Source organism: Anser anser (assembly GCF_964211835.1).
Source record: "Anser anser genome assembly, chromosome: 1".
In the NCBI taxonomy this organism is placed as follows: domain Eukaryota; kingdom Metazoa; phylum Chordata; class Aves; order Anseriformes; family Anatidae; genus Anser; species Anser anser.
This window is the reverse complement of record NC_139720.1, coordinates 214,471,007-214,598,384: the sequence shown is the minus strand read 5'-3', so window position 1 is coordinate 214,598,384 and position 127,378 is coordinate 214,471,007. Positions and strand designations below refer to the sequence as shown.

At 51.9% G+C, this 127,378-nt stretch overlaps 6 protein-coding genes across 20 annotated transcripts; 3 read left to right on the top strand and 3 right to left on the bottom strand.

Moving 5' to 3' along the window:
- The first annotated feature begins 17,973 nt into the window (after positions 1 to 17,973).
- TPBGL (trophoblast glycoprotein like) lies at positions 17,974 to 28,522 on the top strand. Its single transcript, XM_083834387.1, has one exon. The coding sequence runs from the start codon at positions 18,025 to 18,027 to the stop codon at positions 19,093 to 19,095; it is 1,071 nt and encodes a 356-aa protein (XP_083690513.1). The 5' UTR covers positions 17,974 to 18,024; the 3' UTR covers positions 19,096 to 28,522.
- On the bottom strand, positions 24,865 to 62,079 carry PGM2L1 (phosphoglucomutase 2 like 1). Of its 2 annotated transcripts, none has more exons than XM_083834364.1 (14): positions 61,835 to 62,079; positions 50,914 to 51,081; positions 43,237 to 43,343; positions 40,957 to 41,041; positions 39,984 to 40,067; positions 38,215 to 38,408; positions 37,059 to 37,248; positions 36,748 to 36,845; positions 35,779 to 35,959; positions 33,672 to 33,765; positions 32,461 to 32,590; positions 31,737 to 31,926; positions 31,508 to 31,641; positions 24,865 to 29,412 (listed from the first exon to the last, which is right to left on the bottom strand). In XM_083834364.1, the coding sequence occupies exons 1-14, from the start codon at positions 61,931 to 61,933 to the stop codon at positions 29,310 to 29,312; spliced, it is 1,857 nt and encodes a 618-aa protein (XP_083690490.1). In that variant the 5' UTR covers positions 61,934 to 62,079; the 3' UTR covers positions 24,865 to 29,309. The 2 variants fall into 2 exon arrangements, with proteins under 2 accessions (XP_083690490.1, XP_083690491.1); XM_083834365.1 differs by lacking the exon at positions 61,835 to 62,079 and adding an exon at positions 61,219 to 61,743.
- KCNE3 (potassium voltage-gated channel subfamily E regulatory subunit 3) lies at positions 61,835 to 71,959 on the bottom strand. 2 transcript variants are annotated; one of them, XM_083834405.1, is made up of 2 exons: positions 71,524 to 71,959; positions 61,835 to 70,532 (listed from the first exon to the last, which is right to left on the bottom strand). In XM_083834405.1, the coding sequence occupies exons 1-2, from the start codon at positions 71,813 to 71,815 to the stop codon at positions 70,147 to 70,149; spliced, it is 678 nt and encodes a 225-aa protein (XP_083690531.1). In that variant the 5' UTR covers positions 71,816 to 71,959; the 3' UTR covers positions 61,835 to 70,146. The 2 variants fall into 2 exon arrangements, with proteins under 2 accessions (XP_083690531.1, XP_083690532.1); XM_083834406.1 differs by having other exon boundaries at positions 61,835 to 70,444; positions 71,524 to 71,905.
- Positions 71,960 to 72,654: 695 nt separating this feature from the next.
- LIPT2 (lipoyl(octanoyl) transferase 2) lies at positions 72,655 to 76,009 on the bottom strand. Its single transcript, XM_083834403.1, has 2 exons — positions 75,443 to 76,009; positions 72,655 to 73,383 (listed from the first exon to the last, which is right to left on the bottom strand). Exons 1-2 carry the CDS (start codon positions 75,918 to 75,920, stop codon positions 73,151 to 73,153), a joined length of 711 nt encoding a protein of 236 aa, XP_083690529.1. The 5' UTR covers positions 75,921 to 76,009; the 3' UTR covers positions 72,655 to 73,150.
- On the top strand, positions 75,500 to 90,042 carry LOC310898850 (uncharacterized protein). 13 transcript variants are annotated; one of them, XM_083834422.1, is made up of 6 exons: positions 75,500 to 75,639; positions 78,734 to 78,832; positions 80,100 to 80,294; positions 85,171 to 85,243; positions 87,504 to 87,602; positions 88,735 to 90,042. In XM_083834422.1, the coding sequence occupies exons 2-6, from the start codon at positions 78,743 to 78,745 to the stop codon at positions 88,752 to 88,754; spliced, it is 477 nt and encodes a 158-aa protein (XP_083690548.1). In that variant the 5' UTR covers positions 75,500 to 75,639; positions 78,734 to 78,742; the 3' UTR covers positions 88,755 to 90,042. The 13 variants fall into 13 exon arrangements, 3 of the variants coding, with proteins under 3 accessions (XP_083690548.1, XP_083690547.1, XP_083690549.1); XM_083834421.1 differs by having other exon boundaries at positions 87,504 to 87,608; XR_014583797.1 differs by lacking the exon at positions 88,735 to 90,042 and having other exon boundaries at positions 80,093 to 80,294; positions 87,504 to 88,727.
- A 1,268-nt stretch (positions 90,043 to 91,310) lies between these two features.
- POLD3 (DNA polymerase delta 3, accessory subunit) lies at positions 91,311 to 119,127 on the top strand. The gene is made up of 12 exons (XM_083834386.1): positions 91,311 to 91,500; positions 92,812 to 92,867; positions 94,191 to 94,293; positions 96,834 to 96,873; positions 98,495 to 98,627; positions 101,391 to 101,655; positions 102,986 to 103,058; positions 105,451 to 105,613; positions 106,935 to 107,047; positions 112,569 to 112,669; positions 113,408 to 113,489; positions 117,089 to 119,127. Exons 1-12 carry the CDS (start codon positions 91,441 to 91,443, stop codon positions 117,292 to 117,294), a joined length of 1,395 nt encoding a protein of 464 aa, XP_083690512.1. The 5' UTR covers positions 91,311 to 91,440; the 3' UTR covers positions 117,295 to 119,127.
- Positions 119,128 to 127,378: the final 8,251 nt, after the last annotated feature.

Sequence of the window (127,378 nt, the reverse complement as noted above, 5' to 3'; positions counted from 1 at the left end):
TCCCCTCGGTTGCTTATTCATACCTTAATGGCACTTGATTTTCAATGGGCTCTTACAGCCCTCGCCTGTGCGTAGTCTGCAGTGCTATTAGGCTTCTCAGCGCTCCTCTGTTCTTTAAACAACCTCTGCCTGCATTTCCTGCAGAGACATCTAACCGTGCTGGGGTTACGCAGCTTCTGTCGGCGTCCCCATCCAGCTGAACGTGGCCGTTCTCAGAGTGAAACAAGAACAGCAACAAAGCCTTTGAAATACATAAAAATGCAGATCTGAGTCCTTCAACCTCTTTGTGTTGGTTGGTGCATACACCAAGGAGGGAAATTGGTCTTCGGTGCTTATCAAGCACCGGCGCTGAGCTCCCATCAGCTTCAGCCGGCCTGAAATTGCTTTTCCCCTTCCAGGGTCTTCGCAGTAAAGCTCAACACCATTTAATTTTACAGTGCACCGGTATGAGAAGCAATGAGGGGAGTGAGTGGCAGACTTAAGAGCCCCTCAGCCTCCTGGTTTGGGAGTGGGGTCTTACGAGATCGGGCTGGCCAAGTCCTCCTTGCACAAACCCTTCCCGTGCTGCCCATTGCTGTCTGGACCCACACGAGGCATCTCCTGCCCTGTGTGTCTGCTCTGTGGCAAGTCCTGCTCATCTTCCCTCTCCCAGAGGTGTTTTCTGAAGGGATCGTGTTTGTTAAGCCTCTGCTCTTCCATTTGAATCAGGACTTCTGCCTGAATCCCTTTCCTGGATGACAAGGAAGACGCGATCACGAGCTCTCTAGTGAATGCTAATACTGATGTTTGCTTTCCAAGCACTTAGCTGGTCCTCTGAGGCCTGGTGCACATCCACCTGATAATACAAGAAATAGCATTTGAGTCCCTTCATCATCACATTATTGTTTTTTTGTTTTGTTTTTTTTTAGTGATTGCATCTTCCCTGCCCTGGCAAACTCACCCACAGCCCTGCGGGTGGGTGCTGGTCCCTGCTGGTCTGTAGGGAGCTGCAGCTCCTGTGCTCTCCTCCCACCTACATAAACTGAGCCCAAATTTAGAAACTCCCTGTGGGGGTGAGAACTGAGCCCCGTGTCTGCCCTTGCACGTGCCCATGGATGTTGTTGGTTTTTGGTGGGGCTGACAGGAGGGCTGGAAGGAGAGGGAGATCCTACGGGGACAGCTGAGAGGCCCATCTAGATTAATGAGACCTTAAAGCTTACTCATTGAGGTTGTTTTTCGGTGCCCAAAGCGCAGATATTTTAACTTGTTCCTTAATTTGCTCTTAAAGCAGTTAGCAAAATTCCTATTATCAATCAGTCCGTGGCAGCCTATCCGAGAGGCATGGCCAGGAACTGTGCATTAATTGTGAATGCTTTGCTGAATTTACTGCACGGCAGGACCGAATTTTTCACTCTGGGATGAAGCATGGATGTGCTGTTTGGCACAATCAATACTTTTCTACATTGCTAGGAAATTATTGGGGCTGCAGAACCCACGTGTGGAGTGTTATCACCTCTCTTGGGCAACACACAGAAATACATCAACTCTTCCCCTGGAGCAGAGCATCCATGGATCAGCATGGGAAATAGGCTGGGGATAAAAGGTGACACCTCCCTGCCTGCAAAAACACCTCTGTGTTTGCCATTCCAGACCCAGCAAGACCCTTATCCCTCCCAAAATTGTGCTGTTGTTCTTCCAGCACGGCTCCCTGCCACCCCATCATGACGGCACATCTGGATTCCCAATCAGCAAACCAAGGCAAATCCTCTCATTTTTTTCCCAATTCTCTCAATAAGCCTAAGTGCTGTGTCCGGTGTAATACTGGAAGCACAACTCGATAACCATTAAAACCCTCATGAAGTGAGAATATGAGCAGTGGTTTAGTAACTTTTCTGGGAGTTTATCTCAAAGTAGCTTTTGATAGATCAATGGGAGATGCGGTTACTGGGAACATCCTAAGTGAGAGGCAGAGAGGCAGAGAACCTGCTTGGCCACATAACAGGGATCATTTCCACCTCTCTTGGATCCAAGGAAGATGTGCAGAGGTACCTGGCTGCCTTGTAAAGCTTAAGAAGATTTATAACAGAGGTGAGGGAGAAGCTGGGCTTAGCCTTCCTGCAGCTCTGAACCCAATTTCGTGCATAATGTCCCACTTGCAGATGCCCAGATTTTACCTCTGAGCAGGTTAACTCCTTGTCAGGCCTCTTTGTAATAACCTTTTTTTTTTTAAATGAAAGCATCTTTTCCTTCTCATGTTTACTCATCACTTTCCTGCAGTTTCCATACAAGGATCAAATGCAAATGGATTTTCTGTGGTCTCTCTCTGCTTGTGCTATGGAAAATTCCCTGTTTCAGGCAAATTTATTTTCAAGGGACCATCTCGAACACCCTTAGATTGCAGATATTGCCTAGGGGTGAACACTCGAAAAGAAAAAATAAATGGGAGAGAGGAAAGAGAGAAGGGTATGGACAGGTGGAAAATCACATTATATCATAGTATGGCTAATTAGTACAGGAATATAATAGACTCAGCACTACAAACTGACAACCGGCATCCTCCCAAACACCTGCAGCTGAAGGAACCTCAGCTCTGCCGTGGCTGTCCCTGGCACTGCCCTGGCTCCTTCCTTCCTCACACAGCCACAAGTCAAAGTTTCCTCCCGGTGCTTTCTCCTCTCCATAGCCCCGAGCAGCAAGGCACCGCCAAGGATCGTCCTGCACCCGCTACTGCAAGCCTCTCGTGCCTGCAGCATCCCATGGACACGTCTGCTGTCACCTGGGTGCGTGTGACAGCTCTGCCAGGTCTCCAAGCCTGGTGATGAATGGCTCCATGGCAGCTGGTCCGGTGCCTGGTGGCACTGGTGCCCGTAAGCATCCACCACGTTCCCCATCAGCAGGGAAGCTCAGCAACGTGTTTGTCAAAACTGACGGAGGACCAAACCTTGGGGTTTCTAAAATTTATTGATTTGTGTTGTTGGGAGCAGGTTCCACTGCAGGTCATTGTCCCGAGCTGGTGACCCCAACATCGGGAGATGCACAGCAGGATGGGCTTGGTGCTTGGCCACCAAATGGGTAGGAAACAGGCTGAATGCACAAACAAGTCCCTGTTATTTAGTGTGTAGATTAAAAAAATAAAAATAGATGGGCCCTTAATATCTGGCCATCGGAGTTCTTTGTGCCCCTGTTGCCCGTGCACCAGCTCTGCAGGTGGCGTTCCCAGCACCACGTCCCCGTGGAGGAGGCCAGAGCAGTGCCACTGCACCCATCCCACTCCTCTGCATTCCCGTGTGGCTTGGGGATGAAGCAGAGGTGGTTTGGGGGAAGATATTCACCTGTTATCTGGCTTTAATCACCCTCCTCTTAAAGCCAGGGCAGGAGCAAAGTGCACCAGGGCAGCTGGCAGAGCCTGGCCCAGGAGATGCTCCCGAGGGCCGAGGCCACATCGCTGCCAGCACAGCCCAGCCCGGAGCAATACCACCCTTTGTCCCTTTGTAACCTGCTGTATACAAGCCCCTAGGTTTGGATGCAGAAGAACTCAGCTCAGAGGGATGCCGTGAGCTTAAAAGCCCCTGGAGCACCCCTTGGTGAGCCCAGCATCCATCACAAGCTGGCTGGGGCTGGTAGGGACCTCCTAAGGGCACCCCGTCCAACGCCCTGCTCAAGCAGTGACACCAGAGCTGCTTGTCCAGCGTCTCCTTGTGCCCTCTGTTTCTTCCCAGTGCCTTTGTCACCTTTACTCTACGCCCTGCCCAGTTTCAGCCCCGGGCTCCTTGCTTGCTCAGACCTTTCCCTCCGCACACTGTGCCCAGCAAACCCGGGAGGGACACGGCCCACAGCAGGAGGAGAAGTGGGATGGAGATGGCTCCTGCACAGCCTTTCTTTCTCATGGAAATAATTTGGAGGAAGCCGGCATGGGGTCAGCAGAGAGGACCCCAGCATGGAGGTGTGATGGCACAGTGCAGCACGGGGCTGGCGACATCTCCCCCTCCTGCCTCTGCTGCAGGAGCCTTGCCCGTGGCTCCAAGGGGCTCTGGCACCACGCTGGGGGAGCCAGGCAGTGAGGTGAGGTGCCCTCGCTGTCAGTATTTTTTTTGCTCTAAATGAAGGTTTAATTAATAATAACCATCGTTCACACTGAGAGGTTAGCGCAGTCCCTGTGGGGGTTGTTCATGATTTTTTACAGGAGCCTTTTCTCACATCCAGCGTTGCCGCTTTGTTTCCCATCCCAAGTGCCACAACAGACAGCTTCTTCCCTCCTCCCAGCCTCTTTCCAGAGGGATGGCCACTGATGGGGTCATACCTGTTCTCTCCCTTTAATCTGCACAGCATGGGGAAAAACTTTAAAAAATGAAACTCTTTAAAGAAAAAGCCTAAAACAATGCAGCAGGCAAGATTCCCTCGCTGCAATCAGTTTCCTGCACTGTGTTGCAGGTCTGGGGGTGATTTTGTAGGGTTTGGAGGCACCGCAGTGTGGCCACCGCTGTCCTGGGCACATGCTGCATTTGCAGTCCATCTGCAAAACCTTCAAGATTTTAAGAGCCAGCAGCTCCTGGATTTAAGAACCCGCAGGAAAAGCATGGATAGGAATGACAAGATCCCAGCAGCAGCTTGGAAAGACGTCAATTTCTGGGGAATAAAGAATAAAGAAGTCTCATTTGGAAGCTTCTACCTGCCATTGCCCTCCAAGGCACCAGGAAGGACTTTGGTGTGAGGCTATAGCACAGCACCAAAATCCCTTGGCCGATGTTGGTGATATTTCCTTGCAGGATCCCCATTTCATTAAGCCCGAGACACCTCTCCATGCCCTGCCATGCAGAGGCAGGAGTTCCCCGAGCAGGGCAACGCCTCAGTGTCCTTCCTCTGCTGGACCTGCCTCCCTCTATGGACCCAGCGACCAAATTTTCACCCTTCCAACCAGAAGGGAATCCACCACATCCAGGCTCTCAGGCGGTAGCGTGGAAGCTCCCACTGCTGTCACGGATAGGCACCGAGGCGGCACCTTAGCATCTCTCGTTATATTATTCCTATCTTCACCGGGACCCAGAAAATAACAAATCAGTGCACGGGGTGTGGGGATTCCCACCGGAGGTCTCCCCCTGGCTGGATGCTGCAGAGTGGGGGAGCCTAAGAAGACCCTTAGCAAGAAACCCCCTGGGGGTCTCACCTTCCTGGAAAGCAGCCCTACATTTCGGTGCAGCTGCAGCCCTTTCTTCGCCCTGCCTGGGCACAGCACGGCTACTGAAGGTGGAGCAGAGCAGCCGCGGGTGGCTGCAAAGCTGCAGAGGATGCTGAATGTGGCTGCTTGTGCCCTGAACACAACAAATCCAAATGCCGTTCGGAGCGGCGAGCAGTGCTGCAGCAAGCTGACAGACAGGGATGCCAAAAAGAAATTTAAAAAAAAAATAAATTAAAAAAAAACAACAAACAACAACAGGGATGCCAAAAAAAAAATAAAAAATAAATAATTTTTTTTAAAAAAAAAACAAGCTCCACTCTGCCCTGGGGAAAAGCCCACATGGGAGCAAGAGGGGAGGAAGGATGGGGACTGGGACCTGGGAGGGAGTGAGGGAGACACACAGGGGGGACAAGAGGGGGATCCACCGTGGTGCCAGCTCCTGTGGGAAGCCATCCCTACGGGTGGAGCAGCAGCTGGGATTAAAGGAAACTTCTTTACGGGACATCACAGAGCAGAGCAGGACATCGCAGTGTGGCTGATCCTGTACAGCGGAGGGAGGAGGAGCTGGGCTGCACAAATAGCAGCCCCAATCCGTCTCCGAATGCCGGTGGGTAACAGAGGAGGGCGAGCAGGAGATGCTCAAGATTAAAATTTTGCACCATGATAAAGTAAACCACTTCCCCCACCCCACCCCCCCAAAAAAAGGGCTTTTTTTTTTGTATTCCAAACCCACCCAAAAATGCTGGCATCCCAACGGATGCTGGGCCTCAGCAGAGGAGGGCTTCGCTTCTGGCTGAGCCACAGACTCCCAGCGTGGCCCTAGACAAGGTTTTTTGGTCCAGTTCTTGAAGGAATAGCCTTGTTTTGGGGTGCGTCCACAGCCTTAATACCTGAAGGACGGGTCCTTGTGCTCCACGGGTCTCAGAGCTCTCCAGATGTTTCCCCCCTCTCCTGGTTCCTGGAGGTTGGTGCTTCGCTCATAGTGCTAACGAGACAAGAAGGCACCTGCAGAGGTCGGGTTTTGGCACTCAGATTAAATTTTAGGAATAGAATGAAGCTCTCCAGCATTTTATTTATTTATTTATTTATCTATTTATTAATTAATTAATTTATTTATTTATTTTGTGGAGGAAAGAGGCTATTTTCCCTGCTTGGATGGGCTGAGAAAGGGAGAAGTTTCAGAAATCTCTTTGCCAGTGTTGCAAGCACTCTGGCTCTTCTTGGACAAAGAACCAAATCCGACTTCCTGCAGACTTTGGGGAAGAACTGGTGTTTTTCAGAGAGATGCTGCATTTTTTTTATTATTATTATTTTTATTTTTGTCTAGAAGAGAACCACGCTCGTGGCTGACTCATGAATCCCTGCAAATGCTGTGAACACCTACATGTGCCTGCAGGAACGGAGCTGAAACCCTGAGGAGCTGAAGGCCTGGCCCAGCAGAGCCTGAAGTTTCAGGCAGTCCTACAACACCTGGGAACATCATCTAAACTCCTGCTGTATTTTTTGAATACAGGTTTTCTGAAATTAAAACACACCCGAAGTCAGGCCAGGAAGAAGAAGAGCACTGACTCTCCTTCGTGCGCCCTGGAAATAGGGGAAGAAAGAGGAGGTTTAGACAACCCCGGGGAGATTTAGGGTAGGTGTTGCAGAAGCTCTGTGGATTAGGATAGTTAAGTTCTCACAGGTTTCCCAAAGCAACCACAAAATCCCATCGTTTGTGGTCCTATTGCAGGTCCCCGTGGGTCTGCATGACCCAAGCCCGTGGCCTCCTGCTCTTCCCCCAAAACTTTGGGAGTCACAGGCTGTGGAGTTCACCAATCCCATCTCCATCGTGGGAGATCCTCGCTGCTCAGCCTTACAGGAAAGGGCTCATGATTTCCATCCGTTCCCGTAAACAGAGCCGTGATCCAGGCCTTTGAGTCCGCCTAGGCTTTGAAATAATTACTTGCAGCCTCCTAACTTGTACAAGGTTCGATTTAAGCCTTAATTTAATGGTTTATCTGGAGAGCAGGAAGTAAGCTGGGCCTGCCAATTAGGAGCCATCTGTTTTCTCCTAATCCTTTGTAGGCTTCAGACCAGCAAACAGCAACCTCCACGGCGGGGCCATCGCTTGCAGACAACCCACCAGCTCTCCATGAGACGATGCCTCCAGGGACCACGGCCAGGGGTCCTCAGCACCGAGTGGCTCCTTCCAACCCTGGGGACCGTGGCGAGGTCCCGGGGGGTTGATCTGGAGAGAGGTCAGGGACCACGATGGGCAGTGCTGAAGGGCTTGGAGCCTTGAGATGACGGCGATCGCTGCTTCGGGGAGTGCCTTGAGCCTTGATGGTATCTGGAGAAAGACCCTCAGAGGGTGGTGGATGGAGGAACCCTTGTCATAGAGGGGTGGGCAGATCCCTCTCGTGGAAATACCCGTTTCCCACACCCCTCCTTCCATCCCCCAGCAGCCCACAGAGAAGATGCCAAGGAGCATCTTTCCTCCTAGAGGAGATGACCGTGTCTGGGAGGGGAGCAGGGCTGCCACAGGCTAAATGAGCCCCCCCTGCCCAGCTGGGGACCCCCATGTCCCCCCCCAGGGTTGACACAGGGACCTTCCCTGCTCCCGTTCCCTGCATGCAGCCCCCAGGTGAGGCCAGCTCCTGGTAACCAGACCTGGCTCTGCTCCCGAGCCAGCCAGGTCCCATGCCCTTGGTGCATCACCAGAGCCAAGCGATTCCAGCAGCTCTGAAGATAATAATAACTCTGGATGCGATCGCATCAGGCTTGCTCATCCCTAACATCTTCTCTGTGCAGCAGGACTTTTTTAGACCTCTGTTCTAAGCTATTTAGGGGGTGCTGAGAGCTCTCTGCCCTCCGATACAGGGACCCCGTGGAGATGGCATCTCCCACACCATGGGCAGAGCCCCCTTGGGGACGTGACCCAGAAAAAAACTTTGAGATGTCAGAATTCAGGGGCTCCCCCCGCTGCCTCCCACGCAGTGGTCTCAGAGCAGCCCTTGCTCTGATTGTCGGAAGGTTTCGCCGCAACCTTGATGAAGCTTGGGGTTTTTTATACGCCAACCATTAAACAAAAATAAAACAGCAATAACGGAGGGATCGTTTGCCAGATGTTATTGCCACCCTCATCTGCATTTTCTCCTGCAAAACCTTCTGGCTGCAGCATTTTGCTCAGGCATTGCCTCCTGGGGGGTGCCCTCACCACAGAGGCCCCCGATGAACTGGGGGGGGTGCTCCCCATGTCCCCTACAGCCTCCCCATCTCCTGCTCACACTGGGGGGAACCATCCCAGGGGCTGCCCCAGCCCAGGCTGGGGATGCTCTGGAGGGAGGTTGCTTTGTGGGTTGTTTGTAACTTTGATTCATGGTGCTGGAGATGCTCCTGCGGGAAATATCCTGCTGCTGAGTCACTCCTTGGCTTTTGACAGCAATCCCTCCCTGAAAGCACCTTCCTAGCCCAGCGGGAGGCCGGATCAATGAGGGGGGGACCTGGCTTTGGTGGCCAAACCCAGAGCCCCCCAGATCTCCATGGGTCCCTCCTCCCTTCAACATGGGCAGGGGTGCACCAGCCTCCATCCAACACAACCTTCTAGCCTCCTGTACGAGGGCTGGCACCGACACCTCGCTCTCCCCTAGACCTCACAAATGGGATTTCTCAGTGCTAAATCACAAAGACGTTGGCCAAGGACAGCGCAGAAAGGTCAACACTGCGCAACCGCTTGGTGACCCACCCAGGCCACCAACCAACCCTGTAGGACAGGAATGATCCCTCCAAAAATGTCCCCAGGCCACCAATCACCCCTCTGGGGCAGGATCGATCCCCCCAGAGAGTCTGCGTTGCTGGGCTGACCCCTGTCCATGACCATGCAAGTGCAACACCTCCTGTTTCCACCCGCACACAGCACCTTTATCCTGAGTGGTCCCCTGGGGAGAAGCTCCTGAAAAGCATCCCCAAAGCACCTTGATCCCCTTCTGACGTTGCCTTCACCCAAGCAGCTTGTCCCCTGGGTGGGAGGTAGGGGCAGGTCTGTCCTTGCTGGCTTCGGTCTGTGAGTCCCCTAGGACGCATTTCAAGCTGGCAGGTCCCTGCGGTTCATAAAAGGAAATGGGATTCATTTGTCTCCCTGTTTTTTGTTTTTGTTTTTTTTTTTTGCTGGGCTTTCAGTCCGCAGTGCCAAGCCAAAGCCCTTGATGTTTTACAGCTCTCACTAATGCAGCGGTGCTTCCCAAAGCAAACTGTTTATGAACGCGCCACAGAAAGGAAAGGGGAAGGTCCCCACGGCGAGTTATTTATAATCCTGCTGATCATTGGCCTCCGCTTTTCCCCCGAGCACCTCTTTTGGAGGCCGGAGGCAGGAGTTTTCAAGCACACAATTGGCTCCATTGTCACTTCTTGCTCAGAAATCATCATCAAGTCTCCCTCAGGAAGAATTCACCATAAACGTTGTCTGCGGAGCTCCGGTTCATCGCAGGCGAGCTGCTGGTTGCTATATAGCCATTATTCATCCCAAAACCAAGGTAGCCTCAAATAGCCCCAAAATCCTGTTGTGCACAGGAGAATAGGAACAAATCACGGCCCAACATCTCAGCTATCCCTTAGAGTCTCTGGGGACTGCAGGACACTTAGGTCTTGTGCTCTCATCGGGTTCCCCTTGTCTCCGAGGAGCCACGTTTCCCATCCATCAGCACGGCCATGGCCACGTGTGCATTTTACACTGCCTATTTTTTCCCCTTTCGACTCAGGAGACCATTTATGCCACCTAAATAATAAAAATCTGGGTCTTACCATAGTGCCTGAGCAGCTGGAAGGCAGCAATACCCAGGGGGTGACCTGGCCACATCGGCTCGGTCTCCATCACTGCTCCCTGGGGGATGAGCAGAGATACTTCTGCCCTGGAGCAGAGCTGGGCAGGAACATTCCCATCTGTGCAGTGGGATGCAGCAGGGGGGGTGGCAAAAGGTTTTTCCATGTCTGTTGCACTCCAGGGACACTAAATTTGAGTGGCTAACACCGAGCACTCTGGGCAAGCCCTGCTGGGACTACGCTACATCTCCATCCCCACCCATGCTGATCCCCAGGCCCATGGCACAGCAGAAGAGGTTCAGGCAGGGACAGGGGACGTCCCTGTGTCCCCACCTCTCTCTGTCCTCCCTGATTTTCTTTTTAACTTCCCATAGAAGGAAGGAAACGGATTTGCAACAGCTTCTTGCCCATCTCCACTCACAGTGCTGAGTGCTAATTTTAATGCCCCTACTCTTGTGATGTGCACGAGCCTGTCCATCATCACCATCCCCATCATCACTATCACCATCCCCACCATCACTATCACCATCACCACCATCACTATCACCATCCCCAACACCACCATCCCCACCACCACCATCACCACCATCACCATCATCATCACCACCATCACCACCACCATCATCACCACCACCATCACCACCACCACCACCACCATCTTCGCCACCACCACCACCACCATCACCACCATCTTTGACACCACCATCATCATCACCACCACCATCACCACCACCACCATCACCACCATCTTTGCCACCACCACCATCACCACCATCTTCACCACCACCACCATTGTCATCACCACCATCACCAGCACCAGCACCACCATCACCAGCACCAGCACCACCATCACCACCACCATCACCATCACCACTATCACCACTACCACCACCACCAGCACCACCACCACCACTATCACCACCACCACCACCACAGCCTGGGCAGCCTCCTCCACACCACCCCCCAGCCTGCAGGGATGGGGAGGGAAGCTCCCAGGAGCAAGTGGCACCAAGCGGGTGTCCCCATAGCACTGTCCCCAGCTGACAGCCCCGTCCCCAAGGATGCCTGTCCCTCCACCTGCCCTCACCATGTCCGCAGGAGGAGCTCCAAGTTTGCCCCTGCTATTGAACATCAAAACCAGGACTCTCCAGCTCTATGCCCAGAAGCTGCAGACCCAAGCTTTAATTAAATATTCTCAAGGTGCCGCACGCTGCCGTGGGTGAGAGTGTAATTTGTCATGTCTCTGTTATTAATTGTCGGCGCCGATATGGGTAATTTCAGCCCCCCAGTCCCAGGCTCAGGAAAATTTATGGCTTTTTGTTTGCTCGGCACAGTCATGGGAGCTCAGCTGCCTGGTGAGGAAAAGGATCCAGGGGCAGCACAAGCCAGAAGTGTGGTGGCCGTCAGCTTTTGGCTGCCTGATGTGCCCTGGGCTTGTGCCTCCATGCCTCGGGAGGCTGCGAGCAGCTACGCATCCTCCTGCCCTGGGTGCAAAGCCTGGCATCGAGCGGCACGGAGAGGCAGGATGCTGCTCACCCCCTCCTCCAGACCACGTCATTAACGTGCTTTCCAACCCAGCCCTGGAAATGGATTTGACACCCTGAAAAGCATGAAATATTTTTATATTTTTTTCTGCAGTGGTGTAAAAAGATAAACAGGCCCTGGGGGTGTTTCCGCAGCAAGGAGAGGCACGAGGCCACTCTGAGCCCTTCGCCTAATTACCCGTCCCACAGTGTCGGGCAGATAATTCTCCTCCATGGACAACTTCAATAAAACTGACTTTAATCTTAAAACCTTGAAGGGAAAGGAACACCCCACGAGGTGCAGCTTGCACCAAGCCGCTGCTCAGAAATCAGCTTTTCTCATCCTTTGTGTTACCTATTTTGTGTATATGCTAATGGCCCACGCCACTTTATTATACATAGGCACTCCTGGCGATACAGATCAGCACGGGCTTGGTGACGGGTGGGAGAGCTCCAGCAGATTAAATGCACATGAAAATTCACGAGGAGGTTTCTCTCCCCCCCCCCCCCCCCCCCTTTTTGGCAGCTTGAACACACAAGCAGGAGCCGTTAGGATGTTCCATGGCTCAGAGGAGAGTTGAGAAGAGAAGAGAAGAGAAGAGAAGAGAAGAGAAGAGAAGAGAAGAGAAGAGAAGAGAAGAGAAGAGAAGAGAAGAGAAGAGAAGAGAAGAGAAGAGAAGAGAAGAGAAGAGAAGAGAAGAGAAGAGAAGAGAAGAGAAGAGAAGAGAAGAGAAGAGAAGAGAAGAGAAGAGAAGAGAAGAGAAGAGAAGAGAAGAGGTCAGTTGGAAAGGACCTTCGAAGACCATCCAGTCCAACCACCTGACCACCTCAGGGCAAAAAGGTCCACCCAGACCCCACCACATGCCCCTGTCCCCACTGGACACGTCCATCCCAGCTCCTTGCATCTCCCATCCCCTCAGTGTCCATAACCAAGTTTTCTTCTGGACAACCCCATCCTCCCATCCACGTCCCAACTGGGTGTCGCCTTCTCCAGCACCACCATGTCCTGGGGGTCTGCATGGCATGGGGAGAGGCAAAGGCAACAACTGGGCAGCAGAAGTGCTACCAAAACTATTTCACACTGGGACACACTGCCCTGTGGTCCCCCACAGCTCCAACCCAACGCCCTGCACCAACCCTCCGGCTTCCTACAGCTCAGTGGAGAATTTAGGGGATGCCCTGAGATGCGTCACATCTGCATGTCCAGACACTGGTCAGACCTTGAGCATCACCTCTTTGCAAGGGGCAAAACCACACATTTACCCCATGGCTACTGTTACTGCGTTGGGTTTGCGGGTACCCGACCCTGCAAGCCTCCCAAATCCCATCCCCGTGCCTCAGTGCGCAGATCCCATTAAAGCCAGATGGATGATGCCATCCTCCCCGTCCTCCCTGCAGAAGCAGGTCGACTTCTGAGCTGTTTGCAGGTGGCCAACGTCCTGTGCCCAGCACCAGCAGAGCGCCATTGGCTTTTCTTTGGGATCACACTGCTCCTTTTAGTGCAGGGCAAGCCCCCAACGTGCAGACCCAGGCTGCAGAGCTCTGACCGGCCCCAGCCCACAATTATCCTGTAACCACAGTGATGGAGTGTCTGCTCAGTAATAGGGTCCCCCCCCATGAATGATCCCCTGCAGCACCCACAATGAAACCATCTCTTCCCTCTCGGCCCCTCGGGTGGGTGTCTGCGCTGTTCCCAGCTCTCCCCATCCATCCCTGCCATCCCTGGGACTGCCTGTGGGACCAGCTCCATTCGACCCCATCCCTCTGGGGCCACGTCCCCACAGCACTGGGGCCACCCTGGAGCCATGGGGTGGGTGACACATGACAGATTCCCATTGCCCCTTTGCCCGAGGGGAATGAAACCTCCCAAATCGCGCGGCTCCGGCGATGGAGGGCACGATGGAGAGGACTGCGACTCCTTGGGAGGGTCAGCAGGGAAAAACGCTGATGCAAGTAAATCCAGCGCACCGTTGGGAGGAAGACTGTGCCCTCCGGACTATTTTTGGCTTGTTTTTCTTAACTATGGAGCCACTGATCTATGATATTGTCGCTGCTGTGACTAAGGGCTCTGCAGTTGGAATCACATCAAACAGGAGTTGGAAAGAGGGCAGCGCGGGTCCCGGGGGACCGGTAATGGGAGAGAGCCCTTCACCTCCTGTTTACACTTTAATGCCCATGCAGGTAATTCATTATTTATTGCTAATGTATTTATAGAGCATTACTAGCACGCACGGTGCTTTGCAGACATCTGGGGGAAAGGTCCCCCCTCCCTCGGCTCTCGCGGCACAAACGGCGCGGTTAAACAAAGCCCCGGCTCTGCTGACCCGTTGCCTTTGTACCAAAGCCCTGCTGCTTTTGCCCTGAGATGGAGGCGCCTCCTCTCCCTCCTGGGCTTTGTGACATTTCCAGAGGTGCCTTTTTGCTGCTGGCTTGCTGCAGCAAAAAGCATGCGTGCGATGTCCAGGACACGCACCAAAGCCAAGCCTGGCTGCGGGCACCCAAAGCGCCCGTTCCCTGCACCCATCGAGCCGCAGCCTTGTTCTCGAAGCAGGGGTTGCAGCACAGCAAAACGTCACGGGCAGGACCAGGATTTCATTTATTCGGCATGAAAAGCCACGGTGGTGCTCCCAGGGCCCGCACCCAGCTGCTCCGTGCAGTTTGCAGGTCCCGAGTTGCTCCCAAGTTGCTCCCAAGTTGCTCCAGTGCCTCTGCCCTCGGCACCTCTCCGTCTCCCCAGCCCTGCAAACGGACTGCATGGGACTGCCCCAGCCCTCCTGCCCACCCACAGGTGGCTCTGCAAGCCCAGAATATTTACATGCAAAATCTTTGATACCATCCTAAAATACGCACCCCTTAGCACAACACATCCAACCCCACCTGGGCGCTGATGAATCAAAGAGCAGAAGCACCGTGGGCTGGGAGCGATACCCAGAGGGGACGGGCAGTGGCCGTGCCCCCAAAACGACCCTCACCCTCCTCAAACCCAGTGGCGAAGGGATGCTGGTGCTGCTGGCGATGCGAGGAGGTCCCGGGTGACCGCCGTGCCCGGGACGAGCTCGTGCCTGCAGTGATAAGTGGAGATCAGCCACCGGGACACGCTGGCCACGTGTTTTGTCTCCCCATCCCCGCTGCCTTTTGTTCCCTGCTTCTTATCTGCGCCCGCTGAGCCAGGGGAAGGCTCCTCAGGGACACCGCTTGGCCATGGGCATGGCCCAGGGTCGGAGCCAGCCCCATCGGGTCCCTGCACCACGCCAGAGCAAAGCACAAAGCCTCAAAACCTTCCCCCAGGTTCTTCTCCTGCCTCCCGAGCTGGGCTAAAAGCAGAATTTTACAAAAGTTTTTGTGATCCAAGCAAGAAAGGAAGGGAAGTCAGCTAGGATGAAGCCAAACCTGGAACAAAATTTTCATTTCAGTGCCAGCCCTTTGCAAACACAGGGGGAAGGGTTTTTTCAAAGTGAAAGGTGGGTTGTTAGCAACGGCTTCACCTGCAAAGGTCACAGCAAAAATCTCATTTTCCAGCATTTTTCTCACTCCTCATTTTCCAGCATTCTTTTAAGGAGCCTTCTGCAGGGAAAGGAGCAATTCCAGTGTCACGGGTGTGAATTTCAGTGGCACTAAAATGACCCAGCTCACACCGCTATCGCGACTGTCACATCAGCTCTTCTCCACCTCCCAAGCCTTGCACGAGGCTCTGCACTTTCCCCGTGCAAAAACAATTTCCTCATTGCACTCACTTGAAAATGCACAGACTTGAAAACATGCCCAGGAGCAGCGCAGAGGCCATAAGATGATTTTTTTTTTTTAAATCACCTTTTATGTCTTTGGATCTTCCCCTGTAAGAGACAAGGGGCAACGTACGTTGCTGATGGCCTGTTTGAGGCTGGCCGGCACTGAAAGCATTTCTACGACACCTCCGGTCATAGAAACCTCAGCCCAAAAGCGCTGCCCACAAACCACGAGGAAAATGCAAGAAAACCCCGTGGAAAGTTAGAGCTGGAGGCCTGGGGCATGTGGGGAGGAGGAGGAGAGCCTTCAGCCTCGTTTGGCGGCAGCAGCAGGCAGGGAAAGAGGGGGACGCCGAGCCTCCTGCGGGCACGTGGGGCAGTGAGCGAAGCCCTCGCTGCGAGCGTGAGCCAAAGCACTGGATGCCCTTGCTAAAAAAAAAAACAAGAAAAAAGCAACAGTGGTGGCAAAAAATGGGCGTCAGAGGGCTCCAGGGCTGGACCCACATCCCTGGGATGCAGCCCCCAAAATACCATGGGCATTGTCAAGGTGGGGAAGGGGAGGCAATGCCACAGAGCCGGTGGCACGAGCCTTCAATTCTCTTTGGAAGCCTTGGGTAGAGAATGTGATGGTCCGGATCGATTTGTTGGGAGCACCTTGCATCAACCCCAACCTAAATCTCATTGCAAGGACACGGGGATGCTGTGAAAAAGGAGATGACAGTACACACGTGGGGCCAACGGGACGGCCAGGCGGATCATCCACCCCAAAGCGCCCCATCCCGCTGGGGGATGGAGGAAGACGGGGGTGTCCTCGGGGTGCCGGAGGCTCAGCTTCGGGCTTTGCACCTCGGGAAAGCTACGGCCCAGCTGGAGGGAGGCCAGGGAACAGCAGCTGCAAAAGGAAAGGGGAAAAGGTGAATTCCACACCCGCAGCTGCGTCCTGAGATGGGTTGGGGCTGGACCAGGCGGGAGCACGGAGCAGAGCGCGCTGGCTGCACACGTCGGGCTCCCCGTCCTTCAGTGCGAGAGCAGACATCCTCATGCTTAAATAATTCACAGCATAAAAAATTATTTGATGTATTCCTGAACCTATTCCTCCCCTGCCACCCCTCCCGCGAGCTCACTGGCTTTCTCTGGCTGCCGTTGTTTGCTGTCACTTTAAATATAGGATTTGTCCGTCCTGACAGCCCGATATTGGGTGGCCGGGAGCGGCTGGAGCAGGCGCAAGCCACCCGCTCACACCAGCATCCAAAATGCACCCGGCCTCCGCAGAATCCAGGGGACATCCAGGGAGAGGGAATCCCGATGGGGAAAAAATCCTATGGGGAAAAAGAATTAAAAAGCACAGGGTGTGAGATCAGGGCAGGGAAGAGCAGAAAAGCCAAGACGTGAGAGAAAAATCCGAATCTGCCCAAAGTGGGGGTTATTAACGTGACCCCAGCTTGGGTCCCTGGAGGTTTGTAGGCACCTAAAGGGGTCCAGCACCCACCCCCTGCCCCCTGGGATGCTCGGTGAGCAGCCGGCTCCTGGCTCCGCACCCGAAATACCCAGTGTCGATCCCAGAGCCATGCCCCATGGCCAGTGGCTCGTGTCCCCCTTCCCCAGCCTCAGCAGCCCCCGGCCCTGGCAAGACCGTGGCAGGCTTTGCAGGTAGGAGCTCTTATTAGACCAGCTGATATGACAAGGAAGGGGAAAATAAATAAATAAAATAAGATAAAATAAGATAAAATAAAATAAATAAAATAAAAATAAATAAAATAAAATAAAATAAAATAAAATAAAATAAAATAAAATAAAATAAAATAAAATAAAATAAAATAAAATAAAATAAAATAAAATAAAATAAAATAAAATAAAATAAAATAAAAAAAAGCCGGGAGGAGATAACGGAGCCCAATGCCAGCTGTTTTGTTTTGAGTGCCCGGTAGCAGCCGCCGCTCTCCGGGCTGCGGGGCTCGGGGATGCTGCGGGGACACCCCCGGGACGCAGGGGAGCGGGATGGCCCCGAACCCTCCCCCCCCCCGGCTTGAAGGGGGCCGGGACAGCCCCCGGCAATTCCCTGGGCTGCGAAAAGCCGGGACAGCCCCGACCCTGCCCGCGGTGGAAAGGGAACCGGGACAGCCCCGGGACGCTCCCCGAGCCGGGAGGGATCTGCGAGCAGCCCCTTTACCGAGCCGAGCCGGGCTGAGCCGAGACACGCTGAAACGAGCCGGGATGAACCGAGCCGGGCTGAGTCGAGCCAGGCTGAGCCGAGATATGTTGAACAGAGCCGGGCTGAACCGAGCCGGGCTGAACTGAGCCGGGCTGAGCCGAACCGGGCTGAGCCGACCCGGGCTGAACCGAGACATGATGAACCGAGCCGGGCTGAACCGAGACATGTTGAACCGAGCCGGGCTGAGCCGAGCCGAGCTGAACCAAGCCACGCTGAACTGAGTCGGGCTGAACGGAACCGGGCTGAGCCGAGCCGGGCACCAGCGGCACCGCACCCCCGACGGCAGCCGCCCGCCGCTCTCCTCCGCCCAGCCCGCAGCGCTCCGGCAGCCCCCCCCTCCTCCCCCTCTTCCTCCTCCTCCTCCTCTTCTCCTCCCCCTCCTCCCCTCCTCCTCCTCCTCCTCCTCCTCCTCCCGCCCCCAGCCCGATTTGGGCAGCGGCTCGCCCGGCGCTTCCAGCAGAGCCGCCGGCTGCGGGCAGCGAGCTGCGGAGCCTGCTCGGCCCCGGGGGGGCAGGAAGGGAGGCAGCTCGGCGGCCCCCCACCCCCCACCCCGGCCCGGCCCGGACCCCCCCCCCCACCCCCCAACCCCTGCATGCCCGGGTGCCGAGCATGGCCCGCAGGCAGGCGCGGGCGGCGGGCGGGCGCTGGCTGCCCTGGCTGGGGCTCGCCCTGCTGCCCCTGGCCTTGCCCCCCGCCGCCGCCCCCGGGGGCTGCCCGTCCCCCTGCTACTGCGTGGCCACCCCCGAGCTGGTGCAGTGCCGCTACGAGCGGCTGGACGAGCCGCCGAGGGAGCTGCCGGCCTCCGTGCACAACCTGAGCATCGCCGGCAGCAACCTGAGCGTGCTGCGCAGAGCCGCCTTCGCCGCCCGCCCGCTGCCCGACCTCCGCCTGCTCCGCCTGCGCCACGACAACATCCAGGCCATCGAGGACATGGCCCTGCAGGGGCTGCCGGCCTTGCGGACCCTCGACCTGAGCCACAACCCGTTGCTCTCGGTGGCTTCGGGCGCCTTCGCGGGCGCCCCGCTGCTGCGCACGCTGCAGCTCAACCAGGCGCTGCTGGCCGCCCCGCTGGAGGAGCAGCTCGCCTCGGCGCTGCGCAACCTCAGCCTGCGGCGCCTGGAGCTGGCGGGCAACGAGCTGCGGGCGCTGCCGACCACCCTGCTGCCCGCCGGCCTGGAGGAGCTGGACCTCCGCAACAACTCGCTGCAGCGGCTGGCGGCCGCCGAGCTGCGTAGCTTGGAGGCGCCGGGGCTGCGGGGGCTGCGGGTGTCCCTGGGAGCCAACCCGCTGCGCTGCGACTGCGCCCTGCGCCCGCTGCTGGCTTGGCTGCAATCCGCCGCCGCCCGCGTGCCCGACGCTCGAAGCCTGCGCTGCGCCGGGCCTCCTCCGCTGCGCGGGGCCTCGCTGGTGCGCCTGCGGCTCGAAGGGTTGGGCTGCGCGGCCTCCGAGGGCGGCGAGGCCGGGAGGCTGGAGACGGCCTCCTACGTCTTCTTCGGCATCGTGCTGGCCCTCATCGGCATCGTCTTCCTCATGGTGCTCTACCTGAACCGCCGCGGCATCAAGCGCTGGCTGCACAACCTGCGGGAAGCCTGCCGCGACCAGATGGAGGGCTACCACTACCGCTACGAGCAGGACGCCGATCCACGCCGCACCAGCGCCGCCGGCACCCCCGGCCTCTGACGGCACCCCAAAACCCACCCATCACGCTGCCCCTCGACGCCTCCATCCCCGGCATCCTCCCCGACCCCATCCCGGTGCCGTGGCAGCGCTCCGGAGGCAGAGCCACCCCTGGGGATGCTGCGCATGCCCACGCTGGGATGCGTCCAAGCGGGCAGCATCGCCCCTCGGAGGGCTCCGGACTGGCTCGCCCCCACGCCCTGCTCCATCCCATCCCAATGGGACAGATCCTCTCCCCTGTCCCCATGCGCGTGCGGGCAAAGTGAGGGCTGGGACAGAGCCCCGGTGGCACCGTGGATTAGGAGCCGCTCCCCGCACGTCCTCCCCACGCCGGTCCCCGTGTCGGACTCGCAGCGCACACGTGAGTGTTGGGCACGTCCTGGGGAGCTGCGGGCCGTACCTGAAACTGTCCTGGACGTTCCCGGAGCCCGGACTTGACTTTGACCATGTACAGCTCTTTCCTATTAGATTTGTATTTGACTAAGGCGAAACTTGGCTTGATTGCTCCTTTTTTTTTCCCTCCTTTTTGTTTCTTGCTCCACACCTGGAGGAAAAAGCACGAGCCAGCTGCCCTCCCCTGAGTAACGACGTGCTTTTCCCAGCCCATTGACCGATTTTCCTTTGTTTGACACCACTTCCATTTCTTTCCAGGCACAAAACGATGCAGCCGTGCGGGAATCGCCTCCGCGGGCTGCATGCATGTTCCCCGGGACACGCGGGGGCAGCTCTTTTCGGACTCTAACCTATCTCCTAGACTAGGCTGTCTCAGCACTTCGTAATTTAAAACGAGCGAAGCAAAAGCTCCAGCTCTAGTGCACCTGCCCGTGTTTGCTTTAGAACCGTGCCTGTTACTATATCCTACAGCAAATATATTGAAAGCTGCATCCCTCGTATCGTCTATTCTCTCTAAAGCTTCTTGCAGGGGGTTCCGGATATCCGCTGGTTATTGCGGTTGGTTCTCCAGAGGCAGGCAGGCAGCCGCGGGCTCCCTGGAAGCACAGAGTTTTGCTGGTGCTCGCAAACTTCTTTTCCTGGGCTGCTTCGGGGCGGCAGAGCGCTTTTGTGGGGTTTGTGCACGGAGCTCAGTCTCTGCCCTTGCTGGTTAGGGAGGCAGGGGCTTGCTAAATCATCCAGACAGCAGCTCTCCAAAGCAATTTTGCGCTCTGGAGTATTTGTTCCATAATTCATGAGCCACCCGGGTCTGCTGAGCACCTAGAGCTGCAGGGAGAACCGGCGCGGGGCTGCGGCACGCAGGGTTTCCAAATGAAGCTGTGGCTCGTGCAAAGTGGCTCCTTAAAAATGCTGCGCCCGGAGGCTCAGCATCCTCGGAGGGCTGGGGACATCCTCGGTGCCGTGCCGGGAGCAGTGCCCGTACTGCCGGCTGCTTCGGGGTGCTGGGCACCGCTGCTGGTTTTGCAGGGAGCAGCAGGTACGCAGCGTGTCGGGCTTGTAAACAAGAAAAGGAAGCAGCTGGGGTGTTTTGGGGGCTTTCTGGACCCCTGAGCGTGCGTGTGTGCGTGTGTGTGTGTGTACTCGGCTCCTGCGCCGGGCGATTCGTCCAGCAGAACTCTGCCAAAAGCGGCAGCACAATCTTTCTGTGCCCAGAGCCCCGGGAAGGACAGGATCTGGTGCACGGTGCTTTGCATTTCCTCCCTTTGCATTTTCTCCCCTTGTATTTTCCCCTTTTGCAAGCCCGGTGCTGAGGCAGGGGAGCCGGTAGGGACAGGGGAGCCGGTGCAGAGGGGTGGATGCGTGCCGAGCTGGGTGTCCTGGCTGCATTCATGCAAGGAAAAGGCGCTGCGGGTCAAACCGAGCTTTCTGGGGGCTTTGGGCTGGTCCTGCAGAGCAGGAGCTGGTCCCACACTAGAGCCGGGGCTCTGCAGAGGGTCCTGGCTCTGCGCTGATCCCGAGGAAAACCCCAGTTTGGTGCCTGCGCAGCTCAGCCCATCCGAGATGAGTTGCTCCTGCAGAAATCTGTCACTTTTCAGGGACCTTTCCGGAGGAGATTTCTTTCTATCCCAGGACCCTGTGGACTCTGGCCCCGTCCCACCACCCCACGCAATGAATTACCGGGGAAATTTGGAGAGGAGAAATCCCAGTCCCCGTTCCTTGTCCTCTTTCCCACCTCATCCCCTGTTTTCCCACCTCAGCAAATCCCCCGTGCAACCAAAACACGGTGCCCGAGCAATGAGAGGGGCAGGAGGATGGATTTGCACACCTGGCTGCAGACCCTCCAGGGCAGCAATGACCTGGTTCCCCCCCCCGCTTTTGCACAGCAGGGCACGGGGGGGAACTTCGACTGCTTTTACTGCTGGGGACATGGGGGAGGCGATGCAGGTGGCTGAACAACCCTCGGACCGTGCGCGCGGTGCCGATGTCCCGGGTTGGCTCCGTGGAGAGGGCACGGGGATGTCTCACGAGGGGGGTGACTCCTGGCCCCAAAACCCTTTGGCAAAGGCTGTCCGGAGCACTGTGCCCCCCATCCCTGAGCGTGCAGAGCCCTTGGGGTGCGTGCAATGCCCCCCGGAGAGGCAGAGCCCCTTAAGCCCAGGGAGGCAGGTGGGCGAACACGGGGTGCGAGCGCTCGGGTAATTAACCAGCTGGAGGAGCGTAATTCTCGTGGCTTGTTAACACGAACGTTGTTCTGCACAGCTCATAGCCCACGGGTGACAATCCGGGAGGATTAACCCACGGCCGGGGCCTGCTGGCAGATCTCTGGATTAGGGAGATGAAGACTTGTCTGCCAAACGAGGCTCAAAACGTGCTTTTTGTTTGCATAAACCCAGAGGTGCGCTGAGAGGGCTGGGATTGCCGCGACGTTTCTGCACGGGGCCTTTCTGCCGAGGGCTCCACGAGGCTGATGAAACCTCTCTGTGGCTCTCAGCACCCCAAGGCTCCAGCCCCAGCTCTTTATAAGCCAGCAGTGCTCCAAGACGCAGCACGGGCTCCCAGATTTGCTTTTCCTCCCTTTTTTCCCCCCTGCACATCCTGGTGTGTTGTCGGTGCTCAGGGCTGCATAGTTGGGCAGAAACCCTGCCCCGAGATCCGTTTGGTTTGTACGCAGTACTGTCAGTTTTCCCTTGCTGTCTGGCTGCAAGGCAGGGCCATGAAATGGGGCAAAAACAGTGTTTTTGGAGCTGCCTGCTTGGATCCAGGATGGGACCCGGGGGGCTGTGCAGAAGAGGATAGATCGGGGCTGTTACAGGGACTTTGTCCCCTGCATGCCCAACACCAACCACTGCCAAGGATGGAAATTTCCTCCATTTCACCCACAAAAAGCCCTAAAACCCTAAAAAGAGGTGGGCTGCCCTACCCCATTGCTTTCAGTGCAGCCAGGTCCCTCCTGCGGCTGGAGATCGGCTCCTCGGGATGCTCGTGCACCCCAGGGGCTTTCACCTAATCCTGGCTGAGTGCAAGGACGGGTTTCCAGTAACCTCCCCCAGCCTGGCTCACCTTCCAAAAATCACTTGATTTTTAGGTTGTCTCAAGCTTGTTCTTGGCACACGGGGGACAGGTGGGATGCTGGGGATGGGGAGAAGCTGATGGGATGGAGGTGATGCAGGGGGCATAACCTGGCTGCCAGGTGTCCCTGTGCCACCAGGCTCCCCCCGGTCGCTTGCAGAGCAGGGAAGAGCAGCTTCGAAGGGGGTTTGGCAGCACGGGGCCCTGCTCACAGGGTTGGGACAGGGCCAGGGGCACGCTCCAGGCAGGGGAGGTTCTCAGGATCAGCCCCTGTGTCCCAAAGCCTTGGAGATGGTGCTGGGCACGGGCAGGATCAGCCCCGCTCTGACCCCGACCCCGTTGCAAACAGACCCGTCCAGCACCGAAGCAGATTTCCCTCCGCTGTTTGAAGGGAGCTGGCGCAGGAAGAGGATTGTTTCATCAGCTAAACCAAGCTTTTGGCCACCCAAAGCGGACAGTTGCTGGGGGAGGCAGGGGTGGGGGCTCAGCACCCCTCTGGGCACTGCCCTGGCCCAGCTCAGGATTAGACCCAGGACCCTGGGGCTCTCCAGGGTGCACATCCTGAGTGGTGCGGAGCCCTAGCGGGGAGCTTGCTTCAGCAGCGCCTTGTGCCCAGGTGGGAGGACACCAGGAGGAGTTTGGGCCCCATCAGCCGGACCTGGAGGAGGAGGCAGGAGCTGGCAGCAGGACACGGAGCATTTACCTCTCGGGGCTCTGCTGGTGCCAAAATTTCCAGGCTCTCCATCTCCTCACCCAGCAAAGCGGTGCGGTGAGGGCTGGGGCACGGGGCTGGTGCTGTTCGTGGAAAAAACGGACTTATTCAGCGGGAATTAGGACAGAAGAGCCTGGCCCTGGGTTGCTCCCCTCCCTGCTGAACCGTGCCTGGCCCCTCAGTACCCCAAAACCCCATCCAGGCCCCGGCTGTCCCCGCACCCCGAGGAGGGTTCAGCACCCTGCTGCGGCACCCAGCGGGGCCCCGGTCCCTCGGCACGGGCTGCTGGGGACATCCAGCGCCTGCTCCCGCAACTACAGAGGGGTGGAGGGAGGGAAGAGGGAAGGAAACCCGCAGAGGCTCAGCCCCATCCTGCCAGCTCCTGTCCTGGTCCCTGCCCTGCGACCCACAGCCAGGGGGGCTCCCCTTTCCCCTGCCCATCTGACCCCTCTGTCTGCGCGCCCCATATCACTTTTTATAGCCCCGAAGCTCTCAGAGGGGTCCTGAAGTCTCTCCCTAGAAGGCTGCGCTGTCAGCACGGCGGATGATTCGGGGCTAATTTTGGTGAGCTGGGGGGAAGGACAGGGGGGGCCAGAGCAGGGAGCGGAGGGGGTTCAGCCTGGGGAAGCAGGGAAAAGGAACGATTCCTGGGCAGATGTCTTGGGGATGAGGTCTGCAGCCGTCCCCGAAGGGATGCAGGAACCCTCCTGGGTGTGATGCTGTGCCCCTATTTTATGCCAACCTTCGTTTTTTAAAGAAGCCTTAAAATACAGGATTTGTCTTTGTACAATGCGTAGTTGTAGCCTGCAGGCTGACAAACAGCCTCTCCCTCCCCTCACCAGCTCCCTGCTGGGCTGTTAAGGTTCCTCGAACAAACTCGTCCCAAAACATCAGCTTCTCCAGCTGCCCTATGGCCCCAAACGTCCTAAACCTGCACCTGATCAATTTACGTTTCTTGGAGCCTGGTCCCCTTGATCTCCTCTTTGTGTCATATATCCCAGCCTTTTTCTCTCCCACATTTATGAAGACAGTGTCTTAAATTATCCTGAGTAATCAGGAGCTGCAGACATGGGGCACTGTTTCTTCCTCCTGATTCCTGCCTAAAAAAGGAGGAAAAAAAAAACCCAAACCCTCACATTTATATACACGGCACCCACCAGAGCCTCTCCCCCATCCTTGGGCTGCCCCTAAGCCACCCTCTGCCTTGCACGGCCACAGCTTGGTCCTGAGCTCGGTTCTCCTCCTGCCTGCTGCGTGTGGCGTCGGCGGTAAGGGGCAGCATCAGTCCCCGGTGCTCTGCCCGGGGCACCTTCAGTGCTGAGCCCCCGGGGGAATGGCATCGCGGTTTCCAGATCCTACGTCGTCAGGAGGGGGGAAATCTCCCAACGGCTTTAGGAAACGCTGGTGTCCGCGGGGCTTCGGGTGGCCGGGACCCACCTGCAGCTGGGTGCGAGGATTTCCCACCAATATATTGCACAAATCAAGTCCTCCAGGTGGCACGCGGTCCGTGTTCCTGTTCCAAGGTGGGAACAGTTACCTGCCAGCTGTTTTGGGGGCAATAGCGTTTGACTAAAAAAGCACAGAGGAAACAGGAAGGATTGCTACTACGAAGAGAATATTTTATTACTTATAACACTTCATTCAGCTAAATCCACATAGCAATACACACAGAAATACTTCAGAAAAGTGCAAATTCTCACTCTATTTGTAATATGCCCTAGTTTTACAGAAGAACAGACACCAGGTAAACAAGAGCACAGATCCAGAACCCCCCAGGACTCTAGACAAGGGAACAATGCGACTTTGGATACTTCAACCACCTCGTACAAAGCTACTACTGAGCACGCGGAGGGTGGGGAAGGAGAGCAAGCGTCCTGTGCACCAGGAGTCTGGTGGCAAGACAGACTTTAGTCATCCAAACGTCACCATGCGAACAGCCCCCCTTGCTTAGGTGGGGAAGAACAGATGGGAAAAAGAGGGGAAAGATGAAATAACGACAATAAAAATTTTAAGATTAAAGAGAACATCCGCTTAAGTCTTCAACTTTATTCACCAGGGCTCACCGGTCGCAGGAAACATCTCATCTCTGCAGGCACTGGGCCCAGCCCTTCACGGCCCAGTGAAGCCTGGTTCCGAGGTGTCCTGCAGCCAGGACTGAGCACGCCAGATTATTTGCAAAGGGCTTCATCTGTTTCTCAGACACAGGAGCCCACGTTTAAAGCCTCAGCGCAGAGCTCAGCATCACCATGGTATTTAAAACAGAAACCGAACTCCCTAATGCCTCAGGAGCCAAAGAGGAGACGCAAAGCGCTACCTGAGTACTGCTACACCAGGGAGCAAGGCCATAGATTGCAACTCGCTTATCTTTAGTTGGGAGGATCCCTGCAACTGCTTGAGATCGGTCAACAACCGCCCAAGGTGGGTAAAAGGCCTCCAGGCAGCAGGCACTGCACGTTGTAAGTCACCTCTATGTCTGAAATAGAAAACCACCGAATTTTAATTCTTATTTGCATCATGTAAATTTGCAGTGTAAATTAAGTACTTCCCCTCTTTAGAAAAAAGTTAGGCATTTAAAATGTAGGACATTAGGGGACCTCCTCAGGCAAGATGCCAGTTCCCGTTCAGCCAAGGCTCCCTTCGAGATGCGTGCTGCTGGGGTCCACGCTGCGGGGAGGGCAAGCGAAGCAGACTGGCCCCCCATTTAAACAGGACTCTGCATCAACAGCAAATGCAAAATGGGGGCTACACCACCTCAAGCTTTATGTGGACCTTCCAGTTGAACTCTCCAGTGTTAAACACGTTCCTTCCTTCTCTTCTGCACAAGCCTGTTTGACTCATGCCGTGGAAGCATCCTTTAGAGTTGCAGAAGGAAAGACATGAGTACCACTTGAAGCTATTCAAGTCACAGACTGCACACTGTATCACAACTAGAATAAAAAAGCTGGCTAGAAGCTCACGGACATCCAACTTTGCCTGGCAAGTTCCCTGTACTTATAAAGTTCCTCTCCTAGGCCCTTGGAAATACAATTTTACCACACATCTGAGTGAGACAGGGATTAAGCCTGTCACATCAAAAAGAGAAAACACAGAAACAATCCCCCCTAAATGCTAAAAAACAATCAGCAGTATGATTGCAGTTTAGGCTGATGACTTGCTGTAGACAAACTTTGAAAGAGCTGCATTTAAACTGGAAGCACCTAGTAAACAACATCCAGAATGTATTTGATCTATCACCTGCTTCCTACTCAAGTTCGAAAAGCTTTTGTTCTTGCCTGAAAAGTAAGAAAGGACAGCCAGGAACTGAAGAAGATTGTGCACAAGCCCAACAAACTGACACGCTGTACAAGGAAGGTACAGGACACCGAAATAAGAGAATTACAGTCCTTCACAGTAAAAGTAAGGGAGACAAGGCAAACGGGAGGAGATAAGGGAAAATAGTTCCTCAAATGGAACAGTATAAATATATCAAACGGTTCAAATACGGTAGGAAAACAAGGGTAGCAGCAGTTTAAGAACAGCAATAGTTACTATACCCTTAAAATACATTCAATATGTTGTGCCTGTTGCTGTCATTCCAAGAGCACTACTACATCTATAACTTAGAATCCTAGATCCTTAACTCCCTGTGTTGTTCTTTTTACTAAAGATATTTAGATCATGAACAGTAGCCAACTTCTAAGAGCGACGATTTGAAAATATACTCACAATTCTCTTCCATACTGCATTTATAGCTCTTGCCTACTGATAAAGCAGACCTCTGGGAAATTGCAGATTCCTGCGCTTCGTAGGAACACAATCGTTAAGTCACAAGACAACTCCTAACGCTAACTGCTACAATACACACACGGCTGGCCTCATCTCACACGTTATGCTTTTTACAGCTTTAACCTTTACTCGTGGTTCCAAGTGACTTGTTCTCTTTGAGCTACCAGTAGGGTATTTAACAGCAAAATCCAAACCATCCAAGGTTTTGATTCTGCTGCCGGGCGAAGAAATGGCAAGACCTCCTTCGAATTCAGTGCAGTCAGAGCAGGAGCCAGGTTCGAACCTTTTTGTGAAAACTGAAGGCAAAGCATCAAAGTTACGCCTTCACTCCTTCCGATACCTACCCAGAGCTGTACAATACAATAAGTATACTCCAAGTGTAAATGCTTTCACCCATTTTCCTCATCACATCAGTCACGCGTACAATCAGGAAAAAAAAAGAGGTTTTTGGCATTAGATACATTTCACTCCATTGCAGAACATTTTGGAAACGTTTTCTCTTAAAATAAAAAATAAATAAATATTGGTGGTAAATAAGAATTTGTGCAACACAGACTTTCTGCGGTACATGTACATTCACATACAGCAAAAATACTTATCCACGGTTATAGTGCAAAGCTTCTATCAGCATGAAACACCCAATACCCGCACAGACGGAGAAACCTCGGTGCTCTTTTAAAGCCATCTAGGTGCAACACATACAAAACCACTCTGCACGGTCCTACGGCATCAAGCTGCGAGGGACAAGAAGATGGAGGACAAGTTTAGATACTTAACAGGGGCAAAGCAATGGCTTTACCTTAAGTGCATCTTAGGTTCTTCCCAAGTAACCTTCAATACAGAGCTCAAGTGTTCAGTTTTCAACCTATTTCTTTTCTTTAATTACTGTAAAGAGAGTGGACAGGTGCCCACAAGATCACTGACTTTATTCTGAAGGCTGTTAGCAATTTAGTAGCAAATGTCAATGAGTATTGTTCTCAGTTAATCAATATCCAGTTTTTCCTCAGTGTTGTTTCAGTTAAAGCAGCTTCAAGAGCTTTCCTATGCCAAAAGATGGCTTTCGTATTTTGAATTGGTAGACATCTACGTGCTTCTGTATCAGTATTACTTTTTTTTTTTTACTGTTTTATCTTTTTTTTTTTAGAAAAAAGCGATTAAGAGAATCTTTCTGCTCAAGCAAAGACAGAAAATAGTGAGAAGTAAAAATTGTGCCTTAAAAGAATACAGAAGGTAGTTTATAAGATGTGACAAAAAATAAGATTTAAAAAACAAGATTTAGCAAAAAAAAAAAGTCTCACCTCCATTCTCCCTCCCCTTTTATTTCTTTAAATATATAGACATTATGACTTCAAGCCGTCAAAACCAAAAAAGTCCCAAAAAAAGTCACTAACTGGAATTTTCATATGAAGTTACTGAATTTCTGAAACCTTTATTAAACAAAAAGTCTTAAGTCCCTTCAAAGATACGGGACAAAAAAAAAAAAAACAAAAACAGCTATAAAGCCTGTAGTAGTTAGAACAGGCAGTTTAACCAAGAAACGGCCAAGTTTCTACTCCTTTAGAAGCCTCGGAAAGGCACCACGGAACTCAAAAAACAGACTGCAAGTGGAACTGCATGTGTTGCCACTATTGTTTCACTCTCTGGTAAATATTTTAAGATGCACACAGGAAAGAAACACCACACCAAGAGCACCTTTAACAACAGAAGGATACTTAGGTAGCCGAAAAATGTTGTATCGGAACAACTCGTCTAAACAAGGTATGCTAAGCACTGAATTCTACTTCAACAGATTTGGAAATTAAGACCTGTAAAAACGCCACCAACATTCACGCAGAACAGCTAGGAAGAAGCAGGCTTTTTTTTTTTTGTCAGCTTGGGGCGATCGCTTCCTTCAAACACTACGACTATTCCGTTTTAAAGCCTTTTCACACAAGAGGTACTGGATACCTGAAATTAGTTTAAGACGAGACCCCGACAACTACAGACAACTGTTTTAAAGCTGCTGTGGCAGTTCATTTGCATTGGTGCAGGTCAATTAGTCTTTTGGTCAAAAGAAGAGGAAAGTCTAGGTAATAAATTCCACCCCTTTCACTTTCTCCGTGTATCCTAGTTTGCTAGCCCAGAGTTCTGACAAAAGGATGCTTCTTCGTTATAGAATAAAAACGTAGCTGCTTGTTTAAACACACACACACACGCACACGTATTCAATCAAGTCCTGTTCTTGGTTCCTTTGTCTGACATAACGCAGTGCAAGCGGTCACTTCTTTAACCAGGAGACCTAAGCGGAGCGCCAGATCAGTCCGTTCTTGTCAGGCTCAAGAAAATTCTCAATCAAAGCCCCAATAAGCTTCTGAAGTTCTTCTTCCAGCACGGTTCTGTCACTAGAAAGGGAATAAGATGTCAGAGGTTAACACCAAGCATCTATTTAAAATATCAATTAAAATACAGCAAGATCTGCTGGTGACGGAGTAGTTTTCTTATGTTTCCTACACGGAACGACTCCAACCTGCTTGCTTTAACAAGCTACTTTCCTGTAGCTCGGTAAATCTGGTGGATTTCTGACAATCGCCACTAGAGGGTGATAATTTTCCCAGCCAAGAGAACACAGGAACTAACTGCTGCAAAGCCCACACAAAACTGCTAAGACACTGATTATCCATTGATTAAAAAGTCAGAATGAGCTACTAATAGAAGAGGTAGGTGCCCTGTATTCTTCTCTACACAGAGTTCAGCTACCCTTCACGGGTATGTGATTGTATTTTGACCGAAATTCAAATTAAGGGGATAGAGTACTCAGGCGAAGTGCCACTGCTCACAATACAACATCCTAACACACTGATACTTTCCCAATTTAAAGCTGTATACTCCCTTTCCTACCCTGGAAGTCTCACAGGAGGAAGGGGAACTCAGCCTGTTTTTAAAGAGGCAAAACAGGCTTTTTATTTACATGGGCTTTGCTCATGTACAGAGCTTGCAATATATCAATGCCCTTAGGGTCACCACCTCCTTTTAAAAATACACCCCAAATGCTGCAACAAAACCGACTTTCCTGATGCTCAGCTTTTAAGAATAATCGATAAACAGAAACCCAGAAATACTTGCAAAGCAATTACGGAGACAAGTACGTTTCGAAGCACCTAAAGAACATCTTATGCCTTGAACCAGGGAAGCTTGAAAGCTTTTCAATTCCACATTCCAGGTCACGATTGCCATTAACCAGCAGCACTGCTGGAATTAGAGGTCGTTGTATTTTGCTGACTTACCAGAACTAACAGCAAAAGCCCAACAGATGCATCAAAGCATCACAAGTACTTTGGTTCTCTATCCACTACTCCTACTTGTCTGGCCCTCTGTTAGGTTAGGGGCAGTATTTCCAGCCTTCATTTCCTCCTTGCTGGTGCAGCCGTTTGCCTCAACCATATCTTACCTTTTCTTCAGCAGCTGACATCAGATGGTACCTTGCCCGCTTCCAGGTTTATGGAAGCATGTTCCAACCGAATTGAGAATCTCCCTACTCTCACAAACAAAGCGCATTGCTAGAGCAGACGATCAGCAAGCTCTCTTACCAGAAGCTTGCATTTACTGGGTAAGAGCTGTCATTCAGAAAACTGGGGTGTAGAACTCCTACCACTTCTGCTGTTATTCCATACTCAATTCAAAAAGATGATTCAGAAGATGGGCTCTAGCTGTGTTAGACACTTCACATAGCAAGCAACAGTTTTTTTTTTTTTACAGGATAATTCAGCATCCTCTGGAAACCTGTCTAGGCATGGACCTGTGCATCCACTCACATGCACATTTTTACAAGTAAAGCCAAACTTCCATTATCCACTGCCTGCCTCTATCTGACCAAAACATGCAGTGATAAAAATACGTTCATTCTGAATTCCTGCCCATAAGTAGAAACAAATACTGAATTAGAGGCTCCTTTGTGCTATTTTCAAGTTCTCTGCTCCATCTCAGCTAGGCTGAGAACCTAAGATACTCATCTGCACCTCTGTTTACAGCATTTCAAAAAAGTATGATTTCAAAAACATTTTTTTTAACCAAAGAAGCTAAAGCCACGTGGTTATCAAAAGGGGACAGTCCTCTAATTACTATCTAGTACCTTGAAGCAACACAGCAGATTCCCAAATGCAATAGGAATCCACCTGGGTTTAAGTATACTTGTCAGCAGCAGCACAACTTCATTACATTTTAATTTCAAGAGAATGAGCAACTGGGTTAATAAAAGAAGTCTCCTACAGTAGCAGATGCTTAAAATTCAATTTTTGGCTTATCCACTATAGACAGAGGGGCTCTCTTATGAGCAGGAACGTGCATCACTCTGGCCAGTTAAGAGGCTGGAACGGCCAGCTAAGGCCTCTAAGGAAGCAGCAGCAGAGGAATCCCTCTCCGCAGAGGAACGGATGCCTCAGTGCTGTCCTTTCAGCCCGAAGGCACCTTGAAACACGTGCACACAGTCCTGCTACTGACCTCTGTTCAGGCAGCGCGCACATCTCTGCGTAGTACTTGATCTTTGGTTCCGTTCCACTTGTCCGAAGGGTGGCAACACAACCATTTTGAAATGTAAAAGTGATCATCTGACTGCTTTTACTCACCGGCAGCACCTACACAAATGACAAAACTGTATTACTTCGGGTGCATTTAACTTTCAACCTCTTCCAACACAGAACCTCTCCTGCAAAAATACTTTGTAACTCACCGATTTCTTATTCGGCTGGCTGCTATCATAGCCAGTGGTAATATCTCGTACGTGTAATATATTGTAAATACCACAAAACTTTGGGTAAGACTGAGGGGCATCAAAGTTCCGAAGCTTCTCAAATATCCTTTTGATAGTAGGAGGATCATAGCACAAGAAATAGGAAGTCTTTGATATGTGATATCCATACCTACAAGAAGATGATTTTTTTCAGTTAAAAGATTCAGAAGTTGCCTGCACGTTTGGTATCTAAGGTCAGTCCCTGTTTGGAAAAACAACAGAAAAAGAATTCAGCTCTCACAGCTGTGGGAACACAGATATTTATAGGGAAATATTTGGCCTCTGAAGCAGATTTTTTGCATTACTCAAAACATCTCAAGGCATTTTTAAATTCCAGTACAGATTTCAGTTACAAAGAAATAAAAGCCAACGGTTTAGAACAGAACTGTGGGTCCCTTTCAACTGAACTAAGAACATCAAGTCCAAGTGCCTGACCACTTCAGGGCTAACCATAAGTTAGAGCATACTATGAAGGGCATTATCCAAATCATCCTCTTGAACAATGACGAGCATGGGGCATCAACCACCTCACCAGGAAGCCCATTCCGCTGTTTGAGCGCCACCACAGCAAAGAATTTTTTCCTAGTGTCCAGTCTGAACCTCCCCTCATGCCACTACGTCCAAAATAGCCAGATAAAACATATTAATGAAAAACACAACTTACGTTTCATATACCTCAATGAGTTTCTGTGCCAGTGACAGGTTCTTGCTTTCCAGGTAGGTTGCCATTTCAGCTATCACCACAGCTGCACTTACACCGTCTTTATCCAACACTGACGTGCCACACATGAAGCCTAGAAACAAAAACCTGATTGTGGAAAACTAAGTTGACATACTATTATACTGATTTATTCCGTGAAATTTTAACCCTGTTTCACATAAATGAATATTGGCCAATATATGTAAGCTTTTTATTACTGCATGTTGTTGCCCTCCTCCAAGAAATCTAGTTAACTTAGGGTTAAAGGGATAGAAAGATACATACTATAATCAATTGAATCCGGACTGATAACATCTGTTGTCTGAGGGGATCTCTCAGAGTACAGTGCTAAACATATCAATTTCCTTGTTCTGTGCAAGCACAGCAATATTGCAAACAGTCTTGCCAGTAATGTGAATCAAAGGAATCCCTATCGATACAGATTTGGTAACCTAAAAAACAGTGCTCCACAGTAGTGCCAGTCTGCCTTCTTTCCAAAGGGATTATTCATGAGCAAGATCTTAACTCCTCATTGTTTAAAGCTTCTGGAGTTTTATGACTAGTGGAGGAAACCGATACGGAATACACACACTCTTCAAAAAAGGTTTCCTTTTCAAATGACTTACTGTATGTGAATATGCTATCCTAAAAAGCTGCCACTCGCCCTAAGAAGCGGAGAATCCCTACAGCGGAAATGTTCACGGTGCAGTTCTGTACTGACGAGTGGTGTCAGCAAGCTTACCAAGGCAAATAGAGCAAGGCGAGGTCAGCAGGAATATTCACACAGCTCCATAAGGCAGCTAACACCATTACTGCCCACGGCTAGATTTCCTACAGGCTGTTTGTGAAGTAGGAAGTAAATTAACCTTGGCTAAAATGCTATGAAGCAGCAGTAGTTTGGCTCTTGGGACCTTCATTAGAACAGGTTTGCGTCAGGGAACTGCACAAGAACAGTAATCAGGACCAGAGATCTGATGGGATCATAAGTATTTAACAGCATTTACTATGATAGTTGTCAAGTTTATTTGATGAGAGCAAAATACCAATACTAGCAACAAGAAGAATAGACAACAAGCAGTACTTGTGTGTTTGTTTTCACAAACAAAACCACTCCTTCTTAGTTACATTTCTGCAGCACAGTCCTTGACATTTTAGAGTGATAGTCATATACATACCGATAGACTCTTCAAAGGCAAAGAGAACTTCTTTTCCATTATCTAGGAGATCTTTTACTCTACTTCCAATCCACTTAAAACCAGGGAGTGTTTCCTGAAACAGAGGGGAAAAAAAGATTGCACTGCGTACAAACTCTCTACTTCGTTTCAAGTCAAACAAGAAAGTGTAACCACTGGTCCCTTCACCTCCAAGATACTTCCTTGAATTGCAATTCTGCGTGTCAGACTCGGAAGTTCAGAGAAGTGGGGAAAAAAAGTGGATGCATTCAGAATTTTAGGGTCAACGGGAAAGTCTGCTGAGTCAATATGCTAAAGCTAAAGGACATTTTTCCTGCTTTCATGAAATAGTTTTCCTGAATTTAAACCTCATTAACTGATCAACAGAATATGGACAGGAAACAAGTCAGACCTTCCATTTAGCTTATGAATCTAAGGCAAAGTGACACCAGATAGCATTATTTCACTAGTAAATACTCAACTGGGATCTGAATACTAAGTCAAGGAATAAGCGTGCTTAAGAGACTGCGGTTACCTCTGAGATCTGATAAGTGCTACAGGAAGGAAGATCTTATAATATGAGACAACCACGTAAAGGAAAATTTACAGCAGTCTGGGGGTAGTGGAAGGGAAAAGCACCTATGTTCCTCAAATCAAGCAAAAGCAGTGAAAATTTTAGAAACTGATCTCAAAGAAAAGGGAAGTACATAGAAAGGAAGCTCTCAGAGGACATCAAGGGGTTCTGTAAATTCCCAGCTGTTTTCCAGACAAATCTGTTCCTTGCTAGAAAAGTAGTATGAACATTATTTAGTGAGATAATGAAATCCTCTTCAAGGCAGTGATACTCATCCAGATTAATCGTATTTGGAAAGTCAAACAAAATAGCTTCCAGCATTGTTACCGTTTTTAATTCCTCATTGTTTGGCAAAACATTTTTTCCTAACAGGTTTAATTTCAACAAGTGTATTAAATAAGACCTGAATCTTAGTATGTTTGTGCTAAGCTTTAGAGTATTTGCATCTCTTGTGGCTAACATCCAACAGCCTCAGTAATCAGAACAAGTACTTACTTTGAATGCAAGAACTAAAATAACAACTGTCATTCAGCAGGAGCAGCCCTCATTTTTTTTTTTTAGCTTGTGCCAGGAGTAGTGCGGCCAGCAGGACCAGGGAGGTGCTTGTCCCCCTGGGCTCTGCTCCGGTGAGGCCGCACCTCGAGTGCTGGGTTCAGCTTTGGGCCCCTCGCTACCAGAAGGACATCGAGGCCCTGGAGCGTGTCCAGAGAAGGGCTCCGAAGCTGGGGAAGGGCCTGGGACACAAGTCCTGTGAGGGGCGGCTGAGGGACCTGGGGGGGTTTGGGCTGGAGAAGAGGAGGCTCAGGGCAGGCCTTATTGCTCTCTGCAACTGCCTGAAAGGAAGGGGTGGGGAGCTGGGGGTCGGCCTCTGCTCACAGGTAACCAGTGATAGGACCAGAGGGAACGGCCTCAAGTTGTGCCAGGGGAGGTTTGGGTTGGAAATGAGGAGACATTTCTGCTCAGCAAGAGCGGTCAGGCATTGGGATGGGTTGCCCAGGGAGGTGGGGGAGTCCCCATCCCTGGGGGTGTTCAAGGCAAGGCTGGACGTGGTGCTTGGGGACATGGTTTGGTGGGGGACAGTGGTGGTAGGGGGGTGGTTGGACCAGATGGTCTTGGAGGGCTTTTCCAACCCTAATGATTCTGGGATTCTATGAATCAGTGCAAGGTGATTAGGTCTGGATCGGTCCAGATGTATAGGACAAGAACCAAGAGAAAAACCATTTCATTATATGTAATTAAAGTTTTGTGTTGCCTGTTACAGCCTACGTGCAGATTAGCAGAAGTTGATACCATCGCCTGCATTCACGGTAAGGGGCATTGAGAAACAAGCTGCAGATGCTAGTCTACCTGATACTGAAATCAGACTTGTCTAGGTAAGAACATTCTCTGCATATTGGGATGCATAAACACTCCCAGCCAAGAGGCTGGAAGTTATTTTTCTATTTTTCATTTCATAATACTGAAAGTGAAAGGTGAGAGAGAGTACAGCAATCAGATTTTACTCTGCAAGATGGCATCAGTAAAACCCACACGTACTTCAAAGTGAAATCCTTCTTTAAGTGCAATTGCCCTCAAAATTTTTGAGGAAACTGTGGTCGCTAACATGTAAACATTCTTCACATCAGCATCTTTGGAGCAGTTTTCCTTCCAGCATGAGAACATCCACCACCCAAACAAAGCTGCTAGCTCGTTGCCAGTGAACACCTTCCAGCAGCCACTGCAAACAGAACAGAAAATAGAAAAGAAGTGTTGTTTCAAGTTTCCTAGGAGCATGCACTCCGGGGAAGATGTTTTCTGCAGTCACTGGATCAACCAGAATCTGAGCGCACTACTGACAAGCTGCTCTACACAAAGCCACCGTACTGAACAGGACTCCACATTTATCACATCTCAATGATTTACAAGCACAGTACATTCTATTTTGCAAGCAAAAGATATCAATTAAGTTTCCTTACTATCAACTTGAAAACTCCGTATAATTTATTGGATGGAAGTATAGCAATCTATACAGTCTATGCACTGCAGTCAGGCAATGCCTGCACAGCTGTGCACTACAGACAGTTACTACTTACACAATTATTGGCATTTTGGCCTGTTAGTGGAAGAAAAATAATTTATATTCAATATAAAGAAGCCAGGAAAAAAAACAAACAGTTAACTGTCCCAAGGTAACATTTATTCGCCTACTAGAAACAAAAAAGCAGAAACTACTTTTTCCAGTTTGGATTCTATCTTTAGCAACTACTCAACTTTTCACTTAAGTTTTACTTGGCCTTTCCGCTGTAACACTAGTATTTCATCTATTTTTTTTTCTGTATTAACCGATTTTATTTAAAATACATTACTGGAGGTAGAGTTCTACTAGAACATGAAGCTAGCATGAAAAATACCCACATAGCTAACACACAACTGGAAAGGGTGGGTTTAAGGTATGTGTCTACCACATTGGGTCATTCTGCAACATTCACTACCTCATTAAGAGAAATAAGAGGTCCCATTACTTACTTCTCCTGCTGTTCTGCCACTGCTAGTCTATCTGCATCTGGGTCGGTGGCCACTACTACTTTAGCACTTTCTTTCTCTGCAAGCCTCAGTGACAACTCCTAGTGGGAGAAAGGTGGGGGGCAGGAAATGAAATAAATGCAGTCTTAGTTAAGTTACACATAACACACAAAAAAGAAAATCATACAGATTTCCCAGTGCGTAAACACAGTTGAAAGCCAGGTACTCCCTGTTCCATCCCCAATTCATTTTTCATCTAAATGATATATTTCTGGGGATTTTCTTTCAATCTGATGAAGTAGAAACTGATATACCAGCACAGATTCTCCTTCTTCAGGATTTGGGCATTTGACAGTAGAGAAGTCTGGATCTGGATCTTTTTGTTCAGGTACTGGAATGGGGGGTTGAAAGCCAAAGGCCTTAAAAGCCAATTGCACGTAGTCATGTCCAACTCCATGAAACGAGGTATGAACAAACTTCAAATTTGTTTGCATGTTTAGTTCCCTAGTAAGGAAAAAAGGAATTCAGTAAGATTGCAGTTATTTTACAAGACCACTTTAATGTCAGAAAGCGAGAAGAAAACACAATTACACTTTATCCTATTCCACTGATTTCTGCATTAATTTTAAAGAGAGTATAAAGTGCCCATTTGGACTTTCTCTAAAAATTGCTGGTTTAAAGCTCCCCCCCTCCTGGAAAGTTAGATATTTACCTACTGCTGAGTTGGGCTGAGTTGGCTGAAAATCTCCTAAGGCTGAACCATTCATTTCTACATCAAACACAAACCCTTCTACCATCCTGAAGATCTTACTCCAGCTCTACTTCACCGAGGTTACTCATCCTCCTCCTTTTACTCATCTTCTGTCCCACCTAACCTTTAAACTTAATCACCTTATTCCATTTCACACACGTACACTTCTTTACTCTGAATTACTGTGTTTTCTTCAGCATTCTTTGAGCATGAAATAAAATGGCTCACATGAGAGTGTATTATTGTAGCCTAGTGTTCAAAGGCAGTGACCGGACTCGTGTCTGAAGCTAGCTGCTTTACATGATTCTGTTCTAACCATGATCACCTAATTTAGTGACGTATTGTAGAAGGGACTGGGTGAGACACAAATGCAGAGATAACAAAATTCTTTCCATCATGAAAAGCGCAGGACAGTGGCCTCAAGCAGGCAGTGATGTCTGTGGCAGAGTGCAACACCCAATTTCTGTGAACCATAAAGGCAGAAATCAAGCTGCTAATCTACAACAATAACAATTGCTACTTCCAAGTCCAAAACCATTAAAATTTTGGAAGACAGTCCATGCCCTACACATCTCTCCAGTAAAAAATGTTTATGCATGGCAGCGGCCCATGCTGTATCATTAAGTATGAGTCGTACCTGTCAGCGCTCAATTTTCCACATGGTAATCCAGAGCTTCCTTAAAAACATAATTTAAGTATATTTTATTCTTACACAATACCTATGATAACAGATCTTTTTCAGATCTTCCATGTAACAGTCACAAATTTTCTTCAGAGGATCCTGTCTAAGAGGACTGGTATCCACTAGATTGTCATTCCAAGAGCCGTTCCATGGTTCTACGCACTCTTCTATACATTTTATAATTTCCTTATCATGAGGAGACGTGATCTGTGCTCCATTTTCCCAATAAACCTGGTACGGGTTTAAAGAAAACAAGACAGTTTATTTACAAATATTATTAACTTCGTAAGTTCTCTTATCTATAGCATTCCACATATTTTATGCGTCTTGAAATCACAGATAAAAGCGTAGAATCAGACTCATCCAATTCTCAAGTCATTTTGGATCACACAGTTTATGACTGCATTTATGTAATGATCGTTTCTAAGCAAATGACCTATTTTCCAAAGAAATTATTCAGCTATTATGACTGAAATCTTCACAACGTGGAAAAACAAAACTGGGAAGCCTACATTTAACACCGTTGTACTAAGTGGAACAGAAAAACAAATGTTATCTTCTGCATAGTCTGGCATTCCTTTTGAAAAAACAGCTTGTTTTCAAACTAAAAACAGATAAGCACTGTGTCAAGGTACTTCTTCCCATAACTGAGCAACTGTAATCTTTCCAGCTGGAAACACTATCAAACCATGAATTAAAAGAAAGGCTCTGTCAAAGAATTGTATAGATGACTGTTTTCCTGTAGTTTTTCCAACATCACATGGTTGGATTCACTGCGTAGACTTTCTATTCAGACCAGTCTGTCTCTCTTCTTGTTCACTGGCTTTCATGAAGCCCATAGGTACTCAGCATCTCCAAAACTGTTTTATCAAGTTTGGTTAAAAACTGCCCAAAACCTTCAGAAGTTGCTTGAATTGACAGGAGAAACATGGGAAGAAAAAAATTGTGACAGACTAGAAAAAACACTGCTGAAAAATAAAATACTTCGTATCAGAAGACAGCAACATAATAGCTTCTTGATACACTAACCACTCAGAAAAGCAGTGAGACTTATTTTCTATTCACTGGCAGAACTAAGCACAAGTAAAGGCTGAGTTTTGCAGCTTGTTCCGCAGAAGACAAGTGCAGTACAGTCACCTCCGAGAGTTCTCTGCGCACAGTAACACTGGTTTTGCTATCGTTGTCATTACTCACTGAGCGGCTACTGAGCTCCCAGAAGGCTAATCCTAAAGTTTAGATTCTTATAAAGTTAAGAAAGGAAGTAATGTGTTACAATCCTGTATAAGCAGAATTTGTTATGATTGTTATGCTGTTCTAAGCTTTCAAAATGAAGCCATCTGTCTCACTGCCCAGTAAAACAATCTTGCAGGGAGCACAAACTAGTAGAGCGATATTAATCGATCAAATATTAAACTGTCCCCAACTTCAGCATAGTTACCTACTGCATTAACTACTTCACTGGAGTTCTAGCTCAGTTTTAAGTTCATTTTTAAACCTGAGAGTGGGACTGATAACAAGCTGTTCAGGCATTCCCTCAGCTGCTGACTTGACTCTAACACAATGCCACAACGCACCTGTGCTCAAGACACGTAAGCAGTGTGGTCTTTGGCTCTAGTCTCAGAAGAAAATGCACAGAATTCGGAAGAGTAGAGAAGGATGAGTTACTTGAAATTGTTTTGCCTTTTAATGCACAAGTACACGTGCTTCAGAAGAAACCCGAATGCCTCCCAGTGCACCTAAGGCACACAGGTACTACTGGAAAGCAGCTAAGTGTGATGTGCTACAAACTTCAGGGTTAAGCCTTACCTTATATCCATTGTCCTCCTTACGGTTGTGGGATGCTGTGATCATCACACCAGCAACCGCTTTCAGCTGCTGAACAGCATAGGGCTGAAAAAGACAGCCAGAAATGTCGACTTACCCAAGAATTCTGCAGCTGGCACAAAAACATTGTAGTGTTAGGAGAGTTATGCAAAAGGATGCTACAGGAGAAACAGCTCCTCATGTTTCACCAGCTTATTTGAAAAGCATATAAACAAACGCTCACCATTCTGTTCTCTGTAGCTAGCAACAGAAAGATTGTTCAGAATATTTCTATGCTGTTGCACAACAATGTGATTCTATTTCCCAACTCCATAAACACAGTTGTTAACTGGCCAACTGAAGAAAGTCTACGCTTAGATTACATTAGTATTGCGAAAGAAAAGAAGTTTGAAATAGAATGAAGGAATTCACTAAAGAACTTGCTGAAAAACAAGTATTTGGAGCTAGAAACTAGATCGACAGCATCCACAGCAGACTAGAAGAGGTTGCAAAACAAAAAGATTTAGAACTCTGTAAGAAAAAGCTTCTCTGACTAGAACAGAAAGCTTCATTTTTTGAGATGTTAACAGTGAATGCAGTTCATTTCTTCTGTTCTAAGCGGTGGAAGTCTTGTTTTTAATCATCCAGTCCCTATGTATGTGTATATAGTCACATGCACACACAAATATTATGTTTGATCCCTAACCACGCTCGGATATTTAAGCACAGAGTAAGAGAACAGCAGAATGCTTCACCTATAGCAGCCTAGGGTGAGATGCGACTGCGACTAACTCCACTCAGAATTCAGCAACATTTCTTTTTTTTACAGTCTCCCTGAAGAGCCAAGTGTACCGAGCATCCTCTGTTTTTCCATTTAAGTGCTGGAATTTGAGAAGATAATTGCTAGTTCACGTTTTCAGTAAACTTAAATACTCCCTTAACTGCAGGGTTGTACAAAATGAAGGAGGTGACTCACCACAAAAGGCGTAGGGACGTATGTTGAGAAGAAGTATACAGGTACATCTTTAGCCAGCAGGACAGCTGCAGTGAGCTTTGCAAGCCTACCAACATAAAAATAAAATAGTCAGTCAACCCAAGTCCCCATGACAACCAACAGCTATAGGGCATTATTGTATTTTTCATTTCACTCGTTTCTATTTAAGAAACCCTCTACTGTTTGTCCTCTGCTTACACAAATAGTCGCATCCTACAGTTTGTACAATCAATGGCATACAGTTTTCAGGCTGTAGAATCCAAGAGAGCACTTTTATTTATTGCTTGAAGAGTGCTAGGCACTTTTGTCAACCATGTAAATAAAACAGTGATATCCCCTCCAAAAAAAGATACAGAGCCTACTGAAGGAGCGACACTTTTCCTTAATTCAAGGATTGAACCATTGAACCAATCTCCCAAATGTCAGCAACAGCAAATTCTGAAGAAAAGAACTCAGTAACCCACACAGTAAAGCTGGTTTGCCAGCCTTGTTCAGCACTTTCAGGTTATTTCCTGAAACTAGACTTGTTCCTAAAACGTAATTCTGCAAACCAGCATGCTCTTACTCAAGGAAGTCAGAAACTAACTGAACCCGTGTTTTTACGTTTTGCCTGTATACTAAACTTTTCCTTTCAAAAAGCAGGGAAACTCATTCTCTTTCACGAAGCAGAGTTTGATATGAAGCAGTTCTTTTCGAGGCAGGTACACAGAGCTCAACAATTAACAATGGGAAGTCCTGCTCTGAGTCAAAACCAACGAGAGGTTAAATAACACATTTTCTTTGCTCACTTATTTTTTTTACAAACAAGCACTACCACTTGCTTCCTGATCTTCCCATGATGGGTATACTGTAAGCCTGTTTCAGGTACTCAGAATTCCACCGATAATAACCTGATACCATTTAAAAGTTTGAGAGCTAAACGTGTCGTTCAAGCCACTGAACTTTTGCTCCTGTAACACAATAACGTCCATCAACTTAATTACAAGACACCATCGGAACTCCTGCCACCCCCCTCGACACTGGAACTGATGCAAAGAAAGGTGCGCTACTGCTCACATAGCGCCAGATGAGCACGTTGATTGGATTGAAAACACCCTTTAGGGGAGGTTTAATTTGGTTTTAGAATGATTGTAGCTACAAGAGTTCAAGGGGACAAAGGAAACATAATTGAGAATTGATTTGCTCCTTTGACAGATGAAACATTAAGGCTGTGCTGCCATCAAGTCCAAATTCCAAGCTCTGTGTGGCTGAAAAGGAACGTTTTCCTTACACTTCCACATTTTTAAATTGTGTACAGAGGCAAACTGGGTAACGGCCTTGCAAATACAAGGTAAGGGGTAAATTGAAAACCCTAATGCCAATGTCATGTCTCCATGTCAGCCAGAAAGGTGTGGAGATGCAGGCTTCATGGGAATGGAAAAACTCGTAGAAGATGGCTGCTTCTTTGAAGAGCCACTAGTTTCTGTGCCCTGTTATACCAAGAACTTTTACATTCCTAGAATACTAAACGTGGACAGAAATAACTGTAATAGTTAAAACAATTAACCACAGTAACCACATGAACTACAATAACAAACTATAACTAAATAGTAATTAACTACAGCGTTGTTTTCTTTCATGAACCATGCCATTACATGCTTTGTTGCCCTGATGACAAGGGACTATGATTCCTTATTGAATTTAGAAGGCAGTTTTTAGGCATCATCCCTCCCCTTTCCCTGCAAACAGCTCAACTGGACATCACTAGAAGTTTATATTTAATCATCCCGTGTAAGATAGACCCAGTGTGGAAACAGTGAGATCACAGAGCAGCAAAAGGGCAGCAAAACAGACGGTTACAGCAGGCTGAAGACAGAACTCTTCTTCCCCAAACCAGTTTAAATCAGATGCGTAATGCAAGAGAGAGAGAGTTTTAACAACAGTGCGTTAACATTTAGTGACTTCAAGCCAGAGGTTAGTACTCTGAATTTACCTTCACATTTACATTTCTCTTCAGGCTTATCAACTTCTTTATGTCTGCCTAATGTTCTTGTGCATTTAGACCGTAAATTCTTTGGTGAGGCGGCTAGCCTGACATCCCACATGTGCACAGCAACTGGTATTACAAAGGCTTTAGTCCATGCCTCTCTTCCTTACTATTTACATGGGCTAGGGGAGGGGGAAGCGTGCACAGTTCACGACATTAAAACGTTCTGATAGAACGGAACGCATTCAAAGCCACAGTTTAATTTCTAGTCTTGCAAATGTAATCAATACTCATACTTCTTACTGCTGCAGTTGCTGGTCACCTGACCTCGTGTGTCATATCCAACAACAAAGCCTCTCTGCTTAAAGTCTGAAAAACTCCTCTCGAGATACTTGTAGATCCCCTGGAAAGAGAAAAGAGATGGGAAGAATTAGCTGTAGAGCAGTGTACACAAACATTAAAGATGGTCTTTCACATACGATGTACGTTGTCAGTAGTCGAAATGTGGCTCAGCGAAAACTGCAGTCACAAAAGCAACACATTTCTCCTCCCTCAAAAAAAGAAAGCGTTCACACAAAGAAAGCAATGAAACAGTTGTGGGAATAAAAGCAGTGCAGTAAGTGACCAAACCTCAGAAATAGCCAGTGAAATCCTCAAACAGCACACACTTTTCACTCTGTAGCATGCTCTTTTTTTTTTTTTTGGAACCAAACTACCTTTTTAAAGACCCAATAGAAAAAAAAAAATCCAGTTTTTGAAAATCCATCCACTCAGACAATACAAGGACAGCGTTAGTCAGCGCTTGCCTTTATCCTTCTGTTCACAATACAAGTCACGCATCTTTCAGCGCTGATTCTAGAGTGCATGTTCTAAAATTGCATTAAATGGATGTCTCATCCTTACCCACAATTTCAAAAGGAAGTTTTTGGCTTGTGACCTGTTCCACTAGGTTAAAGTCGCCCATTTATATGCAGATAGCGCAGCACAAATACAGGCTGTCTTGCCTCCTGTACATCACAGCAGAACATTTCCAATGGCAAGATAACAGAGAAGACCCCAGTGCGGGGAAAAGAACGGGGAATAGATGAAGGAAGGAAGTTTGTTTGTTTTAACCTGAGGGTGTTGAACATTTTTCAAGTTTTTAAAATTGGTGGTGAGGAGAAATATGCCCTGGAACATACACAGGAGGAAAACAAACAGCCTCTCAGCCCGCAGCTCCCTCTTTTCCAGAACCAGAAGGTATGGGTGCTCTCTGAATTAGTTCCAGCTTCACCTTCCATGGGACCTTCACATTCGTTCCCTTCCCACTTTGAATCTCCACCACAGAAACAAAGGAGGATATCCAAACCCTCTGTGAGCAGCAGTTTTAGACAAGGAGACGGAAGTACTGTTGTTGGCAAAAGTTTCATAGAATCACTAGGGTTGGAAAAGCCCTCCAGGATCATCTGGTCCAACCACCCCCCTACCACCACTGTCCCCCACCAAACCATGTCCCCAAGCACCACGTCCAACCTTGCCTTGAACACCCCCAGGGACGGTGACCCCACCACCTCCCTGGGCAACCCGTCCCAACGCCTGACCGCTCTTGCTGAGAAGAAATGTCTCCTCACTTCCAGCCCAAACCTCCCCTGGCACAACTTGAGGCCGTTCCCTCTGGTCCTATCACTGGTTATCAGCGAGAATTTCCGTGAGCTACAGCTCATTACAATCAGAGGGCAGCCTTCACTGAAACAAACACATTGCCGTGAGCGTGTCTTAGCCAAGCTTATCCTGACAGAGCTACCTCTTATTAGGACAAGCTCCCTCTCCGTGGGGGAGAAAGGAGGGATGTCAAACTAGACTCAAATGGATTTTTCCCCACTACAAAGTGGGGTTCTTTGCTACGCCCTTACCTGGATCTGACTCATTCTCACCAAGGAGCAAGCTCTTGATGGGAAAGCCAGTCTGACTCCTACCTGGGAAACTCGGCTTGGCTGAATTCTTTAAATAAAAGCATGAACGAACAGCCCTTTGCAGCAAGGAACACGGGTATCTCTTCAGAGAACCGTTTCAGCCACAGCCGCAGTGTTTCCATAGAGGGATTCACGGAGAGGGAGAAACACTTGGCTCAATTCTTGGCATGCTGCTGGAACCAGAAGCTGGCTGACGGCACGGTCGCCAGCTGAAGTCACCTTCACAGCAGGCCGACGCGTTGATACACAAACACACGTATCAAACACGCTGCCCTGATAACTTCAGGAACTTTCACTCCCAGTTGTAAGCTGATACGAGATGGAGGAATGGGAAAAACTTGTTCACGACGTGAACAGACTGGGTAACATTTAAGGAGATGAATGGCAGGTTTCTTATCGAGATTATCCTCATTCAGGGTAGCGGAATCTATCCTGGGGTCAGGGCACGCCGCAGGGTTTATTCTGAACCAGTTCCTCACGCACCAGGAAGTTGCGCAACGAAGCCAAGATTTACAAACGAAGCAGCAGCACATTAGACAAAGCGGTGCTGGTTAGGAACAGGAAACAAACAGGGCACGTAAACTTTTTCATCAAGATAAGCGCCGACAGAACAACTGCTACTTTTATGCGCATAGGAAAGCGTGATGCTACAAAGCACAAAGCACTGTTTACAAACGTAAAACCATCTCATAGTGTTTCTGTTTCATACTTACCCCCACAGCAGCTTTCCCTCTCCCTCCTGCACCCCCCAAACCTTCCCTTCTGGCAGTTCTAGGACCCCACGCATCAAATTTCTCCTTCTGAGTGACCAACACCACAGATCTCTCGGCTTTTTGAGTACACAGCAGCCTCTAATGCCAGCACCCGTGCTTGTCTCCCCGTTGCACATCCCTCATTCCTCAAACGGAGAAGCTGATTTATTTTTATTGCAGAGCAAGGGCCTCTACTGATCTTTTAGGGGTTAGATCTTCTGCACTTTCTCCACTGTGCCTCAAGCCAGCTATTTCTGCCTGGGCATTTCTGGTAGCTACTGGTGCCACTGCAATCTAAACACCACCCCTCTCAGGGGTGAGGCAGAATTCTTCCTAGAACCTCTTAAACCAGCTTCATGTTTTGACAGAGATCAAAGATTTTTTTTTATGTCTTATGTCTTTACATTTTTTCCATGAAGAAGTTTTACTTAAAATTAAGACACTAAATGACATGCAGTAATAAGAACAAAATACTTTACACTTAGCCAAGGATCCTTCAGGGGAAATTTGTATCGGCTGAGCTCTCCTACCAGACTTGTTACTGTCCAAATACCTTGCTAGAATTACAGCAAATAAATAAATGGGGGGGGGAAAGACGGCAAGAAGTAGTGAATGCAGAGTCTGAACCCCAGGAATTTCACTTTTACCCTGTCCTGGACCTCCCCACTCTGCATTCAGCCCACACATTAGTGGCCACACAAACCTGCTGCTGCTCCTTCAGCATCTGGACAAGGCAGACTCCTGTGTCCTCCCCTTGGGACATTTGTGGCCTCCGGTTGCCAGCCCCACAACACGTCCAACGTCACACCAAGAACCCCAACAGGGACGCGAGGGCTTTATGGGCCCTCAGAGCAGGGAGTCCCCTTTGACCACACACAGCTGCACCCTGGCACTGTCATTTACAAGTGAGCGCCCACCTCCCCGTACCTACCAGCACACCGTGGCTCCTTACCAGTTGTTATACTGGGCAGCCAGCTGTCCTGCTGGAAACTCTCCCTCTCTACCCAACTTCACACATTGTCTTCCACGTCTGATTCTCCCTTCTTCGGAGACAATTAGCAAGTCCAACACCTCTTGGGATAAGCCCTTTCTTTAACAAGTTTCCCAATTTAAAGAATTTCTGTCGCCTTTTTACCAGACTCAGGTTTGGATGGTGTCCTCATCTGACTTCTCCTGGGCTATCTGAATGGCCGCTGCTGCCAAATTAAAGACATGCGAGTCAACACCTTGCCATTACACAGCTGGTGATAATTAATAACTCATTAGCAAGCATCAGCATAGGAATGTATAACCTTCCCTGTGGACCTGAAAAATTCTCTTTGGATGCACTGCAATATTACAAATGTTTCTCTAACTACACGGTTTCAGGTGATTCCCTTTTATAAAGATGGGTCTAGTCTGCTTCCGCTGCCATGCTTTAAATAATCCCTTTGCTTGTCCAATTCCCTAGGATCAATTTCAGAAAAAGCAAGGGAAAAGTGATGGTACCAAGAACAGGACGGAAAAAATTTGGGGTTGATGATTCACGACATAGTAACAGCTTTATGAAGTCCACTATTTAAGCCTTTCAGCTCTTATATTTAGCTTTTCTTACACAGCAGGAGGAAATTCAGAACAATGATGCAAAGGTGACACTATTTTTGTCCCTGCTGAGGTCAGTGACAGTGAGTAATAAAAGCGATCGGTTCGAAAGGACGGTAACAATATTTGAGCAGGAAAACGTAGGCTTTATGCACAAGTTACGTACCAATGACCTTCAGAAGAGTCAAAAGAAACTCCTGGATATCTATGCCCTTTTGTAGCTGGCTGTTGATGATACCAATACAATCAAGTAAGTGAAGTCATGAATGAATTACACTGAGGTCTCCTTTGAACAGCCTGTAGCACGTAAGGACGGATTTAGAGAGAGAGGGCTGCCCGTTTCGGGTAGGTTCGGCAAACCTCTGTTAACGCCCGTAGCTTCTGGAGCAACACCACTGGAAGTACTCAGATGAACAGATGAAACATGATGCAACTTACTTCAGAAATAAGTTTTCATCTGATTCTCGGGATGTTTTTTTCTAACTCGATTCGTGGCTTTGATAAATAACCGAAAATGGAAGCTGAGCAGAGGGAGCAAGTGACTACTGGCCAGTTTCTTGACTTCAGAAGGGCGTAAGGCCCCTGAAATTGGACTCGCAAACAGACTCCCTGCTGACCAACACAAAACTTTCCACTTTCTGCCAACAATGTGCATTAGCCAGCCGATCGGAGCTCAGTCACGCTTTCACGAGGCTCAAAACACAAAGGCAGCATGCAATTCTCAGGCGCTTGGAGCATGACCGACTCCAAATTCAACACGCTGCACTGGCCAAGAAGTAAGGTGACTTTTATTAACTTCCTCTGCACTAGTTAGGTGTTTACCCTGCTTCAAAAAAAGGGGGATTGTTTAAACAGCTTAACTAGTCTTAACATTTTCATCACTGACAACACATTACTAGGTTTTTAACTACTATTTTTCTTCACCTCTTCAGCTCATTCCCACCATACAGCTCTGTTCACCCCATTACAGCACTTCCAGCTCACCACTTGGGCATACGGGAGGCCAGAACTGAAGGAAGCACCATCCTAAGCTGTGTCCCGTTTCGAGCTTAGAGACCTAAAGCGAGCTTTCTAAGGCTAAGATGAAACTGAAAAATGAAACTGAAAAGGAAAAACCATCAGACATAAGGTCAGGCTTCGAGCCCTAGAGACAAGCTCCAACATGCTGCTTCTGTGCTTTTAAAAGCCTGTGTGATGAGCCATTAGAATTGATTTCCCCACAAAAGTTCAGGCTCCAGCTGCACAAGTGGGACATCAGCAGTATGTGCAAGCGAGCCCCAGCTTTCAGCGCTTTCACTTTGCCCTGAGCCAACAGACAAAGTGATTTCAGTCATGTCTGCCGCTGAGGGACGTGTCTGAGAATTAGCTTGCAAAGAGAGGACTATGTGAAAATGTTTGAGTACACAGTATTACAGCGGGAGAATTTAGGAACCCTCTGTAAATCAGGTAATAAGATACCTGTTATCCTACGGCTGAAGCACCATTTACAAAAAGCAGTCAAAGTAGGCAAGTTTCAACAGGCTTCTTGCAACAAAACTTGTTACTGATGTTCTGAGAACAACAAATGGTGACAAACGCATCAGTTCGTTTCGCGTTCAGTACTCACGAGTTAAGGCTGGGACAGCTAAAACATTTAAGCATATTTAATACACGCAGCCCAAACCTACTTTTGTTTTATATTTTCATAAGGAAAGGAAATATGGACCATCCATTTTCTGACTCATGTTATTTGTTTTCAAGAAGATTCAGTACTTCTCTTTCCTTGCCTCCTACCACCTTCAGTGGGGTGCCAGAAAGCGAGGTTTTGCAGATTAAGAATCCAAGTGCTTTTTGTTTAATATTACCACCGTAAAGAATGTGCAAAAGTATGACTGTCGAAGCCAGGAATTTAGCACGACTACAGCTCTTGATAAATCAGTGTTCAGGCTTGTCTTATACAAGCTTGAAATCAGCACGACTGCAGATCGATTTGAAATGTTTTCTCAATTAATTTATGTAGCTTAGTTGTGAAGATTAAATATTTCATCTGCCTGTTTGGAGGAAAAACCTGACAGGGGAACACACCAGCTGAGAATGGTCCTGGTACTGGACAATGAGCGCATTTAAGAACAAAGTCACTATGAGACAGCAATAAGGAAAAGGAGCACGGCACTTTTGATCAATAACTAAAACAACATCAGCTGTTCCTTTCAGGAGACAGACAACAGGGAAACAAGTTCATTGAGAAAGAATATTTAATCCGCTCTTGGACAAAACAGTGCTGCAAAGAACGGCAGAGATGGTTAAGCCTTACGTTAATCAATAGGTTGATTTATTTGGACAATCAATGCATACAACTCAAACACTGCTTGAAAGAGAAGCAGGGATGGAAATGAGGAGTCTGATCATTACCCATCCCTCTTCCGGCATGCAAGACCAAAATCAACACAGAAAAAATGGTATGAGACATCGAAGGAACAAGTCTAGAAGTTGTACACCTGTACTTCTGCTAGTCAAAACAACCTAAAACCGGTTCAAGGACAGGATGCACTAGAGGTGAGGAGTCTCTGCCACCAGTCTTCACCACCACAGCACTCATGTCATCCACAACTCCATGGCAGCCTCTAGGCAGCTCCTCAACTCCACGTGTCAGCTTTTGTGCCCTTCTAAACACACTTCCAGCTCCATTACTGAGCTTAATCTCTAGCAGAGGAACAGGAGATTAGGACTAAAGCCTCCATGGCCAAAACTTTACCCCATATACATGCCCGTCCTATAAGACCTTTTCCAACAGCACTGCATTCCCTGAACCCAACACACACCTATCAAAATGGCAGTCGAGTTCCAAGATCTCCCTGTCCCTGATACCCATATCAATAAGTCCATCCCAACACACTCTGCTCCAAACTTTGGAAGATCAACATCTGTTTGCAATGTTTTCTTAGCAAACAATTCTATAATGATAAATCTAATCCAAATAAGTATTAGATCATAGATAAACCACGAAACACCAGCTTCCTTGAAGTAGAATGTAACGTAAGATTTGCAATTTGAGGTTCGGTTCATTCTGCGATTCAAATTAATTCCCTACTTCTCCATTTTAAAACTTTCCAAGAGCTACAGAAATGGAGGTGCACTTCACCACGATACTCCTCTACAGCTACTCAAACCCACTGTCAGTAACACTACCAACCACTGCCAAGAGAAGGCTATCCCAGAAGGAATATACGACACAGATGTTCTTCAGACAGCCTACATTTGCTTTTTCATCTTCTTGCTCTTTTCTCTAGTAAAGCCTGTTGGTTTTGCATACTTAATCACAAATTTGGCTAAAAATAGAAGAAAAGGGTTGTTTGGTTGGGGGTGGTTATCCTTTTGGGGTTGTTTTTTTCCCCCTTTTTTTGTGTGCTGGGGTATTTTTTGCAGAATACTAAAGGTTCTCATGACAGCTAATGATTTCCACCTTCAGAGCAGCGTAACAGACTTCAGCTACTGGCCAAATTCCAGCCGAAGCGATTACACTCTGCCTGCTAGGACGTCCAGTTAAACCTGTTCCAGCTATTTTATTTCCTTCCAGCCCTAAAACATTCCACGCTATCACTATGGCTGCTGTGTTTCGGCTCCAGCTTGCGTTTCAGGGCAACATTACACGACCCAAAAGCTTCCTGTGAACTTGTTCAGTTCCCTGCTGTGCACCTACCCGACTTACCTGCGTTGACTGGATCACCGTAAGGTCGTTAATGTAGCAGAAGCCCGCTCCCATGGCAGAGCGAAGCCCGGCAGTCCCAAAGGTCAGCCGGCAGCAGAGACGATCCCGTAACTCTTTATGCTTCCCATTCTGTAACAAGTTCTCGATCTGTTCTTTTGTTTTTTGGTTCTGCAAAAGAAGATGAAAGGTCTTCGTTTAGTACTTGAAGTCAGGATCAAAACTATCCACGTATTGCTTTTAACGAGTTCTTAGACAAGTCCTTCCTACCCTATAAAAACCCTGTCTGCATGAACTTACATTGTAACTCTCATTTCCATCATATGTTTTCTATTTCTATTTTTTTTTTCTATTTCATCCTTGTTTATCAAACATGCAGCCATCGGTGTGCTGATGTTCAGTTATCGATACACCCTCCAGCTACATCAAGCCTCTAAGTGGGGCGCACAGACTTTAGAGCAGCTTTTTCCAAGGCAGGCAGCGCAAGTTAGCTAGCAATCCGTGCTGCTGGAAGGCAGACAAAAATCCTAATTTCGAAGCCCTATTTCCTTCCTCCCCACCTGCGGGAACGGTCTGCAAACAAGCACAGTAGAATAAAGCTGACATTGTAAAAAAAATACATAAATAAAAAATCTTGTCTTCTCAATTACATTAACATTTAGTGAGGCAGGCACAAGAGAGTCAAAGCCTCCATCTGTCACGAACTCTTTAAAAAGTTGTGCGTTTTCCCTGCCAGAAAAGCCCAGCCATTTTCGATGGGGCTGCGGAAAGCCGAGTGCTGCTCCATCAGAAGGTAAATGCCCCAATGCATCACTGTAACAGCGACTTTTGCTACTCCACAAACTTGGTTTTTCAACTATATTGAGGAGGGTCTCAATTTTGTCAGTTAAACAGAACTAAAACAACTCCACAAACTTCTGCGATTACTTAAAAGCTCAGAAAAAAACACATCTAGCACACAGTACATGATACAGCCACTAAGCAGAGAAGTCACGGGGTTTAAGAGCTAGCATCTTTCTGAAGAAAAACCAATTCTACCCCCCAAAGCAGTACTCCTATCAGTGAAAAGTAACCTTTTTTTCATCTTAGATAACATAAAAACAGCAATTTCTTTGTGATTTGTCGAAAACCAGTAACACACACAACCTGCTAACCTGCTCAAAGGAAGAGTTTAAAAACCAAATATGTGCATCAGTTCGTTTCACGTAGAAAAACCTGTAAGCAGCCTCAGGGTTCAGAGAGAAGAGAGCAATTCTCTCCTCTCATCGCTCTCTGAGCATCACAGCACTTCACCTCTGCTTGCTAACAGCTCCGTGCTGTCGGTACGGGGCATCACGACGGGGGCTTTGTCAGCTGCTCTGCGGGTACCTGCAAGGGCCGTGACACAGGAGGAGCCTGGAAAGAGGCACGGGCATGGCACAACGACAGCAGGAAGCTCAAGGAAGATTCGAGGGAGATCTATTTCCTACGGAGGGAGCTCCTGACCTGCAAAGAGGGCTTCTTGTACCAACAAAAGGGACACAAACACCACCCGAGCCAGGACTGAACGCTAGGAAAGTTGTCATCCCGTGCCTTCAGCATCTAAAACCCAAGACTAAAAGGAACGGGCACCTGAGAAGGAAAAAGGTTGGCTAAATAAAACAGCAGGAAGCAGTTCTTCTGATCTGACACCTACTCATCGTTCAACATTTATTGCATTCACGAGGAACGGCAGCTTTTGTTGGTTCACGTATAGGGAGTACATTTACTGCTGCTCGTAGTCCAGCTGAAGGAGCGATCAGCTATTTCCCCGAAAGGCTGACTTCAAATATTTACCTTCAGGTCCACACAGTAGGGAAGGCTACAACCCTACAAATGCTTTGAAGTCAGCCACGTGCAGCGCCCGGTACGTCACGGGGCAGGGCGGGACACACAATGCCCATTGTTGAGATCTCCCTCAGTTCCTACAGGACTGTTCTTACCTTGCACTATCACAGCTACGAACTTCCAAGGGCACAAAGCACGCACACACACGCTCTATTTGTTCTTCGTAGTTAATCTGCGCCCTCAGCTAACACCGAGGCCAGGGGGACAAGGAGGGAAACTTTAATATTCATTACCTGCGATCACGGGAATTAGACAGTCACAGTAACACGAATCCCAGTGCCCTGGGCATGCCTAGGGAGAGGAGAAAGTCCCCTGGGACGAAGAGAACAAGGACAGAAGAGTACTTACTGGTGCCTGTCCTTTTACAAGATGTACCTGTTGGAGCATCCTTTTACAAGTTGCTTGTTGTTGGAAGCAACTCACCCATCGGCTGCTGTCTTGAAGCAGTGGATAAATAAGTAGGAGAATTTGGGGGATTTTGAGGGCTCTACGAATTCATTTGGATTTTGAGGGCTCTAACGAATTCATTTGGGCATCAAGAAACTCAGTCCCGCCTCCTGGCACCCAGTTTGGCCAGGACACAGTCCCTGTAAGCACTCTGCAACCCGGGGGGGGGCTTGCTGAGAACACAGCCCAGGCACAGTGATCAATGCGGAGCATAAAACAACTCCTGTGACAGCCACGGTCGCGGGACAGCTCCGGTTGCACAAGAGCTTCTGTAAAACCTCCTGCTTCGAGCAGAGCCCTACACAAGGGTTAAAGAAGGCAAACGGAATCTGGAAGGCGAGGGTGAAACACCCCTGACATTTAAAGCAGAGGTCAGCCAGCGGCAGCTCCCACCCTGCCTCCGCGGCGCTGCTCCGCACGGAGAGGAGATCTTCGGGAGGGTTTGGAAGCGCTGGGAAAAGCCTGCGGGTATCCCCCACACCGCCTCTTCTGGGGAAGAAAAGCTTCTGTGAAGCTGGTACGCAAGCGCAAAACTATTTCCACTGCTGGACAACAGGTCTCGAATCCTAGCAAAACGAGACACGTGAGCTTAAGTTAGATTTTAACGTATTTGTGCCTGAAAATAAGAGGCAAGCCATTGCTGGTCGGGCTCTCGGAGGGCTCCGCAACCAGAGCGAGCCGTTACTCACAGCGCTGCTAAAGCAGGCCCCAAAATAAAACAAAAACAATGGGACACAACTCCTGTGAGATCCCAGAAGCGAAAGCCTCTTGTAGCTGCTCGGAGGCAGCCAGCCAGAAGACGAATGACTAACACGGGAAGAGTTTGAGGCAAGAGTGCTTGAAAGCCTCATTTCACGCCACCACGACTCAACGCACGGTTCTGCCTTAAAATAAGGTTATTCAGCATCCTTAATAGCTTTTTAGGATGCACCGTATTGCTCACCTCCACGAAGAGAAGCACGTGCACCACACCACACGTTTCACAGCCCTGAGTTGATGAGGCTGAGGCCAGGCTTTCCTGAAGCCGTACCACCAACGTTTACGTTACAAATAGATTAACTGCCTTTTTTTTTTTTTGACGGAAGCTGCCTCGTTGATTCCCCAGGGAACAAAAACGAGTCAGCCAAAAATGGCACCCGAACATCAGGTAGCTAAAGTTTCCTGCAGTCAGAAAAGAAAAGAAGGGGGGAGGAAAAGCTACGGGGTAAAGAAAAAAGATCCTAAAGCTTTCACGAGAGGACCTGAAACTCCCAGGGCAGCAGGAAGACAAAAATTTTACAAGAGCTGATGTAAATTCAGACTCGGTGACGACGTGCTTCGTGCTGTGCGTGCAGCGGCACCAGCAGTGTGACCTCAGGCCAGCCGTTATCACAGCCGCGTGGCAGGATCCTGACAGCTTTCCATCGGTTCCTGCTTCCCGAAGGTGCCCCGGTTGAAGTTTAATTCTACTGCAAATTCTCAAAAAAAAAAAAAGTGTTGGTTTTTTATTTTTTTGCTGGTTTGCTTGACAGCTATGCAATAAAGCAAGGCATCGGGAAGTTTCACGGCAGCTCCTGCAAAGGTTCATTTTTCGAAGCAGAACTGTCGTGACGTGGAAATACAGAATGGAAATATTAATATTTCTAATATTTCTTAGAAGATTTCTTAGAAGCCTGTTTTCGGAAGTCCTTGGTACCCCCTGTGGTTACCCTCCCCAGCAGCACCACTCGCCTGCCACGTGAAGCAGGGGGCACAAGGAGAGCACATCAGCCTAAAACCAAGCCATTCAGCATCCCGGTGTGTTTCTAAGTGTCGCAGAAACGCCACCAGTCCCAGGACGCCGTGACGTGACGCTAAGTGTGAGGCTCACCGGCAGCTCTCAGCAGTTCGCTGAGGTGCGTGAAAATAACTGCAATAAAACCGCTGCTTAGGAAAGGCTTTCTCAAGCTTCGGGAGCCAAGCAGGGCGGCAGCACGGCGTTGGCAGCAAATTCAATCATTTTAGAAACACAAACTCAACACCTGAAGTGCCCCCTCTTAGCCGCTGCCTGGATCGGTGTCTGCGAGCTCCGTTAGTCCCAGCGCAGAGAAGTTCCTTCACAATCAGCATGCGCTGCCTTTGGACTCCTCTAAATATCCTTAAAAAAAAAAACAAACCAAACCCCGTAACACCACCACCAGACTGCCTGAAGCCCCCTCCTGCCTTTGAAGCAGAAATAAGCTACGCTGCTTCACAAAAACCAACCCTTAATTCATCTCCAAAGCCCCCGCAGCTTTTTGGACACGCCAGGGGCAGAGGGCAGGTGCTCGGCACCCAGCAGCACCAGATAAGGTGGCACAAGGAGGCAGCAGATAAGGGGAGAGCAGCCGGGAGGGCCCCGGAGAAGGAAGAGGCTGAAAATGCACTGAAAGAGGGCCAGGGAAGGGAAGAGGAGCCTCTGGCTGCTGACAGGGCTACAGCTGGGTTTCTGAGCGTGCCTCTTACCTTTTTTCGTGGTTTGTTTTTTTCCTCCCCTTCTCCCCCCTTGGTCCTTCCTGCCCTGTATTTCTCAGCCTTTGCCCCACAGGGGCAAGCACTCGGGCACCAGGCGCCCTGCCACAGTTGGGGGTGGAGAGGCCAGGCAGGAGAAACAGCACCAGTTCGCGGGGCAAGAGCTCCAGCCCCCAGACCATCTCGGTGCCAGTTTGAAGGGCTCCCTCGCACCCAAGCGCAGCTTCACTTTGCCGAGCGCCACCTTCCCGCTGCTCCTGCCCCCCAGCCTGCCTCCTGCCCCCCGGCAGCAGCCAAAACCGCGGCGTGAGCGCCCTCAGATGCGCTAATCCGCCCCTCTAAGACGTAAATTTGTGAAGCGTTCTTAATCCGTAAGCAGCTCGGAGCCTCACAATTTGATGCATGGGAAGCGAGGAGCGAGCAGAGCCAGGTGCTCTTTTCTTATCCCATCTCGAGCAGACCGCCAAGGACGCTGAGGGAATTATCTCATTCTCGCAGGCTTTGCGTTACCAGCAGGCAAAACTAAAAGAGAAACTAAAACTGAAGGGAACGGGGCCGTCAGGAGCTCTGTCGGTATTTCAGATGGTCACAGAAGTGGAAACGAGAAGGGTTTAGGACAGAGGCAGACAGACCGTACTACGGTGAGGGCCTGAACACAGCTCTGCACTCGCGTGAGCATCAGAAAAAAAATAAGTTCTGTGTTATGTTTTCCTACAAAATTATTATACTAACCTACAGAGGTGCCATCTCCAGAAAGCCAGGACTATTTCCTCATAAAATGTTTTTTTTTTTTTTTTTTGCAAGTTATCCGTTTTTGACTTTAGTTCCACGTCAGGAACTTCTCATAACCTCCACTGCAAGTCCCACGGAGCCAAGACTGGAAGTGGCTGCAGTGGATTTTGAGAGGGAAGGGGATGAGCCTGTTAGGGACGCGAGGTACAGCTTCAACTGCTTCCTACAAACATTTTCTGCCCGAATCGTACGTACGACAGAACTTTTGGGGTCAAGTCCCACGGCAGTCGACGCTCTGCAACGTCACGTTTAAGAAAGGCTGGGAGTTTTACTAAAAAAAAAAAAAGCATATTATCTGCTGAATTCATCGTTATCCTCCTTTATCTTCAGTTCTCCTGTACAGCACAACTGCCTACCAAAAGAGAATTGCCCCCCCGTTTTGTAGCTCGGCGGGACACAACCTGAAACAGCTGCAGAATTAAGGTGCAGGGGCACTAGTCGAGGATTTCTTCCTGATCATTTCACTCCCAATCACGTAAATAATGTGTTTGCTGCCAGGGTTGGATTTCAAGGCGAAGGCCCTGTCAAAATAGCTGCAGTTCACAGCTCTCCCTCCGAGCAATCTTGGCGTTGCAGGCACTCTTTGCCTGGAGAAAGGGGAAAAAAAAAAAAAGAGGCAAAATAAAAAAAAAAAAGAGGTCAGATTTGCTTCGTGGTCAGCAAAGTTGACAGCCACAAACAAAGCGCACCAAGCGCTGCCAGCCAGTCTCTGCTTTTCGATCAGCAATCAGTTTAAGCTTTTTTTTCAAGTGAAATCAGGGTCAGCCCCTTCGACCCAAACCCACCGGAGCACATCTTTGCAGGAACTCCTTCCCAGCACAGACGCTGCGCTGCCTGTGGCGTAGCCGATCACCGCACAGACGTAACTTAGGGCACCTGCAGCAAGCTCTCATTTACAATTCCCCTTAAAAATTTCAGGCTCTCATTCCCTCTCCTTCAGCAGGAAACGCCTGCTTACCAGCCAGCAACGGCACCACCATTTTGACGTGAAAATCAGCTGGGTGACCGCAGAGAAGCTGATGCTCAGGGTAGCCTGTGCCAGCACAGCGGGGTACACTTACACCCCTGGTTTGCCTTTTTCTGCTTCGTTCCTAAATCCTGGTCCCACAACAAACTGCAGCCCCTCTGGACAAGCAGACTTCTTTTGGTAGGCTTTTAGGTAGGTTTGGTACCAAAACCCAACCCTCCAACGCTGTCCCCAAGGGCCCTAATACCTCCCCCAACCCGTGCACGCAGGCTGTGGGTGTCCACACTACAAAAAAAAAGTCACCAACACCAGGGTCTGGAACTACCAAAAGCAAGGGGGCCCCAAGGAAGGCAGCAGCACGTCCAAGGTGCTCCTTGGTTTGGTGATGGGACTCGGGAGGCCGGGTTGGCGGTGGGACTGATGACCTTGAAGCTTTTTTTCCCCAAGATAAATGATTCCATGACCTCAGACAAGTGCTACCCAGCATAAATAGTGCCGATTCACCCCAGAGGAGGGTACCAGGGCACAGGCAGCTTGAAAACAGCCACGCCAGGCTGCCGGAAGCGCAGGCAGGCCGTGCTGCTGCTGTGCCGCATCCCAGCCATCAGCCCCTCTCCTCAGGCACCCTAAAACCTGGAAATCCGTAATTTGTGCCACAGTCCCTGACAGCTCCTGGCGAAATCTCTGGTTCACATCAGGGACAGACAGACCGCAGAATCAGAGCTTCACCTGGGGTGGAAGAGACCCGTAAGATCATCAAATCCAACCACCCACCTAACACAAGCCCACTGCTAAACACATCCCCGAGCACCACGTCCACAGAGCCTTCCCACCCTCGAGCACATCACCCAGCCCGGCGTCATCTGTGAGCCTGCTGAGGGCACGCTCGATCCCCTCGTCGATGCCATCGATGAAAATCCCGAACAAAACAGGCCCCAGAAGCGAGCCCTGGGGAACACCACAGGGCGACCGGCCGCTGAGCGGACCGAAGGCCATCCGCGGCCACCCAGCCGGGATTTTTCCCCGCTGAACAGCGCAAGACACGGGTCCCGCAGCTCGCACCGAGCCATCCCCAGCGTGTCAGCAGCTGGGGGATGCAGGGTCACCTTTCGAACATGCCTTTAATTCCCAAGGGCTGAAACATCCCCTTCAGTCAGCTCCACGAGCATCTTTCTTCCGGAGTCCGGCCTTCAAACCCACAAACCTCAGCAGCAAGCAGCAGGACAAGTCTAAAAAGGGGCAAGGGAACAGGACCTGCTGTTGTCGTTCTCTTTTAGCCTCTTCGGAGGCAGGCAGCCCCGGGGCTGGGCACTGCAGGGCTCCCCAGGAGCCAGCTGCACAGCTCAGCGGGGAAGCCGCCTCTTTTGTGCTGGCCCAACATCAAATAAAAACAAAAATACTTCCAGAAGCGCTCCTTTACACGTCTTTCCCGCGAGTCTTTCTAAATATATTAAAATAGCTCAGTCGCAAGGGACCCACGAAGATCATCGAGTCCACCTGCCTGACCACTTCAGGGCTAACCAGAAATTAAAGCACGTTACGAAGGGCATTACCCGAACAATAAGTTCCTGTGCACTATATAACCCACTGCTGCTGAAGGGGAGTCCTTACCTTCATCCCAAAGCGCCCCAATTAATGTGCCGGCACAAAACCCATCCACCCGGAATCAGCTGTCCCAATAGCTCGCAGTTTTATACCCTACAGGTTTTAATGTTAGAGCTTGCAATGAACGCACGTAGTTTTGAGGAACTTCTCTCTTCACTCGTGGCCACTTCGCAGACTTTACTCTCCGCAATTTCCATTCTTCGAAATTCGCGGTAAAGGCTTTGTAAAACTAAAAACTGCGAGCTGAATGACGGGAGCAGGTCATTGGTCTGTAATGACCAAGTCCGTTTCCTCTTCAAACATCTCAGAAGCCACAAAAATTAAGTGGCAGCAGTCAGGAGCACTGCAAAAAAAGCCCCTAAGCAAGCCACCTTGCTAGCAAGTAGGACTGAGCTGAGAGGACCGGTTCCCGTAACACACCCCCTGCTGCGATAACCACAGAACATCCCCATTCCCCCAAATCAGCTCCAGCACGACCAGCACAGCCCACAAACAGTTTTGCACAAGCATTCCTCCACGACTTCAGTGCCTGTAGGCAAAGCCAGGCGACGCTGAGCGCGCTCAGGGCACGCAAACGGCTCCTGCTGATCCCGCAGAGGGAATTTAGGAGGCAGCAGCTTCAGCTTCGTCTTCACAGCGCGAGGAGTGACCGAGGGAAAGCACGAGGGCACCCGTTATCCACTCCGCCTCCGCGTGTCAGTGTGATCGTGTGGGCACAGCTGCCAACCTATGCCTGAGACCGCGGTATTTGATTAAGAGCCTGATCTATTTAATCACACGGCCCCCCCCCGTGAAACCCCAACGGCTGCTAAGCCCGGATCCGACCCTCGGACTTGCCCCGAAAGCTTCCTCTGCTGTGCACGACAAACGCTCAGCTCGCCTCGTTTCGGTGCCGCTCTACGTGCGGCACGTTCTGGCCGCTTTAAAGCTGCCTATTACTACAATCAAGGCCCAATTTCCAAAGCTGCCCTAAACAGAAGCGGTTTTCCTGGAGACAACCGCTCTGACGCAGCTTTCCGTACAAGACAGACGCCTTTAGGAGACTCGAGACAGTTATGGAAAGACAATAACAAAGTTAGAGCGTGAATGAAGAGGGATTAAAGGGAGAAAATAGAGAACGACGACTAATCATTCAGCCCTCACTCGTACGCCTGGGAACAAAAGCATGTGCCTGGTGTTTCAAAGCAAAAAATAAAGGCAGCGATCAAGGGGAAAGAAGGGAGATTTAGTCAGTGAGGCTCCTCTGAGCCAGTCGCTAGCAGCATTGAGGAAGATGCACAGCAGTGGTGAGGCAGGAGAGCAGCAGAGCGCTCGTCACGCAGGCAGCTCTCCTCCACCCACGCCCCGGCCCTTAATCACAGTTCCAGTTTTAGAGGAGGTTAGCACTAGCACGTACGGACGGCGAGCGCGGCTCTAATTAATTACCGCGAGCAATTTTCAATTAAGTCTGAGGACAAAAGCTCCCCACAGCTAAATACAGCGGGGGGGGGGGAATAGCACACGCGTTTTGCTTTGATCGGAGGCAGTGAAAGTCCCCAGGGCGAAGGAAGCTGGGGGTGAGACAGAGACCTCGTCGCGCTGTTTGGTAACACCAAGCCTCCAGAGGCCTCGTCTCCTGGGTCCGTGATGAAACGAGGAGTTTCTCCCCGCAGCTTTCCCCGTCCCCCCCCCCGTCCCCTCCTTTGTTTACATCGGGTGCCGCCGCGCTGCCCGCGCCCAGCCTCCTCCTGCTGCAGCAGCCCTGCTCTGAGCCCTCCGCCAGCCGGTTTGGGGCCCCCAAAATTCACAGGGCTCCTTCGAAACCTCTCTAATTAATCAAGCTCGAGCCCTGTAGGAAGCGTCGTGACTGTCACCTTGGCAAGCTGGGGTAAACAGGTGCCTCTCCAGCTGCTATTTGGCTGGCTAATTTCAGTTCGTAGAAACCATAACATTTTGCCATTGCTGGGTTAAACCAAAATATTTTTTTTCCCCTGGTAGCCTTAAGTTTAAAAGGCGTAAATCTTCCTAGTTCATACCCTTTTGGGATCAGCACAAACTGAGGCGTTTAAGAGCCTTTCGCCACGCCGACCCAAAGCCAGGTTCCAAAACCCCTCGGTGCTGGAGCTCGGCCTGGCTTGTCGGGTGCGTTACCGCAGATATTATTTCCTTCCTGCGCTCCTCACCTCCTCGCCGCTCCCGGACACGGCTCCGGCTGCAGGACGGGCAGCTGGCAAGGGAGGAGAAGAGCCCCAAAATATTCCCTGTGACACGCAGCTGGCTGGGGCAGGAACAAAACGAAGCCACCAGGAGCGAGGCGCAGCAGCGTGCGGGGGTGTTTGCGTCCCTCCCCACCCCCAGGCGATGTTTTTAAGCCCAGCCCGTGACGTTTTGGCAAAGCAGCAAGGAAAAAAAAAAAAAGAATAAGCCTTTCGGCAGCGGGTTGGGGAAAATAACGCAAAAAAAAAAGGCGTTATCAGGGACCCGATTCCTCAGGGGAGGCTCGCACCGCGCTAAGCCAGCCCGCAGCCCGCCGGGTGGGCTCTCGGCCCCCCCGTAGCCCCTGAGGGGGGGCTAAAACCGGGAGGTTTTGGGGGAAATAAAGGCGAAAACGGTCAAAACGCCGGCTCCGGGGGCACCTCACGCCGCCGGGCCGTGGGTGCCTCGGCTCGGCCATGGGGTGCCGGGGGGCTGCCAGCATCGTGCCCCCGGCTCTCAGCGGCCCTCAGCGGCCCTCAGCAGCCCCGTCCCGGTCCCATCCCGATCCCGGTCCCGGTCCCGGTCCCGGTCCCGTCCCCGCACCTTGTCCCAGCTCAGCCACTGCCACACCGCCCGGTCCAGCTGCGCGTCCCCGGTGCTGCGGGCGGCCGTCAGCGGCACGTTGGAGTTCACGTCGCCCATCTCGGGGAAGGGGAGAGCGGCGGCTTCACTCCGCGGCACCGGGCATCGCCGGGAGGGCGCCGCAGGGACCTGAGGGGGCCACAGCAGCCGCCCAGCCCCGGCCGCCGCCCGCCACCGCCCGCTCCCCTCAGCGCCGCGGCGCCCCCCCCCCACCGCTGCTTCTCCACAGCGCGGCCCCGCCCCCGCGCCGCCAGCCCGCCAATCAAAGCACGGGATTGCCGCTGGAGGGGCGGGGAAATGCTCCCCCGCCCTCCACCTTCCTGTCGGGAAATGTAGTCCGGTCCGCGCGGAGCGCGCAGCAAAGCGGAGGGGTTGGTGGGAGGTGCGGAACTACAAGTCCCGGCAGCCCTCGCGGCGCGGCGCCTTGTGCCTCAGGGGGTGGAACGGCCTGAGGGGGCAACGGCGCCGCTGAGGGGCCCGGCCTCGCCTCCAGGCGTCCCTTGGTGTCAGACAGCGCTGGGGCCTCGGGGGCAGGGGAGGGTCCTTGGGTGTTCCTTGTTTCCACTTATATAAAAATAAATAAATAAAAATAAATAAATAAAAATAAATAAATTTCACTTACAAATAAAATAAAATATATCAATAAATGTGTGTGTATGTGTGTATTTAGGGTAGTCCGTACCGCCCCACTGAAGAGGCGCTCTTATCCACCAGGGTGATGCATAGGAGCAAAAACCTAAAAACCTAAAAATCTCCTTGGTTGTGCCTCTGTCAGCCCTAAGCCAGCTTCCAAGCTTCTCGCTTCTCCATCTGGAAGGAAAATGGCATCAGCCCGTCCTTGGGCAATGAGCCCCTCAGTCTGAGGTGTTCCCAGACAGGCTCCAGCAGCAGTTAAAGTGTCCTGAGGAGGGAAATACCAACCCTCACCCCCTTCCTGGTCAGCCCCAGCTGTAATCGGGTTGTCCCCATGTATGCTCGGCCCTGCTGCCATCCCCAGCAGCTCTGCTGAGGTTGCCATAGTGATCGCAGGCACTGCGGCCTGACGCCAGGCTTCGGGCCCGCAGGGCGATGGGACCGCGATGCGAGGCTTTGGGGTCCGTAGGGGAATAGGACTGCTGCCCAGGGGATGCTGGAAGCGAAGGGAGGTGTGAAACAACGGGGCTTCAAGGCTGGGAGCAGCACAGGCCCCTGGGGAGGTGGAATGAGCCTGATGGGTGAGGAGGATGCAATGGAGGGATGAAAAGATGCAGGGACGCAGCCTGGGGTACTGAAGCAGCACGGCATAGCTCTCGTAAGCTATAGAAGGGAACAGTCCGTTATAAAAGCTTAGAAATCTGATTGTAATATCCCTCCCTTTTGAAGCTCTCAAGTGTGTCTTGAAGGGACCTGGTTCCTGGCTGCAGACACGAAGAAATCCTCTGGTCCGGGGGACGGACTTGGTATGGGGAGGTGAACCTGTAAACTGGTCTGTTACACAGAGCTGCTGGTAGGCAGCAGAAGATATAAAGAAGACAGAAATAAATCAACCTGTTATCATTGCAGGGCTGTCCTACGGCTGTTGACGGTGTAGAAGGAGAAGAAGACGGAGCGAGGAAATCACACATAACAGATGAACCCAACAGTCAGTGGGTGAGGTTGTCCTTCTCTGGAGGGATGTGGGGAATCCATCTGTTGGTACCGACACTCGGAGAAGGAGGCAGCCTGTGGGGCAGTAGGAAAGGGCTCTGCGACCAGAGCTGCCTCACGATGAGCCACAGGTGAGCCTGCCAGCCCAACCTGAGGGCAGACTGCTCAGCACCATGCCTCCCACCAGCTTCGCCATCACCCTGCAGGCTTATGCACCCCATGCCACCCACTTCTTCATGTTATTTCCTCTCCCTTTCTCATTTTTCCCTTTCCTCTCTCTCTGCATGTCTCCGCACAAAGAGATGGCATCCTTAGCAGCTCTGATGTGATCCTGAGCCCAGTTAAAGCAGTGTCCCAAGCAGCCAGATGCCGGCACGTTTTTCCAGATCTCAGAATAACTGACAAGGGTGGCTCCTTCAGGGAATTTGCACATGATAGTCAACACGAGGCACAGCTTCTGCTCTTCATATCTTTGCTGCTCTTCTCTGCTCCTTTGTGTTTTATTTTCAAGGAAAGGCCAGAGCCCAGCACAACAGAAGCTGCAGTCTATAAAAACTTCATTTTCCCACAAAAAGGACAATGCCTATGTTAAATGCCTCTCTAAAGCCTGCCAAGCAGGAACGTTTCTTACAAGAACTCTGTAGATCTTTGGAAAGGCAGTAAAAGAGACTGTTAAAATTAAACTTCATATTTCAAATGCTTCCATTCGTGGCTACATTTTTTTTTCCTTATACGCTTAATGAGAGCTTTAAATTATTCTGAAGAGTAGTTTTCTGCCATCAGAGCAAGCAGGCTGTTTCTTTATATGGCACCCTGAATCTCATAAAGCAGTTTCACACAAAACGGTGACAGCCATGCCCGCACGCCACGTTATCAGTGCCCAGCTTCCTAGCCACAATTAAAAGCAGGATTTGACCTTAATCACTGATACTTAAATAGGAGAATTATCAGTCCTTCAGTTATTGGTGATCCTCCGTGGTTATTTCCCTGAAGAAAGATAAAGCAGCCTCATAGAAGATAAGAATTTTTGCGTGTTATTACTTTCGTGGGAATAACCACGCTGTTGAGGGGTTGAAACTTCTCTGCAGGATCTCCTGTGCTGGGAGCTGCCAGCGCCAGCAGGGACCGTGGTGGAGCTCAGCCGGAGGGAATGACTTCATCCTAGCCAAAACACACATCTATGCACACATGTGCATATGTGCAGCTCTGTGTGTGTGTGTTTTCAGGGAAAGGCATTGCTCCCCATGCTGCTCTGAAACTCAGAGTGCCCCCATGTAGCATAACTGCAGCTACGGAACGGCAGATAACTGCCCGTGCCCCCAAAATGAGAGCCTTCTTTTAACGCAGACAAAATAATGCAAGTTAAAAGAGACTTGCTGATAACACACAGCTCCTGTTTGGGGTTTGCATTTACGCAGTGCAGGGGTAAAGACGGTTAAATGTACCCGTCAGCCCAGCAGGGCTGGGTCTGCAGCGTCTCAGTAGCGTACCCCCAAACAATGGTGCGCGTATTTCGCTCCTACCAATGCGCTCAGTGTTTTTCAGCAGAGGAATGGCTGAGCACACGGTGATGTCACCGCGAAGCAGAAATAAAAACCGTCTGTACGGTCGTGTTAGCATCCTCAATGACCTGGTACCGCAGACCAAATCCTCGCCCGCAACAACCCGGATTAGCTCTGTTGATTACACAGAGCTGCCCAGCCCCGCGCCGGAGAGCCTCGGGGCTGAACCCAGAAGGTGCGGTGTTTCCATGGCAATTTTGCTGCACGTAATTTATTCCAAATAGCCTCCGAAGGGCCCGCGGCTCCTTCCAATGATATTCCAGGCTGTTTTTTTCTGCCCCCGGTTCCTGCGGTGAGACGAGTCACGCGGGATGAACCCAGCGCGTCCTTCCAGCTCGCTCGGCGGGCGCTCCGCATGCCCTTGCTCTGTGGCACGGCTTTTGTTTTATTATTTATGTATCCTGAACACCCTGTGCCTCTTGGGTTACCTGGTAATAATGCAGCAACTCCCATCCTTCTATTTGCCTCGCTCGGAGCACCCTATTGCCGGGCAGGCAGCGCAACCCTAAACCCGGGCAGCGATAACACCCCTGCCAGTCGATAGGGTGCTGCGTGGGGACGTGCCTCTCCGGGCCCGAATGCCATTTTTAACCTGATCCGGGGTCCAAGCAGCTGAAGTCTTTGTCCTGAAGAAGCGCGGGCTGGCAGGAGAGAAGGACACGGCAGGAACCGCCGAGGCTGGGAAGCAGTCCGCGGCTTGGTGCTTCGCGATGTGAGCCCTCGGGGGGCCTGATCCTGCACCCTCCAGCATGGACAACGTCCTCTTTGGTTTGCTGAAGGCTTAAATGCCCTAAATAACCAGAACCGCGCAGCTCAGAGCTGCCGGAAGCCTCTGCTGTCAGCCCAACGGCAGGGCTGGGATCCTGGGGTGACGGTCCCTGCCGCAGCCCCCCCACGTGTGACACGTTTTGTACCGGGCAGCGCGCTGCAGAAAACACACGACAGGTCCGGTTCTGCCCGCGGGCACCTGTCTGATCAGCAAACACAAAGAAATTCGGGCTCACCTCCTCTCCCCACCCTAACCTGTCGTCCGATCTGATAAAGTGCGTTTTATAGACTCGGTGAAGGAGGTGGGAAAGCCGCGGCGAGCGTGGGGGAAATTTCAGCGCCTCCTGCTCGCTCGGGTCTCAGCACCCCAGGGAGGCTGGCTCCAGTCCCCTCGTATATCAAAGCTTGTCCTTTCCAAACCAGACCCGGTTATTTTTAATCCTCCCCGCTAGGTATTAATAGCCCACATGCGTGCTCCGCTGAACGGTTCAGCCACATCCATCTGTGGAAAAGATGTGCCGGGCCCGTCCCCTCCGATGGGAGAGCAAGAACAGGAGCGTGGGTCAGGCTTTTCACCCTAGTTTATCCCTTCGATTAATCCCGAACTGCGGCATAAATGGCGTGGAACTGAGAAAATTTGTACAGAAAACTTCCTGTAAGGGGAGAACACGAGCTCCCAGGTGCCTGGGATTTCCCGGCTGTCTGTAAGAATAAATGCTGCCTTGAGCTTTACTAAGAAATGCTGTTTTTTTTTTTTTTCACCCCGTGGTGCAGATCCCGCAGGTACCCGTACGGTAGGCAACCTGAGCTGAACTGCCCCGCGATCGCAGTCCCAACGGTTGGTTTTATGGCCAGGCTCGCGATAAGTTCACGGCAGCTTATCACCAGCCCATGCAGATTATCCAGCCGGGACTCACCCCAGCGCAACCAAGTGTTCTTGGGTGGCTTTCCTGGTGGAAAGCGGCGTTTTCCATCAGGGAATTTAAAACGAACTCGTAAAATGGCTCCTTTGGGCCGGGCCCAGTGCTTGTCAAGCGCTCCACAACTCCGGAAAATGCTGCAGCAGCAAAAGGCGAAAGCACGGGGTCTGCTTTCGAGACGAGGGAAACGTCAGGGGCGGGTTATAAGAATGAAAATTCAGCCTCACAAGGGAGGGGGCCAGCTCAGCCACAGAAAATTCAGATGGGTGGGCGAAACGTTTGGATTCCCACGTCTACACATGGATATCCAACACATCTGGGTCACGGTAAAAATAGGTCCACGGAGGACTTGAAGCAAGCTCAGCTGAATTTCGCTCGTCCTTACAGGTGTGCGGTTAATTTTCTCCTGAAAATCCCCGGTGATGGGAGACCCCGGGGGACAAAGCCAGCGTTTTGCTGACTGTCACTGCCAGACACCGCCCTGCGGCCGTGCCCACCCTCAGGGGGGTACAAGAGGATTCCCGGCTCACCCTCAGCTGCTCCGATCCTGCGTCGTGATCCCTGTGCAGCTTCCTAATGGGTCAGTTTCCCTCATTTAGGCCATTTTTGTTTCCCTCGTCCCTCTGAACAAGGGTGTCACCCCAGCCGTGCTGCCACCGGGCCACCAGCTGGAGGAAGGGGCTGTGCCTTTATTGGGACGAACCGATGTATTTAGGAGAAATGGATGCTGCGGACACTGAGGGAAGAGTCCAGGAGCCCCGCTCCCGCAATAACCCCACCTCACCACCCCCCAGAAATCTCCGTAGGGCAGCGCTGGCTGTGGCCAAACCCCTGTCTCTGGGCAGGGCTCAGTCACCTCGCCGGAGGACATCGGATGCCATCGCTGTCGGTCCCTCCTGTTTCGCCGGTGCGATTCTCATCGAATTCTCACCTACACGACGCCCACAGCCCTGTCGCCGCACCCCAAGCTGCCTTAAACCAAGGTCAGCCTCGGCTTCCCATGCACGTAATGTTTCCACAGCCTTTCCCGAGGACCAGGCAGACTGCTGCCGATGTCGTCTCACCTGTGGTTCATTGCTGCGTGCTGAGAAAAACAAAATAAAAAATAAAATAATAAAATAAAATAAAATAAAATAAAATAAAATAAAATAAAATAAAATAAAATAAAATAAAATAATAAAATAAAATAAAAACAAGCAACTAAATATATTGGCCTCACACGAGCCCCGTGTCTTTCGGGCTGCAAACCCCAATGTAGTCAGCTGCAATTTGCAGTTTGATTTAGTGATTCGCCAAGGCCAGCACTGCCCCAGCTCTGCTCTGTGCCCAGGCGAGCGCACCTCCGTGCTGTCCAACCCCGTAAGCATTACCCATAATCACGAGCCCCTAATTAGCCCCCAAATCCTCCCCCTGGCAGCTGAAACAAACCCATCTGGGGAGCCTTCCCCTGTATCCCCACGTCCCCGTGCCCCTCCGAGCATCCCCCCAAGCCCATCACAACCTACACGGAGGACGAGCCGTGGGTCCCATGGGGACGTGCCCGGCTGCAGCGGGGCCCCAAGGCCACTGCCACCAGGTGGCACTGGCACCTTGTCACCCAGCCCGACGGTGGCTGGTGGGGGCACCCAGGGCCCCCCCTTGGCCTTCCACAGGCCCTGGTCCGAATATAATTACGGGGACAGGCGGAGGAACTGCCAACGGAGGGGAAATCGGGAGGGTAACGACCTCTGCAGGAGCTTGCTGTTTCAGGAGGGTTTTTCCCCTTGTAGGGTCTTCCCTTCATTGGGAAGGCCACATCCTGGGGGGTTTTGGGGTGCCCACCAGGCTGTCCCATCCTGGGGACCCCATGCCAGCCCTGGCACAAGGCGTGCTCCGGGTGTTAGGGGAGGACAAACACCGTGGAGGTGGAGAAAAACAGAGCACAAATCCACCCGGAGGAGGAGGATCTCATCCCGGCTGTGCCCGCCCGGTCTGCTTCCCCTGAGTTATTTGCAGATAAAGGGTTTATTTGCCTTTCCCAACGCTGTAACCACAAGGTAAACACGGCGGAGCCTCTCGAGCCCCCTCCTGCCTGGGCCGGGCACCCGGTGCCGAGGGACAGCAGTGGCATTTTGCTCCCTTCCTGCACCACGTGCCCAGCCCAGAAACGGCAACTGCCCCCAAAACGCAGCCCACCAGGGACCCCCCAAAACCCCTGCATCGGGTTTCGTGCCCAGAGCAGGGCTGAAGGCACGGGAAATCCCAAATTCCCGGGTGCCAAGGTTGCCGGCCCTCCCCGAAACGCTGTGGTTTGGGTCAGGGTTTGGCGGCGCGGGCGTGGGCGCAGGCGCCGCGGCGGTGTTTGAGTGCAGGAGGAAGGTGCCCTACGGGCCAGCCGGTCTGGCAGCAATTAGACGTTAATTAAGCCATAATAAGCAGATTAAGATGTCCGAGGGACCGCTCCGGGCGCCGGGGCTGGGTGGCTGGTGCTGCCCCACGCCGGCCCTGGCAGGCAGCCTGTTGGGAAGGACGGGGACATTCGGCCCTCCTGGCCACCGGCCACCCCGTGGGCCAGCCCCAAACCCGGCTGCTTCAACTGCGGGGATGAAGCCAAGGAGCCCAGGAGGGCCCGAGTCCATCCCCTTCCCGTTTGCCACTACGCGCTTGCCCCTTGGAAAACACATTTGGGAGCTGCGGTACAAAAGGCCAAAGCTACAGCCGGCAGCACCCCGCAGGAAGGAAGCAGGAAAAGCTCCGGCATCATCGGCCAGAGCCCGGCCGGACCCTCGGGGGCGCGCGAAGCCGGGTGCCTTCGGCCGGGCTCGCAGTGTGCGCCCGAGGCTGGAGCGATGCTGGCCGGCCGGGGAGAAAGCGTCTTGGGTGTGGGATCGGGCTGCGGTGCCAAATCACCCCGCAAGTCCCATCACAAAGCAATTTTGGCCACCGCAGAGCCATCGAGGGGCAGGCTGTCCCTCACCAGGAGCACCACGCTCGGAGAAGAAGCAGACGCAAGCCCTCGGGAATCAGCATCTCCTTTAATTCCCCGCCGGCGAAGCGTGGCCCAACGCCGTTCTAAAATGACAGCTTTTAGCACCAGGAAAACCCGCGAGCCCACGTCACTAAGCTACTGGCACCCCACGGCACGCTTTGGAGGGTGATGCTGGCCAGTCTGAGCGGGGAAGAGGCAATTTTTCCTCCTTTACAGCCCCTGCCAAACTCAGCAGGGCATGGGAATGGTGGGAAAGGAGCCGCCTCTGCCTTCCCCGTGTCCCCATGTCCCCAGCCGGGATGGCTCTGCGACGCCGGGACCTGCCTGCGGGTCGTGCCAGGCACAAGGAGCCCAGCTCCTGCCCCGCACCGGGGGGGCTCAGCACCCCTCGGGCACCGCGGGGTTTTGCGGGCGGCATCGGGGCCAGGCTCAGATCATGGAGACCCTGTTCTTGATGTAGACGTGGTACGGGTCGCTGCGCTTGTCCACCTTGCGGGAGCGGGTGTAGCCCAAGATGAGGCTGCCCACGGTGGCGGCGAAGAGCGTCATGACGAAGAGGATGTACATGTAGGCGTTGTCGTCCCGGCCGGCGCGGGCGCTGGCGTTGCGTGGGGTGGCAGGGCGCAGGATGGCCCCGTGCAGCGTCTGGTTCAAGGCATCCAGCATCGCCTGGAGGCTCCGGTGCCACGGCTCCGTCCGGTTGTCATCCTCCATCTCCTCGCCGAGCCTGTGCGAGGGGGTGCTGTCAGCCCCCGCGGTGGGGATGCCCTGGGATGGGGCCGGGGATGGCCCCAGGGGTGAGCCCCAAAACGGTCCTTGAAGCGCAAGGAGCAGGGGGCCAGGAATATTTTGGTGGAGGAAGAAAACCCAAATCCTGCCCCGTCCCCATCGGCAGAGCTGGCACCCACAGGAGCTGGGGGCACCCAGCACGCCTCCAGCTCGGGTCCACCCGTGCCCTCCCAAGACAGAAAGCAGCATTAATTCGGTGCTGCTCCCTTCAGAGTTAAATCCACCCCAAATCTGAGTAAGGGCATTTAATGCTTTTGATCAAAGCCACTTGAAGGCAGTCCGGATTAAGCACCCGGCGCACGTGCGCGGATGCCTGTCGGACATCCTCTGATGGACAGACAGACGGACGAGACCCAGCCAGGCACTTCCCCTGCAGAAATAGGTCCCGACCCCAGGGACCTCCCTGGGCTGGCGTCACCTTTGTGCCCAAGGGATGCCCGGGGGTCCCGCTGGCCCCAGCTGCAGCCCCTGCCAGGACCTGCCTGGGGTCCCCCCACCCGAAAAAACAGCTTTGGGACTGATCCTGCCACACACCGACCCCAATCACCCCAACCAGCCCTAGCCGGGGGGCACAGATCCCTGCATGCCCCCAATGGACCCATCCTGAGGGGTTGCTGCCCCAAACCCCCTGGAATTTCCATCCCCACACACAAGCTGGGTCCCGGACCCCCTCCAGCCCCCCCAGGACACGGAGCTCCTCTTCCAACCCAACCCACACCCCCGTGCGCCCTCTGCCTGCACAGGCAGCTGCCCCCCCCCCTAAAAAAGGCTCCCCCAAACGTGGGGTGCATCCCCTGGGACAGCTGTGAAGCGGAAGGGGATGGGGGGGGGACACCCTTGGACCCCATTGTCTTTACAACCACCTGTAAATCAAGGGGAAGCCTGAATTTGGGGGATTTCGAGCAGAAAAACAGGGTTTCTCACCCACAGAGCCCTACAGAAGGGCGCAGCACTGGGGGTCCCCGTATTACAGGGGGTGTAGGGGGAGGAAGCAAGGGGAGGGGGGGTCGCACTCACCGGGTGCTCTCGGTGCCTGCACGGCCGCCAGGCTGAGCCGGGACTGGAGCATCGCGGCCGCCAGCCGGGCTGGGAGTGCCGCAGCCTCCTCCCCTTCCCGGGGCAGAGCCACCTGCCAAAGCCACCCAGCCCCGACAGGGCCACCAGCCTGTCCCCAGCCCCTCAGGTCCCGCCGTGGCCCCCGAGCCCGGATGCAAGAGGTTTTATGGGGCCGGGAGAGCCACCCAGCCGGATCCCGCGCTTCCCTCCCCGCACGCTGCCGGTCACGCTTTCCTGTCCCTCCTCCGGACATCCCCGCTGTCCCCGAGCCCTCACAGCGGGCACCGAGCCTGCCCGGGATGCTCCCGTCCCCAACCACCGGAGCTCGGCCGGCTGCTGTGAAATGGCGTTTTCCTCCCTGCTGCCCTTACGCTGGGGCCCTTCCAGCCCCACTGCGTCTTTCTTTCCACACAAAACCCTTGCTGTGCCCCTTGGAGGTGGTGCGGTGAGCCCACGGGTGGCTCTTGGGGAGACGCTGTCGAGTCACAAACTGGGGGCACCCCTGGGTGCCGCTGCTCACCCCCTGCCCCAACAGGGCCCCGCGGAGCCGCTGGCCCAGCCCCACGTCCCGGCGGCTGCCGGAGACCCCGCGGAGGAGCCCCCAGCCCCTCTCCGGGCAGCCTGTGCCAGGGCTCCGGCACCCGCCCGGCACAGCAGCGCTGCCTGGGGCCCAGAGGGCACCTCCCGGCCTCCAGGCTGGGCCCGGGGCCTCTGCTCCTGGCCCTGGGCACCCCCGGCGAGAGCCCGGCTCCGGCCTCTGCGCAGCTCCCCGCAGGCCCCGGCAGCCGCGGGGGAGCTCCCCCGGGGCAGGGCCTCCCCCCCCCAGGCTCCTGCAGCCCCCTCCCCACGTCCCTCAGGAGGCCACCACAACCCCAAGGCCGTCGGGGCCCTGGGACAGACGCCGCAGGCAGGGCAGCGGTTTCGGAGGTGACGAAGGCCGCGGGTGCCGCTGGGCGCCCCGTGTCCCCTCTCGCTGCCCTTCCCCACCACGTCAGCACCGTCCCGGCGGCCTTCGGCCCCCGCATCAGCGGTTTCTCAGCCCGGTCGGTCCCACACCGCCGTGGGGACGGCGCACAGAAGGAGCAGCAGCCATTCCCACACACTCTCTTTATACAGAGCCTGCCGGTTTTTGTGCGCGGCGGCAGCAAGGAAGGGCACTTCAGCAACCCCAGCCTCTCCCTCTTGTCCCCGGGGGGTGAGCAGGCACCCACCCCAACTCCAGATTTTTGGGGGAAGAGAGGAAGAGCCACCACAAAAGCTGTCATTGGGGCGCTTCCCGCGGCGCTACCGGCCCTGGGGGAGGCGCGCAGGATCCGGCCCCGACCCCAAGCAGCGTTATTTTCACAGCGTCTCACACAGGAGCCGTACCCCGAGACCACGGGGGGTCTCACAGCACCCCCGGGCGCCCCGAGGAGCTATAGGGCCGGGGTCAGCAGCCCCCACAGCACTTCGGCCGTCCGGCAGCCCCAAAAGCCAGGGCCTCCCGTCCCAAAACCAAGCACGGGGCAGCCCCGTCGGGATGCGGCGTTCGCCGCCGCCGAGCCCCCAGCTCGCAGCTGGGACCCCCCCCCCCGCCCTGGGCGCCATCCTAATCCTCGGGTCCCTCCGAAAACACCAAGGCGCAGCCGAAGACCTCCTGGAAGCAGTCGAGGAAGGGCTCGAGGACGTCGTCGACGGGGACGTGGCGGCCCAGCTCGCGGCTCAGCGAGGTGACGCCTTTGCCCTCCAGCCCGCAGGGCACGATGTGCTCGAACCAGGCCAGGTCGGTGCAGCAGTTCAGCGCCAGCCCGTGCGAGGTGATGTGGTGCCCGCAGTGCACCCCTGGGGGGGGGGACGGGGGGACACACACCAGGCACCTGTCAGCACCCCGAAGGTGCTGCTCGGTGTTGTATGACCCCCCCCCTCGGTGCTCCCTGCTTCTGCCAGGGCGCACCCTGCCCCCCCCCCCAGCACACAGCCTCCCCTTGCATCGCCCCCCCCCCCCCATGCACAACCCCTCCCGCTGCCGCATCCCACCCCCCCCCAAAAAAAATTCATGCTCCCCTGTTTGTGTCCCCACACTGCACGTGCACCCCCACCCCCCCACCCCACGAATCCCCCTCCCGGTGATGCCCCCCACCAATGCATCCCCTTCCACGCACACACGCACCCCCCCCCCGCACACATCCCCTGGTGCACGTCCCCCCCGGTTTCACCCCCCCTTCCCCCAGCGTGTGCACCCCATCCCCCACATCCATCCCCCTCTCGGTGCCCCCCACCCCCATCACACACACCCCCCGCTGGTGCCCCCCCTCCCTCCCCGTTGCCCCCCCCCCCAATCCCATTGCACGCCCCTACTACCTCCCAGGGCCCCCCCATTGCACACACCCCTATGAAACCCCCTCCCCGTGCCCCCCCCCCAGCACACACACCTACGTAACCCCCTCCCAGTGTCATCCCTGGTGCCCCCCCCATTGCACACCCCCCTTCCCCCCCCATTGCACACCCCCCTTCCCCCCCCATTGCACACCCCCCTTCCCCCCCCATTGCACACACCCCTGTTGCCCCCCCCATTGCACACCCCCATGCATCCCCTCCCGGTGCCCACCCCCGGTGCCTCCCCCTTGCACACCCCCAGTGCCCCCCAGTCCCCCCCCCATTATGCACACCCCCAGTGCCCCCCCCATTGCACACACCCCCCCATTACCCACACCCCAGTGCCCCCCCGGTACCTCCCCCATTGCACACACCCCCGGTGCCCCCCCCATACCCCCCCCTTGCACACACCCCATACCCCCCCCTTCACACCCCTGTGCCCCCCCATGCCCCCCCCCTTGCACACCCCCCCATGCCCCCCCCATTACACACAAACCCAGTGCCACCCCCCCCCATACCCCCCCCCTTAAACACACCCCCGGTGCCCCCCCCCATGCCCCCCCCTTGCACACACCCCTTGCACACCCCCCATACCCCCCCCATTACACACAAACCCGGTGCCCCCCCCATCCCCCCCCATTACACACACCCCGTGCCCCCCCATGCCCCCCCCCTTGCACACACCCCTTGCACACCCCCCATCCCCCCCCATTACACACACCCCTGTGCCCCCCCCAACCCCCCCCTTGCACACCCCCCTTACACACCCCTGGTGCCTCCCCCCCAATACCCCCCCCTTACACACACCCCTGTGCCCCACCTTGCACACCCTGCTTGCACACCCCCCATACCCCCCCCATTACACACAAACCCGGTGCCCCCCCATACCCCCCCCCCTTACACACACCCCTGGTGCCCACCCCCATGCCCCCCCCTTGCACACACCCCTTGCACACTCCCCATACCCCCCCCATTACACACACCCCCGCTGCCCCCCCCATGCCCCCCCCCTTGCACACCCCCCATACCCCCCCTTACACACACCCCCTGTGCCCCCCCTTGCCCACCCCCCATAACTGCCCCCCCTTGCACAGCCCCCTTGCACACCCCTGGTGCCCCCCCCCTGCACACCCCCGGCGTCCCCCCCATACCCCCCCCTTTCACACCCCCAGTGCCCCCCTTGCACACCCCCCTTGCCCACCCCCCATACCCCCCCCCTTACACACACCCCCGGTGCCCCCCCCATGCCCCCCCCTGCACACACCCCCTTGCACACACCCCTTACCCCCCCCCCCAATTACACACAAACCCGGTGCCCCCCCATATCCCCCCCTTTCACACCCCCAGTGCCCCCCCTTGCACACCCCCGGTGCCCCCCCCATACCCCCCCCTTGCACACCCCACATACCCCCCCCCCCTTACACACACCCCAGGTGCCCCCCCTCTTGCACACCCCCCTTGCACACCCCCCATCCCCCCCCCATTACACACAGCCCCCCGCCCCCCCGTGCCCCCCCCCGCTCACCGATGGCGCCCACCTTGCCGTCCCCCAGCCACACGCCGGTGAGCGGCGGCGGCAGGGCGCGCGCTGCGGGCAGGCCGAGGCGGCGGCACAGCCTCACGCCGACCTCCGCCAAGCTCCCCACGTAGCCCCGCAGCCCCAGGCGCCGGCGCCGGAGGTCGAGCACCGGGAAGGCGAGCAGCTGCCCGGGGCCGTGGAAGGTAACGTGGCCCCCCCGCCGCACCGCCGCCAGCCCCGCTCCTTTCTCCCGCAGCCTCGCCGCCAGCTCCGCCGCCGGGGCTCCCCGCAAGCCCCAGGCGTAGACGGGGCCGGCCGGTTCGCTCAGCACCACGCTCTCCGCCGCCGCGGGACGGCGGCCGGGGGGCTGGGCGCCGCGGCAGGACGAGGCCCGAGCCGCCCCCACGCAGCGCTCCTGGACCCGCAGCGCCTCGGCGTAGGGCAGCGGGCCCAGGCGCAGCACCCGCACGGCGCCCCGCGACATGGCCGCCGCCGGCAGGCCCGGCCCGGCCCGGCCCGGCTCGGGGTTCGGGGTTGGGCCCGGCCCGGCTCGGTTCGGTTCGGCCCGGTTCGGGGTTGGGCCCGGCCCGGCTCCGCTCCGGTGCGGAGGCCGCGTTAGGCCGCGGCCGCTGGGAGGAGCCGCGAGGGGCGGGCACCGGGGGGGGACGGGGGGAAAGGGGGGGTAAGGGGGGACGGGGGGACGGGGGGAGGGTGTGTGGGGACGGGACGGATATGGGGATAGGGGACGGGGGGCAGGGGGCGGGCGTGGGGACAGGGGACGGGCATGGGGACAGGGGACAGACGTGGGGACAGGGGGCAGGGGACAGGGGACACATGTGGGGACAGGGGACAGACATGGGGACGGGACGGACATGGGGACAGGGGACAGGGGACAGGGAACGGACATGGGGACATGAAGAGGGAAGGGGTATATGGGGACGGGACAGACATGGGGACAGGGGGCAGGGGACAGGCGTGGGGACGGGACGGATGTGGGGACAGGGGACGGACGTGGGGACAGGGGACGGATGTGGGGACAGGGGACAGGCATGGGGACAGGGACAGATGGGACGGGACAGACATGGGGACAGGGGGCAGACGTAGGGACAGGGGACGGACATGGGGACAGGGGACGGACATGGGGACAGAGGACAGGGGACAGGCAGGAGGACAGGGGACAGACATGGGGACAGGGGGACCAGGAATAGGGGGTGAGGATAGGGGAGAAGGGACGGGTGTATGGGGTCAGGGGATGGACATGGAGATAGGGGACAGGGGACAGACCTGGGGACAGGGGACAGACATGGGGACAGGGGACGGACATGGGGATAGGGCAGCAGGAATGGGGAGTGGGGGTAGGGGAGAATGGGTGGACATGGGGACAGGGGACAGGGGACAGACTTGGGGACAGGGGACAGACATGGGGACAGGAAGAGGAGACGAGTATATGGGGACAGGGAACGGACATGGGGACAGGGGACAGGCAGGGGGACAGGGGACAGACATGGGGACATGAAGAGGGAAGGGGTTATGGGGACAGAGGACAGACATGGGGACAGGGGACAGACATGGGGACAGGGGACAGACGTGGGGACAGGGGACCAGGAATAGGGGGTGGGGAGAGGGGACAGGTATATGGGGACAGGGGATGGACATGGGGACAGGGGACAGACGTGGAGACAGGAAGAGGGGACGGTTATACAGGGACAGGGGACAGACCTGGGGACAGGGAACAGACATAGGGACAGGGGACCAGGAATAGGGGGTGAGGGTAGGGGACAGGGGACAGGTATATGGGGACAGGTGTATGGGGACAGGTGTATGGGGACAGGGGACAGACATGGGGACATGAAGAGGGGACGGGTATATGGGGACAGGGGACAGACCTGGGGACAAGGGACAGACATGGGGACAGGGGACCAGGAATAGGGGGTGGGAACAGGGCAGAGGGGACAGGTATATGGAGATAGGGGACGGACAGGGGGACAGGAAGAGGGGATGGGTATATAGGACAGGAGACAGGTATATGGGGATAGGGGACAGACATGGGGACAGGGGACAGGCACGGGGACAGGGGACCAGGAATAGGGGCTGGGGATAGGGCAGAGGGGACGGGTGTATGAGGTAGGGGACAGACATGGGGACAGGGGATGGGGGACCAGGGTTAGGGGCTGGGAATAGGGCAGGGGGCACAGGTATACGGGGATGGGGATGAATATGGGGACAGGGGACAGACGTGGGGACAGACGTGGGGACGGGGGACCAGAAATAGGGGCTGGGGATAGGGGAGAGGGGACGGGTGTATGGGGACAGGAGATGGACATGGGGTCAGGGGACACGCATGGGGATAGGGACAGGGACAGGAGACCAGGAATAGGGGCTGAGAATAAGGCAGAGGGGACAGGTATATGGGGACAGGGGACGGACATGGGGACAGGCACAGGGAGTAGGGCCTGAGAATAGGGGATAGGTGACAAGGGACAGGTGTTTGTGGGTAGGGGACAGGCACGGGGACAGGGGACAAGGGGCCAGGGAAAAGGGACAGGCGTGGGGACAGGGGATCAAGGACAGCAAACAGGGCCTGGGAATAGGATATGGGGCTACAGGGCTCAGGTGACAGTTATATGTGGACAGGGGACAGGCACGGGGACAGGGGAAAGGGGACCTAGAATAGGATCTAGGGGCCAGGCATGGGGACAGGGGATAGGACCTGGGGGTAGAGGATAAGGGACAGGGACAGGGGACAGGGGCCGTACATGATAGAGACCAGGACGGGGAGATAGGGGACAGGCATCGGGACAGAGGATCAAGAACAGGGGACGGAGGAGAGAATCCCGAGACAGGGGACAGGGCCTAGGAGATAGGGGGCAGGGGTCGGGAAAAGGGTCCAGGGATGGGGGATAAGGCACGGGGACGGGGAACGGGGCATTGGGGGTGGCCGGTAGGGCCCAGGGCTGTGGGGTACAGCACCTGTAGGGTGGGGAACCCGGGGAAACGCGCAGTTCCTATTCTAAACGCGTTTGCTTGCGGTTGTTTTGTCGGATAAAGCAGACGGCTCCGTGCTCGCCGTACCCAACCCCTGCGGGGGATCCGGCCCCAGTTTGCTCCCCCGGCCCTGCTGGGAGCGCTGGTGACAAACCGGGACGCCGGGGCTGCACCACGAGGTCAGGCCTCGGGGATAAAGCCTCGGGAGCGGAGGCCGCAGGCGGCCTGCCGAGATGAATCACAGCGCGGCTTCGAGAGCGACAAAACCTCCCCGCCTTCGCTTTTCATTTTCTTTTTTTTTTTTTATGGCAGGCGTGGAAAATGAACGCGGGCCCTGCCGGAGCGCCCCCGCGCCGACCGCTCCCACCGAGCAACCCTGCCGCCGGCGAGATCAAGCATGTGAAAGTGTCGGTGCGTGCGTTTTGATTTTACGGAGCAATCGGCTGCGCTGATAAACCCGTTTTTTTTTTTTTTTTATCACAAACGCACCTGGCTGGGAGGCCGCCCTTTGTGGCCCCTGACAGTTTGGCCGGCGGCCGACGGCGGCGTCGTGGGGCGCGCTCCCCCCGTTCGCTCGCTCGCTCGACGCAAAGGAGCGAGCGCCACAGTGGCTCGTAAAACGCCGGGACGGGCTGGGAAACGGCACCATAAAAACCCCTCCGGGGCGTTGTGTCAGCGCCTCGTGGGCGCATTTCCTTCGTCTACCGGCTCCTTGCGGGCAGGAATCGGGGAGAGCCGCTCGGGGCTCTGCCGCTGCTGCCGGCGCCCGCCCTTGGCAGGCAAGGCTGGCGCTCGGCACCAACATTGTGTGCGGGTCCGGCTATTTCCTTTTCGCGCGGCTGAGCTCCGAGCTCCCGCTGGGACATCAAAGCCGAACGCTCTTCCTTCCTGGCGGGCAGCGGCGCTGCCTGCGTAAGACGGGGAGAAGGGTGTGCGACCGGTCCGCCATCCTCGGAAACAGGACGACGGAAAGGAGCGCGGGGCATTCCCTGCCGGCATCCTGCCTTGGGAGCGGGGGGGGTACGGAGAAGTTTGCGTGGAAAGGAGCCCACGGGTAGCTCAGGTTTTACCCTCACATCACTGTTAAAGGCTTTTTGTTCGTGACGCTGCTCTGCGTTGCCTTTTCCCCGGGACACCTTTCGCCGCGGCCGAGCTTCTTGAATCCTCCCCGACTCCTCGGATTGCAGGAGCAGGCAGGGCCCGTCCTCCTGGCGCGAGGCTGAAGGACGTTACCCCTCGGGGAGCTCTGGAGCTAAGGCAAGCAGGATTTAATGGCAGGAAGGGGAGGGGAGGACGAAGGTGGGGGCTGTGAGACAGGTGCCTGGCAGGAGGGGGGCCGCGCGCAGCCCGCGGCGAGCCACGGGCGGATGCAAAGGGCAGCGTCTTGGCTCCGGGCGAGCCCGTGACAAAATTCCTGTTGACTTTGGCAAGGCCAGGATGTCACGGAGAGGTGACGGAGCCGTGCCGGTGTCACGGGCAGAAACAGGAGCCGAGTGCCTGGCCTGGGGTGCCCCTCACACCGCCAGCTACGGAGACCCCTCCCCAAGCAAATCCCCGTTTTTTTCAGGCAGGTTGTACCAAACTGGCTCCTCTTCCTGAGGTTTGTGCCGAGGGCCACGCCAGCACGGGTGCTAACTGTCCGCATTAAATAACGATATGAATTTTTTGAAGCGTGCAGGAGTTTGGCGCGTGGGCTGGAGCCCGGCTCTGCTCGGGGCTGCGCAAGCTCAGAAGGAAAATCCCACCCCGAGGAAAATCGGAACATCCTGGGCTTGTTTCTGGACCCGTCACCGTGTGCCTCTGTTCATCCATCGGCCTGGAAGGAGCCCAGAGGTCACCTCCTCACCCCGGGGGGATCGATCTTGGCATCCAGGTGGGTCTCAGAGACCTCCAGAGGCGGAGAGGCCTCCTGGCTTGGTGCGTAAGGAGGTGGTTCTGGCAAGCCGTGAGCCACGGGCTCATTTTTCCTTCATACCTACACCCGCTGTGTGCCCGCAGGTCCCCATGTGGCAGCTCAGAAGGGCCAGCCAGGTCCCCGCACAGGACCCCGGCATCACGCCCGTGCTGCAAGCACAGCCCACCAGCCCTGCAGTTGTCTGAGGGACGAACATTTTCACTCCGGCTCATTCCATAATAAACCTCTCACTCGAGCTGACGTCCCCAGCTCATTCAGGCAGGACCTCGGGGGGACGTGACCCACAGCCAGAACCGCTCCTTCCCCCCCTTACGTATTCAGTGACTCAAAGAAACGCTCCCGAGGCTGTGACAAAGGGGAAGGAAAACAAGGAAATGCACGTGTGAGGCTGTGCTGCGGGCCGCACGCACCGGGGGTGCATTTAGGAAGTAGTTAAGGAAGCTCCTCGCCGCGCCTGGGGAGAGGGCTCGGAGCCGGTGCCAGGCCCTGCGTCCGCCCACCTTCCCTCAGCTGCAGTCATCCTTTGACCCGTCTCGGGGTCTGTGTTGCTCCTCCGGGCTCTCCAGCTGATGTTTGTGCTCACAAAGGAAAGATGCAGCTCAGACGCACCGCCCGGCCCTCGTCGATGCTGGTGGAGATGTCCCCATGTCCGCTTTGTCCCCAGCTTCTTGCCAGCTCCCCTGCCGGCACAGCTCTGCGTGCAGCCAGTCCCGCTGAAACCACCCCAGCCAGGCTGAGCACTCACCAGGGCACCCTTTTTACGAGAAATCCCCTAAAAGAGCCGAGTTAGGGAGCAGGCTGGCGTGCGGGCAGGTCCCTGGGGGCAGCAGCCCCAGACGGGGCGCTGGGGACACCCCCCGGGGGCTGCAGTGCCACCTGCGAGGGACGCAGTCGTAGACCTGCTAATTTGAAGTCGCCACCAAATTTCACCTGCCACAAGGAACCTTCTGTGCCCTTTAGGGACTCAGCTCTTTTCAAGCACCTACAAAACCCCTGTTTTATTGACTCTGCTTTTCATACCCAGGGGGAGCTGGCACTCATGCGTTGTTTTTAGCATGGCAGAGGAAGAAAAGGGTGGGGTGAGCGCACGTGGCATTGCCTGTTGACAGACCTGCAAATACCTGGGAGATCAGGATCCATTTCAGCAGTGGGAAAGGAGAGGCAGAGAGGAATCCTGCTGCAACAACCCAGGGCCAAGAAGAGGGCCTGGACTTGCACCTGGCTCGGTGTCACCGTCCTGGTGCGCAGAGGTTTCACACCCAATTCTCTGCTCACTTCCATCTCTATCTGACATGAATTTCAGGGAACTGTTGACTAGATACTGTTTTCTTCGTGCTTTATGGGGGAAAAAAAAATGTGAAAAGTGACAGTCGGGATGGTAAAAATGGCTTTTCCTTCTGTCTTTCCCTGCTGCTGCCAAAAACCTGCCAGTTCGGAATGTTTTTCACAGGCTCATCTCCCAGGAGAAGCGAGTTATTTCTGATGGAAGCAGCTGGTTCTGCTAAAAGGTCTTATTTCAGACACCGGAATGGGAAAAAACAACAAAAAAAACACCATCAATTCCCACTCTTTGGGGTCAGACGTGGTGTTTTTGCCTCCTGTGACAAGGGGCAGATGAACCTGTAAGTCTCCGGACAGGAGCTTTTCTTTCAGCAGACATGGCACAGACCCGCTCCGTTTTCACTGGCACACGTGGATGTACAGCAGCTGCTGTTCCAGCTATGTTTAAATCAATAAATATTCTTTCAGAATATTAAAGGGGCTGAATTCGGCTCCCTCCAGGTGCGGGTTTCAGTTTATGCCGCCCACGCTATTCGTGTCTGAGTGTCGCTGGAAGGAGAGGGGGGCTCGCATCGGCGTGATAAAACGCTGCCTTGGTCCCCAAACCAGGGCTAAAGCAGGGCTCAGAGATCAGAAAACTGCACACAGGGAGGAGAATAAGCCACGAGGGGTGGGAGCTGTGGGAATTTGGGACCCGGTCTGGGCAGGAGGTGAGTAAAGGGAGAACTGGTAAAAGTCATTTGGCTTTGTGGGCCTCCTTGAATCGCGTGTGGGGTGGGGACGATTGCGCTAGACTTTGTTTGTTAAAGGCTTTGAGATTCTGAATGGAAAGGGCTTTAACACGGTGAAAATGCTTAGCAGTGCTCAGTATCTTCGAGGCCTTTTTAAGCTCAACAGCACCGACCTTCAGGCATCTTTCTTCTCCGTCTTCGGTACTGGGGACTTGGTGGGACGAAGGTTCAGGTTGGAAGGGACCTCGGGAGGCCTCAGCTCCGACCTCCTGCCCAAAGCAGGGCCTGCCCTGAGACTGGGCCGGGTTGCTTGGGGCTTTATCCCGTCAGGCCTTGAAAACCTGCACGAACGGAGACACACAGCCTGCCTGGAGCCCTGCCCGCTGCAGGAAAAAGCTTCTCCTCGTCTCAGTCTGAACCTCTCTTGTTTCAGCTTAGGCCCATCTAGTTACCTTGGAGTATAAGGCAGGCGTGAGTGGGAGCAGCACCAGACCCCGTTCCTCAATTTTGTAGGAAGAAAAGAAATCCTCAGCTAGAAGACCTTCAACAAGCTCGTTCTAACCCTAAGACCAGTCGGTGACACCAGGACATACTGTGCTCTGAAGGTGAAAAGGGTGATTTTACGGTTCCCAGGCCCTTCAGCCGAGGTCAGGAAAGCATCCAGAATGCTCAAGGCAGGAAACCAAACCAAACCAAACCAAAACAAAACAAAACAAAAGATGAAAAGAGACGTTTTTAAAGCAAAATGATGAGTAATGTATTAAGACCTGCACTGTCCTTCCCATAAACCAAACACAAATGTCAAGCCGAAAGCAAAATGTCACGGTACAAGAATAGCTACGGTGACATGAATAAAAAGAGAGAAACGGCGTGGGAGAAGGTGCACGGGACCGCCGGAGGAAGAGGATGCGAGCAGCTTTGTCAGCAGCCCAACAAACACGATGCCAGCTGAGTAAGGCGATTGTTGTGGCCGCTGGAGAGACGCCCCAGCACGCCGCAGGGCCACGTGCGTCACGTGAGCCGATTTTAACACATCGAAGGCGTGCAATTTCCTTCCCCGACCTTTGCCAGGTGAAAAATTGACGCAGTCGAGTGAGGATCTGCATCCGCTTGGAGCTCGCACGGGGCGGGCGACTTCGCCCCGGAGCGAGGCGCTCCCCTGTTCAACGGGGCTGGCATCCTCCCAACGGGGGATCTTTGGGGTTCTGCACCTGATGGAGCTGAGCAAGGCTCTCCCTGAGCCCTGCGCAGCCAAACCCCATTTTTTTTTGTTGGTATCGGGCTAGTCTCTGGCCCGCTTTGCTCCCCAAGCCACCGCGGTGGGTTTCGGTGGGTTTCGGCGGTGCCGGCGCAGCGTGCCGTGGGGATGAAGGGCAGCGTGTCGTGGGGACGAAGGGCAGCGACCCCACTCCAGCCCCACTTTTCCAGGGGCTGCTGCGGGGTCGAAGCTTGGGACCACCGCTCCCCCAGCTCCTGGGGCCGGTGGGAAGCGGGGGAAGAGCGGGGCATTGCCCGCAGCAGAAGCTCTGCCTTGCACCGCTGCCCCTGCTCGCCCCAGCACCCGCAGCAGGGTTTAACGCCTCGGGGCTTCCCGGCAGGAGTGGTGCCGAGCTGGCACCTGCTGACCGAGGCTGGGAATTGCACGAAGAGGGGAGGTTTTGCAGACGTGGTGCCCGTGCCCCCTGGGCAGGCGTTCATTCCCTGGCCGCAACCGTGGTTGCACCTTGGCGAGCTCTGCTGCAGGGGCTGAACCACCGCACGGCCGCAGTGCCCTCTGCAAAACTGGTATTTTTGGTTTTCCTACCGCTTACCGAATCCGTTTGGGGTTGTTTTCCACCCAGATCCACCCACCTGCCTTTTTTCAAAGTCAAACCTAGCCAGCACCTAAGTAAAAGTGCCAGCCCTCCTCCAGGGACCCCGTCTTCTGCCGACGCGCAGGGCTCAGACCTCGCAGCGCAAAGGCACGGCGTAAACTTTGGTGTTGCATTCTTTGGGGTACCAAGGAGGGAGGAGGGAAGGAGTTTTCCCACCCTGGACACGCAACGTGGTGTGGCCGAGCTGATGCATACAGTTTTTTCCCCCGTATCTCCCTCCCTGCTCGGTCTCAGCATGCTGCGGCTGTGCACCGTGCTGGTTTTGGGGAGATGCTTTCCTGCCCTTTCTCATCTCTGTTTTATCCGTAGTTATTCTTCAGAGAATTGTCATTATTTCCTCGCTGCTACTCTTGTTTATCTTCTTTAATAGCCTGTCTGCTGGGGAAACCGATCTGCATAGCTGCTAGAAAACATGCTGTTCTGCCGCAGCTCCTTCTGTGCCCATCCTGCTATTGAATAAATGTCAAATAATCCATGCTGAGGCACACTAATTACCTTGAAATAAAAGACATCAACAGCAGGAGTCCACAGGGGAAGCATTCCGTCAATCTCCCCATGCAAACAGCCCCAAGAACGCGCTCAGAGTGAGATGTGGGCATTAGTCAATAACCTGAAGTGAGAAACGCCAGCTACCAGCGTGGCTCAATATGGGAAATTCTCCCGATGCTTTCGAAGCCATTCATGTAAATCATCTTTTTTTTAAGATGTGACAACTTGTACTTGGTGGATGGAAAGATTATATTCTTTTTGCCAACACATTCCCAGATGTCTACATGTTGTTTTTTTTTTTCAACTACAGTGCTTAAATCTTACATTTGTATTTTTTGGGGAAGGAACTCTTCGTGCAAAAGTGCAAGAAATCTAGGCACAAAAGGCTGCGCAAGGTACGAAAGTGAAAGAAATCTATCTGTTCGTACCATTAACCATAAAATGTTTCTCCCCCCGAAGATGCGCGATGCTGTGACGTGCCATAAAACATGCGAGTGGGCCGGGAACCAGCTCCAGATGAAGACGCTTAAATGTAGGTGTCTCCACTTCTGCTGGGTGTCTAAAACTCTGTGTCACTGGGGGAGCCAGCAGACAGCACTGCTGGCGGTGCCAGGAGTGATTTGACTAACAAAGATAGACAGCAACCGACTGTCAGCAGTCACGCTACGGTTCTCTGCTGCTTGTCAGAGGGGGGGATGCAATCCTGTGTAGGTATTCTTCGTTCCCCTGAGCCTTATCTCAGGAGTTTTTCAGGTGCCTCTCCCTTGTTGGCATTGTCGCCGCCTCACATTTTGAGCATCTCAAGGTTTTTGGTTGTGAATAGGAGGGGTGTTTGATCCTCTTGCACTACACGTGCTGCGTTTTGCTTTTTGCAAAAAGCTTTTTAATTATTGTTATTTATTTCTTTTTATCCTTTTTTCTTAGTTTGCATTGCAAATCCAGCAGCACCCAGAAATGTCACTCTGGCAGAGGGTCCCTACCTTTCTGGGCTTCCTTCTTTCAACAGAGCTACACCTTCTTTTAGGTCTCAGCAGTCTCAGACACAGAAAAGACGGTGAAGCCACGCAGACAAATGCATCTGTCTCAAATGCAGCTATCTCCTACGAGAGCAATTTTCATTCCAGTTTATGGACTTGCCTGTACTGATTCAGTCCCTTGCAACCCTACAAACAACTTAATTCTGATTGCTTTTCTGACAGTGTTTAATCCCAAGTCCTCCAGTTATGATTATGCATTTTGTATGGTTAAGGAAGGAGGCTATAATCCAACTCACCCACCGCACGGGACTCCTACCAAAAAGACCCCATTAATTCTACCCTGCTATTTTAAGGCAGCTTGGTGTAAGAAAAGAGGAGGATCAATCTCTGTATCTCCTTATGCATGTCTTACAGGTTTTATTTTATTACTGAAATCCTCTGCTTCTCTTCAGATGGGATGCATTTCCACCCGAACACTGGATCTTCAGGAGCCTCTGATAGAAGTAAATTGATAAACTCCGAAAGGAAAAAGGGTGTCTGTACCTAGATGAATTTTGGACAGATTCAATTAACAGTGCTTTGACACCCTCCTCTGTGTCTCTAAGGTCTCTGTGTCCCTGTCCTCCCTTCAGCGTTGCTCGGTTGTTCAAGTTTCCCCTCATACGATATTAATTAAAACTTCAACAGAACTCCTTTCACTCAAACTCCTCCTCAGTCAGATGCTTGCCAGCTACTATATATAATAAATTTCCAGAGACTCTGCCCATTCTTTTTTGCCTTTTTGGAAAGCATTTGTGAAACAACCATTATTATGAGCCTTTGGGCTTGGTTTCTGCTGGTGCTGGTGGTTTTGGCTGGGGGAAGCTCTAAGTACAAGACATTTTGTTACACACAAGCAATGTTTGAAAGAATCTTTTATAGAGCTCTGAGAAAGAAAGTTTGAGAGTCAGGATACTCGGGCTTTACACCTGGGAGTATTGAAAGATTCTTGGACAGATCACATAACCTCTCTGTGTCTCAGCATCGTCATCTTTGAAATGGGGATAAACCTCATCTGCTCCTTGGAAGAGGAACTTGCGTTTAACTTACATTTGTCAGAGCCTTGTATGAGAGCATTGCAAATTCTGTACAAAAGAGTATTATCGGGTCTTTTAAGGGAATGCTCCCAGAGTATTTTCAGATCCTGCATTAGGATTGATGCATCTTGCCTTCAGCAAACACAAATTTAGATGTCTAAACCCGACACGGTTACACTAGATTCATTTTCTGGGCATTGAAGAAAAACAGACTCCTCTCAGGGTCAATACCAAAATAGGTGCCCTAGACAGATTCACAGCAATGCCCCCTAGAAGTGCTTCAAACATCTCCGGTTATGCAACAGGAATCCCAGGAACATACCCTTCAACATCTATCAGTTTGCTGTGTTACAATGAGAATATTTCTCTTGCTCCCATTTTCCCTTCTTTTCAAATTATTTTACGTGTTTCATCTGTTAAATATTATTTACAAGTGTTACTCTCCAGGACAAGGAGACAGGGTAAGTTCGAGTCTTCAGCCCCTCGTTCAATTTCATGGGCCAGTCTGTAGGAGCTGCTGCTCTTGTAGAGCAACTAACTCCACTGTAATGTGTGAACTAATGTGTGAACAGTCGCTGTGCACCAGAAGGATCCCTGCAGCTCCCCTGCCAGCTAGTCCTTATGCTGTTTCCAAGATCGGTGCAGCATTCAGTAGATTTATGATGAAAAAAAAAGAAAAAAAGAAACAGTTACCAAAGTTGCAAGGAGACGTTTTAAAAGTCATTTTGTACTTTTACAGGTGATGATGCTAGCGCTGAAAACTGGAGTTTTGTGTACTACCAAGATTATGGCTGCACACTCAGGAGAATTTGCTGGGACCCAAGGAGCGCGGTGCAAGGTTTGCGTGAGTGCCCACTGCTGCGTTTCTTTCAAGCTTTGCTCTTCTGGATATTTCACAAAGATAAAACAAACGAACAAAAAACAGCACCCAGATGCTCAGAGGATAAACTGGGACTCCCCAAAACACCAGGGCCGAGGGGGTACCTAATTAGTTTACAGCTGAGATTGCTGCTGTCTACAGTGATATTAGGGACATGTCCCTGGTTTACACTCTGGGTCTACTATGTGCAGCCTGAAAAGGGGCAATATTTGCCAGGGCCAAGTACAACAGGAGAGATGATCACAAACAAGAAGCTGGGTTTCATGTCTTTGGTAAGCTCAGCTGGATTATGAGAACAACAAGCATGCAGCTGTGATGCAGGCTGCCTTTAAAGTACGAGGCTGTTTGATCTCCCCTGTTGACTGCAATGTTTGTAGGAGAATCGTGGCATCCAGGGCATAAAGTCACAAATGAGATCAGCACACTTTGGTCTTTCTCCTGCTTCCAGTACTGACCTGATGTGCATCCCCAGGGAAATCTCATTGCTTACTCCAGGTCTCCTTGCATCCATCTCTGCAGTGCTGCTCTGGGAGTTTCAGTGGCTCTGTCACATCTTCATTATTTTTTTTCTTTAAGAAAAATGTGAAAGGACATTAAAATTCAACTGTTCCATACTTTGGTTTCAGGTTGTAGTTTTAATTTCATTGTTGATCAGCTGCTGTGTTTCAAGCACCATTGGATAGGAACGTTTTGCACAATGATTCGATTCACAAGATGAAATTGCAAAACGCCTCTCTACCAGCTTTGGGCAGACCTGGAGACCTCTCATACTACTGACACAAATATTCATTGAGTCCCAGAATCTGCAAAAAATCATTGCCTTTCCATAACAAAGAGCAATTTGTGGGTAATGATTTTGACCTTTCTCCTGCTCCTTTTAAAATCAGAAATAAAATGCCTGACATCAGGGAGTTAAAGGTCCTTGCTCAGCTCTTGCTGATTAAATGTATACTTTGCAACATCATTAATATTAGGGCTGGTGTCACCACCCTGGGCACCCAAAGGAAGATTATTCCTCGAGTGTTAAGGCTAATTTTGCAATCTTTCCTTCCAAAGCAGCCAAGTCTATCTCTCTTCTTCTCTGTTACAGCTCTCAGTACCAATAAATGAATGCATTCGAGTTACGGATCTCACACACCCAAATTTAATTTGAGATTCTCCTGCTGCATGGTTCAGTCCTGTGAGACATGGCACTCCATTGGGACCTCTCAGTTTTCTGAAGCCAGTATCCCTGGAGACAAAATATAAATCAGAAAAGGACCCGGTGCTCGTAAAGGTGATAGTTCAGTGATCCTTCCATCACTGGCCCTAAAAACACATTTTTCAGCTCAGCGCTGTGGCCCACCTGAAAATGGTAAGAGCAGAAGGAAACATGCATCGCTTCTCTCGCACAGAAGCAGGTGTCGTAGCACTGTTAGATGCTGAGAAGTTCTTTCTTTTGTCTTGCTTTTAACTGTCAGTACAACAAAGGAAAGCAAGCCACCTGCATGCAGGGTCAGAGCTTGCAGGTCGTGACTCTGTGCGTCCCAGCCATGATGGTTTTATTTTCCCAGCAAAAGGTCTATGGAGTTGGTTCAGGGTGATTTGAAGCATTATAGCTTATTAAATCATAGACTCAATTTACAGGTAACAGTTTACTGACCTAAGTAGATGGTATATAGAAAAGAAGCAGTTCAGGAAGCTGAAATGGGCTGATAAGGGCACCAGAGACAGGGGGATTCAGGCAGATGGGATGCAGGGAGGGTGGGAGAAGCCAGACATCCCTTTTCTTTGCAGCAGCAATCTCCCTGACCCAGCTAATCCACGTGTGGGGCCACGCTATAACCCAGCCAGGACAGGCAAATAAGAAACATAGCAAATAAAATTTAGTATAATCCACATTGAAAGGAAAAACAAACAAACACCTCAAAACCACCTTGTAGACTTTATGAGTTTTTAAATTAACTGCATCAGCTATGGAGAAGCCTTTGGAAACAGGAATCGATGTATCGATAAAGTCCTTAGCTTCCTGTGAAGGTGTATTACAAAAGGGGTGTAAATGCAGCGGGATGGGAAACCTTGTCTTCCTGCATTTGGTATTTATTGCAAAACAAAATAGAAGAAACCACAGAGGAATGTTTAGCACGTGTTATGAGAAGTGCTGGACGTCAACACAAAGCTAGAAGAAAATTTCCCAGTGGAAACTTGGGGAGGGTTTATCCTGGATGAAGAAGAGTTTTAAACCGCCAACACGAGGCATCTCCATCAAGTAACGCCTCACCCTGCCCTTCAGCGCTGACATTTCCCTGGGGCAGGGAGCGGTAGGACTCCAACGCTTGGTTCCCCTCTGGCATTCCAGCAAGGATCAGGCAGGCCCCAGGCAGGGCTGATAAAAAAAAGGAAAATTGGTAATTTCCAACAAGTTTGTGGTTCATCTTTCCCTTCCCCGGGTGTCTCCTACCTGACCGAGAGCAGGGGTGGGGACGGGACTGCTGGGTGACAAGGAGAGGGGTGACAGGAAAGCTGCAGGGACACGAGGGGACATGGTGGGGATGCATGAGGGGAGAGCATGAGGCTGTGGGGACAGGAGGGGACACCATGGGGACGTGAGGGGACATGTGAGGGGACAGAGTGAGGCTGCGGGGACATGAGAGGACGTCATGGGGATGGATGCGCCAGGGGAGGTCTGGGTTGGAAATGAGGAGACATTTCTTCTCAGCAAGAGCGGTCAGGCGTTGGGACGGGTTGCCCAGGGAGGTGGTGGAGTCCCTGTCCCTGGGGGTGTTCAAGGCAAGGTTGGACGTGGTGCTTGGGGACACGGTTTGGTGGGGGACAGTGGTGGTAGGGTCATGGTTGGACCAGGTGATCCTGGGGGGCTTTAACAACCCTAATGATTCTGGGATTCTCTGATTCTTTGATGTGTGAGGGGACAGTCTGAGTCTGTGGGGATGGGGGGAGACACCATGGGGATATGTCAGGGGACAGTGCAAGGCTGTAGGGATGTGAGGGGACTCGGTGGGGATGCGTGAGGGGACAACACGAGGCAGCTGGGATGTAAGGGGACACCACGGGGACATGTGAGGGGACAGTGTAAGGCTGTGGGGATGTGAGGGAATACTGTTGGGATCTGTCGGGGGACAGTGCAAGGCCACAGGGCCATAAGGGGACACTGTGGGGGTGGCACAAGGCAACTGGGACGTGAGGGGAAGCAGTGGGGACATGTGAGGGGACAGTGGGGATGTGAGGGGATACGGTGGGGGTGTGCGAGGGGACAGTGCAAGGCTGTGGGGACGTGCGGTGACACAATGGGGATGCCTGAGGGGACACTACAAGGCTGTGAGAATGTGAGGGGACACAGTGGGGATGTGTGAGGGGCCAGCACAAGGCAGCTGGGATGTGAGGGGATGCCATGGGGACATGTGAGGGGACTGTGTAAGGCTGTGGGGATGTGAGGCAATACTGTGGGGATCTGTCAGGGGACAGTGCAAGGCCACGGGGCCATAAGGGGACACTGTGGGGGTGGCACAAGGCAGCTGGGACGTGAGGGGACTGCAGGGGGACATGCGAGGGGACAGCACAAGGCTGTGGGACGTGAGGGGGACACGGTGGGGACTTGAAAGGAGGGCGCGGGACCATCAGAACGGGAGGCGGGCACCCGCCGGGGCGGGACGGCCCCAAGCCCCTCCCGGCGCCTCCGCGCCCGGCTCCATGTTTGTGTCCCCGCGCGGCTCCCGTCGCGTTGCCATGGCGGCGGCCCGGCGGCCTCGGCGCTGAGGTGCGCGGGAAGGGCGCGGGGCCCGGCCCCCATCCGGCCGCCATGGAGGACGAGCTGTACCTGGAGAACATCGACGAGTTCGTCACCGACCAGAACCGCGTGGTGAGTCCCGATGTGTACGGCGGGGGGCCCTCCTCGCCCTGCCAGCCCCGGCCGCGCTCCCCAGCCGGAGCTGTTTCAGCTCCACGAGCTGGATATCGCCTGGTGGAGTTGGTGGTGACGGAGTTTTTCCACGGGTCCCAGCTCCACAGGTTGCCGTCAGTGCTGATTTCCACTCCCACGGGACCAAAAATGCTTTTTATGTCAGGATTTTTCAACCCCCTATAATAGTTTAGTGTCTCTGAAGGGAATCAGTGGCGGTATTATTCATATCACAGGAAAAGCAGCTCTACGCAGACTCCTTATCCTCCATAAGCTACTTTTCCTCAACAAACAAACAAAAATCGCTGTGGTGACAGTAATATTTTACCTCAAAAAATAAAACTCAGAAGTGCCTGAAACCAGGAAGGGATTGAGGCGGTCCTGCCCACCATTTCAGCTACTGCTGGGTCAGCCTAAAAGCAGTTATTATTTATCACCTGTAGCATCTTGAACCCTTATTACTTTTAGGAAGGTTCAGAAACACAGTGACCACGTGTGTCCGGTTTTCTTTCAAAATAAGAATTTAGCCTGGAAACCGATCCAGTAAAGTTGGTGCATCCTTGCAGCTGTCAAAGTAGTTGTACTAACACGAGCCGCTTCTGACATTATAATTTATTTCCATAAACTGCTAGGCTAACAACAACTTCATTAACTATCGTGCCTGAGGCAGGAGAGGCCCTAGCCTGAGGTTAGATTTTAAAAAGGCAGAGTGGGAGGAGAAGGAGGTATGAGGATGTGCCCTGTTCGAACGCTGCAGCGAGTCAGTAGAGCTGCTGGCTCCGGGGGGTTGGCGCGTGGTGCTCTTGGACTCGGGGCGCAGCCAGAGATCCCCGGTCCCTTGTGACAGGAGAGGGTGACGGGGAAATGTGGGAAGTCCTCGGTGGTTTGGGAGAACGGCGAGTGCTTCTCCTGGCCTGGTGTTGCGCTGTTTCATTTTCGTCTCTGTCGTGGAGCTGAGCACTGAATGGCTTCGTTTGTGCAGTGGCATTTCAAAAAGGTATTCACAGAAACACGCCTATTAAAATATATTCATAAAAACACAGCTTTTTGGGTCGGAAGTTTATTCAGGTCTTGGGGGTTAAAACTATTCAGTGTAGCACAGAAGGAGGGTGGGTGTCCACGTGCTCTCACTTCTGACACGTTTTTGTGGTGGGTTTCCTGGGGAGGGGGGGTCCTAAAGGGTTTGACTTACCCTCGGGAGGATGTGAGGTTTAACAGTCAAAAGAGTGAGGTTTTTGTTAAAGTTTTTTTCTTCTTTTTTTTCTTTTCCAGGTGACGTACAAATGGCTGAGCTATACTCTGGGAGTTCATGTCAACCAGGCTAAACAGTAGGTATTGGTGCATCCTGCAAGCCTTTGCTTTTGTGTCAGAGCCTTGCTCATTACTGTTTTCATGTCTGTGGTTAACGTATGAAAATGATCTCTCTGGAGGATGGGGAATCAGCTGTACCCTCAGAATATTGTTTGCTTCTCCAAATTTTGCTTAAATGTGTAACTTTGGGTATATTTTGAGGAGTAGAAATTACTGTAACCTTTTAAAATACTCCATAAAACAAAGTACGAGCTCTCAAGGATTCTGGGGTTGTTTCTACGCAGCCAGGTAGGGCTAAGCAGAGTTAAGGATCTGAAGGTTGCGTGAGCACGTCAGGTCCCATAATATAAATATTTTTTCTCCTTGTCCCCACCCAGAGCTGGGACCTAAGGGAACGTTTGTGGTGTAGCTTCAACTGTTTCGTCCTAACTGCTTGAACATCAGCTTGGGCGTCTAATGCGCTGGAAGATTGTTTGGTCTCTTTCCTCAGTGTGTGTGTGTTGAACAACTTAGGTGATTTCTTGGGCCCTCTGTCCTCCAGGGCTTTGTTTTGAGCAGGGACAAGGCCCTCTACAGACAGATATGGACAGCCTCATGTTCACAAGCTCTGGTCCTCATTAGGAGGCTTCAACCACCCCGATATCTGTTGGAGGGACAGCCCAGCAGGGCGCAGGCAATCCAGGAGGTTCCAGGAATGCGCTGATGACAACTCCAAAGGTTAGAGGATCCAACGAGGAGAGATGCTCATTCTCACCACCAAGTAGGGGCTGGTGGGGAATGTGAAACCCAAGGGCAGTCTGCGCTGCAGCAACCATGACATGGAGCCTTTTAGGATCCTGAGGGCAACGAGGTGACAGCACAGCGAGCTCACTACCCTGGGCTTTGGGAGAGAAGACTTTGGCTTCCTCAGGGATCTGCTTGGTAGGGTACCACAAGACAAAGCCCTGGAGGACAGAGGGCCCAAGAAACCTGGTTAATATTCAAGAATCACCTCCTGTCGGGCGTTTCCTAATGCTGGGTTGTAACAGCATTTCTCAAGGGGAAACTTCAGAACAAGCTGCCCGGGGGATTTGAGACGACCTGCAACCATCTGTTAAAGCTTTGACAGCTCGAATTCGTTTCGCCTTTGGTTAACGTTGCTGTTGGACCGTGAGGTTCTTCAGGGTGGCAGGGGAGGAAGGTGCCCCAATAAGGTTAATTCAATCCCGGTTAAAATAACCGTGTTCGTGTAAAACGTTTCCGTGTCAGATTAGCTCTGCTCTTTTTACGTAAGCCTCGCAGACGGGGCGGTGATGAGCTCTTTCCTTTCTAGGTGATTAACACTGGTTTCTTTTGTGCAGGATGCTGTACGATTATGTGGAGAGGAAACGAAAGGAGAACTCGGGAGCTCAGCTTCACGTCACCTACTTAGTAGCAGGAAACCTCATCCAGAACGGCCACGTTGTGAGTGCTTTATTTCTCGAAGGTGTCTTAAGAGCTGTTTGTTCTTGCCTTGTTTTCTAACCTTTTGTAATCTTTGGGTCAGAAGCTGAACTCGCTCTGGTTTTCCAGTAACAGACACCACGTGCTGGGTCTTCTGGGCCTGTACAAACGGAGGCACCGTCTCCGTCCCAACACACAAACGATGGGAAGGAAAGATCAGTCGGTCGTGATTTGGTAATACAGCACTGAACCAGGGTTTTGTTTTAACTAATTTAAATCTTAAGATTGATCGATCTGAAGAATCTTAAGAATTTATCAATGTAAGAATGGATTTATCAAGAATTTTATCAATTTAATTTATCAAATTAAGACTTTATCAATCTTAGGACTCCTATCTCTCTATCCTATTGTTACGACCGGATAACGGATTTTAGAAAATAGTCTGGAGGGGTCCTTGTGAGATCAGCTAATCCATTTTCCAGGATCTGCCGTGGAGTAGAAGTGAGCTAAGTAGTGTTTGGAGAGAGCTTGGAATTCGGTTAAAGGTTGTCCTGTTAAATAAGGTAACTATTTATCGTGGTGTACAAGAGAAACCACATTTTGTATTTAAAAATAATCTGACTTGCTAAGCAAAGCAAATAAATACATTAACTACTTGTAGTCAATGTATTTATTGTTTCTTGTTACTGCTTGTCAGATTTGCCAAAATGTCATTTATAATTTCAGGTAGGTACCTCAGGAGGGTTTTATTTTTAAGAAAATGAGTGAATTGGTTGCCTGTTCCTCTTTGCTCTCCTAAGAGTTTAATAAGCTGAACACTAAGTGCCTTCAGCATTCCACCAGGTGTCTGTTCATACCTCTAGATACCCAAACATCTTTTACAATGCGATCCGTAGTCTTCATTTAGGATTAGTACATCTCAGGGTGCCCTGGCTTTTGTCAGCAGACTGGGGAGAGAAACAGCCACCACCCTTTTCAGTTCTTCTAAATAACTGATTCACAGGCATAGGATACTCCGTGCATCTCCAAATTTGCCTGAAAATGAAGGTAATTATTCATTGTGTAAGCTCTGTACAATGAATTTTATTTTTTTTAGAGCTGTATCAGTGGTGGCCAACCTACAACCTGAGTTTAACAGGTTTTTTCCCCTGGTTTCTTTTGGAAATAACGAGGTAGCAGCTCCTGGCTCACTAGAATTAGCGAGAATTTCGTAAACACACAGTTTTAAACACCTTAGGGCAAACTTAATAATAGCAATAAATGAATTCTGACATAGGATACGTAGGATACAGGTTTTTTATCCTTATTTTTTTGTACTCAGTCTTAGCAGTATTTTTAAAACAAGAAAAGTTTACTAAGGTAAATGCTTCAAGGTCACTTTTTTTCTTTTTCCCCACCTCATCTTTAAATATCTTGGTTTTGAACCCTACAGTCCCAGCGACTTCTAATAAAGACGACCTCCAGCAGTAGGTTGTAGGGGCAGAGAAAAACAATTCAAAGGTCAGCAGTGACACGCGGAAGGAGTTCAGTGCTCCCCGGACTGGGTGCCTGAGGCTTATCCAGAGCTGGAAAATCTGGGGAATACTTCCAGCAGACGTGCAGGCATTGGAGCAGCAGATGGGTAACGTCTGGCACAAGTCGGTTACTGGGAGGAAACGGATGAGAGTGCTTCAGATCCAGCCCTGTGCCTGCTGGTCCCCCTGCACTGCTGTCTGCTGTCAGTAGGGGTAGCCACAAGGCTGTGCATTCAGCTACAAGAGCTCCCTGTCAGGAGACGGGACTAGAAATCCGTCACAAAGAGTTCTCGTGTCTTGAGCACTGCACACTGTGTGCTTGCCACTTTATACAGCCTCGGTGGGGGACCAAGGCTGCTGATCTTTCTTTACTTTTTCAGGTCGCCTACGTTTTCTTGTCTCTCGTTCTTCTGCTGGATAGCCTGGTAGCAGTTACGCACACAATTAATGGATGGATTTTTGTCGAGCCTGTCTGTTTGGATGCTCTCTGTACGAACTGCAGCCTGTCGAATGTCAGAGAGCAGGTGTAGTCCTTGAAGACTGGAAAAAGCACAGGCTGTAGAGCACGCTTCTGGAAGCGTTCGTTTCTGGCTGTTAAATTAACGCTTATCTTTTTCATCGCATCCTGCTTCTCTGGTGCCCTGCCTGCGCTAGATAACGCTACGTTAAAGTTTACAGGCAATCTTAATATATGTGGCTACTGCATCAGCTCTCCAGCAGCTGGTCTTCAGCTGCGTTCCTTTGCTTTTCTCGGCTTTGCTGCACAATTGTTTTGTTCTCGTTTCGTCCGTATCTCATCTCCTGGTGTCAGGAACGGAGGACCGAGCGTTTCTGCTTATCTGTGAAACAGTGCCCTAGGAAAGCAGGAGGATACAGCTGGGAAAACTAACGGCTGAGGGTGGTTTAAAGGCGCTGGCGGAGCTCTGTGAAGCTGCACCTACAGTCCGCAGGCTTTCTCATTCAATAGATAACTGAAAATACCAGTCTTACAACAGATCTTTTCAAGTTTTAAGATCGCAATTTGTTTTATTTTTTTTTTTTTTACAGTGCCACAAGGTCGCAGTAGTGAGAGAGGATAAACTGGAAGGTAAGCAGATCGTGAAACTTGTGCTTTTTTTCTTTGAAAGAACAGCGAAGTGAGTAAAGCTCAGAACTTGCCATCTGCACATAAATGCTTCGTCAAGCGGTCGGGTCCAGGTGTGTACTTTTTGTACTAGCTTTTTCTCAGAATTTTGAGTGTCTGAGCCAACAGCTGCGTAACTTTACAGACTTGTGATTTGGGTCTGATTTCTGGGTTGCACATTTTACTCGACAGGGATTCTTTTCCACCTCCATGCCGCTGACAGGCGGCTCCTCCTTCACGGCAGCAGTAAATGAGCAGTGCACAGCAGTGTCTCACAGCGTTTTAGACCAAGTGGGAGCCCTCAGGCTTCTAAGGACACTGAAGGAGATGATTCTTATCATTGATTGAATGCAAGGTCTCGATGTTAGTTTAATATCCCCTGAGAATATTCCCGCTTTTGCCTGAGGTATTTGTTTTCACAGGAAAAAGTATTCAAAAAAATCAAAACAAAACCAGCAGCAAACAACATCAAAACCCACCACTGTGACGCTGCGTCCCAAACTGCTCCCCATGTATTTTTTCAGTCGCTTTACTGTCTTTTTCCACGTCTGGTCCTGCTAATGAGATCCGACCTGTAGCAACTGAAACGCATCTGCAGGCTCCTCATCGCTTCCAAGTAACATCTTTGGCATTTGAGAACGTAGTGTGGCGTTTGTGACCTTTAATATCGATATTAATGAACTGACTTTGAAAGACCTGTGGTATTTTCCTTTTTGAAACCTGAAGCGGGTTTCTAGCTGAGTTGTCTTCACCAGGGCAGTAGATTGTCAAGCAGTGCAACTACCGCCCGTCGTGCTCGTTGAATTACGCGTGCTGCGTGAAGTTCTGCTTTGCCGTGGAGGAAAGGGTTGTTGTGTTTTTTTTGTATTAGAAGACAGGCCAGGGGTATGACTTAGATTTGGAAGAGGCTGAGGTTTGTGATGGGAGCAGGGCTGCATAGTCTAGGAATGGCCCCAAGAAACGATTACCGGGTGTGTTTTTGCAGCGCCTAGAAGCTCTGTCTCAAACCAGGGCCGTGTGGAAAGAGCGATATGAGCAGTGAACAGAGAGTTCCTAAAGAACAGCTTCGAAGAAGAGAACAGCTCTTGTCTCAAGGGGATTGCAGCCTAAACAGCATAGAGGAGATAAAACATTGATTTCAGCAGCTTATGAAAGAAAACACTGCAACACCAGTCCTAACAGCAGGTGCTGCTTCAGTGGCAGGGAACAGTTGCAGCAGGGTTGAGGTATCGCCATCTATTTTCTTCCTCAGCCTTGGGTAATCGTATATGATATCTGAATCCCAGACACTGGATGTTTTGAAGGTAAACACTGAGAGATCATCTCAATTCGGTTGTGTGAAAACCACATGTGTACAGTAGAAAACACATTCGACAGGCTCGTGGAGTCTGTTACCTTGAATTCTCAGTTAGTGATCATTAGAGGAAGGTACAATTACATATTTTAATTTGCAGGTCCTTGCCGTCACGGGGACTGACTGTCTGTCGGTGTTTCTGCCGTCGGAGGCAGAGCACGATACTTAAAGTTGCCCCCTGATTCTCTAAAGGCCGTGCTAACAGGACTTTTCTTCTTTTTCCCCACTCAGCAATGAAGTCTAAGCTCGCCACGATTGCAAGCGTGCACGTTTACAGCATCCAGAAAGCCTTGCTCAAAGACAGCGGGCCGCTCTACAACACCGACTATGACATTGTCAAAACAAACCTGCACAACTGCAGCAAGTGAGTTATGTCTTGCTTTTTTCTTCGTACGCTACGTGATTGGAGATTGAGATGTTGTTACGCGGTGCGCTTCGGCAGAAGTCAGCGGTTACCAGACATGCCTGAATTTTTAGAAAGCTAGAAGAAGTCATGCCAGACCCGTCCCTAGATGATAAATTGTATCGTTGTTCTATAAACTGAGCTATCTCCAGCTTACGGTCGGTTCACTTGCTCTGTTACTCCAGCAGTGTTCCAGTACTTTTCTTGTCTGATGGCTAGAAATATTTTTCTTATCTCCAGGCCGCACTGAATCACGATCGTTTTTATCCAGTTCTCTGTCACACAGGGGGAGTAAATCGAAACAGACATACAGAGACAGGAGCGACGCGTTCAGGCAAGCACTAACCTGAGCTTGCCTTCTGTTTTGTGAGACTGCGCCTTCATCCACTGGTCTCTTCCACCTCTAAAAGATGACTTTCAGAAACCCGCTCTCCGTATCTAAGATAAGAGCCTGGAGTGTAAACAGAGCAAGCAGCATAAGTGTCCTTCGTGGTCGAAATAGAGAAAGGTTGCTTAGAATTCAGAGGGACTTCGGTCTCCGGAGGACATAGATTCGCCTCCCGAGTGGTGCCTGGCTGCTGGGGCTTTTCATTTGTGTGTGTTTCCACCCTGCCGGCTTCGTCTTGATGTACTCAGTACGTACGGTGCCGTGACCGATCTGGTTTAGAAGCGGGGTGCCTGAATGCCGTGTCACAGAAAGAGTGTAGGATAGAAGAGTAGAAACGTAGCTGCCTTCACAAGAGAGTGGTTGGGAAAATAATGTTCTCGAAGCTGTATTTCAAACGTGAATGTCAGTCCCGCGGTAAGTGCTAGAAAGCCCTGCTTCAGGGAGGATGTATGCTGTTTCTTTGGCTGTAGTTTCCTTGCTCTTTGTGCTAAGGCACCCCTGCGTGGTGATACTCATGCCTCAGGGGAGCCTGCCTTCCAGATTCGTACACCCAGAAGGTTTAGACAATTCTGAAATCTCTTTCCGAAGCCTACGTTTAATTCTCTGGCTGGATTTGGAGCGGCGTTTCCCAAGCGAACTGAGAAGAAGGCAGCTTCTTCGTTTGTGGCCTGGCTGAACTAAATTCAAACTGACCACGCTCCCTCTCCCTTGGACTTGGTAGCTACGTGGGTCGCCCCTTGCAGCTGGGACGAGATCCCCGCAGTACCTGCGCAAGACAGAGGTCTGCCGATGTGCGTGTTTACAGCAAACAGAACCTCCTGGCTTCTTCTGTTTCCCTCTCAGTCCATACATCTCCTAAGCTCCGGGGCAAGGATCTTTATTCTCTTCTGTGTCTGTATGGGACCTCTTCTGCTGTGAAGGCGGAGGAGGTGGCGAGAGGTACTCACATAAACAGCGGGCTTTAATGCGTGTCACTAATGTCAGCTTTCCAAGCGGAAGTGGCTCCTTGCTTGCGGAGCACGGTCCAAACACTGCTTGTTTTTTCAGCGATTATTTAGCGAATTTTGGATCGAGCCCATAAGCCGTAGTCGCGCAGCAGCAGCAGGGCAAGGTGACTTCCCAGAGGCCTGGGATGCGGAAGGTTTACGTGTGTGCTCACTGCACCGTCAGCGTAGGCGCTGACAATAAAGCATTAGTTGTACTCTGAGGAGTTGCTGGTGTTGCTCACGAGTGTGTTTGGAGTAGGAGCGAAGGCCATCTAGAGTGCCGCGTTGACCGTGTTGAGAACAGGCTGAAAGTAGAAAGGAAAGTAGGAATATTTCCCTTCAGCGTCTCCTCTCGTTCCATTAAAGGCTGGGATGTTGAGGGATTGCTGCCGCAGCCCAGAAGTGCTGTAGAGGTGTTGTTTGCTGATCCGTTTCGGTTTCTGACCCGCGTACAAGTAGGCTGCGTGTGAGCTGCTAATGCCGAGGCACGGCAATTAATTGGCAGAAAGCCGATTTATTTCTTACGCAAATAAAAATTACGCCATGCAATCCGCCGGCGTGGAAGGCGTGAGTCTGTGCTCTTTTGTGGCATTTCTGTGGGAAATCTGGAAAGCCTTGCCTGTGATTCGCACAGTGGGGAGCAGAATTCAGTTATTTTTGGGTACAGCTATTCCTGACTCTCAGTGAATTGTCTCGTAACTGTGAGCACATCGTTTAGTTCTTGTATCTCGGTATTCCCAAACAATCACGTTTCAGACTGCTGCAAGCTGAGATGCGTCTCTGCCTACCAGTGACTCCGTGAAAATGCCTTTATATAGTTAAGTCGCTGAATGTCGTGGATGTCTGCTGAGCCCTGCGAGTAGTTCAGTCGCAGTTGTGGTTGACTTACCTGGCTGGTGAGGTCGCAGCCGCTTGCTGCAGCAAGAGCGGACCCTGTCAAAGCATCTGAAAGCTGTAAATGTTTCAGATCAGCAGACAGCAGCGCTATTTACGCTGTAAGCTTTGGAGAGCGTAACCAGTTTAGGAATAAAATGCGGTTCTCTCCATCCCCACCCTGGGTGTGGAGATGGGCTCCCCCCCTCCATGAGATCCAAACAGCTTGTTTTGCATTTGAATGCCCTGGCTCTTGCTGACAGGTTCAGCTGATCTTTTCAGTCGAGGTCTCCATCGCTTTCGCTCCGTGCCAGCCTCTCTTTCTCATCCCGTGCGCAAATCAAATTGCTCTTTTTTTTTTTTTTTTCCCATAACAGGAGAACGCAGAACCAGAGAAGCGCGGCGCTGCTGGGGAGGAAGCCGAGGTGAAAACTAAGGGGTCAAAAGGCTAATTAAATTTCTCACTCCGTCGCACAGGTTTAGCGCCATTCGCTGCGCTGCCGCCGTCCCCCGGACGCCCGCCGAAGTTCCTCAAGCGCAGACGTCGGCGCAGGCGGGTTCGCAGCCGCCGAGTGACGCGGGTGCTGCCAGCGTGCCCGCGGTCAACGGCCACGGTCCCTCGGCCACCAAGCAGACCTCGCAGCAGCCCAAGGGCATCATGGGGCTGTTTGCAGCCAAAGCCGCTTCCAAGCCCCAGGACACGAGTAAAGAAACCAAAGCAGAGGCTAAGGAGGCCCCAGGCGTAAGTTACCTCAGACCCTTTGGGTTAACAGCCTCTGGCTTTGTGCTTATTCAACCTCGCTAACCCTAACCAGCCGTAGCACGGCCTCATCCAGCGCCTCTAGCGCTGGACTTGCTGTCCCCTGGGAGCGCTCAGGCAGCGCTCTTGTAAGCATTTAACCGTATAGTACGGTCGTGCCTTCCGTCATCGGAGGGGAGTGCGTTGTGCCACGCTCTCGACCTCCCCGCAGAAGTGTATTTGCCGTGGCTTTGACACTTTGACGTTCCTCCTTGAGCCAGATCTCCAGCTAGTGTAAACCAGCATAGCTGCATCATTGAGACAATTGTTCCATTGTCTTCACTTATGCCAATATATACAGCAGTGGAGGATCTCGCGCTCCCTATTGTGCTTAAAAGGATTTGTTTTGAGCAATAAGTGAAATGTGAGAAGTCCAGGTCTTAAAAGTATCAAGGTGTTTAAACTTGGTCTGCGAGGGAGGTTTCAGAGCCTGACCTGCGCAAGACTAAAATGTTTATCTTCTCAGCTGCTGTTTTTTTCCAGCATAGGGCTGTGTTTTAATTTTAATCAGTGCAAGTGTTTTTGAAGCAGATTGGCCAGTAAACGGGTATTAAAGTGGTAATGTTCTCTGTATACAGTTTAGCTTTTTTTTTTATAACAATTGAGTACGTTTTGGTTCGTTTTTCTGATTTTTATAGTGAATTGAGAACTGATGAAACATGCTGGTCTGAATGCTTTGGAAAGTTTAGCGTCTGGTTGCCTTTTTTTGCATGAAAATAAACGGGATTAAGAGGCCAAGCTTTCAGGCTTTCTTTTTTGTGTGTGATTTTTCATTTTGGTGGTGGCTATAGTAATGGAATAGAGCAGTGATATTTTATTTTATTTTATTTTTTTTTGCAAACTGCTCAGCAGAACAGCGTGTGTGCCAGAGTAGCTGGATAAAGTCTTCATGGTTTGGCCAATCTGTGTTCTTTCCCCTGTCGGTTACTGTGAATTGAGGCACTGATACTTTGTAAAAAGAACAGTTCTTTACTGGGAACCGACCCAAATCCCAACCACTTATTTCAGTAACACTGTCAGCCATCACATGGGAATGTGACCTAGGTTAGATTTGAAGGCCTAGCTTAAGGGGTGGTAACTAACTTACTCTCAAACTTTCAATCCACGTATTATCTAGCATTTTCAAGTTCTCCTAAGCAGATGTTGAAATCCAAGACACCGACTAGTCAGCTAATTATACGTATTTATTTTGTTTGTCCAGAAGCAGTGCTGTGCGTTTCGAGGGCTCTGTTTCATGAATAATTCCTGTGGTTACACCTCTGTTTGCTTCCAGGTGTCTGCAGTAAGCAGCAAACCGCCGGCAAAGGGCAACATCATGAACAACTTCTTTGGAAAAGCTGCCATGAGTAAGTGCTTTATAACGCGCATCAGTTTTCAGAAACCATTGTGGTCAGGGACCAGTCCTCTGTAGTTTAAAAAAAAAAAAAAAAAGTCCTGAGGGACATTGAAAATCATTTTTTTTTTCCACTAAGTAACAATTAAAAATAATCAGTGATATCGGGTGTCTTGCTATGCAGCTGTGATGGGGAGGCATAAACAGAGACGAAGGACTAGAACTCTTTCCCCTCTGTTCCCCCCAAACTTCAAGACATGAGGCTTGCTGGATTTCCTTTATATCCCTTCTTTTCTTAAGGTCATTTGTTTGAACTCAGAGGGGTTAATTTCTTTTTTTTTTTGTATGCAGCTCTTAAGGCAAAAATTAGAGAAAAGTTGTGAGTGGAATTTTTCAGACAACAAGCTTGCTGGGTGGAGATCAATTAAAATGACGTGTTTGTGCAGACTAACCCAGGAAGGATTTTTAGTGCAGAAGAAATCTGATTTAAAGTGAGTACTTTTGGCTGGAAGATTAGCTATTGGTAAAGCGTTTGCCAAGACCTGTTATGCAGAGCATGTTAATGATGCTTGCTTTTCATCACAAACCACTGAGGAGTCTATAGTTAGATTTAGGGTTAATTCCTTTACTGCACATTGAAGAGCTCGTAATCAGCACAGAAAAGTGAGGGGTGGGCTTCCACTCAGCGCAGGGCTTGGACTAGATGGACTCTGGAGGCCACTTCCAACCGAAATTGTCCAAGTCTAAGGAAAAGATGCGGAATCTTTTGAATACACGATGGAAATTATTCAAAGATGCTCTTGGAAAGAACACTGGAGAATTCCAAGAGTTACCAGGTGAGAGCAAACAGCAAAAGTCACTCTGTGTGAACCAACTGGTCAAGTCTGCGGGATACAGTTGTCAGAGAACACACGGTGAGCAGCACTGTTGGACATCTTCGAGTTCCCGCTTTGCTGAGACCACTCTCACTGAGGATGCTCTCAGCGCAGGATTCAAGTCTAAGGGCAGCCGCTGCAATTAGCTCTGTAAAAATCTTAAGATCTGAGAACAGCCCTTGACCGAAGTTCATATTCCAAAAACCCAGGAAATTGAAATTGCCTGGTAAAGATAATGCAGTGGCAACAAAAGAAAACTTTGGATGTTTTCCCGTGACTTCCCGTGGGGCTGGGTCCTCCGCTGAGCCCTGTCAGGGAGCTGAAACTTGTGGGGTGACTGCAGGGAGGGAGCAAATTGAGCAGAACTGGAAACGATTATGCGTATAGAAAATACAGGGTGATTCCAGGAGGAAGATTTATTCCCTACGTGTTGATACGTCTCTCCTGGCTTCAAAGATTTCACCGCTGCCAGAAAGTCCTGAGTTTAACGGTAATTGGGTCCTTCAGCTCTACGCTATTGATCATAAATATGATAGCTGTCATTCAAATTCTTCTTTATGAGCTGTTTTCCCTCGCTCGGTGAAGCAGCCAGCCTGTTTGCCAGGCAGTGTCAGAAAGGTGTTGGCATGAAGTCTCGTAGCCCTCTCAGAAGTCTCGTAGCCCTCTCAGAAGTCTTGTAGCCCTCTCGGCAGCCTCTGTTCCTGTTGACAGTGTAGTTGGTCTCGCTGATAAATGCTTCACCCAGGCATCTGATGCTTGGGATGATGCAGTTTTTTTAAATTGTCTCTTCCTGTGCACGTGCCTGTGCTAACAGCATAGACTGTCAGGTTGATAAATCTATTATTTGTTGACCACTCCTCCCTGCTGTCTCTTTTCTGGTACTAGATTCAGGCTTTTGCAGCAGAGTTGTCCTTGCGTGTGGTGCTGTGTAGGCAACAGAGGCTGGCTCGTGGTGAGGTTGGAGCTGGGGAAGAGACGAGCTGCTACGTTACTAAAAATACTGATTGTGGGCTCTAATCTTACGGAGGCTGCAAGCAGCTCTCGTTGCTTTTCGTCAGTCCCGATTCTTCCGTTTCTGGACTTTTCCATGCTTGATTAAAACTCCGATTTGGAAGGGGTCGACTGACGATAAAGGTGGATGTGGTGGTATGCCAAGGGGGACGTGTAGAAGGTGGGCTCATGATCGTGGTGTGTGGTGCCTTAGGTCCTGGAGACCAGGCAGGCTTCTGCCATCGCCTCTTAGCCTTCTTCGCGGAATTTATGAGCTGCTGCAGCACACCTGGCTCGTGGCGCGTTCGGGCTGTGCCATCAGGGACAACGGAAGCAAACCAGTAATCAGCTGGAAATTTAAACGTGCCCTTTTTTCATATATGACATACCTTGGTCAATGCAGATCCCTTAATGCTTTTACGCATCATCTGCAGCGTTGTCGGTGTTCTTGGTGTGCATTGCTTTGTTTCACCAACTCCTTTATAAGTTGTCATTCATACCGAATGCCCAGTGTTCTCTTTTTTAATGGTTTATTCACAGATAAACTCAAAGTCAACTCTGTGCCTGAGCAGCCAAAGGAGGAAAAAGAAGTAGTCAAGACTTCAGTTCCTGTAGCAGAACCAGAGTCATCCCCTAACGCTGTAGTAGAGAAACCTGGGAGGAAAACAGAGCCTGCTAAAACTCAACAAAAGGACAAGAAAAGGTGGGTCAGACTGTTCGGGGTCCCTGTAAGCTCTTAACCTGTTTGTTGATGGCCTGCATGAAGCTGGCTAGTCATACGATGTTGGCTTACTTCCTGTTCTCAGCTACTAAATTGCACTAAATGTGCCTAAAATTATCTTTCTTAGAATTCTTTCTCAATACTTCTTTTCCACGTAGTGCCGTAGGTGCCTCAGGGCCATTCGTGCCACCCCAAATGGGGAGGGGCACGGTCCAGGTGCTCTTCGGTGCGAGGGGGGCGGCGTTTCGTGAGACAGCCTCGTGCTGCGAGCAGGCTTAGCGTGGACCCCACAGGCAATCTGGGGGGGCTGGCAGGAGCACCTGTGCTGCAGGGAAGGTAGTATATTCCCAAGCTTATATGTACACAGCTCCCAGCGCACAAAGTTCTGCTTGTTGATTTCCATAGCTAATGTGCTGCTGCTTTCAATGCCGCTGGTTTACTTTGGGCTGAAACTCCAAGTAAATTTTTAAGTTCAGCCCTTTTGTGTTTAATCCAACCCAAACTGACAGGGACAAAAAATCATTACACTCTGATGGCTCTCTGGTGGCCTGTGAGTAATTAATTGGTGGTCTCGATCCGTTTTTAACCGAATAGGTAAGCGCACCGCCCAGCCCACCGTCGCAGTTAGTGCTTATTGATAGTCTTACTCAAAAAGCAAGGGGCCTGGAAACTGCGTGTTGGCAGCGGGGTGGTGGGAAGGCCGCTTGGGCTGTACCAGCTCCGTGAGGATACGTGGGCCTTTAGCCTCCAGGCTTGTTAGTCTGACGCGTCTCGCCAGCAGTAAAAAGAAAGAAGCTATTTTATTTTTCCAGTAGTCTTTAAAAATGGCTCCAGGATTCTGAGACACTACCTCATAGGCAGTCAGTGGCGAGCAGTCTGTCAAAAGAGCTTCTGAGCGATGCTGTTGGGGACACTGGTGTCTGGGAGCCTGAGCTAGAGAGACAAGATCAGGAATGTGCTCTTGCCAGGTTGCTGTGGCCAAGCTAGGTGAGGTGCTGGGCAGAAACTGAACTGCAGAGGGGCTAAAGAAGTCCTCCTTGTTTTGGAGAACTGGACAGGGGTAAGGTTGAGAGGCTTGAAAATGCTCTTGCACCTATGTTTGATTGTATAGGTAAGCACGCTTCAGCTTATGTGATGCTCACGTGTTTCTGAGAGGTATGGAGGTGTTTGATTGCCTTGCTAGCAGTACTTCTATCAGGAACATACTTGTATAAATGCGTGCAACATTTTCACACACACACACGAGGGGTAGCATGTTTTCATTCCCTTTTTTTTTTTTTTTTACTTCGTTTCTTTGTGGCAGTAAAACGAAGAGGTTGGACAAGTCAGATAACGAGGAGGAAAGAGAACCCGAAAATCAAAAGAAGAAGAGGAAGCGAATCAAACAACTTGAGTCTGACAGCAGTGATGAGGAAGGTAAAAGATGTGTAAACAACCAGACACGTAGGTCAGGGGCCTGATTTCGATAATGTTGCTATCTGAGGCTGCTGGTCAGTGGCCGAGGGAAGAGTTCGGAGCACTAAAGACCGTGCAAATGGCTGCAGCTCGAGTTTTCTGTTTTTCTTGTGCTGCATGCACTTCAGCATACCATTGAGATGCCTCAGTCATTCAGTCTTTGTTTTAGCTTAGCTCAGATCTGGCCGTCTCCTCACCAAGTGTGCTGCCAGTCACCCTGACGTGTGCAAAGGAGGTTCTCGAATCTCTTGTGAACGATGTTACGCCTTCCAGAGTTGTGGGACTGGTCGTAACCAGTTTATTTAGTGAGTAAACACTTACAAAGTGACCTCCTCGCTCTCGGGGTCATTTTTAGTATCTTTATTCTGTCTGTTTATAGAAATGGCTTGGAAGACGACAGCATTGGAAGCAAGACTTCCAAAAAAAAAAAAAAAAAAAAGAGATAATAGAGAAACTGGAGGCAAGCAGTTGAGCCGTATCCGATGCGACTCCGCGTCTCCTCAGTGGCTGTTGGCTGTGATAGGAGCAGGGTGCCCAGAACGTCGCAAAATTTGGGCTTATAATGAGGAACAGCAGAGCCAGATTGCGAAGAATTTGGATAATTGAGGTGACAAATGCCGTTCAATATAGATAACTGGAAAATAAGTTGGGAGCCGAGTTAGGGAATACGTGCGAAATGGAGCAGTCATCCAACGAGCTGGTCGGGAAAAGAATTTGGAGATCATTATGGACAAATAATTGAAACCACTGGTACGGTATAGAGAGCTTCAGCAAAAAAGGTGAAACAGCTTATAGGTTGCACTAGTAAAGAGATGGGACTCCAGCAGGAGAACTGAAGCTGTTTGCTAGCCCAAGAGAAATATGGCTAGCCCAAGAGAAATAACCATGAGATGAAGAGAATCTGTAATACAAATCAGGGAGAATCTGTAATACGAATTAGGGATGCGAATACTGTTGGGTGTCGTAGCAGTCTCCATGCCACCTTAGGCCTATTTTCGTGGTTTCTCTCTTGCCCGGCATAATTTCAAGTGATCTGTGTCATCAGGCATCCATCGCTTCTACTCGAACTATTCCACAGAATGATAAACCTCTCAGGAAGCCGTTCTTCACCATCAGTCTTAATTTCATCACATTCCTGTGCGCGGCTCCCTGTTTAGCCATAAAAAATACGTATGCCCACGCTCCCTGGTATTTATTTCTTTAAACGTTTGTAAGCTATTATCTGGCCTTTCCGTTTACTCATCGCCCAGCCTACTGACGAGCTGCGTTGTTTTGCTGTGAAGAGGGAAGATTGGAATCAGCCCGCGTAGCCACTTGAAGCGCTGCTCCGTGCCGCGCTGGAATCTCTCAGCTCATCAGTTCCCTGCTAGCGAGCAGGCAGCAACGAAGCCTTTGTTCCAGGCACGTGGTAGGGACGAGCGGGCAGGCTGTTATTTGAAGGGTGAGAGCTTGTTGCTTTGGTTTTCTTTTTGCTGCCACGAGCTGGGGAACCCCAGCGGTGCCCTGAACACGCAGCGAGCTGAGGGGCGACCCCCCAGTCTGTTTTCCTGCTCTCGTTCTGTTGGAGCTCCTGTAGTGTCGTGGGGCTGTGGGCAGGGCCATAAAGCCCTCGTAAAGAGAGGAGCACCTTCTCTAGAGTCCTCCAAACTCCTGCTTGCTGCACACCCACCTTTGGTGTTGAGTATTTGAGCTCTCTGGTCTCTCATTGAATACCTGTGTTACGTTAGCATACGCCGACTAGTCAATGCCTCGTGTTTTCATTTATTTCACGGTGTGGTCCAGAGAATCTTAGTGCCTACTCCTAGCCTCAGTGCACGCACCAAACGCTCTTAGTCGTTCTCCTTCGGTTCATTTATGCTTTCAGACATGAGTTAACAGGTTTTGCAAATAGAAACCAGGGATCTGGCCAGGTTGGGGGCCCGCTTACCTTATTAACCTCACTCTCTGTAGCTTTAGTCATTAAAAACAGTGCAAGAAGGCTTCCCTACCCACCCCGTGGGGAGGGTTGGTTCTTGTTTTACTTGTTTATAACCTATTGGAGATGTATGCAGAAAATTTGGCTTTCCATTTGGAGGATTTTCTTGTCACTGCTCTTGCTCCTCCTGCGTCACAGTCCTCTTTGTTCTTTCCATTATGTCGAGAGATGGCTTTGTGTTACACGTTAGAATTGTAAATTTATGCAAATTATAGTTTGTGTCTGCGAATTTGTATATTACACAGATCAGCTTTGTACCGTTCCCCCTTTCAAAAGGGAAAGAATAGAAATGAGAGTTTCCATCTTTCTTTTTAAGCTAATGACTATCTAAACCACCCTGATTAGGGCTGCGTTCAGTGCTTCGGTTCTGTTGCTTGCCCTCCTAAATCCATCTGGACGAAAGAAGATAGACTGGGATTCTTTGAAATGCTCAGATTGAAGCCAAATCGATAATGTAGGCGATGTTACATCCTCTAATCAAGAGTCAATATGTAAGCTGGGTAAAACGAGTTTTAAAAAATGTAGAGCAGCTGGACTTTGAGAGCTTTTACCCTTGGAAGGATTGGAAAGAGGTTTGACCAGAGAGCAGGGGCAGTTTAAATCAGCAGCACCAGTGAGCGAAATGGAGGGACAATGTTCCACGCTCCGTCCCTGCGGGGAGGAAGGCACCGTGCGCTGCACGGCCTTTGGAAACCGCTGCCAGCCGGGGCACAGTTCACCCAGCACTCGCAGAATTCACCCACAGACAGGTGAGAGGTGAGTTTTAAACGTGCGAGATGGGCAGCCAAACCCCCGGGGCAGTTACCAGAGGCTAAGAGCCGAGCTGCCGCCTCCACTGACACGCCGAGCCGGCCGACCTCCTCTGGTCGCAGGGACACTTTGTGGGTTTGAAGCTGGGTCTGCGCGACCGGTGCACAGCTCTCTGATGTCAGGGCAAGTCTTTTGAGTCGTTCTATCTTAGCCCGCAATTAATGCGCTGAAATTAGCCCCAGGTAAGCTCTTCTTACCCAGGTGTCAGCGCATTGTACCGAGGTGAAAATAGAGAGAGGCCACAAGGCACAATCATCTCCATTTAAATGATTTTTTTTCATTAAAAAGTTATATTGGTTTGAGGGTGCCTTAGTCACTGCAGGTTGTTTTACTCCCAGTGCCAGAATAAACTACGCAAGTGTGTCCACAGAGGACAGGAGGTTTTGGCAGCTCCAGCTATACCAACACAAGCAGACTTTCGTAGTGTTGACAAGCGTTTTACGGCCACTTTGGAGGGTGATTTCAGTGGCACTGTGACCTACAAACTCTATCAGTTTCGGCGAGCTGCGGCAGAAGCACTAAAGCTTCTCACAGTTTTTCCAGGCAGGGTCAGAGCAAACCAAACAAAGCCGGGATTTACATCTTTGGTACATCCAATTGCCCAACTTGTATCCATTTCACGCAGCTGTTGCTGTTGAGTAAACTGTGGGCAGCAGCTCGGGGTTGACTCAGGAGTTATCACATGTCAGAGGGCTGTGCTGGCTAGGGGAGGATAATAAAGTAATAGAGACGCAGCTCGATGGCGGTCTGAAACACGCTGCCGTGGGAAGAAGGTGCCGTCTGCCTGCCAAAGCTGGGGCAACTCATTCTAAGGAGGCTAAAAAAAAACCAAACTAATGAACAAAAAAACAAATTTCCCCCAAGCAAGAACAGGCGAGTTGACCCACGGAAGGTCCCTTAGCAGGAGGCTCTGCTCGAGCGTGGCAGAGCTGGCAGGATTTTTCCCAGCCTGGTTTTCAGCCCTCTTAGCGTACGCTCTTAAAAATAGTTTGTGACCGGCTTGGGTAGTCTGCGAAGCGGGTCCGGTGCTGCACAGTCTCGGGGCGCTTCAGCCTGCAGTTGCTGTGAGACTGGGATAAATATTGAGCATTTTGAGTTCCCTCGCAGCTCCTCAGCTGCACTCGCCGGCTGCCCCAGCAGTTCGCACCTTCGAGCAGATCCCTTGTTTAGTTTTATCTTTGCGGAGCTGCCAGAGCCAGCTCTCCGCAGCAAGGTGAAATACCGAGTCATGTTATCCCACTCTGTTTGCATTTCTGTGCCTCGCTTACTGAAGTAGTTAGGAGGCTGAGTCCTTGTTTGAAGAATGTAATTTATTATTTAGCGTTGGCAGCCAACCACTGTTTCACTTGAGCCCTTCTTAACCTATGAAGGTCAGTTGGCCGCACGCCTGGCACAGTCATAACTCTTTAACACTGACCTAATCGGCTGGGACAGCTACAGATCCAGAATTCGTGTTACGACGACAGCGTGAATGCGGGGCTACAGCCAGCAGGGCGGGAGGAGAAGCCAAGCAGGCACTCTGTCCTCCCGTCCAGCAGCAGCGTTGTTATTGTTAAGCAATAGGTCAGATGAGGAGTTTCTTCCCCCGCATTCCTAGCTCTCCCCCACGGCCGAGGGCCTGCACGGCAGTATTTCGCGCTTGGCCTCGGAGAGGATTTGTTAAAATCACTTAAATCAGTCGTGGTGCCCGCCGCGTGGTGCAAGGCGCTGCTCCTTCCCCCTCCATGCCCTGCACCGAGTTCGCTTCGCTGTCACAGCTCCGTCCCCCTGCCAGCCCCGTGGAAGAGCGACCCCAGCTTTCTTACACCCTGCTAGGCTCACCAAGGCCCTGCTGACACTGCCCCGAGAGCTTCCAGAGCTGGCTTTGCTCCGTACGGACCTGTGAAGGGGGCCTCGACCGTTGTGGTCAGTTTGGGTGTCGGAAGGATGCCAGGGTCTCGGTCACTGCATCAATCTGCAGCATGAAAAGGAGCATAGATGATGGCTGCTGATGAGAAAATGGGCTTCTTTTTTGGGGGTGGTTTGGTTGTGGTTTTTCGTTTTTGTTGTTTTTTTTTTTTTTCCTCAAATGGGGGGCTGGGGTGTCCCTTAAAATCTTTTTGGGTGGTTAGTATCGCACTTCGTTCTTGGATCAAGAGTTAAGAATTAAGAAGCAAAGGGAGTTTCAAGCTACTAGCATCGATCATTTGGGATTTGTAGCCCTGCTTGTGAAGCAGTGGCTCTGCTCTCCCAGTGGCAGAGAGGTGGAGAGACTAAGGTCATCCAGGGATTTGGGAATACGTAGTCTTAACCCGAACTCTTCTGATTTCTAAACAAGTAATGGTCCCTATTTTTAATGAATTCGTGAAATACATGGTTAAAATATTCCAATTTCTGTGCCTGTTTTTCACATTTCTCTTAGTGGACCGATCATGGCTTTCCAAAAACGCCCTTCTCCCATCCCGTCCCACCCTCCGCCATCCTTTCTGTAGGAACCGCAGCACGAAGCGCCGCTGTGCCGGGTGAGCTGCCTGGCTGGAGGCTTGGAACTCACCGTCCTGACCTGAATTCAACAAATCCAAGTTACAAGTTGTAGACCTCGAGCTAAATACAGGTTGCAAGCAGCTACTCGGAGTTAGACAGATGATCTGAGGCAGTGGTAGCCACAGGGGGATGTTGGACTGGTGTGCTATCAAGATGTTCCTCTGTCCTTCTTAGCCAATGTCCCACTGTCTCCCACACCTGAGGAAGGGAAAGCTCCATCTCCACCACCTCCGGCACCTGCTCTGAAGACTGAGTTGGAGCCTGCGTCCGGTGAGGTAAGAGCATGTTATCCAGTGTGAAAGAATCTGTCATGTTCGTGATTTCGTTTATTTTCTGGAACAGAACTTTAAATAGAGGTTAGTTTTTCTGCTGACATAGCTCAGTTTTCTTCTCTTTTTACCCTGCTAATGGTTCTATGAATTGTTGCTCGCATTTGAACCCCCCTTCCTTTCAAATCTTGGTCTCAGAAGTCAAGACAGGGCCAGAAATGAAACCAGAGAGCCTCAGCGTTCAACCTTGTATCACAGAGAAGCTGCTGCGTAAGGGTGGTGGGCTGCGGTTGGCAAGAAGTCAACCTCTGAGCTGAAAAGTTAACACGTAGCGTTACTGGAAGCGCAGCTGTTTGTCACAGCACGTGTTCTGATATCTCGCACACCTTGTTATTTCCTCATTATTCAGAGGAATGATGAAACAACCCCAGTGCCACCTCCTCACATAAGTAAACGCATTTCAAAACGACACATGGCCCAGAAGAGGAATGTGCCCCCTGTGCTGGCAGACAGGAAAGATTGCTATCTGATATAAGTTGTTCTGCCTCCCTAAAATTTGTCCTGGTAGGATGAGGGGAACTGTGGCATTCACAAAACGTAGACTGGAATACCCAGAGAAGGGACAGAATTTACAAATCATGCTCAGCTTGGTTAGAGAGACCCTCGGGGTTGACGCTTTTATGACCTGGGTCTGTGCACGGGACTTTAACTCTTGATTTCTCACGGTACTGCAATGGCCTTCAGGTTTCAGCTGGAGGGAAGAAGAGGAAACGGAAGCGCGTGCTGAAATCCAAAATGTTTGTTGATGAAGAAGAAGGCTGCATGGGTAAGACTGTCTCATTTACATCAGTGGGACTAATTTTTATTGCAGTTTTGTTGAAGGTTTTTGCAGGTCAGCCTCTCCCAGGCTGAGGAGGAGGTTCACAGCATCACTTCTTGCTTCTACCGCATGATCCCGGTTTCAGTAAGTCACCGTTTTGGTGAAGGCCTGGGTAGGGGTTTATGAAGCTGTGGCTGAATCCTTATTCTTTTTTGATTATTCACAGATTTTTCCTTCAGTTCTCCTTTCCCTCCTGCCAGCGTGAGCACCTCCTTCATTTGCTCTCCTTTCCAAAGATAAAAGCTTTTAAAAATGATGCAGAGAGAAGTCTAAATTTTGGGATAAATTCTATCTGGGATAAGTGTGTGGGGTTTTTTTTCCCACTTATCTTTTGAGGATAAATACAGAGCTTGTGCAACACAGCTTGATAATATGTTAATATAAATTTCAAGTGTCCCAGATAAACAAGGAACGAGCTGGGGTTTAAATCCTAGAAGAGGGTTTCTGTTTGTGATAAGGATGGTTCTGCTCTCTGAAGGGAAGAGAGTTCTTAAGAGTACCAAGAGCCAGAGGCTTCAAATTCCAGCCTGACCGGACACTGCTTTCTCATGTGACCTGGAGAAAGCTGTGTAACACCACTGTGCTCCTTTCCTCCTCTCTATCCCGACACTGAAGTAGAGCTGTAGGAGTTCAGAATCTTTTTTTTTTCCCCTTCTTTTTAAAGGTTTTAAAAATTTAGGAGGATGAAACGTGTTTTTTGCAGCGCTGTTGTCAGCTAAACTGTGTGAGATGCTTAACATTCTCCAGCCTTCATGATCCGAGTAAATGTCAAGGGAGTTCAGCCAGTTCTGGAAGATCTGTTGCCGTTGTGCAGGTTTCTTGTGCACAAATGTAGAGAGATGCAGCCTGCTTGGTCCAGATCTGGAGCTGCGTGAGCCAGCCTGTCTGCACCTATCTGTATAGGTGTATCTTAAGTTTCCTCTTAGTTTCATGCATTTTCTTTAAAGAAACAAAGCTAGCGCTCAGCAAGCCACTGTGCTAGTAACCGAAATCTCAAGTACTGGGTTTTTGTCAAAGCACTGAACCTGCACAAAGTTACCGCCTGGCCTGGCTGCTTGCGTTACGGGTGTCTTGCACTCCCACCCCTGCTAGAACCGTTAAAACGCTTGGAAGGAAACCGGAACAACAAAGCACCAGCAGAGGACTCGGGTTTAACAAGGTCTACGTCCAGAGCTCACAGTAATGACCGGCCTGGGCTCAGCTTCCAGCAGAGCGCTTTTCTTTCTGCTCAGCCTTCTCCAAACGTCCCAGCTTGGGAGGATTGCCCCTCTCTTCCGCCACCCCCAGAGATGTAGCAGCCTCTTGTGAACACCAGACCTTTGGTTTTACAGTTCATATCCACTCCCATTTTTTTGAAAGGGGAAACGCAAGCCCCTGTTGTGCCTCCGGGAGACACCCCTGGGAAGGTGAGAGGGATGGAGCTGGGCTGCTGGGGGACTGGGCAGGGAGGAGATGCCGCTTTCCGGACTGAAAACTTACCTCTTAGTGGTCTGTTGGGCAGAAATTGCTGTCTGGTTATTGTCCAGTTTCTCCCCTCTTCTACACACCCTTTCCGTGCACAAACCTAATCATCTGAAGGCTAGATAGCTTGCAAATCTCCCAGGCTAATATAAATTGTTGTTCTTCTTGGAAATACATTTTTTTTTCCTCTCCCTGCTGTGCTTTTTATTTTAAACAAGGGCTAGGTTACAGAGCTTTTGAATGTAAATTGAATGTTAAACATTAGGATTAGGCTGTACTTCATATTTCTCCACGACTTTAAGTGATCATTTTCACAATAGCTGCAATAGTAAGAAATTGGTGTCAGAAAGCAAAACTAATTTAGGGATTAGCCCCGAGGGAAATTGAGCAATTAAAGTATCCGTGGAGTTTAACATAAGGCATGTCGCCATGCATCAGCAGGGATACAAGTGAGTGCATCTCCTTAGTCTGTTGCGGAGGGGAATTAGTGAGGTTTAAGCTAAAGCATTTCTACCTTGCACCTTCTAAAGGCTGAAGTCCACGTGGACTTCTATTCTGGAGTAAATTCATCTGCTGCATTGTAGGCAAATTTGTTTTACATTTGTATGCCTGTGGCTGCCGCAGATACAGAATTTTTAAGTTCAGTCGCAATCTCAGTAAAAGAAAGTTAATCTAAGATGTGTTATTTTGTAATTGGAGGGGATTAAGCACACGCCTCGTGTTACCAACGGTTACCACCAGGGTGACAACGCGATAACTTTTTAAAGCTCAATAACCGGCCAGCAGTCTGTTAAAACTGCTCCCTGAAAAGCCAGTTGCCTCTGGAGGGAAGCTTTAGCTTAGATTTATAGTCCCAGTTCGAGCATCCACTGACACCGAGGAGCAGGATTTCATACCATTCCTCTTTCCCGTCCGATTACGTAGAAAACCGTACGTGATTTGACGCATTAATACAACCGAAAGCTAATTTCCCAGAAGAAGAGAAGTTCAGACATGTGTTTAAAAGAGTACAGTTGCTAAAGAAGAATGGTTTACTAGAAGAATACCAGAGCACTGCTGGGAAGGCTGATACAACGTTTACTAGTATCTAATAATGGCTTTCATCAGCGGAGCCGACTCCGGTTTCGGTTCAGCGAGTGCTGGTTTCTGTCTCTTAGCTTTCCGTCGTGGGACCCTGACAGTAATGAGCCAGCAGTCCCATTCATTAACGATCCTTGATTTTGGTGATGAGTTTGGTTTTATTTGTAAGGGATTTCTTATGTTGCCCTCCTGCGTAGGAAGGAGCTGCCTCCTGAGCGTTGTGCTCCTTTTCTCGTCTCAGAGGTGCACCTTGTTGGCTTTATTTTTCCCCAACCATCTGCGCGCAGTGCTGGTGAGGGAGGACGAGATCTCCTCTGGGTTGCCTTGTCCTAAAATCTGGACAATCCGTCCGATTGCTTGGGCTCCTGCCGAAATCAGACCGAGTCAGAATGATGGGTTTTGATTGTAACGTAGACGTCCCGTCCTCTGATGCCAAACCAAGGGTTTTGATTTCGTTCAGGTTCATCACTCTTGGATAGCTGCTTGTCAACCTGTGGGAAGTTAGATTGTTTTTTTACTGCAGGCCAGTCCCTGGTAGAGACCTGTTTTAGCCGTGTTTTTCCAGCACAGTCAGCCCTTGTTTCTAGAAGAGGGCAACGCGTGAGTAGATTCGGAACAGGAATTGTCCTCTCGAGCCCTTCCCATTGCAGAGCCTTGGGCTGCTGCTGTGTAAGGCGCACGTACAGCCCGTGAATGACCATCTGTAAGGACACTGAGCCATTTTGAAAGAGCCGGGATGATGTTAACACTCCCGGGTCGTTAGCCTCTCTTATGCTTAAGAAAGAAGGGATGCAGTCTGACTCAATGTACAGAAAACCAGTCCAGTCATCTGGATCTAGCGCGTAACCTCGAGCGTTGGGCTTGGCTCCTGTACCTGGCGTGTACTCCTCGAACCCAGAACTCTTGTTCCTAGAAATGCAGTGGGAGAGCAGCAAGGAGGAGGTCGCTGCTCTTCAATACGCAGCCTTAACCATCGCCATCTGTTCTTCTTCTCTTTTAATCAGTGACTGAGAAGGTTTACGAGAGCGAATCCTGTACAGATAGCGAGGACGACTTCGCCAAGACCAAGCCACCAGCTGCGCCCAAACAGCCTGCGCTGCCGATGAAGAAAGAACCAAAGGAAGAAAGGAAGAATGCGAAGAAAGGGGCAGCCACCGCCGGCAGAGCCAACAAGCAGGTCTCCATCATGGGATTTTTTCAGAAGAAATGAACTGGGTCTTTTCCCTGGTCCCTTTGGCAGCTTGGGAGTGGTGCTCTTTTCTGAGTGGCTTACTGAAAGCTGCTGCACTGGAGGAGAACAACATGCAATCTCGTGTTAAGTAAGATATCTTGCTTACTGTGTAAGTAAGCCCTCTGGACTAGATTTTGTATTGAAAAAAAAAAAAGTTTTATCTGTTACTGCAATAATTCAGTCCTCTTTACTAAGCTGTATGAAAATCACCAGCTAGATGTAAAATCTAGAATGAACTCCTGAAAGACTCTTCACCGACTTCCATGAAATTTTATTTTTTAACAGGGCTTTTTACCAGCTCAGTGCTGAAGGCCTGTTCCACGAGTGGTAGATTGGCTAAATGAGGAGTCAAGTTCTGGAATCTTTTTTTTTTTTTTGCTCTGTTTTTACACTCCCGGCTCTCCAGATAGATCTAAATCTTCATGTTGGTTAGAAGCTGCAATGTCGCAGGTCTTCAGGCGCACACACACAAATATTGAACGTCTGCTTCAGCTTGAACTGAATGAAATGAATTTAATTTTCCCCCGAAGACCGGTAAAATAGTTCTTGCTCTGCCTTTCATAATCTGTTTTTGGACAAAGCAGCGCATATAAAATTCTCTTACTCTTTTCTTCCTTGAACGTATCCTCTGTAAATTGCTCAGATGCCTAATTATAGACGAGGGCACTGTTGGTGCTCTGTCTCTGCAAAAACATCTTAGGCTTCCCACACAATTGGCTCCAGTGTAACTGGGGGAAGGCTTTGCTGTTATTGGGAAAGCAACTGTCTCTTTAACCTTGAAAGTTAACGAGTCAAAGGGGACGGTGTTCAGAGGGCTCTTCCGATAACCCCAGCCAGGTGTCCTTGTCCGTGAAGAACCACACACAGCTTTTTCATTTGGTTTCATGCTGCAGGTTTTTTTTTGCTTGTTTTTAACAGGCATAAACCAGACACCCCAAGAGTTGTTTTCTAGGACATCCAGTCAGCTGCCTGCTGGAGGAAGCGTTGCAGCAAATGGTTCTGAGAAAAAAAAAAAAAGTTATTGGAGGTGAATAAAGCACTGCAGTCCTGTTGGTCAGAAATAACTTCTCGTTTTGGATGCCTTCTGCTTTTTTGGTGCTGAATTTTATAGACTATCTTATAAAAGGCCCTTTTTTTTTTTTCCAGAGGAGGGATGCTCAGCACTTCTGAAGCTTGGCCTGGTGAGGGCTTTCATGTGGGCAACTGCTGTCACCGGTGGTCACTTCTGGGTGGTGTTAGAGCAACGTATGTGTTGAGATGTGCATACATAGTGGTATTTAGAGCGTTCGTGGTTGGCACAAAGGTAGAGCAAGTCTGAAGAGTGTGAAGCAAGGAAGAAATGTCTTCAGCTGCAAGCATTCTGACCTGTGGGCAGTAAAAGGGCCAACTAATTGTTTGTATGGACACAGTCATTCAGGCTAAGAGATCGAGTAACTCCGGGCTTTGAAGTGGAAGCTCCCAGGAGAAATAATGGGAGGATGTGGGAGGGCAGGCAGGATTAGCAGCAGCACCCACAGCCATCCTCAGCCAGAGCCTGCTGCACACGCTGGAAAAGGTTTGATGTTCTCAAGGTGTGTTTCAGTGACGCGGGCAGCAGAGAGCCGTGGTGGAAAAGTAATGAAGGGCTTTATTTTCACTTCTCTGAAGACCACCGCCTGGTCCAAACTGTAGCGCTGTAGCGTGTTGGTTTTTCTTGGTAGAAGTGGGGGAGTGTTTCGAAAGGGAATGATAAGTAACCAAATGTATTAAATACAGATTTGTCTTTTTTTTTTTTTTACTGATTGAAAGACGTGCTACATCCTGCTTTCCAAAGGTTGCTCTGACGCTTGACTACGCGGAAGAATTTCACTGCGCTGAAGCGGGTAAAGGGTTCTTCCATCAAACCCAAGGATGGAAGCGTTGAAGTGACCACGTTAGGTCACGTAGGTGGCAAACACCTCCAACTACCGAGGCTTTGCATTGAATTCGGACCGCTTGAATGTCTCCTCGGGTGCCAGTCCTCCTTCTCTTAATGACTTTTGCAAGGACGTGGTGTCCCAGCGTGCTGGCACCTCACCTGGCGTGGGAGAGCGGAGCCGTGGGCCGCTTGCTGGAGCTTGCCGCTCCGCCCCAGCTCCCCGTATAACCAGAGCAACGTCACACGCAGCTTCCTCAGGAAAATGACTTAATGTCTGCAGCAGGACATAGGCGAACTTCAGACTTCCAAAATCATGATCTAATGCTCCCCTTCCTGCACTTCGTGGCCTGCCAGCCCCCGAGGGGCCTCGGGTCCCTGGATGCCCCCTCGGAGAGGCTGGAGCATCCCCAGGTGCCGCGTGGGATCCAGAAATGAGGAGCAGGACTGGGTCCACGCGCTGCTGGTTAAAGGGAGAAGATTCCCGCTGCGGGGGTGCAGGGATCTGGCTGATCTCAGCCCCGTACCTTCCCTCCTGCATGGGTTTTATCTAATCAGGATGCTTTGCAGTCAGATCAAGGCGAGATACCGATGCTGCTCAGGGTCCAAAGCCCCTCCCTGCAGATAGGGAGGTGTTGCAGATATTTCCTCTCCTCTCGCCCTGCATACTCCCCTCCAACCGCTCCTGCACCCTCAGGAGGACAAAGCCCTAACAGAGGCAAGGGGAGAGGATGTCTGTTAATGTTATTTTCTTTCCTAAATAGCAAATTTTAGACTGTTTTTTAGCTGGAAGATCTTTGGGGGTGGAGAGAGCTTCATCCTTGTTTTACAAGGGTGGAGAAAAGCTGAAGAATTTGCACCATCCAATGCTCAGGTGCAAAACCACCGATACCCCAGGCTCTTCTTGGCCAAGGTGCCTCTGACCCAGCAGATCCCCGCGTGCCCTGCCTGGAAACGCTGCTTCTAGGGCTGAAAAATCCCCGTCCTTTACGAGGGGAGCTGTAAATCCGCTTCCCACGCTGCAAAGCAAAGGCAGAGCCTGCTCGGAAAAATACCCCGGACCTGGCCAGCCTTTATCTGGTTAAACAAACTGCACGATGAAGGGGAAAGAGACGGAGCTGAGGGCTCGCTGCTGCCCGCTAACCCAGTCAAGTAAACGTCGGGGCAAAGGCGAGCAGCCCTGCGGGGCCGCTGCCGGCCGTGCCACGGAGTTGTTTTGCTCTTCCAGCCCCATGCCAGCACGGCCGCGGCTCTGAGCGGGGTGCACGGAGCAGCAGGGCCTTAAAAGGAAGCAAAAAACGGCTCGGCGAGGCCGAGGGGAGAGCGGGCGCTTGCCGGCGCCGGGCCGTGCGTCAGCTCCTTGCCCGGTGGAAGGTCCCTTCCTCCCGCGGCTCCGTGGGGATGGCGGCGGCACCAGGCCGGGGCGCTGCGCTGGGCATGGGGCGCCCCGAATGATGGGGTCTGCTCCAGAGGTGTTTGTGCACCCCCATGGAAGTTTGGGGGAGGCTGTCGGGGTGTCCGTGCGTCCTGTGGAGTGTGCCCAGGGCCAGGAGCAGAGGCCCCGGGCCCAGCCTGGAGGCCGGGAGGTGCCCTCTGGGCCCCAGGCAGCGCTGCTGTGCCGGGCGGGTGCCGGAGCCCTGGCACAGGCTGCCCGGAGAGGGGCTGGGGGCTCCTCCGCGGGGTCTCCGGCAGCCGCCGGGACGTGGGGCTGGGCCCCCTGCTCGGGGTCACCCTGCTGGAGCAGGGTGGGAGCAGCTCACCCGTGGTGCCCCCAGCCGCAGCCAGGCCGTGGGGCTGCGGTTCTGTCTTCCTCCTGCCCCCACTTCGAGTAGGGTCTTTTAAAAAGCGTTGAAAGCCAGGCGGTTAAACGCAGCGCGGGTGCGAGGTGTCCCTGTGGGTACCACAGCACCTCTCCTTGCCATCCCGTGGGGGCTTCGCCATTCTGCCTCCTGCGAAGTCCCTCCAGACAGGTCCTTGTGGTGGATGCCACCACCTGTCCCCTCTCCTTGAAAATTTAAGTAAGGCTGCGGGTGGTTCTGCCTGTGCTCGTGCCATCCGGATGCCCAAGATGCGGAGTTTTGGAGATGCTGAGTTTCAGCACCTCTTCTTCCAGGGTTTCTTGGTGCTCTTATTTGACATTTTCATCCCCTAAACTACCAGGAGCTCGATGCCTCGATTCACAACTTGATTTAAGAGGTTTCCTATTTGCAGCCTCAGAGGAGAGGGTCAGCAATGGAAGCCCCCACTCCGGGCTTCCCCATGGACCAGTCGGCCGAGGCCACCCTGGCACCAACCTACCAAAAGGCCTTTCAGTTATTTTCTTTTTTCCCTCCTGGGTCATTGGCGCAGCTGGGAAGAGCGGAAAGCTGCTCACAGAGCCTTGCCTTGCTGGGGAGCTGCCCGAGTCCACCCATCCTGCGAGGAGATGCTTGGGATGGAGCCGTTCCGGTGGGTCCGAGCCGGAGACCTGCTTTGGGTCGGGGTGGGATGTTTGAGCGAGGTGCCAGCGCTGTGCTGTGGTGTTTGGTAACCTCCCCGTTTGCCCTTTTGCTGTGGGTCACTTGGCCAAGAGCACCCCAAAGAGGCCGGGGAACTCTTCGGATATCCTTGGGGATATCCAAAAGCAACCCACGAGAGCCCTGAGCCGCAGCTCTGACTTGGGGCTGGATCTCACATCGAAGCTAGCCCGTGGGGTTGGACCAGAGACCCCGAGAGGCCCCGTGCAGCCCCCAGAAATCTGAAGGCTGAGCTGGCCGCGGTGCCAAGCCCAGCAATGGGGCTGAAGCCCCCGTCAGGCATTCTGCAAGGCGGGCTCTGCCCTGCAGGGTGTCTGCGGGGCTGCAAGGGAAGGGAGCAGTGAATGAGACCAAGGACCGAGGGATGAGCACGAGGGCACGGCCACCAGCAGGGCGAGCAGCGCCAGGACCCTAAAGGTGGTCGGGTGGGGTGCGTGGGGAGGCCAAGCTGCAGAATAGGAGGAGAAAAAGGATCTGTGGGATTTTGGAGGCAGTTTTTCAATGTCCCCCTGCCATGCTGGGTACCGCATCCCCCTGCCATGGCACCGCTTCCCTTTTGGGTCCTGTGCACGGCCTGAGCAGCCGTGGCGAGCCCGCGGCACGATGGGGAAAGCTCAGTTTATTGCTGCATTTCGCTTTTTTGCCCTCTACGCCCACGGAGAAGCACCCAGGGCACCCACAGAGCTCCTCTGCCCCCCCCCCTTGCTGGGTGCCGATGGCTGAGCATCCCATCCTGCCCACCGAGCCGTGATGCTGGGAGGGAGAAGCCACTCTGCCTGGGTGCCGAGCGACCCCCTGAGGGGCTCAGACTGTGCCCTTGGTGCTGAGCATCCTCCTGGGTGCTGAGCACCCCCCTACCTCCGTGCCGAGCACCCGGGGCCCCTTGGGGCTGAGCGTCTCCCATGTCATTGAGCACCCCCGGCAGGGTTGAGCAACCCTTGGCGGTGCTGAGCGTGCTTCCTTGGTGCTGAGCATCCTCCCTGGGTGCTGAGCACCCCCTTGGGTGCTGAGCATCCCACCTTGGTGCTGAGCATCCCACCTTGGTGCTGAGCATCCCACTTCAGTGCTGAGCATCCCCCTTGGGGCTGCGCGTCCCCGTTAGGGCTGAGCCTCCCCGCTGGCGCTGAGCCCCACAACCCCACATCTCCCGGTGGCCATGGCCGTGGACTCGGTGGCCCACGACGTCCCCGTCCCCACGAGCCCCCTCGGAGCCGTGCTCCTGCGCCGCCCGGCACGTCCCGGCGCCTGTTTACTCCTCGCGTCCCGCCGCGTCGCTTCACCCCAGCGCTTCCTGGGGCTGGTGTCTGAAAATAGATATTTTTAACCTTTTAAAAATAGAAAGTCTCGCGGAACGGCGGCTCCTGTTTTTCCATTCCCTTCTCGTTTCGTCTCACGGCGAGATGAGGAGCCCGGGCTGGGCGCTGCCGGGGGCGGTGGGAGCCCGGCCCCGTAAACAGGCTCCCGCAAAACGGGCGCTCAGGCTGGCGAAGGGAAAAAAAAATCAGAGGGAACAAAATCAATAAAAGGGCCGTCCACCTTTCGCACGGAGCCTTATTTGGTATTTTCATGAAAAGTTATATCTTCACGCTGTAAAAAGTGCCACTTATTACTCATACTTTACTAGGTAAGTGTATTTTCCTTGGCATCAAGTGCGTTTGGGGTGGTTATTTTTTTATTTTTTATTTTTTTTTTTCTCTGCTCCCGTACAAACTATTTCGAAGGTCTCATTAGTTTCTCCCTCAGAACTGGCACTTTCTGCCGCTGTCTGGAGGACCAGCCTATTAAACCCGAGACAGAACCTCTGTTTGTTCGGCAAATATTAGCCTTGACTTCGCGGGACTGTAAAATCGCGGCGCGGGTGTCCCGATACGGCGCGCACAGGGCAGCCTTTCAGCGCCGGCCCCGTTAAAGTGCCACTCAAACGCAGGCCAAAGGTCCGCCTTACTGCCCGCTTGGCTCGTCCCAAAAAAACACCTTTTTCCTTCTTTTCCTTGGTTTTGGGGATCGCCGTGGTCAGGGGGGAGCAGGAGGCTCAGGGGACAGATCGCCACCCATCGATGCGTCCCCAGCCCTACAGCGGTGTCCCCGCTGTCGCTGCGTGCCCGTGGCCGTCGCCCCGTCCACGTGTGGCCGTCGGCCTGTCCCCATGTGGATGTCGCCCTCTCCCTGCTGTCGCTGCGGACGCACGGGGACATCGCGGCATCCCTGCTGCCACCGCACACAGGTGGATGTCACCCGTCCCCGCGGCACTGCTCGTGCACGGACATCGCCCACCCCATGGTCACTGCGAGCACGTGGGTGTCCCCAACGCCATGTGCACACCTTGTCCCCTCGGTCCCCGCGCGCAAGGAGATATCACCCTAGAATATCTTGAGTTGGAAGGGACCAAAAGGATCAAGGGGTCAAGGCATCAAGGGATCGAGGGACCCTGTCCCCGTGTCACTGGCGCGTGGATGTCACCCCATCCCACGGTCACCACGGATGCATGGATGTCACCCTGTCCCCGTGGCCGCTATGCACAGAAGAACGTCGTCCCATCCCGGGGTCCCTGCACAGACGCAGGTGTCACCTTGTCCCCAGGGTCACCACGGACCCATGGGCACCGCCCTACCCCAGGGTCCCTGCGCTCGCAGGGACATCGCTTTGTCCCCGTGGTCACTACATACGCACGGCGGCCACCTCGTCCCTATGGCCACTACAGCCCCGTGCACGTCACCGTGTCCCCAATGGTCCCAAGACACGGCCCCCGCCCTGTCCCCGTGCTCACGACACCCACCCTGATGCCACCTGGGGGTCCCTGCACACCCCCACGTCACCGAGACCCCCCCGGGCACTTGCACCCCTCCTGCCTTGCTCAGGGGAACCAAGTGGCCGCAGAGGTGACAGTGGGGCCGCCCACCCCTATCCTGGTCCTGACGGCCACCGAGGGCCACCGAGGGCCACCTCCCTCCGCCGCACCGCGGCCGCCTGGCCCCGAGCCCGGGGCTGGGCGCGAGCCGCGGTTCCCAGCGGCTCTAAAAGCCAGCTTTGTGTTTTACAGCCGGGCCCTCGCTGGCATACGATTTTAATTAGAGTCTGGTTACACGGCTCGGCAGATGTGGAATGTATTTCTTAGCCCAGGTGGAATAAATCTATTGCCATAAAAACCACCGCGCAACCCCCCCTCTCTTCCCCCCCCCCCCGGTTATTAAATTCTCCCTTCTAAATGGCCCAGTATTGAGCTGCACGGCTCCCCCCCGGCTGCCCTGGCCCCCGCCCCAACCCCCTCAATGCAACTCCTTCTCTAAGTGCTTAATGAGGTTTAATTTTATTATATTCCCTGGCTGTATGAAACGGGCTTCTGGTCCCGGTGCAGGTTCCCGGCTACCGGCCATGCCGCGAGCGGGGGCAGGACCTCGGCACGGGGGCCACCACGGCCCCCACGGCAGGAGGTGGCTTTGGGGGGGCTCTGGGGGGGCTTCAGGGGATGCTCAGGGATGGGGCTGGCTGCCGATGGACCATCGTGTTGTGACAGTGACAAGGATGCTCATGGGGACCGGTGTCCCACGGTTTGTTCCCCTTTGATGCGACACTGGAGCCCCCCCATGTGTTGCCAAGTGGGGAAACTGAGGCACGGTGGGTCCCTGGCCCCCTCTGCCCATCCTGTCCCCACTGCTTCGTGTGCTGGGCCCCGTGGCACAGGTGTTTGGGGGTCATCTGGGTCTGGTTCCCATCGGTTCCCCCCAGCCCCACATCCCATCCCCGGGGAATTACATTTTCCTGACATCCCGTTCACGTCGTGGGTTTTTTTTGGGGGTTGTGCCTGCGGTGCTGGGGGCTGCACAGGGCACAGCCCCGAGGGGCACGCAGTCGGATGCTGATGGTCCCCGGCACGGTGCTGTGCCACACATCTGCCACGGCACCCGCTTCACCAATGTCCTGAGCACCCTAAAGCTGGGGTGTTGAGGACTTTGGCCCCTTTAGCCAAGAGCAGACCTGATCTCCTCCTCCTCGTCCTTATTCGCATTCACTTCCTCATCTTCTTCATCATCATCCTCATCCTCTTCCTCCTCCTGACCTTCATCCTCCAGCTCTGCTCCTGCTGAGTCCTGCTCGCCCACCACCACAAAGCCTGCTGCTCAGGCAGCCATCTCCCCCCACCCCCCATTTCAAATAATAAAATTCAAATAATGAGACAATTCTTATAATAATCACTTTTTAGTACTCATCCCATTCGACGTGGCTGTGGGCACACCGAAGGGGCCGCAAGTCCCCAGCACTTTATCAGCACTCACCGTGTCCGCTCGTGTTGAACATGGGGCTGCCATTAAGGACATCAGGAATAAATTTGGTTGGCGGGAGGTCCCTAACCCCCTCCCCTCCTTGTATCCTTGGGATCCTCCAGGCTGATCCCGGTGGGAGCCACATTAATACCCGCAGGCTCACATCGCATGGGAGTCTCTGCTGCTGTGGCGTCACAGGGAGGGGGAGAATGTGACAGCCAAGGCAAGGACAAAAAAATTAGCAAGCGTCCTGGACAAAACCCACGTCCCCATAAGCACTGGATGTCCCCCGGCGTGTTGAGTAGGGTAGGATAGTAGTGGGCGCTTTGGGATGGAGGAGGATGCAGGTTCCACTGCTTGCTCCGCGCTGGTGGCTGGAGAAGGTGGGGTGTCTCTGGGCTTGTGCCACCAGGGAGAGGACGCGTCCCTGCTGCTAAATGGTCACTAAAAAGGACAAGGCACGTCCCTGCCCGGCCTTAGTGGCCATCCACCACGGCCCTCCTGCCCACGAGTGCCCCTGCAGGCATCAGCCAGGCTCCCTGCACAAACGGCACCAACTCGTCCCCCACCTGGTGACAAGACCAAGGGACACGGGGCAAGCCGTGATCCTGCGGCCTGGCACCATGGCTCCACTGGGTGCTCATCACCCTGCGTTTGGCCGTGGGGATGTGAGAGGAGACAGCGCCAGAAGTTTTGATGAAATCCCATTGAAGCCCACGGCCTGCCATGGACAGGATGTCCCCGTGCACGCTGCCTCTGCTCCCTGTCCAGCGGGGGTCCCAGCCCACCTCGCTCCCCTGTTGCTGCTGCAGGAAATCTGGTTCCTGCAGGACAGGGTGCAGCATTTTGGGCCCCTGGGCTGGGGGGGACATCCTGATGCTTCCCCTTGACACCCCACCAGCATGGCTCACCCCCACAAACTACGAACTGCAAGACTTAGGGAAGGCCAGAATTAATGCTGGGTGGCCCTTCAACACGATGGCTTCGGGTGTAATATCCACCTCTGGGACCCAGCACAGCTCCTGCCAGGAACCAGCGGGGGGCACCCCAAGGAGGGGGCTTTTCCCACCTTCCCCATTTTTTCAGTTTTTCCTCAAACTGGGGAGACAAGCCTGGTGGGAGGTGTCTGCCTGAGGTCACCCATCTGACTCACACAACACTCGGGGTTTCAGGGACAAGCACTCCCGTCCATCCTCGGCAGGGCGAGGACCACAGGATCTGGCCCCTTCCAGCATCGCTGGTAAGCAGGATCCATCGGCGCCACGGCACAGAGCTCGGGTCACCCCCACCACCTGCGTGCAGCCACAGGGAAGAGACGAGGGGACGAGGTGGAACCCCATGCTGATCATCATGGTTCAAAACACCTGAGGGGGAGGGAAAGCTGCAGACCC

Bases quoted from the DNA above. Each gene is read 5' to 3' on its own strand.
- TPBGL (XM_083834387.1), top strand. From the start codon at position 18,025: ATGGCCCGCAGGCAGGCGCGGGCGGCGGGCGGGCGCTGGCTGCCCTGG.
- PGM2L1 (XM_083834364.1), bottom strand. From the start codon at position 61,933: ATGGGCGACGTGAACTCCAACGTGCCGCTGACGGCCGCCCGCAGCACC. The intron at 38,409-39,983 runs GTAAGGCTTAAC...AACCCGTACCAG, and splicing joins AGGAGGACAATGGATATAAG to GTTTATTGGGAAAATGGAGC. The intron at 36,846-37,058 runs GTATATCAGTTT...TTCTCCCACTAG, and splicing joins AAGAAGGAGAATCTGTGCTG to GAGTTGTCACTGAGGCTTGC.
- KCNE3 (XM_083834405.1), bottom strand. From the start codon at position 71,815: ATGTCCGGAGGAGGGACAGGAAAGCGTGACCGGCAGCGTGCGGGGAGG. The intron at 70,533-71,523 runs GTGAGTGCGACC...TTGCGCTTCAAG, and splicing joins GCAGGCACCGAGAGCACCCG to GACCGTTTTGGGGCTCACCC.
- LIPT2 (XM_083834403.1), bottom strand. From the start codon at position 75,920: ATGTCGCGGGGCGCCGTGCGGGTGCTGCGCCTGGGCCCGCTGCCCTAC. The intron at 73,384-75,442 runs GTGAGCGGGGGG...CCCCCCCCCCAG, and splicing joins CGGCAAGGTGGGCGCCATCG to GGGTGCACTGCGGGCACCAC.
- LOC310898850 (XM_083834421.1), top strand. From the start codon at position 78,743: ATGAACGCGGGCCCTGCCGGAGCGCCCCCGCGCCGACCGCTCCCACCG. The intron at 78,833-80,099 runs GTGCGTGCGTTT...TGAAGCGTGCAG, and splicing joins TCAAGCATGTGAAAGTGTCG to GAGTTTGGCGCGTGGGCTGG. The intron at 80,295-85,170 runs GTGGGTCTCAGA...CTCCCCCCGAAG, and splicing joins GGATCGATCTTGGCATCCAG to ATGCGCGATGCTGTGACGTG.
- POLD3 (XM_083834386.1), top strand. From the start codon at position 91,441: ATGGAGGACGAGCTGTACCTGGAGAACATCGACGAGTTCGTCACCGAC. The intron at 92,868-94,190 runs GTAGGTATTGGT...TCTTTTGTGCAG, and splicing joins CATGTCAACCAGGCTAAACA to GATGCTGTACGATTATGTGG. The intron at 112,670-113,407 runs GTAAGAGCATGT...AATGGCCTTCAG, and splicing joins TGGAGCCTGCGTCCGGTGAG to GTTTCAGCTGGAGGGAAGAA.